Consider the following 138135-nt stretch of genomic DNA (forward strand, 5'->3'; position numbering starts at 1 on the left):
TAAGGTTTGACCTCAGAAGTCCAGGCCTCAGATTTTTTTTTTTTAGATTAATCATTTTCCTTTGTTTTCATTTTAGACCCAATGGTAGTTGGGCTTCGGGTCACGTGACTACTGCTTTGTAGCTCCGGAAGAGAACTGTGAAGTTTAGGTTGCGTGGAAGGAGCAGTATTCGGCTGGTTTTTGTTGTTGTTGTTGTTGTTGTTGGGGTAAGGGCTGGGTGAGGAAGTTGTGGCCAAAGGGAGAAGACAAAAGGTCAATGAATGAGAAAAACGGAGAGGCAAAGAAGCCAAATAGAAAGACTAGGGAGAGCGCCCATGAGTCCTCCTTTTTCTGTTACTTAAATCTTAGCTAAAGGAGTTGGCAGGATGTTCCAGGCTCCTGTGAGGAAAGTTATATAAACGTGAGACACAGCAAGGGGAGGTAGGCACCCGAACAATGGGCAGAAGTGGCCAGGATAGGGTCTTCAGTGTCCTAATATTCCCTTGGAGGAAATTAAGCAGTCAGCAGCCTCGCTCTACTTACTGTCTAAATTGGACCACCAGGACAAGATAAAATTGATAACAGAAAGTTTATTAAAGAATTGTTTGACAGACAACCCTTTTAAGTAAGGAAAAAAGTAACTACCGAAGAACAAAGAAAGTTCCAAGAGGGAATTAACTCTAATTCTACAAATTCAGGACTATACAGTGACAATTAGGAGCTGAGTTCATGCCTTTTAGAACTAATTACAATTGCTCATAAGTACGACTTTAACATAAATCTACAGCTCTTTTCTAGAGTACAATAACTAAAATAGCTGGTTTTACATGACAGGAAACACGTCCTTTATAACAAGTAAATACTAAAAAAGTACAGTTTTTTCCTTTTTTCCCTCATATAAATACATAATGTAAGGGGATAAATAATACAAAAAAGAAAATATTTTAACAGGCTATGACCAATAAATATATATGAAAATGTTCACTAGAACACACACTTTTTGAGCGGTGCTGGACTCCTGCAGGCCCAGGCATCTCTCACAGTTGTTTTTATATCCATTAAAATGTAAACTCTAAGTGCAACAAAAGTGTCCTGTCAGGGGATTGAGCAAGGCGCATGGGCCCAGCTGCAGTCCCTGCCTGGGACAGACAGTTTGTTAAAATATACCCTGTTTTCACGTTAAGTCAAGAGAGCAACAGAAGAAAAGAAAAGTGTAGAAGAACCTCGTGTCTCCGATTACTTTCTGTGGAAAGAGGGGGATGGACCTGGAGCTGAGATGGGTGGGAGGCAGCAGCATGGGCAAACCTTCAGTCCTGACAATTTGCCTGCCCTCACCTCCCTGCTTTTCCATAAAAGAAAAAATATATATATATATTTATAATAGACAGCTCTGACTTTCAAGATCTCTCACCATCCCTGAGCCCTCTGAAAACTGTAGTTTGTGAGGTTGGAGTATAGATATTAATGTCCTAGAGCAGAAAAAATGTGGGGCTAGAAAGGGAGTGCCCAATTAACCTCAAATAGATAGGAGGAAGTTTGAGGCTTCAGGGAAGTGGGAGGGGAGCGTGCTTGGTGCCCCTGGTTTTGAAATGTTTCTAATTCTTTTTAAAGGAGAATTGCAAGGGGGGAAAAAAAATCAAGATTTGGGGGAATTATCCACAGAGATGGAAGGTAAGTTGGTTGGTGATGGCCTAGCCATCTAGTCTGTTTTGTTTGTTTTTTTCTTTAATGTGCTTCTATGCCTAGTTTTCCTATTTCCTCCTTCCTCTGCCCCACTCCCAAGCATGGAATTACAACTGGGTATTGCTAGAAGCCTAGGATTGACGGGGTCATCTCCAATCTGCTGTGGATTCCTTCCCAGTGGATTGGCAGGCTAGAGGACTTGAAAAAGCAACCTTAGACCAGAAGGGGAAGCAGCTCCAGGCCTATTCTTCCTAAGAAGCCTGGCTACCACCTCCCTTTCTCTTCCTTCAGATCTTCAGGCTGCCGCTCTAGGCACTCCTCACCCCTTGACCTCATCCCTCTGCCCTCCCTCTCCCATCACAGGTGTGTTAACTTGGGCGCTTCTTGGATTCTACCCTGAGGAGGAGGCGCATGGTGAGAGGAGAGGTCTGTGTAGGTGGGGTGGGGGTCGCAGGGTCCGTGGTGCTGGCTGGGAGCCATAGGGGGTGCCCCGTTGTAGTCCAGGTTCCCCGAGGGGTGGTGGGAAATGTGGTTGAGGCCGTAGAGGGAGGGGCCGGCAGGGGGCGGCAGCGGATCCGCGTAACCGCCCCCGCCCACGTACACCGGGCTGCCCTGCATGGTGGGCGTCCCGTAGGCGCCCCCGTTGGCTTGGAGGACGTGGGGCTCATAATCGGGCGCCGGTGTCGGGGGGTACTTCTGTGGGGCGCCGCAGCCTTTGAGAGGGGGCTGGTAGTTGGAGGACATGGCGTAGGCATTCTGGTGGGCTTTGCCGAAGGTGGGCGGGGACGGACTCTCGTAGCTGGGGGTCATGGAGTGTAAGGCGTTCATGAAGCCAGCCGTGGACTGCATTGGCTGCGGGGGGCTGCCGGCGGGAGAGGGGCCCCCGGACGACGAGGCCAGGCCCTTGGCCTTCTGGTCCTTCTTGTACTTCATGCGACGGTTCTGGAACCAAATCTTGATCTGCCGCTCGCTGAGGTTCAGCAAGTTGGCCATCTCCACGCGGCGCGGGCGGCACAGGTAGCGGTTGAAGTGGAACTCCTTTTCCAGCTCCACCAGCTGCGCGCTCGTGTATGCCGTCCGCGCCCGCTTGGACGCCGCCGACCCCGGGGGGCTCTTGTCCCCTCCTCCGCCGCTGCTGGCCCCGCCGGCCCCGCTGCCTCCGCCTCCGCCTCCGCCTCCTCCGCCTCCTCCTCCTCCTCCTCCTCCTCCTCCGCTGCCGCCACCGCAGCCCTCCGCTGGATCCGAGGGGGAGGGGGGGAAGGGGAGAAAATGAAATAAAAGATAATTACTGAACACGCCGAAATTGAATGCATCGTTTCTTAATAAATCCAGGCCTGGACTCGGAGTCCCCGCCGCCTCCCCTTTCCGTCCCCGCCTCCTCCTCTCTGCCCATCCCCCCAACGCCCGTCGCATTAGCGGACACTCTATAATAGTGGCATTTATTAAGAGACCTGTTCTCCTCTCGCTGCCCCAGCTTATGAAAATTTGATCATGTCACGCAGACAGAGCCACATGGCCATTTATTTAGGGCTGGATTTTCTTGCGCATGCTTTCTCCCTCATCCCCAGTTCCAGGTCTGGGAAGACAACCCCCCTTCCTGCCCCGTCCTGTGGACAGAGTGGGTGACCAGGGAAGACCCTTGAGGGGAGCTAGACATCCGTGGGCAGGGAGTGGGAGTGTGGTGCGAAGGGGCTGCAGCGCCTGGAGGCCGGGACCCCGGGCCGCCCGAGCGATTGTGATTAATACCCACAGTAATCATACTTAATAATAATCAATCGTTGACGACTCTGCGTGTACTGGCAGCGTCTCGTGGCTCGGCGGCCTTGGAAGGGCTGCAACCGAGCGCCTGGCCTTCTGCAGATCTCGGGAGCTCGGGTGGAGGGTGGCTGGAGGGAGAGGGTGTTGGCGGGGTCAGGGGTCATCAGGTGGTGGGAGGTGAGGGAACTGCGCCGCTGCCGCCGCCACCTGATATTGTTCCCCAGCCGCCGCCTGGGCGCCGAGGGGCTGGGTGCTAGAATAACAGTGACATTCCTGGCCCGGACAAAAGCGTATGGTGAGGAAGGCAGAGAGCTGGTACCTGTGCCGGGGGAGCTGTTTTTCAGCTTGGACGTTTGCCTCGACTCTTTCATCCAGGGAAATATCTGTTTGGTGAGGGTGGAGTTGGAGCCGGGAACGCATTTGGGGGGGCCGTTTTTGCCGGACCCGCCCCCACTGCTGCTGTTGCTAGTGGTACTGGTAGGTGCGGCGCTGGGCGGGGGCGAGCCAGGCGGGGCAGGCAGGGGCTCGGGGACCAGGCCCGACCTCATGCAGCTGCCGTTGAGCTCCTTGCTCTTAGCATGCGGGGCGGCGTTGCCCAGGGACTGCAGCGAGCACGCTGAGCGCTGGTAGTCGCCCTCCAGGTGCGTGGCGGCCTGGAAGGGGGGTTGGGGGGCACCGTCGTAGCCGAAGCCATTACTGCCAGAGTATGAGGAATAGCCTCCGAAGAGTGCAGCCGCAGCGTTGTCGTAGTAGGTGGCTTTCTGCATCTCTGGGCGAAACCCGGGCAGTGGGTGGCAAGTTGCAAGGGCCTGATACCCTCACGACCGGACATTGGCACCCCTGGGGGTCACGTGAGGCGCCGGACCCCCCCTCCCCTTTCTGCCCCCCTCCTCCCGGGGTCTGTTCGGAGCCGCTGACCTGCGGGGTGAGAGAAGAGACACAAGGGGGAGAAGAGGACTGGGGCTCGAATCCATCTTAGCAACTGAAAAGGGAGCTGACATCAATAGGGATTTTTCTTCTCCCCAACCCCAACATCTTCACAGCAGATGCTGAGGCCACTTCCTGGCCTGAAATGGATTTTTCTTATTTTAACGCTTTAATTTTAAAGTCAAACTCCACCAGTTTTCATTTCCACTTAAAAATAAGGACTGTACTCCTTTAGGGACTAAGTACAGAATATTACTACTTACTGCAAGAATTGTTGCTTTCTCTCCTGCCTGCACACTAGCCCCTGACCTCTCCTCCTCCCTCTCCCTATCTCCCCCGCCCCAAGTCTAGGTTAGGGTGGCTCAAGAGGGGGGGGGGGGAGGGAGACTGGGACACTACAAAATAAAAGCGTCACCAATCCCCTACTCTGAGCCGTGAGTCCTGCCTCTGCCTCCCCCCACGTCCACCTAGGTCTCTCTCACCCAAGCAGGGTCTCCCCTGGAGGAAAAACCAGATCTCCAAAAGAGACAGAAAGGAGAAGCAAGCTGAGCAGAGAACCTTTTTATGCAAGGGATCCTTTCCTTTCCCTCCCACCTCACAAAGACAATGGCCTGACCTAGAAACTTCCTGAAGACTTTTCCTCGCCAGAGCCAGAGCCACTGACCCTCTCCCGCGTCCCTGCTGCAGGCACCACCTCCAATCTGAGTCTTCTGCTCAGCCAAGTCTGGGGCGCAGCAGCCAGCGGCCCCCATGGGGCCCCCAAATGGACCAGGATTGTTTCTATTTCCCTGGCTGGGCTTGTTGGTGCTGTGACCATTTGGCACTGATCTCCCCCCTCCTCCATTTTTTTCTCACGAGATCTAATTTTTTCCCACCCTTTTCTTGACAGTTTGTTTCCTTTGATTTCTTCAAAAGAAGAAAAGAATAAAGAAACTGGGTAACTTTACCAAGAGATGGGAAAAGGCTTTCTAAAAAGAGAAAAAAATCCATAGGTAAAAGGAAAATCAAAACAATCTGAACAATAATATTCTCTGGGTTGGAACAGGGAACCCCTGTGTACTGAAGTTTTCTGAGGCAAAAAATAATTTTTTTAATCATTATTTTCATGCAGCCTTTTAAAAGTGTGCTGGAAAAATAAAGGTTCGAGCTGTCATAGGATTTTGTAATTTCTTCTGAAACTTCTGACTTCGTCTCCTCCCCCATTTGTCTTCCCCGATGCCTCACTATCACTTTTTCATAAAACCTCCGGACCGACCCTCCCTTCTGACACGTGAGTTGGGAATACTTATATCTTGTTCAGCCCAGCTGGCAAACTCCGAAGAAAACTAAATATAGGAAAATAAAAGAAAAGGAGTGTAGGCGAAGGAAGTTCCTCCTACATAGAAATCCCCTTCTAAAAAGAAAGCCAGGTTGGCCCTGAGTTCCCACTGGTTTCCGGGAAGAATTTGTTTCTGGAAAATACACAAGGGTCTGCAACGCAGCAGGTCCTTTCAGGGAGAACTGGAGTTCAATTGACCAGGCTGACCCACCCCCTTTATTATTATTACCATTAGCCTCTGATGGTTTAACCAAAATTAGCTTCGGAGCAGCCCTGGCTGAAAGGGGAATTAATTAACAAGCATCAGTTGAGTTTGTTATTAATAGATAGAAGAATAAAATAAAAACGTTGGAGGGGGTTGGTTGGCTGGCTGGGCCCTGGCTTTATTTAGTCTAAATGATTGTTACAGCAGTAATGATGATAATGATGATGATGATGATAATAAAACAATAATTTGACTAGACGCCTGAGGCCGAAATTTCTGTCGCTCTCCCTGCAATAAACCCGCAAACCATCGCAGGACCGAGGCCAGGAGAGTGTGGGAAGCGGAAGAGCCAAAGGCGTGATAGGAAAAGAATGGAGACTCCGCCGCCCGCCGGGGAGAAAGGACCGGGAAGGTTCGCGGACCGGCTTAGCCGCTGGCTGCCGCCGCGCTGCCGCGCTGTCTCGGCTGCGGCTGCCGCGGTGGCTGGGGACTAGCTACGCTGGCCCAAGGCAGCGAAGAGAAGGCGTTCAGGACGCCGAGAAACAGTTAGCAGTGGCAGGTTCCAAGCGCACCGGGCTGAGGGTCCAGCCCTAAGGGCGGCAGCAAGTTTGGGCGCTGGAGGTAACCGAATTAAAAGGCGCTTTAGCAACTCCACTCCGGGACTTTGCCAGGCCGGGCTGGGGGGCGCTGAGGCCTGGCTGACGGGGCAGTGAGAAGAGGGGAAGGTGCCGAGGGGACCCGAGATCTGGGGATCAAGGAGAAGTGGGGGTGGGGAGCAGCGCTACCAAGCCAAACATGTCTATTTCCCTTGCCTCCATGTTGGAAAAATTCAGGCTCCATATGGCTTCTCAGGAGGGAGACGGTGGCTCCTGTCGTTCCCCCAGGGTCTCGCTGGAGTGAGCCACCCCAAGAACCCCCGGAAGAGCCCGGGAGAGTAACAATAGCTAGGGAAGCCCCGGGAGAAGGGATAGGCCACCTTCCAAGATTTAAAAATATATATTAATGGAAAGGAAGAAAAATAAAACAGGGAAGGAAGAGAAAGGTTAGGCTCTTCTTAGCAGCGGGAGAAAAATTCAGCCCTGGATCTGGCTGCTGAAAGAAAAGAAGAGAAAAGGAGAGAAGCAGGAAGAGAGGGAGAGAGGGAGGGAGAGAGAGGGAGGGAGAGAGAGAGAGGGAGGGAGGGAGAGAGGGAGAGAGAGAGAGAGAGAGAGTCAGTCGCTGCGTGGAAGGAAGCTTAAAGCTTGTGAACTCTTCTTGAACCGAGATTGGAGTCATATGGGCCATAAATCATTGAGACATACTCTCCGCCATTCACAAACTGATAGCCTATTTTAGTCCAGCTTACCTTAGCCACCGACGAGGGGAGAACAGGCAGACATAATATATATTCACATCGAGCCCCAGCGCGAGCGGCAGGCGAGAAATCTCCCCTCCTTGAAGGCAAAGGAAAAAAAGACCACTGTTTAAAGCTGCGTCGCCCCCCCTCCCCAATAGCTACCCCGGCTGGGGAGCCCGAGGGGCAGACCGGCCGGAGGTGCCGCGCGGCGTCCGCTTCAATTCACTCGGCTTAGGAGCGGGGGTGCGCAGGAGGGAGGGGGTGGGGGAGCGGGGGAAAAAAATAGAAGAAGACCGAAAGGTGCTCGGGCTGCGAGGCTCGCCGAGAATCCAGCTCCGGGCTCCACCACGGCCAAGTCGCCACAGTGTGGTTGCCCTATAAGACTGGTACGCCCTACTCTCCGTAACAATGGCCTCTGCTTTTGCACAGGGAGAAAAACCACACAGACACACACACACTCACACACATACACACACACACAAGCCCACACACACCCCCACCTCCTCTCCCCCTTTAGCAAGCTCAGATGCCCGATAAGGATGGAAGATGATGGTGGTATTGGGGGAGAGCGGATTTGTATGCCCCCCCCCAAAAAAAGAAAGGTGAGTAAGGAACGAAGGTAGTTTTTGTTTTGTTTTGTTCTTTTAAGGACAGGTAAAATTTTAAATTGAGATTTTTGTCAGGGGAGGAGGGGGGAGCAAAGGCAAGGCAAAGCCAGTTGGAGTCACAGCCCCCCCCCACCCCAGTAGTAAACCATTATGCAAATTGAGTAGTAGCTGTTTGGAGGCCTAGTCAAAGGCACAGTCTTCCCTGGGGTGGGGATGCCTGGTGCCCCTCCGCATTCAGTCGCAGTGGAACACTAAGACTTTTTTTTTTTAAGTAGTTTCACTCCTCCGGGAGTGGTGGCTGGGTCTTCCGCCCTCTCGTTCTGGCTCCTTGCATCTGAGTCTCCCAGTTTGTTTCTTCTCTTCCCCACACCCATTCTGTTCTTCCTCTCTCCCTACAAATTTCCAGGCCCAGTTTCCAACCGGTTGGGAGGGGCAGATTTTTTTTAAACAGCCCCCCCCTTTTTGAGAACAGACAACAACGGTGAGTGATTATTTTAAAAATCCAGACCATCTTGCAGGGGGAGAGGGGTTGAGGAGAGGGTGACAAAAGGAGGACCCTGTGTTTAGATGAGCTCAAGACCGGCTGGCTATAGAAAGTCTGTAAAACTTCACGGAGAAGTTTCTGTTACAATTCTCACCTCTGGATAGGCAGAAGGGGCTAAGAGGTGATAAGAATATTTGTACTTCTAAGAAGATGAGAAGAACTAGCAAAATGGCTTAATTTTAAATGCACCGGCAGAAGAGACAGAGGATAGTTGTTATTATCATCATCATCATTGTTATTCAGAACAAACCTGTTTGTCCTCTTAGTTCTGCAAGATTATGATTCTTGGCAGAAGTGAGGAAGATGCCAAAAGTTAAACTTTTCTTAGGGTGTGTTTGAGAAGGGCAGGAAAAGGGGAGGAGGCCTGTAGGAGGAAGGCAGGGGCCAAGAATGTAGGTGTCTGCAGATTTGGGTCGGGGGTGGGGAAGAGTCATTCCCAGTGGAGGAAAAGACAAAAAGAGCCACAGGACATTTCCCAAAGCAGGCGTGCTTGCAGCTCTGCCTAACTGCTGACTCGGAGTTTCGGGGATAAAATAGAAGACAGTTCTTTTTTCCACAAAGGCAGCTTGGAAAACTTGTTCTCTTAAGTTTTCTTAGATAGAACAGGCCACTACCCTGTGACCTGGTTAGAACATTTGGCTTCTACCTTCTCCCACCTGAATTCATCAGGAGAGATGGGACTGGGAGAACAAAGGTGAGAGATGATTTCCAGCTATTGTCTCCCTTCCAGGAGAGGGTGGTGTGCCTGGCAAAGCTTCCCTCATACCCTATCTTTCCTCACTCACTTTGGGCTGAGAAAGGTTCCATTCTCATACGAAGTGGTCTCTGGGCTCCTCTGGCCCTTCTTCCAGGTCCCCTAAATCAGGCTTCCTAGGCTGGACCAGCAGGTTTCTTGGGGTCCTCCTGAATTAAAAAATGGGGTGCCCATGGCCTCCCTCCTGTCCAGCAACAGGAAGTGCATGCAGAGCTTCCCACTAGGATGTCCCCAAGGGTCCTACTGCCTGCCTAGAGGGTTGGTGGCTGAGAGAAGGGTCTGGGGGGAGATGAGGCTGGAGGGTGGGAGCTATTTTTTTCAGTGTTAATTAGAAGTATCAGGCAAAGAAAATGCCCATTCTGGACCCAGTGGTGGGGCTCAAGCAGGACCCTCAAAGAGAGTGGTTAGAGCTGCCTGAATATGTGGCTATAAGGAGTCTGTCCTGAGACTTATAGTTCCTGGTTAGAGACCTACAGAGTTGGACTGTATGTAGCTTTGGGTCTGATGGGTCAGGGACTCAGCCCAGGGAAGTTTCCAGAAGCTTAAGGGAACCAGTACCATTGGGTATTTTCTCTCCCTTTCTAAAATTAAAAAGTCAAGAATGTACCTCAGACCCTCCAGCTCTCCTAGCTGTTGCTAGAGAAGGTCATCATCGTGAAATTGAGAGGAGAGGAGAACTGGTTGCTTGTGGGGCTACAAAGCTTGTGTGAGGAATAAAAAGCGAGTCTGGGGGCACCCAGCGGGCATAGGCCTACAAGCCCAGGCTGCAGGGGGGTTCAGCCCGGCGGGGTTGAGCTGAGGACCCCTCAGCTCACTGTGGTCCCCTTTTGGCTACACAAGAAAGTGGGGTACAGTGGGTGGAAGCAAAAAGAAGAACAGGAACAAAAAAACTAACCTGGAGAGAAATTTCAGAGGACATGCATCCCCAAGTGCATTAGGAGATGGAATGGGACGTCTTTATTAACTCTGAGGAGCAGAGCCCATTTCAAATGTTTGGGAGGCAATTAGACCCCATTTTAGGTTTGTTTCTTGACTTTTTTCTTCTTTTCTCGGAAATTTCTGGCTGGCTGGCTGCCCCCTGATTGGGGCTGGGAGGGTAGAGGACTTGGACGGTAGAACAGGGAACTCCGAGGACTCCCTTCGTTGGAGGTGCTGCAGCAGGGTAGGGACCTTTCAAACTTCAGGGGACAAAGGCAGGGCAGTGAGGAGCTTGGGTGGGGAACTCGGGGCAGGGAAAACTAGAGGGATCTGAGGGAAGACTTTGGGGGCTGGAAAAGAGGAGGGAAAACGGCTCCATCCCTGCCAATGAAGTCGTGATTCAGGGGCATACTAGAGAGGAGAGGGCACAATTTCTCCCTGGATTTAAGGCAGGAAACTTAGTAACGTGTATGTGTGTGTGTGTGTGTGTGTGTGTGAGAGAGAGAGAGAGAGAGAGAGAGAGAGATTGAACAAAATGGAATGTAAATCTAATAGTAAAGGCAAAAATTTATAATAAAGATAAAAATTGGAGAAAATATCTCCCTTCCTAGACATTGTTTTCTCTCTGGCTCAGTTTCCGGAAAGCCAGAGCACTCTCTCTGCACTGGTACTCCCTGCCCCAACTCCTACTCTGTACCCGGTACCAGGGGACAGGGACACTTTAAACCCACTTGAGAAACCACTGGCCACCCAGCCTTCCAGGCCTTTGGGGGATCGTGTCTATTTCCCTCTCCCCCCAAAAAAATGTCGATTGAAGAGCAAACAGAAATTCTCCTCTCAAGAACAACAAATTGGCTGGCTTCTTTAAAATCGATTTCTGCATATCAGCCTTGGAGTGACCAAAGATGCTGTTCCCAGCTCAGTCTGTCCCAAACCATCCCAGAGAAGCTGAGACCTGGGAGCCGAATGAAGCGTCTACTGATCTATTTCCTTCTGGTCCTGTCTGGGTTCCCAGACCCACAGTCTTCTGGCTTCACTGGCAACTTTGTGGCGGTGTCAGAGTCATACAAAGTTCACACACACACCCGAATCTCCATCTCTTCCTAAATAATAATAAAGATTTTAGAGCTGGGGGTCGTAAAAGGGGAATTGCTACTGAAGACCGCTTCTTGGTATTTGGATCCCAAACCTGACCCGCCCCCCACCCACCCCAGAGAGGGAGCGGGAAGGAACAAAGGGCCAGCAGCACCGAGAAGACGGTGCACACCCGGTTCAGCAGAAGCGAGGGTCGGGGATTTAAAGAACAAAAAAGGCCACTCGGGTTGATGAAGAAAAATTCTAGCTGTATTCTCCACCACTCACCCCCACCTGAAGAGATAAGGTGAAAGGGAGACAGGAAAAAAACTGGGCAGCCACAAGGATTTGCAAAGGCTCCTCGGTGACCACGGCGGGCCGCCTGAACGTGCTGCTGAGCGGATGGAGCTGCTGCGGGCCAAGTTGGGAGTTATGGGCAGACCAGTGCCTTGCTGGTATATGAGCCCGTCCGGAATCAGGGCTCCTGCCTCATCTAGAAGCTCAGTCCTGGCCTAGTAAACACCACTCCGGCTGATGTTGAGACAAAAGTGTGCAGAGTACAGACGGCAAGAGCCAGAGGAGCAAATCTAGAACAGCTGGGTGGAGGGTGCTGGGGAAGGGCCGAGGGGGTGGGGTGGGGTGGGGGAAGCAGGCAAGAGAGGAACAGGGGCCCAGCCGCTGCGAGCGACTGCGCAGGTCTCTCCTGATAGATTAGATGTTTCTCTCCCAGCGACCTCTGTTTAGCAGACAATAACTCACCAGATTAATGACCAATCAGTGGAAGGCCTTCTGAACTGCCTCCAAATACAAAGCTCCAAAGTCGAATGGGATAGGACCAGAGTATGGACCTGCCAGCCTCCCCCTTTCTTTCTCTTTCTTTCAAAGTAAGATTTAGGGTAAGGCTTTAGGAAGTGGATTATGTGGCCAGGGACTCTGATTTCCAGAACCAAGATGAAGTTGTTTCCCATTCCTTCTTCCCACTTCCTCCAGCACAACTCCTATCCCTGACCACACTTCCCAAGGCAGTCTGGAAACCGCCCCTCTTCTGCCTGGACTCCTTATATCCCTGACCCTACAAGAAATGCCCCTTCTCATAATGATTCAACTTCTAAGAAACTCCCACCCCTTTTGAATTTTCTCCCAGTGGGCAAAGAGATGGAAAATAAGAGCAAGAACTGATGGGATGGGGTCCCGCACCTTGCAGGCCTCCTATCCTGGCTGAGCTGAGAGCAGAGCTGCGAGGCGCTGCGGCCCCGTGTTTGCCTTCTCCCAGGAAAAGAGGGCCCGAAGGCCCCGGGCTCAGGGTGAAGCGGGGGTGGGTGGGCAGCCTGCCATCATGGAATCTAAATTCCGAAAGCACAGTTCAGTCCCTGGTTGGGGTAGAAGGGACTTCAAGAACCCCGTTCTGAACATCTCCAGCCTCAGCCAGGTGCCTGGCAGGAAGTGTGCCTTGCCCTGTGAGGTTGAGCCCTCCTTCCTCAGCCCCCTTCCAAATGCAAATTGCAGCCCAATCCAGCTAGCAAGCTTCTTTCCACTGCCTTCTATTTTCATTGCTCTCAGAGGCCTGGGCTGCCCCTCCAACCTTCAGGAGGAGGAACGGTCCAGATTCCAGTGCATCTCATAGAGCCAGTCTGAGTCACCTGCTCTGCATGGGTACAAACACCCCATATATTGCAAATAAGCATGCATTAACTTCTGTGTGCAAGGGGGCTGCTCCCGAGCACTAGAGAGTTGCTCAAGGTCAGAACTGGGAAAACTCAGGGATTATCCTGTCCACTCCTGCCATTGTTACAGATAGAAAAACTGAGGCCCAGAGCAAAGTGACTTGTCTTAAATCATCCTTGGGATAGGTTTGGGAGTCAGCAGACTTAGATTCTAGGCAGTCCAGACTGGCTGTGAGCTGAAGCAGAGAACTCCTCTGACCTCAGTGTACCCTTTTGTAAAGCCAGGACATGAGTGTGAAAGGGAGGGGTTGGTGTAAATCATCTTCTGAGGTCCCTTTTTGGACTGAGGGTTTGTGGTCCTCTGTGTGCTAATGTAAAAGCGAGCAACATTAAGCAGTGATAATAAACCGAATTGAGAAAATAGTGGTCACCGACTCTATCAAAAGCAGCATATTTCTTTTTGGGATGTAAATGCTTACACTGCCACCGCTGAACACCACCCCCATCCTGGTCCTTTCGCCCCCACCAAAGCTCATGCACTGGCTTTTACTGCTCTTCTGTTTGTGTGTGTGTGTGGGGGGGGGTTGTTCTCTACCTTCATCACCAAGTCAAAAGTGCTGTTTTGAGGCACAGGAACCTGATCAGTAAATAATTGATTTGTATAATTAGAGGAGGAAGGCTTCAAACTGGCAATTTTTAACCAGGAGTCAATGCACCCATTGTACCAGCCTGGCCTTCTCACCCGACCCCCAACTCTGCCCACACACCTACCAGCTTCCTGACTGCCTCCCCCCCAGTTGGAGACCCGCATTCTCAAGATGGCCATTGGGGTTCACAGAGTCAGACTCTGCTCCCTCCCCGCAAAGCTCCTTCCCTGCCTGCCCCGCTCAGTAAGTCCGCCTGCAGCTGCCCTCGCAGCTCGCTTTCCCACTCCCGGAAGCTGTGCTGGGCTCCAGGTCCAGGCCCCTGCTCTTGGGATACATGTAATCTACCTCCTCAGCTCGAGATGCCCCAACAATACAGCGAGTTTGCATTTCAAGAAACTCCCATTAATATCAATTTACTTCACTGAAACCTCGGGTTCTTCATCAAGTTGATGATTTATGATAAAATCAATTAAATTACGGCCACTTAGGGCCCAGCCGCTTCCTCTCAGATTTCATTGGTGCGGGGCCCAAGTGTCTGGTGGAAAAATGCAAGTTTAGCTGGAGGCGAGGAAAGATAATTCTGCGGCTGAGAAAATTTAATGCAAAACAATTTCCAGGCAAAGCTGGGCGTCTGGACAGAAATGCAAGAGCCACCAGTTGGCCTGCGGAAATAACTATCTGGGTGGGGGTCAAAATATTTTCTCCCCACCCCCACCACCCTGCTCTGTTCCCCTTTGTGCTCCCTTGTCCCCCTCCCCCAAGCAGGGACTTGAGGGGAATTTGAGCAGTAATGGTGGAAGGCCCAGCCTCAAACCATGGATTTTCCCTATTACTCCAGACCTTTTCCTTCTCTCTTTCTCCCCTTCTTATGTAGCTATGCTCACTAACTCCTTAGTCTCTCATGGCAAAGTGAAAGGTTCAAAGTGAACATCAGGTGGTGCGTGGGCAGATGCCACAGAGGAGCCAGGGGCCAGGCCAAGTGGACTCTGCTGAATGTGGCCATGGGAGGAAAGGAAACCCAGGCAGAACCAGGCAGGACTGCATGGTGAGGGCACGAAGCAGCAGAGTGTGTCCTGAGCTGCCCCACCGCAGGGCACCAGGACCAGAGAACACGCTGTCTTCCTCCCAGCTCCCTGTGTGCCCACTCACAAGCCATGCTACACCCAACAATCCCCAGCCCGAGCGCTGACACATACACAAACACCTACACACGTGCGTGCTTGCACACTATCCTTACACCTCACAGAGACCCACCACATTCTGCACCTGCAAAGGGACAGTTCCCATCCTGTCCCCACATCTGAGAAAATAAATCCCAGAGAATCAACCTGGCATTGCCTCGCACTCCAAGGATAGGGGCTTCTCCCACCTCTGCTCTGTTTGGTTTTTGGTTTCCAAAGCAGGCAGGGAGTAAACATAGCTGCTCTGAAGCCATAAATCACCCCTTCTCCTACCTTCTCAGTTTAACACCCGGCCTCAGCACAACCCCTTGTAGTTTCAGCTTCAAATACCCCCGCGACGTGCTAAAGGCTTGACCACGGTGGCAGCTGGGCTGAGGGAGCAGGGCCCGCCGCGCTCGCCCCTCCCCAGCAGATGCGCCCACAATCCGGGGAAGCTCTCCACAGCCCCCAACACTCTTCCTGGGTCCCGGAACCCCTTTCCTGTCCCCACGCCACACGCGCACCCACATTCCTCCACATTGCCCTGAACCTGGGACCCCTTGACCCCCTCAGCCCCACCCGCCTATTAAGTTGCCTTCATCTTTGTCTTCCACGGTTTGGTCCAGCTTCTTCGCCGACCCGGGCGAGTGGCCGGCACCGGGTCTCGGCCACCCTGCTCTCCAGCCCGCGCCCGGCCGGGGAGTGCTGGCTCGGCACCCACGCTTACCTGTGCGGCTCCCGCTAGGACGCAGGCCGCGGCCGGCAGCCGGGAGGCCGGCGCGCGCCGGTGCCCAAGGCCAGGCCCGGGTCCCTCAGCCCCGGCTGGGGCCCGGCCGGCCGCATCCCGCTCCTCCAGCGCGGGGAGAGGCCCGGAAGAGCGGCCCGCACCCGGCCTCCGCCCCCGGCCTCCGCCCCCGGCTTTGTTCGGCCTTCGAGGCTGCGGGGGGCCGGGCGCGGGGCTGCGCGCGGGGCGCCCCTGTCGGGGAGGCGGGGGCTCCCCCGGGGGGCCGGCCGGGCGCCGTCCTGGGGCCGGGACTCCGGGAGCCGGTCAAGTTGCCGGGGAGGGGAGCGGCGACTGACCGGGGGCACGGCGAGGCGCGGGAGCGCCGGGGGCGCCATGGCGGAAGGGAAGGCGGGCGCACGGGCGGCTCTTCAATGTCACCAGCGAAATGGGTTCCATATGTCCGGCCCGGCGCAGGAGGGAGGGGAAGGGAGAGAGTTCTGGGCAGGACGGGACGGGAGGATGGGGGTGGGGGTGCTCAGTGCAGGGAGCAGAGCAGCGGCGGAGGGAGAGGGACTGGAGAGGCGAGAAAGGTTTGCATTTTTCCAATTTTCTCGGAGTTTTTAAAAGCTGCTTAGGCTCGCAGTAACTTTCTTTCCCTTTCTCCTTTTCTTTCCTGAAAAACGGGGGAGGAAGGAGATCAGTGAAGGTAGCATCCGTTTGTTCAGGCTGGAGATTCCCGGGAAGGGATGTGGGTTGGAGGTGAAAGGGAAAGTTCTTAGGCTGCTGGAAGATCAACTTCTCCCCGTCCCTAAAGAGGAAAGGACGAGACCAAACCCAAGAAGGGGAAAGAGAAGCCAAAGAAAGATTCTAGGGTCCAAGTGTGAGAGACTGACCCCAACAATTCTACCCATGGTGAAATTCTGCTTTGGGTCAGTCCAACCATTAAGTTACTCATCATGGTGGTAGAAGAAGAGATTGAAGCGCTCAAGACATCTTGGCCATTTCCTGACACTTCAGTTCCAGCCCCAGCTGCCTCACACCTGATTTAGCACCCCCGAGGGCCTACTCTGGAGGCGGGTGCTTCTGGGACAGTCTAGGCTTTGGGCAGCTGCCTGTAAAGGCATCGAGTCTGGAAGAGGATCCAGACCCCAAACCCTCTCCTCTGTGCCTGCCCCCTAGAGGTTTGGGCAACCTTTCTCCATGTCTCTCTCTCTCTCCTCTCAACCCCCCCCCCCCCCAGGTTTCTAACCACCTCTGTTGTCTCTGTCCCTTTCTCACAGCCCCTTTGTCTTCTCACACTCTGCCTCTCTCTGTGTCTTAAGTGAATTTGAATTGAACCTTGCAAAGGACTTCGGAGTGTCTCCAGAAATCACTTCTGGGCTCCTATGAGGCTGCCTTGTCCTTGTGGCAGTGTGGAGCCCTTGGCCTCAGGGCCCTCTCCTCTACAGGGCCCGCTCTTCCACCCTTTTGTTGTGGAGACATTCTCTTCTACAGAGAAGGAGCAACTGTGAGTGGTTTCTTTCCTACGCCCCTTCTTCTCACTTAGCTCTGAAGAGAGTATGGATTCATCCAAGTTGTGGGCCGCTTCCTTCCAGGACAGCCTCCTGCCTCTCTGGCTGGCCTTTGTCTCCACTCTCCCTGTCACCCTCTCCTTGTGTTCTGCCTTGACTTCCCACCTCAGAAAGAGATTCTCCTGCCTCTCTCTCTAGGACCCTCTCTTTTTCCTTCAGCCTCTCTCTCCATATCTTTCTATCCAACTTCTCTTGTCATTAAGGCAGTGGCAGCCCAGCTTCTCAAAGGCACAGGGAAAACATAATACTATCCAGAGAAGGGGACACCAGTAGAGTCTGGGGAGAAGACAGCTTTTCTAAAATCCCTTCCATCGAATACATTCTACCCTTTCCCCTAAACAGCAAGCACAAAAGCAAATGGAGTATGTGTGTGCATAGAATTGGTAAGAGGCAGAGTGCTTCATGGTTAAATGAACCAAATGTATCTATTTAAAACAACAAAGTCTTTTCAAACTTGATGATTTGGAGGGGGCAGGTCTATATGCCTAGATGGAGGACATGATGTCTCATATTAGAGACATTTAACTAGGGGGCCAGCTACTAAAAGATAATGGTGGAAAGGAATGGTCTCCCTGCTTTGTCTCCTGGGGAAGGGTCTGTGTGTGAGTTGGGGAAAGGGAGGGGGGATCTCCAGGGCCAGAAGAGACAAAGACCTAAAGGGGCCTGAGAGAATGAAGAGGAAAGGAGAGGGGATCAGACCTCCGCATCACAGGCACAGCAAAGGCAGCAGTGAGGGAGACAAGCAGGAGGGGAGAAGTTGACCACACAGAGGCAGAGGTCTGTGGGACTGGCTCCTACCTCTCCCCACTGGCTCCCACCTGTCCCAAAGAGCAACTCCTTCAGCCTCCACCCTTTGGTTCCCATTCCTCCACAACAAGCTGAGTTCAGAAGCCAATAAACACAAACAGGATTCTACCCTCTTCCACCTCCGTCATGTCCCTCCTCCTCTCCAAAGAAGAGGTAATCCTTCTTCATTCTCTCAGGGGTTCCAAGACTTTGGCCTAAATTCTGGAGTACTAGTTTGGGGGTGAACTTACCTTCTCCATACTTACACCCCCCTTGTCAGGTGAGAGAGAGAAGGAAATACTCGCCTCCCGCACTGTCTGTGTGTGTATGGGGGGGTGTATTCTCCAACATTGAAGGGTGGAGGCCTGGAGGGCTTGGAGTCCGTCCCTCAGGTCTCCTCGCTGCTGCCCTCAGCCCTTCACCCCTCCCCATGATCTCCAGCCCTCTCAAAGCTGCCTTGAGTCCAGACCCCACCCCCTTTTATCCAGGCCAGGTAGTGCCTCCACCCATCCCAGCCTAGGGTCGTGTTCCTCTCCTCATCTTCCCTAAACACTTTCCAATCCAGACTTCCAAATTGGGAGGCTTCACCCACCAGCCACCCACAAACCTGCCTGTTAACAAGGAGAGGGCTCAGCACCCGCTTGGAGCAGAGTGTGGGAGTGAGCTCCTGGGTGCTCCACCACTGAGGCCTAAGCCACCACTCCTTATGGCTGATCCCATAGGAATTAGCACCTGGACACAGGGCCGCTCTAATTTTCCTATACAGAGGAGAGTTAAATATCACAGATAATAGTGACAGCTATAAAAGTCAGCTGGCCCAGCTCCAGCCAGGGAAGAAAAAGCCAGCAGCCTGGATCAGACTTGGCAAAGGTTCTGGCTCTCTGCCCCTCATTGATCACAACTTTAGGGTGCAGCATAACATGTCCCCTGAAACCACCTCTACCTTTGCTCTTGACCAGCAAACTGTTTGCTGATGGGAAGGAATTGCGACCCCCATATGAAAACCTAGGAGAGGTTTCTCCCCCTCCCAATCTATACTGTTTTCTTCCTCTTGGAATGGGGGCTTATGGAGAGGATCACACTTCAACTTTCTGGCACCACCTGATTCCTGGAACATTTCTTTAAAAAAAAAAAAAAAACCCAAAAAACAAACAAACAAAAACAACTTGGAGAACTTCTCCCTGCTTCAGCCCCAAACACATAGTCCCTTACTGCTGAGGAAACTTTCTTTGTTTCAGGAGGTCGAAGGAAGGCTACTGGGGTGTGAATTCATTTCCTTGTTTTGTTAGCCAGGAGGGTGGGGAGCCAAAGCTTTCAGCTTCTCTCCCTGCCCTTCACCCTCTGCCTTCATTGTCTCCCCCAGTTTGGGCAGTTCCTTCTCCACCCTAAACGCCCTGCCACACACATCAGTCCTTTAAAACAGGTTAAGCTTTAAAACGATAGCTGAGTCTCTGCAGCCCCTACCAATTGCACAGGACTTGGATTTGGTCCCCATCGATTCCAAAAGCCTTTGCCTTCCACTCCAGTCGTTTCTTCCCCTGCCTCCACCTCTCCTGCCCCGGGCTCTGTCTGCCTGCAGAGTGGGGTCTTCCCCCTGGCAGGACCGGCGCCCCAACTCTGGAGGAGAACCGCTGACAGCGGACGCCCGGTCTGCTGCTGGGGGAATGTGGGCTGTACCAGGCTCACAAATATCATTTTTATATTAGGTCATGGTCTTTGAATGGGTTTATATGCCAATGAGGCATTTCTGGTTTACCAAATTTATACAAATCTCGCTTTAATTGATAATCACGGATGCTGTAATTTAAGACCTCCAGCTATACAGCTTTCATATTAACTGCTGATATATTACTGTAAATTGTCTGAAATAACCAACTCCTGGGAGCGGAGCAGAGAGGGAGGAAGTGCCTCGGAGAGCGACTCTCTCCCGGCTGCAGAAATAGCCCAGCTTCCACATCATTTTCCTTCCATGAGAAATGATTTATCGAAGACACGGCCATAAACAACACAACTCGCTCACAAACACACGCAGACGCACACACACGCGCACACACACACACACAATGGCTGGCATGCTGGCCGAGAAGCTGACACCCATATTGCTATAAATCAAGAAAAAGGTTGGAGGAGAGGGAGAGGGAGAGAGAGAGAGAGGAGAGGAATATTCCTAAAATCTCTATGCAATGCCTCAATGGGTATAAACACACAGAGCACCGTGTGAAGAGAAATGGCAGGAAATGAAGATGGCTATTTGTCACAGTTTACGACAATAACATTAATAACAAACAATAAATTTACATGGACATATAAGACGCGGTAGGTAGTGAGAAATCCCTTCTACTTACAATACCCCAGCCCGCGGTGTGGCTCCGGCTGCGGGGCTGTTTTATTGCTGCCTCCCTCTCTTTTTCTCTCTCTCCCTCTCTCTCCCCCTCTCTCTTTTTTTTTCTCAGGGTACAGGCTTGTTTTTCAAAGGACAGTTGAATTGCACGTCAGAAACAGGGAGACCGAGCCTGCGATTTTCCTGACGAATACATATCTATTCTGCAACCTCGGCATTAATTATTTAATGAATCACGTGACCAGGAGGGGGAAGGGGGTCTTTCGATTTCAGGCTCAAAGGACCACTATGACCTTCCCCTTCAGGAGGAGAAATTTTCCTGCAAAATTGGTCCCCCCCCAACCCACCAATGGAATAGTAGCAAGTTCTCTGTCTCTCTCAGATTCCCATCTCCTACTCTATCTACAGCTCCCTAACCACCCCCACCCGACACACTTACCTACAGCCCACCTCTCCTCTCTCTCTTCTCCTCCTGCTTCTGCTTAGTTTGTGGAGGTGCAGAAATAGTCTGCAGGGGCGTCTGGGGTGGGGGTGGGGTGGGCGCGAGCCCTTCTCCAAGCCCCTGGATTTCTCAGCTTCCAGCTCTTCCCTCTGCATCCTTTAAGATTTAGATTCCTCCCAACCCCATTCTCTCCCTTACTCCTAGGATACTGACTTTAGTGGGACCCACTCCCTCTCGTCCTAAATAATCAACAAAATTTCTAAAGGGGCCAGCTTCAAAAGAAACACTTCATAAGTCCACATTATATATGTATAAAGAATGGGACTTCTGGTTTTAATTCTCTTTTTAATCTTTTGTGGTACCTTTTGAAGGGGCAGAAAAGGGACAGGATGAACAGGCGACCCTGGGACTTCCAGAGTTGAGAATAACCACAATAAGGACTATTTTCGTTTGTGGTTACTCTTATAGGGAACCAAATTCTACTCACTGACTGAGAATATGTCTAGAGACAAAGACCCGGACTAAGGTTTCTTCTACACAAAAGAAGTGGCCTCTCAGCCTCTCTCTACCTATGTCACACCCTGTCTCAGTGCCCTCATCCCCAACTTCAGTGCAGACAGCTGGAGATTTAAACTGGAGGGGGGCGGTAGCAAAAAGGAAGAAAGAGGTTTTGAAGTCGGTCTGGCAGCCCCAGCCCCTATTTTTCAGATGTTAGTACCCCAAGCTTCCAATCGACAGACAATGGAGACTAGTCAGTGGGGAAAAGAAGGGAGAGATGTTGCATATGAAAGAATTGAACACTGGGGATGACAGGAGAAATCTACTCCCTAGGCCTAGAGGGAGAAACGTACCCGGACGCCTTCATCTCAGATACAAACAAAACAAAACATCCCCAAATCTTCGCATACAGCTCAACCCCAGAATGAGCAGAGCAGTTCCAACCAGAAGTGGAGCTCTTGGCTGCGGTGTGGGGTGGAGGCGCAATGGGGAGCGGAAAAGACATTCCTGAAGAATCCCCTCGCTGCACATTCCCAGCCTTATCTTCAGCAGCTCTGGGGGCAGCCAGGCCACAGCCGCCTGGGGCAGGCGGACAGGGGAGGAACAAATGCAGTTTAGGGTAGGGAAGCTTGGGGCTTCCCCTTTTGATTTGTTTGGAGGAGTCTGAACCAAAAGCAGCTCGGTGGGGAGAAGGCTGAGGACTCCAATGGTTTAGCAACCCCCAAAGAAACAGCCACCCCGGTGTGGGTCTCCGTAGGGTTCAGTTGTGGCGGTATCGCGGCCCCTGCAGAAGGCACTGGGCCGGCCTGACCTCCTTGGAATCCCGCTCCCGAGGCTCGGGTGGGGCGCCGACAGGGCTCAGACTCTGTAGGGGAGCGATCGGCTTTGATTGTCCAGATACAAAACACAGACTGGTATTGAATTCAGCCTGCTCCTGACGACGTGGGCCCTGAGCCCGGCTCCAGCAACTCCCTGAGAGGTCCTGACCACAAAGCCATTAAAATGCCCCCCCAAAGAAAACTCCCCACTAAAGTCTAAAAGAAAAATACGAGCGAGCCAGAGAGAAGATATAATGTGTTAGAGCATGGAAAGGCAGCAACCTCTGAAACAGAAATTATTTTTAAGAACAAGAACTGCAAACTAACACGAAGGCATGCCGGGCAGGTTCTGTTAAAATGCCCACACTTTTCGGATCCTGGGAATGTCCGTGTTCAAATAAACAAGCGCCAAGCGCGAGCTGAGCGCTTTCTTGCTGCAGATAAAGCGAACGTTTATACTGTGAGAAAGGCGAGATTGATTTACGAATCTGAACGCGCCGGTTTTATGGCTGATCACAAATCCGTCAGCGCTCAACTCACGCTGGGAAACTTCCCCACTCCGTTTTCCAACCAGACTTCCTCCCAGGCTGCTTCCCAGAGAGACCCACCACGGGGTGCTGTGGCTGTCCCAGTCTGCCCAGGCCGGTAGAAGTGGGAGGAAGATGGGGAGGACCAGGGACTTGGAGGGTAGGAGAGGTAAAAGATCAGGAGGACTAGGGATAGCCGCTAGCATCGTCAAACGGAAGCCCAATGGGCTAGGGAGCCCTAGGCAGTGCTCAGCTCGGCAAAAGTTGTGGCCCTAGAAGTTAGAAAGAAAGACTTCCAAGTTCCCAACCCTCCTTTTCCATTGTTTTACTCCTCCTTCCCATTGGTGAACCCCTAGTTCACATTGCCAGAGAGTAGCTTGTAAAGTCCCAGGTGACTAACTCTATTTCCTTGGCCTATAGAGCTCCCATAATTGGCTATCTGGCCTTATGAGTAATGGGTGCACATCTCCCTCGAGCCCGAATATTTTCAGTCCAAGAGCAGCCCAGCTCACCTTTCTGCTCACTCCCTTTTCTTCCTGAGGCCTCCACTCCCTGCACTTATGTCATCAGGGACAAAGAGAAGGATACCAACTAACTCTAGTTATTTCTTGCCTGCGACCCGAGTCTCTAAGTTACAACAGACAATTTACAAAACGCAAACCAACACCAAACATCCCAGCAAGGTCTGTCTCTCCTAGTCTTTAACCCAAAGGAAGCATTTCTTCTTCCCAGCTGGAGTCTTCATATCTTTCTTTCTCTCTCTCTCTCTCTCTCTCTCTCTCTATTTCCTGGGAGGAAGGCTGTTGTGGATTTTAAAGATACAGATTTGGAAAAGCTCTGTGCTCAGAGTTCACATCTTAGAAAATCTCCACTCATCCTGAAAACAAAAAGTTGCTAGGAACTTTGGTTAACATGGCAGAGCTGTCCCTGGCAGTGGTCAGAAAAGTCTGCACTGACCCCCCTTCCGTCTCTCCTGCTCCTTTGGTGGGGAGGTGCTCCATGGGCTCCCTGACTCACTGGGGTGGGATTGGGAATAAGGGAAAGAGGGGGAAAGTAATGATAGAAATAGCTCCCCAAACAAAGGAACTACAGAAAAATGGGTTGAGAGGTTGTGGATTTGGATCGCTGCAGACTTTGAGACACAGTATCCCCCAAGGAACTATTCAAGTGGGGAGCCTTCTCTCTCCTTGGGACCCAGGGGCCTGTTCCCCCAGCCCAGCCCTCTGAAGCCTTGTGGACCTCTCCTACCACTTCCCTTTGTCTGTCTTCCCTCCGCTCCCTCCACGGGGGAGGGGGGCTAGAGCCTGGCTGAGGGAAGGACTCTGTGCAGAGCCAGACCGGCACCCTCTCTCCTCCCTGGCTAACAACCTTATCCCCTTCCTCCCCAATAAACAGTAATAGAAAACAATCCAGAAATTCCAAAATAGCAAAGAAGAGGTTGAGGGGTTGGAGGAGACTGAACAGGGACCCACAACAGTCCAAGGACCACTCCCAGCGGAGGTGTGACTTTCCCTCCTGGGCAGGATGCAAGAGCCAGCACAATGTCCAGTCTCAGAGAGGTCAAGGGGCTTCCGAGGTCATTTTGTGGTTCTAATACTGAGCTAATCGCCTAGAAAACGTGGCCTTTCCATGAACTCTCTCTGCTGCCAGTCTCCTGCCTCCAAACTCTCAGTGAGCCGCAGGGAGAAAGGGCCAGCACTTTCAGGTCCGGGGAAGAACCCACTGGCTTGCTCGCCCTCAGAAGCAGGCCCCCCCTCGGTCAGGGGGAGGCAGGCCCCCCCACAGCAAGGAAGCAAAAGCAAGTCAAACCAGACATGAGCCTCCAGGAATAAGGGAGGAGGACTGAATTGAAGAGAAGATTCCTGCTTCAAGGAATCTTGCCTGTGAATGGAGCAGTTTTCTGCTCCAGAGAATTGTGAATATTTGTCTAAAACCTCAACCTAGATACACACAAAAAGAAAGACATCCACCTATATCCTGCTCCAAGTCTGGGGCATTCCATTCAAGAAATACATTGCATTTTTCCAGGAGGTGCAAGTGACAACATCTCACCGGTAAACAGACATCTATGACACGAGGAGCCCCCAATGTAGACAAGCGAAGTCATGGAACACACAGGCCACATGTGCACATCGCTATGCACACACACATGCACACAGGCTAGGGCTCCACAGGCCCACTTGCATTTTTCCAAAACCAGGAAAGCACTTCTGAGTTGCCTCACAAACAACCTTCTCGGGGCTCTTCAGGGGTTCTGACACCTCAGTGCCCAGTTCAAACACTCTCCAGGTGTCAGGCCTCTCTCTCTCTGACCCAAGCATCCGTCATCATAAAAAGCCCCAAACCTGACCAAGCGTTCACCATAAAAACCCTGCCAAGATAGGGGTTTCTTCTTTCCCTTGTTTAAAAAAAAAAAAACTCAAACAATTTTTTAAAAAATGCCAGCCCAGGAAGCGGCTTTGTTACCTTTGCGCCTCTCGCCTCCTCTTGCCTGAACTCCTCGCATCCCGCTCATGACGAAGGGCTTCTTCCAAACTGAGAGAAAAAAGTTTTCAACTTTACGGTTCCAAAATTTTTCCCCCTCGCAGATCTGGGAGAGATGGCTAACACTTTTTTCCCCCAACAGCCGGTCTGCAGAGATTTGCTGTTGAATAATAACAAAGGAGAGAGGATACGTATTTAAAGAAAAGAAGTGATTAATGGTTTTCTGTATAATTCTCACATTTTTCTTAGCTCTTGTCTACACAGAATGGCTGTGAACTTTAAGCTCCATAGAAATCTTTTTTATTCTATTCATACCTTCCAAGGAGCAGCTTTGATTTGGTTCTATAGAGGCATTCCTGGGGGGGGGCACATATGCTTTTTAAGAACTATTTTCCCCCTCTGCTAAGGGCGGGCTCATCCTCTGGCAGCTAAACGTCTAAACATCACACCGCGATTGACCAAAACAAAGCCGGCTGCTCTCATCTTCCAGGTCTGGGTGATTTTTTTATTTTTTTTTATGAATCTCCATGCAGCATTTAAACAGGCAGGTCAACCTCAGTGCTAGGGACATTGGCCCCCCATCTGTACCTTGGTCCTATCCAACCTCAAACTCACAGGTGCTGCAAACTAGGGAATACAATAAAGAAATAACAATAGAATGTGTGAGTGAAATCAGCTATTTTTATTTTCTGAAGGGAGATGGGACCAAAAAAAACCCCCAAAACAAAACACTTTTAATTGCATATGCTCTCCCAAGCCTGGAGCTTTCTGGAGGCAGGTGGCTGTACCCTGAGCCACTACAGGACCAGAGGCCCCAGGCTGGAGGCCCCAGACCTTAGAGCTTCTCTTGGGTACTGCACAAAAGCTGCCCAGGCTTACCAGAGTTTCTGAGGGTAACCTGCACCCCTTCCCCTTCCCCCACTTCATTCTAGGGGTGACTGGGACCTCGGAGACAGAAAGCTATTTGGTCCCCAGTCGTACTTTCGATACTTTCTATAAGAAAGAAAATGAAAATTAATACAGGAGCAGGGCTTCACAAAAGAGGCCATTTGTCTTCTTGATTATCTATTTGCTTGTCAGAGTTTGAGCTATGGCACCGGCTAGATCCTTTGTAATATAAAAATACTCTGAAAACCTGCAAACACCCAGAAACATCTGTGCAAAAAATTAGACTCATTAAAGCCTTAAACACCTCAGAGGAAAACGATACCTTCTTATGCGGGAGGAAAGAGGCCGGCCTCACGGAATCCTCTCTCGAACTTTAATAAGCAAAGAGCCGTCTGTCTAGAAGGAGACAGCTTAACCGCATTTTATTTGCTTATGACAAATAAATCATGATATGAAAGGCTTTGCCGTACTTAAGCCTCTTGTGTCCTACAATGAAACATTTTCCCCCCATTAGGGATTGGAGTCAGTCCTCCCAGTCCTCTCCATCCATTTTTTTTGGACAGAAAAAATTTAAAGCCCCAAATAACACACCCACCCCAAAAGGAAAACAAACCAGCTACCACAATTTGGAGTCCTCAGAGATAGAAATTCCCATCGGACCCTTTGAAAAAAAAAATCCTCTACCCTTTACAATGTGAGTCTGAATGGACTGGGGTACTTAAAATAGAGGCTAGGTGGCATATGTCTGTATCTTTAGATCAAGGCTTCAACAAAAACACGCTGTGCTGGTCACAAGAAACCACACATTTATTTCTATTGTCACTCTGTACAGGACACAAATTTTCACTCCAACGAAGGGTTCTAGACTCAGGCAGCCCCAGGACTAGGAAGGGGGCCTGGTTTGGAATGTCAGGAAGAGGATAGGAGAGAGGACACACACAACATAAAATAATAATTAATAATAATAATAATCAATGCAACAATGATAAACTATGGGAGAGGTCTCTGTAACATCATCTCCCAGACTGGGAGGGGTGCAACGTTTTATTTCCTAGTTTCACATTCAATTTCAGTCTAGGAGAGCGAGCCTCCTCTGTACAACTCGAGATTGGCGAGAAAGGTTGTGCCCAGCTCTCAGAACTCAACTGGCCCCTCACCCTGCCAGGAACGACTTGACCTTCCAGAGGAAGGCTCTCCTGGGTCTCTGGGTTTCTTTTTTTTTTTTTTTTTTTTTTCTTGGACTCAATTGCCCTGTCCGCTCCTGCGTTTCCAAGGCCGCCAAGCCTCCTCTTGTCCCCTTCCTGCTGCCCCCATCTGGGCCCCCGCAGTGGAAGCGGGTGAGCAGTCAGTGTCCCCGCGAAAGGGCACGGAGGGAGAGGAGGTTTTATGTGTGTGTTTGTTACCGTGGCCCAAACACTGCGCTATCTGGCGATCAGAGGGTGCTTTCGCTGGGTGTCAGGAATGGGGGACAAAGAAAGAAAATCCAGGCTGTTTTCCAGCAGAGGCAGCAGCAGAGGCGGCGGCGGCCCGGCCGGGCCTCATTTGTTAGCCGGGTGTCGAGGTAATGGTCGCCACCGAGGCCCGTCTTCTCCTCAGCAGAGTAAACAAGACAGATGGGCCTGGGCCTGGCGTGATTAAAGATGAAACGTGGATCCATCTTCGCCAAAGCTGAAAACAAGGAGTGCAACCTCCTCCTATTTCTGTTTCCGTTTTTTTCTTCCTTCCTTCTTCTTGTTTTTTAAGGAAGAAAGCAAGAGACTTGAGCTTTGCTTCTGGGGGGCCTCGCCAGGCTCCCTATTGTCGTTTCTATAAATAAAGCTTCCCCTCCCCCTTCTCTGCATTTATTCGTGTAAATAGATAAAGTGGGGGTGGCAGGAAGGCCTTTCCGGGCCCAGGCCCCAGGCCCCCCTCCCGCCTCTCGCCCCCACCCGGTACGTTCCCGGCGCTCGCCACCCTCCCACGCCCCAGGTTCACGGCTCCCGCGCTGGGACCACTAGAGCGCGGGGGGCCCTCCGTTGGGCCGGCCCGGGGGCCCTCCGGCTGCACCAGCGGTGCCACCGGAGCGGATCTTGGTGTTGGGCAACTTGTGGTCTTTTTTCCACTTCATACGCCGGTTCTGGAACCAGATCTTGATCTGGCGCTCGGAGAGGCAGAGCGAGTGGGCGATCTCTACCCTCCGGCGCCGCGTCAGGTAGCGGTTGTAGTGAAATTCCTTCTCCAGCTCCAGGACCTGCTGGCGAGTGTAGGCGGTCCGAGAGCGCTTGGGCTCCCCGCCGGCGTAATTGGGGTTTACTGGACACACACAGAGAGAAGGAGAAAGAGAAAGTTTTATTGCTCCGAAGGGGAGGAGGGAGAGCCCTTTCTTCCAGCTATCACAGTATCTCCTCCCTCCCTCCCTCCTCCGCCACCTCTTCTTCCTGGAGAAGGGGTGAGGTGGAGAAAAGGAAAGAAAGCGGGGCCCCAGTAAGAAAGAGAACTCAGAGTTTTGGGGGGTGTTATCTCAATGTTGTTTGGGTGTGTATGGGGGGGTGGAGTGAGAGATCTTCACAAGGTTTTAATCGTCCCTCTCCCGCCTTGGCCTGAGGCCCGGGGTGGGCGAATAAGGGGTGAAAGGGGAGGGGGCTTCCCCAAACCTTTCTTCTGTTAGTCCCCACCCTCTTTGCTCAGATTCCAAACAGTGCCTGCCCCAGGAAAAACTTTTGCCTACTTCTTGAGCCAAGGAGCCAGACTAGAGGAAAGAAAGGGAAAAAAATAAATAGTGGGAGTTGACCCAACTCTCTGCTTAAATACAGATGACCTCCCCCTCCTTCTCCCCAACCTCCCACCCCCCTCCCCAACTTCCAACTTCACTGAGACTGCAAGTCCCTGGCGAAAAAGTCGCTGGTGAGAATGGCAAAGAGGATGGGGAACCGACTTCAAAGGCGCAGGGCCCACCAGGCCATAAAAATTTATGGGGGATGTAATTATGTAGCTCTGAAAACAGGCGACCGTAAATCTCCGCAATGGCGAGTTTATAGCGGGGACAATTGGCTTCCCCTAGCTTTCCCCTGCCTCCCCCCACACCTCTGAGGTCCCTTTGGTGTAAAGCGCCTGGGGTGGGAGGGGGAAGGGGTGCCCACGCACTCACCCGTGCTCACGTGAACTTTGCGCATCCAGGGGTAGACGACGGGCTCTTTGCACGCGGAGTGGGACGGGCTGGGGTGCAGGGGGTTCTGGGCGCAGGGAGGCGGCGGGGGGCTGCTGCTGACCGCCTCGCAGCGCTGGCCGGACTCCGGGAGGAGGGCCCCGGAGGGTGGCGGCACGGGAGCCCGAGGGGACAGCCCGGGCGGGGGCGGGGGCGGCGGGGGCGGCGGCGGCGGCGGCGGGGGCCCGGGGTCCCGGCAGGCCGCGTAGCGCTGCACGGTGCACGCCGCGCGCCGCCCGAAGCCCGCCTCCGGCTGGAAGCTGCTCTCTCGCCTCTGGCCGCCGGCGTAGTACCCCGGCGAGTGGTCGCTGGGCAGGTAATCGCTCTGTGAATATTCCTCGCACGGAGGGAACTTGGGGTCGACATAGTTTGAGTTGATCAAAAAAGAACTCATAGCCATTAATTTCTGAGAATTGCCCACAAAATATACTAAAATTTATTCCGACCCCTGACTCGTTTTCCTGTTTCCGAAAGCCCTCCTACTTACTGTCAAGTGAACAAAGTTAGGACCCCACGTGATCCTGGGAGCCAATGGCCGCCCCGCCTGCGATTCCCGGATAAGGAAATCTGCTCACCCGGACCCTACTCCAGCCAAAGAGGTTTATTTCCCCTTCTCCTCTCCCCCCTCCTCACCCACCCACCTACCCAACCAACACCAGCATTCACAGAGGCTCCTGCGGGGCGCCCGCCTCCACGCCTGGCTCTCTGCGCGATCGGAGGGAGAGAGCAGGTTGCCAACGGAGGGCCTGGTGGGTCCCCGGGCGGAGCAGAATCCCCGGATCCCCGCAGAAGTTGGGGCTCTCGGGGTAGCCCCTGCTGTCCTGCCTCACCTCCGCCCCGCACGCTCTGCCTTCCGTAGGCCTCCAGCCCTTCCTTCCGAGGGGAGGGAGTCCACGCACCCTGCCTCTGCGCGGGGAGTGAAGTGAGAAGCGGACCGGGGGCTTCGCCTAGAGAGGGGAACCCACTTCGGGGCGAGAGGCACTGAGCGTGGGGCTTTTCTCCGCAGCCGTATGGGGAGGGGCAGGGAGTGAGAGAGGAGGCGTCGGGGGCAAGCAGGCGGGGGCATGGAAGGACTTGTCAGAGATGAATGGAACCGCGAGCGGATCGATAGGAAATTCATGCACTAATTCGGGGAGACCTCGCCTTCCAAATCGCATTTAGCTGCGCTATTAGTTTGGCTTTGTCAGTCCGTCCGTCTGTTTTCCTCTCCTATCCACTCCTCTCCCTACTCCACACGGCCCAACTGGGAGAAACGACTTGGTTGCCCACACTGAACACGACACTGGAATAAAAAACCTACAACTTTTGAGAACACGTTGAATAGCTATTTGCTAATTCCAGAACCATCGGAGCAATCCTAACCAAGGGGTGGAGACGTTCTAATTGCCACTAATGCCACCGCCTCCACAGTGAACAGAAATCTCACATCCTTGTGATTCTAGGGATTGGAACCCAGGAGGTGACCCCCGCACACAATAACACCCCTTGGCAATCGCGTATTTCCAGTGCATTTTGTTTCTGAACCCAAACGGAAAGGCGACCTCAGCATCCGTTTGAAAAGCTAATTTCCTTTGCCTTTGCACACTGAAAACCACAGTCATTTTTTCCGGATTTTCAGTAAAGCCTCCTTGAACCCAGAATAGAGAATAGGTGGGTTTGAGGAAGAAGATAAAATAAAAACACCACCAACATTAACCTATTAAGAGAAGTGAAAAGGGGCCCAGGCTCCCAGGGGCAGACGGGGGGATATTTCAGGTAGATGATTCCTCCCTGTCTCTAACCAGTTAGGGGAGGAAAAGAAAGAAGAAGAAGGAAGGAGTCTTCGCGTGTTCAGTCACCGCTTGGTCCTCATTTAGAAAAAAAAATTTTTTTCTTCAGGAGGGGAAATGAGCGGAGTGTTTATGTCAACTACATATTCCCCTAGATACGAATTTGTGACCACAAAATTTCTTACACAAATTCGGATCTACAGGGTATATACAGAAGACAGACAGATCTTCTTGGCCCAGACATTTTCCAGTTCTCCTACTTTCCGCGTGTTCTTCGTTTGGGGTGTGGTTTGAGTGCTTTGATTTTATTTCGTTTTGTTCTGATTTTGAGTTCTGGGAACAGGAAAAGGCACTGCGGGTCCATCCTCAGGATTACAAGGTTTTCAATTCTTTCTCTTCTACTAGAAAGAACTAGAAGGAGCTGGTCCCGGAAAGAGACGCGAACCTCGCAGCCGCTGCGCAACTCTCGGCGGTGGCGCATGAATTATGAGATGTAAACATTAGCTAAACACAAAAGGAGGAAGGGTCATCCTGAGGCTGCGGCAAGTCAGAATCAGACCCTTCTGGGTGCCCTCGCGCCCCTCCCATCCCCCCAGGACTTTTTTAAAAAGAAAAACAAAACCCCAATGGGCTCCTCCAGTGACCCTTGCAGCCTTTAGTTTGCGATCAAACGAATAAATAGATATTTTTCAAGGCGCCTCTTAGCAAAAGGAGGGGGGAAAGGCGGCTGGGTGTGAAGGGGGTGTCATAAAAGTCCTTTTGGAAAAATTCAATGGTAAAACGAGGGAGAAACAGCTGTAAAGAAAAATGCTGGGAGACCAAGCAGATGGGGCCCCGGATATTTAATGACGGGCAATTCCGTTTACAACCTGAGAAAAAGATCAAAGGCGTTTCATTTCCGAATGAAGGGCAATGAGGAACCATAAAAGATGCAGCCAGATGATATTCCGGTCCCTCTCAACCTCCCAAACCTCCTGGGGCCAGAACCGGAGGATAATCCCTGACGTGTGAGGAGGAACCCTGTCCCCCCCCAACCCCAGGCAGGCTCACTCTCTAAACTTGCTCACTCAGCCACCTGCTAGGATTGCTGGCAGTGGGACCCAAATGGGGATCTGGAAAAGCTGAAGGATCTGGGGTTTCCAAATGAATTTCCTGAGTCTTCCAGTAACCTCCAAATTCACTGGGCTGGGAGACTGGGGGCTGAGCTGGAGGGAACTGAGCCCTAGACTGTGAATGTTGATGGTGTTCCCAGGGTAAGGGTAAATGCACACAGGAACAACCTCCTTTCCACCCAGACTCCCTACCTGTCTTCCTAGGTCAGAAAAATACTTGTATCCCTAGTGAACAAGTCAGGGTAATATCAATTTCAGTAATAAATACAGCAACAACACAAAAACCAGCCCTCTAACACCATATACTCGAGAAGCGTCAGCCTATCTCAGTCCTGAGCCCTGTGCAGGTGGGTAGAAGGAGGGCTTCCACCTGCCAGAAGCTAGGTTCAGAGACCCTCTTTTCTATCCCAAATTCAGACCGCCAATGTTGGCCTCTAGGCCTGATTTCTAATACCAACACTCTCCCAGCCAGGCTGGATTCACATATATTTGAAAAATCACACACACAATTATATCGTAACCTTCATCTCAGACCCCCATCTGGGCACCCGGAAAGACTGAAGTCTAGTCCTGGGCTCACTGACAAAATGTGTAAGTAGGACACCTATCAGGCCCCCAGCGTCAAGCAAGGACCTTTCCAAGTCTTGTCGAAGGCCACTTAGGAGCTCCAAGACCTATTCCAACTGTTCAGACCCCTCCCCCACCCCACACCTTCCTCTCAACTCTCTAGTTCTCTGAAATCTTTCCAAATCGTCGGCTTTTCAAAATTTTGGGAGGGCCGCTGAGCTGGCCACCCGGCTTTTCTGCTACTCTACACTTCACAGGAATGTGGCCCAGGTACCCAGAACACCCCAGGAGAAAGAGAAACGGGAGGCAGAGCCACTGAGAGGCTGATCCTATGGACAGAGCACGGCGGTTTTTCTCCTCTGCGCGGTGGGAGCAGCCACCTGCCGTGGTCACCCATCCCACTGAAGTACCGCAACCCCCACCCCAGCCGAGGTCAGCCGCAATGGGTGGAGGACAAGGTTATCAGCGATGCCCAAGGTGGGTTTCATCAGAGTAGAAGGCTGCCTCTCTCCTCCATTCCCAGAAGGAGTATAACACCAATACGCATAATAATAAAAATAAAAAACGGCCAGCGCTCAGCACGCGTTACAGCCACCTCCCTTGCGCTCCCGGGGTGGCTCGCTGGGTCGCTGGCCGCCTTCTCCCGACAGCCACAGGTTGCTAGAATGACCTCTCGCTGCTCAGCGCCCCTCCGCCGGCGTCCCAGTAGCGCGGAATCATCTAACTTTTGTCGGCAGGGTGGGAGGAACAGAGCCAGGGAGGGAAATCAAAGGGCCAGGAGGCGAGCCCACGCGCACCGCACAGGCAGCCGCGCCGAGGAGAGGAAGGCCCGGAGCGGGAGTACTCACAGTGCGGCTCCCCGCGCCTGCTGGCCACCGACCTGCCCGAGACCCGCTCGGCAACAGCTGAGCTCGCTCTTGTCCACTATTGTGTGTCCGGAAAACCGAACCGCGGCTGCGGGCAGAGGAGCTCTGGGTCTCCTCGGAGGCCGGAACAAGACTTTTTTTTTTTTTTTTTTTTTTGGTGTTTTTGTTTTTGAAGGGCAAGTTTTCGTATTAATCTCATACTTTGGCAGTCTTTGTTAAACAGCTAAGCGCGTCACGAGGCTCTCAAACATTTTAATAATTTTTAGACGCCGTGACCTGTGGTTCACCCCTCTCTAGGCCTCCCCAACGATGAGGCAGTTACTATAATACGGTCGCGCAGTTCTCTCGGTCATATTGAATTTTGCGCAAGTCATTATTTAGGCGAAAAATGACAGAGCAGGATTTGGGTTCAGCCCATTCTCTCCAGCTCACTTTTTGCCAGAACCTTCCCTTCCTTCCAACCCAACTTCCACCCCCAAAAGAGTCCTATTCCCTATTCGGAAAGGACTCAGCCTGCCGGTCTCCGCTTTGATATTTTATTATCCCTATATTTTGTCAGCCCTGGTTCCCGGCAAAGAGGAAAAGGGCAGGATTCTGTGAGGGTACCCTTTGTGGTCTGTGAAGAAGGCTGACACCTGGAGAAGTGAAAATGTGGCTGTGGGCATCTGTGTCCCAGAGAGCAGGCCTGAGACAGCCCCTTTCCTCCTGCCTCGCCTATAAATGGCTGCATTTGGCAGGGCCTATATCCCAATGCATACTCCATCTGCTCAATTTTATCCCCCAATGTTAGAAATACTCCCCTACTTCTCCCAAAACTATGGAGGCTCTAAAGCCCCAGGAATGAGCCCTTCACCTGGGAGTAGTGAGTGACATTTGGTCCACAGGCCAGTAAATTTGGGAAAGACAGAGAGAAATGCAATGGTCCAAGCTGGGGATTTAGCTTTCAGAGGCTCTAGTTCTCCCTTGAAAACAAAACCATATCCTTACCATCTGCAATTTTTGTTTAAAACCGCTTCTCATCTATACAGTAACTCCTTTGCCTACCTCCATCATCACCACCACAAGGAGGTTCAGGGGCAAATCAAGGAGGCATCAAAAATGTTCAGAGATTTTCTTTGGTTTGTCCCTACAGGATTAGAATTGGGTAGACTGCCAAAAATACATTTCCCCTTTCTAGAGCCTCCAAGGGACCCACAAAGGCAAGTCAGGTGACTCCGACCCAGTTTAAGTCTAGGGGGAGTGTTTGCAGGGTGGTATCCCCCCAGCACAGGGAGGTTAGGGGGGAGAGGCACAAGGCACTCAGCTTGGCCTGCGATGGCAGAGGCCTTTCCTTCCCTGTCTTGAGGCCCTCTCCAGCCCAGGGCCTTGGGCTGCTCCAGTCTACCCTACAGGACCATAAATTTGTTAACATATCCTGGAAAGGAGAAGGACACTAAAAAGGAACAGAAGGAGACAAATTCTCCAGTTCAGACATTTACCTCTACCTTCTGTGGACCCCAAGAACTCCCCAGAGAAACTTGCCTGAAGGTTGAGTAGAAATAGGGACCCATACCCAGTTGGTTTAGTCAAAAACCTGGGGGTCAAATCGATTTGAAATTTGACATTAAACCATTGTCTCTTCTGGCTATATTTCAAAACGTGTCTTTATGAAAACTCTCAGGTTATCTCTATTCTGGCAGAACAAACACCCACAATGCACCTCCTGTATTAAATACTTAGAAGAGAGTATGATGACATCTCATAAAGCAACAAACAGTCATTTAAAGACCCAAAATAGGCATATGCCCTGGTGTTATAATTACAAAGTCTCCAAGCATTTTACTTTTGAGCTAAGCTTAATGCATGGATTCAAGGTTCATTCCAGGTCGCCTGTTTCAACTCCAGTTAAAAAGCTCTCTGTGAGACCAGTATTTTTCCTTCTCATTCCCCCTCCCTTCTCCAAATAGAAAGAGAGGGATTCTGGATAATCATACAAGTGGAGGTTTGGGAGTCAGAAAATTAACAAGCTAAAGTTTCAATATCCAAGTTCTTAAGCCCAAGCAATTTGGAAAGGGGTGAAAGTTTAGAAATCTTCCAGTCTTGGCCCAATAGCCATAGATTCCAACTGCCTGAACTCAGCCTGAGGATCAAACCCTGCCTGAAAAACAGGCCTGCCCGGAGTGAAAGGGGCTTTGGGGAACCCGCTGTTTGGCCCCTTCAGGGTAAGCAGGGTGGGACTGACCTTGGTGGGACTCCGGCCTTCACCTTGGAAGCCTCCCTTGGCCCCACCAAACCTCCTGCAGAGACATGTGGGTAATTGGATTTTAAAAATGTGTGCTTCTGGGTAGGTTTTAATTAAATTTTATATGGTGACTCAAAGATTATCTCTGGGAGAGAAAATTGCGCGGAGGATTCGCTAAACCTGAAGCGCTCTCTTTTGTACAGCTTCCCACCCCACTAGCGAGTTTTTTGGAGAAGCATTTCTTCCTCCCTCAGTTTCTCCTCCCCCAGACATCTGCCTCTCCTCCGCTCCTCCAGACCCCACCCCCCCAGCCCACAGCCTTCCTTACCTCCAGCATCCCTTGCTTGCTCTCTTCTCTCTTCACACACACACACCCACGTAGCCTCCTCCCCTCTCCCTCCCCGCCCCCGCCGCTAGACTCCGCCGCCTTCTGCTCACGCATGCAGTAAACTTTTGACCCTCCAACTTTGCGACCCCTCTGGCAATAACACTGGCCTCACCGCCCAGGGTCTCCTTCTGCTGCTCTGGCTGCAGAAACCTCCGTGCAGAAGGCCTTCCCTGCCCCTCCGCTATACCCTTACCCCATGCCACACACACTAGGGGCCTCAGACCTGAGGAAGAGGAGTCTTTTGAATATTAAACAATGCCTTGGGATGTCAGCCCCACTTCCTTCACTGATCCCACTTTCTCGCATTTTCCCCGGTCCCTTATGTTAGGGGGCCTGGAAGAGTTTTTGATGACCCACTCCTCTCCATTCCTGTCCCCCAGAGTGGGTCCAGCTGCTGGCTAGGAGACATACGGGGACCAATACAAGGGTCTGACCTGAAGAAAGGTATTTCTAGGGTGAAAAGTGGAGAGAGCTTGGAGCAAGTGTGCTTGGAGCAAGGGCTCCTTGGGAGCGGAGGGGGCGACAGTCCCCACAGGGCTAGAGAGAGAGTTGAGTATGCAGGCCTTGCGAGGCCCAGCGGGCTCGGGGCCACCTTGCACGGCCGCGCGCTGGCTCCTCGGAGGCCCCAGCCTGGCTGTGAACTTGGTCTAAGGCGGACTCTACTGGCAGCTCAGGGACGTTACAGCCTCTGCCGCTCGGCCAGCGCAGCGGCCGCGCCGGCGACCTGCGCTCTTTTGGTTTTCCTTGCGCCCAAATATTGCGTCCCAGGCTCCCCACCTCTGACAAGGAAGGATTTCGTTCCTCTTTTCCTAGGGGCCCTTGGGAATTAGAAAACAGAAGAGAGAGCTAGTTAGAGAGACAAACTAAGAGAGAAAGAGAGAAATGGAACAAGCCTGCGGAAACTGGGAGATACGAATTAACCTCCCTCCTGCCTCCAAGGCGCGGAAATGAGACGCTCCCACTCGCTGGACTTTCCCTCCACTTCTCTCCTAAGTGCTGATTTTCAGGCCGAATCCCCTCCTTTCCACCTGACCCGGATCATCGCTTAGCTAGGCAAGCCAGACTGGGCAGGACACCTTTGCTCCCTGGATGCATTCATCCGTAGCCCACAAAGCTCCAAGGTTCAAGGGAACCCTGCCACCAAAGAAGGGCTCCGTGCTCGAGGCAGCAGCCAAGGCCACAGCCTTGGGGCTCCGCTGAATCCGCTCGGAAAGCAAGGCCACAGCCCGGCCTGGCAGCCCCGAGCGCGTCCAGGCGGGAAGCTAGAAGATGCTGCAGAGAGCACGCTTCCCTCTCCAAGGAGAAAGTTAGAGAGACAAGAGACAGGACAGAGGATACCTAGAACAGAAAAGGAGGAAAAATAAGGGGGAGAGAGAGATGAAAACTTTGGAAGATGGTGATATTCAGAGTCAGACAGGTCCAAAATTGCCTTAAGTCCAATCCTCTCCAGCCTCCTAAATCCCCCGTTTCCTTTTGCAGCCTGAAATCTGGATATCAGTAAATTCGCCAAAATGAAAGAACACTAAGTCGTCCTAAACCTATGGCCATGCCCCTGCCCCAGCCTGAGCACAGAGGTGGCAATGCGACCCGTGGCGAGTAATGTATGCGGGAGCGGCTGGCAACCCCAAGTAGGCCGGCGCTCCGGCCGTCTGCTGACCTCTGCGTGATCCCGGACTCTATGAATTATTGATGAGATATGAGCGTTGATTTCCCCTTTCAGGATGCAAACTCCATTATATTGTTAAAATGGCGATTTAATCGTTGAGAATAGCTTTGGTGTGGGTTTTTCCCCCAACTCATTTGCGCCTCCTTCCTTTTCATTTAACTCTTTTAATTAAATCCCTTAACAGATTTTAATCACTTTTCAAGGGAGGGGTAAGAGGAAGTGATAGGCCATCATACCACCACCAACAAACACTTAAAACTAGCTCCAAACCAGAAAAGCTTCTACCTCGGGGAAGTTGACAGGAAGGTGGTTAGAGGCATTAACCCCTCTGGAGAGGTGGAGCTGGGAACATTTACCAGAAGATCCATCCATCGAGTACTGGGGCGCTCTAACTCTGACTAGGAAAAGTCAGTCGGGCCTGGGGGGTTGTTTAATGACACCCCTTCCCCAGGAGATTTGGTGTGGGGTTCGACTGTGGAGAGTAAGTCACTTACCCCTGCCGAGAAGGACAGGGACTGAGCTTGGGGAAGGCCATATGATTCTTGTGGGAAATGACTCTACAATCTGGGCCCCAGGAGCGCTTGAAAAGATAACGTCCCTACTCCTTAAGGGGCCCCTTTTCCTCCCCTCCCCCTCCTGGGTTTCCAGGCGGTGTCTGTGTTAATTAATATGAATGTGTAACTGCTGCAGCAATCGATAAATCCTGCCGTGGGCAGATCCCAGACTGAAATCCGATTACTCCTAGAGTCTCCCAAAATGGAGAGAGTGACCAGTGGGGTCTCCCCAAACAGAAGGCAGGGGCTCTTGCCAGTCTTGCCCTCCTCGGTTGGCCCCGGTAGTCCCCAGGCTGGGAAACACATGAGCCTTCTCCTATCTGTCCCTGAAGGGCTTGAGTTTGGGGGATTGTGCGAGCTGGCTCTCTTTTCCCTTGCTCCCAATCCTTGGCTTTCCATCCAGGCATCCAGACCCCAGAGATAAAGGCATCAGGCAGAGAAAGGCGCTTCCAACTTGGATCCCTTCCCCACACCCTGCCCCACCTGCCCCCAGTGAATGGGTTCTCACAGCCAGGGAAGGGTTAAGTGTCCTCGCTGCAGTTATAGAGAGGAAGCCGATGAAATATGGGCCCTCAGAACTCCAGGCCCGGCTGGCTTTCCTGTTTACACTTCTTTATACTTCCTCCCACCCCGTGGCCACAGAGAAACAACACAACACAACACAAAAACCAACCAAATAAAACAATCAGATTGTCTGCTGAGCGGTGGTCAGGCTGGCTTCTGAGAGGAAAGGGGCTCTGCGGGGCCCTGAGGCCGGCTGCCGCCTCCTTGGCCCCTCAGCCAGGTGGAGGGTGCGCGTTAGCTGGGCGGCTGGGCGCAAGAATCTGGCTAGATGGTACCAGCCTGCAGCTCTGAAGGTTGAGGCCTGAACTGAGGGAAAGCGGGTGGAAGAGGAGGAAGAGAAAGGCCAGAGAGAGAGAGAGAGAGAGAGAGAGAGAGAGAAGCAGCTATTCCAGAGAATGTCTCAAGGACAGCAGGAGGAATGGGGGAATGGGTCGGGGCAGAGAAGAGAGTTTCTTTGCACCAGAGACCCCTTCTCACCTCTCATCTCCTCCCCCACATGTCCTTGTTGGGGTTGGAGGAAGACTGTTGCCCAGAAAGCCTGAAGTGGAGAAGAGGAAGGCCAGCTAGGGCTCTTCTCTAGGACCCGCTCGGCCTTCGCAGCGGAAATGGGCACCCCCACCCCACCCCTTGTGGCTGCTCTTTGCCATTCCGGAAAAATCTGTCTAGATATGCCTAGCAGATGTCCCTGGGCTGCCCGTCCCACACACTTTTTTTATCAGAATTTGCAGAACTGACATGGGAGGGGGCAAAAAAAAATCTTCCGGGACAGGCCTGGTGACCTGGGGTTTCCAAGGAAGAGAAGCCAGGGGCACAAAACAATGGGGCTCCCCAGGAGCTCCCAGGTCGGGTTCTCCTGCTGCAGCTTCCACGACCCCTCAGACAACTCAGTTACCTTGTCCAGAGCGGAAGCCTGGGGAAGCTGTGCCCGGAACATTTATTAGTATCGTGTGTGGTGCTGAGAATCTTTTGAGAGAAGAGCCTCCATTCCAAGGTACACAAATGCCCCATCATTCTTAGGGAGATATGTCTTCAAATCAGGGCAAGGACCCCAAGCTCTCCATCCTTTCGGCTCTGAAAGCCTGTGAAGGGCCTCCTATAAGTCAGGCCTGGGCAGGGGCTGAAGAAATCAGGGAACAGAGAGAGGCTGCAAAAAACAGGGGACAGAGGGACAGAGTGGGAATGTCCTTTAATTGGAAGTGGAGGGAATCTTGTGACCCTCTCCTTGTCCCAAAGACCTTAAGGTGCCACATGCCCAATTTCAGGTACTATCCACAGGAGTTCGTAAGCTGAAGCAAGAGCTGGTGGGCTGGCAAAGGAGAAGTGACAGGGTGGTTGACTTCCTAGGTCTCAAAATTGGAGGGTCTGTTTGGTGGAGAAGAGGCCTCTGGTTTTAGAAGAGTGACTTATCCTTAGAAAATAGTAGGGCACGTAGGGTCAAATAGTGAAATCCCTCTGGTTTTCAGTGCCACAAAACAAAAGGAGTTTTAAGATTATGGTGGAGAGAGAAGGGGAAAGGAGAGAACAGGAAAGACAGCACCTTTACATTTTTTTTCTCCAAGCTCTTGCATTCCTTTTTTCCCTCCCGGCAGTTGGGGTCTATTTTCTTGAGCAAATTTTATTTATGGAGGGATTTCCAGGGACCAACTTAAGCACCTAACTCCTCAAGGCAAGGGGAGAAGCTCTCCCCTTCCACCCACTGATGGCCAGGAATTAGGTTTTGGATTTGAGAGAATTGTCCCCTCTGTCTCCTCCCTACTCTGACCACAGGACCCTCCTTAGAGCCAAGAAAAAGGGATGGCTTGGGATCAACAGACTCAAGTGGGTTGCAAAAGCACCATGCTCCCCATCCTGGATAACCCCTAAGAGGCGATGGGGAATCAGAGGCACCCCTTTCATGGGGTTCAAAGATCTGAAAGCCAGAGTGCTCCAGTGCAAGGCAGCCCACAGCAACTGCATTAGCCTTCCCGGTGCTTTTTTTCAGCTCAGATGTGTCCAGATAAAAGTGCCCAGCAGCGCGCCCCCACACACCCCTGACAAATGAATGTCATAAACTTTCTTTCCTGGGGGTGGGAATGTCTGCATGAAGATATCCAGCAGGGAAGTGGCCCCCACAAAGAGCCCTTCCTTCAGCTGTACACACCCCACCTTCTTACCCCCTAAATTTCCAAGGGCACTGAAGGAACCCACACAAGTCCTTCTCCCACAAAGAGTCAGACACCATTGCAAATAAAAACCAGGCGCCCCAAGCACTGAGGCCTTATCGAACTGAATGCCCCCACCCACTCCATACACCCACCTTGTCAGATCTTGGCGCAAAAAGCAGACTAAATTTCCCCCACTTATCCGATAGCCCTGCGGGAAGCAAGATTTCTTTGCCCAGTTCCAAGCACCAACATTTGCAAGGGGAAAAAGCGAAAGCTGGAAGCCACTTACTGCGGGAGCGCTGGGCCTCGGCTGCCGCCACTGCCTTCTGGGCTGGGAGAGCCCTCACCTACCTCTGCCCCCTTCCCCACCACAGCGAGCAGTTAAAGTGTCACTTAACATTCTGGAGAATGTGAAATATACCGCGCGGTGTCAACTCCCCAAAACCATAAAACTAACTTTATGGACCTCACGTGACTTTCTCGAGCCAGTGAGGGGTATCTGTCTGACTTCTCAGCGATTTTTACGATCTAACTTCAAGATAAAACCCCTATCCATTTGACATCTAAATGTCATAGCGACTTTTGGGATAGTTTGCTATGGACAAAGGGGGACAAAGTCAAGGGGTGAGGGGGAAGGAGGGCCCAGTAGAGCCTCCACGATCCTCGGCTGCCTCCTCACCATCTTCCCCTCCCCTCCCCCAAGTCCTGTAAGAAGTTGGGCCAAGCTGGAAGGGATGAACGGTAAGTGTCCAGACTTCACTCTTGTGCTCAGGGTAGAGGCTGACTTGGAAGGAAGAGTCCTGGGCTCTGGCCCTGGGCCACTCTGCCTGGAGGGAGAAGCAGGGGTCTTCCAGGAGAGACCCCAACTCCTCATCAGGAGAGGTCATGTAGGCCCCTGGATGGAGGGAGCCCTTGATGAGTGCAGAGAAGACTGAGGATGAGAAGAAACCTTTAAAATCCAGTTGATTTATTTATTTATTTTTTGGCCTTAGTGGGTGGCAGAGCTGAATTGAGATTTGGAGTAGGGGATGGACAGTGGGCTGGGTAGGCCTGTACCACTCCCAACTGGCCAGAAGCCTCCTGCTCAAGACTTAGGCCCAAATTACTTTCCCTGAAGGGGTTTCCAGAGGCTTTTCTGACCAGTTGGTGGAAGGCCAGGGTGAAGTCCAGCTCAGCGTTTCCTTGCCCTAACCCCACATGAGATTTCTGGACTTTTCAGCCCTCCAGACATACAGGCTTGTCCTCTGGCCCAAGCACCACTGATGAAACCAGAGACTTAGGTGGCTGAAAGGGGCTGCTGGTGAGCATTCTATTTTCCCTTCCCTACACCCCAGGTCTATCAAGAATGGTCTGGGGCATGCCCAGTGATGGGAGAGGCAGGCTCCCAGAGAAAAGACAAGTGGAAGGGCAATGGAGTAGGGGAGACATTTATTTGACTTCAAGGAAAGCTACAAACAAATACCAAAAGCGAATCACTGAGACAGGCCCGGCAAAGACAGATTTCACACGTAGCACAGCATCCACTCGCCTCACTACAAATGGTCTTGGAAGCGAATTGGGTAGGGGGGAAGGAGATGGGTCTGACCCAGACTATCCCCATATTTACAAGTTTTGGGCCCACTACACCAGACCCGTGGATTCACAGAGAAATACACAAGACATTTTACACTGAGGATTATTCTGTTTCCGTACACTCCCAGATCAGGCCTTGTGGGGCCTACCCAGGCGGCAGGACCTTAAATCTCACTATATACCTTCTCTCTTCTCAACATCACCCCTTTGGTCTCCCTGGCCCCTTCTCACCCCAGGCCCAAGTCATTAAGAGACTTGGGCCTGGGGAGTAGAGAGGGAGGAGGAAGAGGAGGATGGAAAGAGACACAGTCATGGACTCCATCCCCGAGTCCAGCTCAGCTGGGCCCCAGCACTGCGGTACCACCCCACCTCAACTGCTGCCCCTTAGAGAAGTTTCAAGCTGAAACTCAAAATACAGTGATCATCCTTTTATAAATAAGTTAGAAGAACAAGATGGGGAGGGGAAAGTTCACATTAAACATGCGAGTTTCTTTTCTTCCTGGGGGAAGGAGTGCAACCACAGACACGAACATTCAAAAACACTGGTGGATTTGGGGTGAGCGGAGGGGAGCAAAGAGCATGGAAGGAAAATAATAATTATCATTATTATTAACAATAATAACAAGATTAAACAGTCCAGGAGAGAGGGAGCCACAGGAAGAGCTAAGACCAAACGAAAAATCGTAACACAAGGCCGGGGCGAGGCAGGCTCGTGGGAACCAGTCCCCAGCGGGCGGCGGCAGCGCGGGGAGGCTCGGAGGGGCCGGGGCTGGGGGCGGCAAGGGCTCTTGGGCCGCCCAGGGCTCCTCCCGGAGGGCTCAGGGCTGGAAGGCGCTGCCGGCTGTAGCCAGGCTCATACTTTTCAGTTTGTTATCTTTCTTCCACTTCATGCGCCGGTTCTGGAACCAGATCTTGATCTGGCGCTCGGACAGACAGAGCGCGTGGGCGATCTCGATGCGCCGCCGCCTTGTCAGGTAGCGGTTGAAGTGGAACTCCTTCTCCAGCTCCAGGGTCTGGTAGCGCGTGTAGGCGGTCCGGGCCCTTTTCCCGTCTGGCCCGGTCATATCTGGAGCAGACAGAGGATAGCCGCGAGGCAATGTTATTCCGGTTAAGGGAGGGGACCCTGGGTGGGAGGGGGGCGTGGAGCAGGACCCAGGCGTCCCCGGCCCCCAGCTCGCCGCAGCTCCAACCCTCCCCACTCCAGACGTCCCGCATCTAAGCTCGCTTTCTGCACCCCATTCTCCCGCAGCCCCCACTTCTGCCGGCAGCTAAGCGCCCGGCTTTGTCTCCGGCTCCCTCCCTGTGCCTCACCCTTCGCTGGGCTCAGGCGGCCGCTGGCCCCGGGAGGGAGGAGAGCGGCTGCACTTTTGCCCTGGGAAGCTCCTTTGACTGCTCGCCCCTCATTTGCTAGTGGCAGTCTCAAAATTTCAGGGGTAAGCAGGACCCTTCCCCACCTTACATAAACCCCATCCTTCATTCGAAAGCTAGTACAGCTGGGAGAATAAAACCTAAGCCGAGCCTGGGAACAAATTATTAAAAATACCCCTCCCCAACCCCCAGCTAAAGACCTCCTTTGGCTCTGTCCCCCGAGCTGTATGGACTCTCTTAGAGACTTCCCCCCTCTGGAAAAAATAAATAAATCTATATTCGAGGAAAAGCCAAGCTCTCCTCGCCCTCCGCCTCCCACCCCCCAACGCAGGGAAGGAATGCCGAGAAGACAAAAAAAAAGGGAGTGAGCAAGAATTACCATGGCTGATGTGAAGCTTCCTCATCCAGGGGAATATCTGCGGAGTCTGCCCCTCGGGCGCGGCTGTGGAGGTGGCCATGGGCTCTGGCTGCGCCCGAGCTAGGCTCGGGCTGTTTAGCTGGCTCGCCGCTTCCTCAGGCTCCGAGGACGCGCTGGCCTCGTCTATTTCGGTGAAACTGGCGCTGGCCGGGGTCGCCTGGTCGGAGGGGGACGAGGCAGAGGGCTTGGCGCCGTGGCTGTCGCCGTTGGTGCAGGGCAGGGACTCAGGCGAGGACAGGGAGCAGCTCGACGCCGCTGGCCTGAAGCGGGGCTCCTGGCTGGGCGCGGGGAAGGCGCGCGAGCTCTCGCCCACCGCCCCAAAGTGGCTGGAGGAGGCCGCGGAGCGGTTGACGCTGAGGTCCATCCCATTGTAATTGTAGCCGTAAGAGCCGGTGTGCATGGCAGCGGGATCCCTGTAAGAGCCGCTCAGAGAGCTGCCACTGCCATAATTTAGCAACTGATAGTCCGGGCCATTTGGATAACGCCCCGAGAAGGAGTTTACAAAGTACGAGCTCATTTGGGTGATTTTGGAGGGCTTGATTTGTGGATCGTGGTCGTTATAACCCTGTGCTTCACGATTTATGATGTATTAATGAATTATAGCGATGCACTGTACTTCGTTTTGCTATGTATGCGGCCAAATATGGGGGGGGGGGTTGGAAGGAGGGTGGGGGGGCGTTAGGGAATCACGTGCTTTTGTTGACCAGTCGTAAATTCTCACTGATGACCTCAAGAGGTAATTCATGCTCTATGGTTACAAATAATGACGATCCGAGAATCGTTAGGGCCGATTCAATGTGAGTCTCCGAGAGGGGGAAAAAAGGAGAAGGGGGAGAAACAGGGAGAAGGTTGGCGGCGGCCTCTGAGCTGAGCGCGCCACCTCCCGGCGATCGGCGGGAGCGCGGGCCGCTGGCCGCCATGGCGGCGAAGGCTGCCTCCCTGCTGGCTCTCGGCAACCGCCGGGCGAGAAGGAAAGCCGGCCTAGAGTCACCCGCGGGGTCGAGGCTTTTAGAAGAGGGACGCGGTCGAAACCTTACTTTCTTGAGAATGTGGTTACTTCTCTCTATTTGTGTTCTCCCTGTCGTCATTATTTTAACTCTAGATGAGATGATCAAACATTGAGTTGCTTTTCCCTTACTAGGGGATTTGGGGACAGAAATGGGGGAAAGGGTTGGAAGATACGTGTGAAAAACCATTATTGTCACAGAGTTGCCCCCTCCCCACCGCAGCTCGGCCTGGCCTGCTGTCTAAGGGGCTGCAGTGTCCCATCCCCAGCGCCCAGGCCGGGCTGGCAGGGCTGGGCCGAAGATCTGAAGGAAAAACTTCCACTTCTCCAGTGTCTCTTAGAAGTTTGGAGTCTCCTTCCTGACCTGCTTCCAGCCTGAGCCGGGCCTGGGGAATGGGAGAGCAGGACAGGGACCCCGGAGGAGGGGCGTGACTGGCGCGGAGCGGCCTAGTTGTGGGAAAAACTGTGGCAGCGACCACGTCGGCGTCTGGGGTGTGGGTGGAAAACGTGGTGTCGAGGGTTCGGGGTCCACGCAGGAGCCTCTGGCCTCCTCGCCAGACGCCCACGAGCGCACCGGGCGGCCCGCTCTCAGGCCCCTCGATGGCGTCTGGGTGGTTTCTGGCTGTGCCCGGCGGCCCACGCCTTCCTGGGGAAGTGGCTCTGAGGCCCGGCGGCACCTTGCTGAGCGCGCTGGGCAGCCAGAGACCGCCCAGCTGGGCCCCTTCTGCCGAGCGGTTATTTTCTTTAAAAATATAAAAGGGAGAGAGAGGGAGGGGGGCGGAAGAAAAACAGCGTCCGCAGCTTGCTGCCTGGATGAGGGTTGGAGTCGGGATAAATGGGTCATTTCTCGATAAAGAGAATGAGGCCAAACTGCCCCCCATAACCTGGCCTCCTGCCTTCAGGTCCCCCAGGAGGAGAAAGTCGTGCCTGCCGACGGCTTCGCATTCTCTAACTTGAGGCAGAAAAACGCGCCTGGAGTTTTCAGCTGCGGGCGGAGAAATATCCCGCGCCCTTGATGTGGTCACTCGAGGCACAGGCCAGGAGCGGAGGGCCAAGGCCATAGAGACCAGGCCGCGTGGGCAGCCACACGCCAGGGCCTGGGCGAGCGGGAGGACCGAGCAGCGGCGTAGGCGCGAGACCCCCCTGGCTCGGTCTCCGCACGGGCTCAGGCTGGGGTGCTCGGGGTGTGCCTCGTGTTACAGACAAACGAGACAAAGCTAGAGAATATAAGGGAAATGGCCCTTTTCTACCCCCCAAATTTGCACCTAGAGAGACCATTGAGAGCCTGGCACAGGCGAGGCGCAGCGATGGAGACTGAGAGGGACGCTCCAGCCTCTATCTCAACTGTAACTTCCGAGTCAAGCCAGGCCCGCGGGGCCCACCGGCCTCCAGCCTTTGCTCGGAGTTTCCGGCACGGGGACCACGGGGTGGCAGTGGGGGGGGGGGTGGCAGGGAGGAGCAGAGGTCGTGACCGAGGGGCGAGTTTTAAGTCTTTATTATTATCATCATCATCATTAATAATATTAATATTATTACCGAAGTATTTCACGTCCAGAGCTAAGACAAGACTACAAACACAACACATAGAAAATTAATAAAATAGAACTTTGTTTTCTTCTCAGGCTCCTCTTCTCACTTCTAGGTAGTGTGTGCTCCTTCCAGTGGCTGTAGAGAGGGGGTGGAGGAGAGGTCTGGGGTCGGGGAGGCTTCGAGGCCCCCGCTGGGGGGGCTGCGAAGTTACCATTGAACCGTGCACGGGGGACAAGGACGAAATGAGATGCGACACGGACAAGAGTGTTTTGCTCTGCTTCCAGGAAACATCAAGTGAGTCCAGTCCTCAGTTCTCGCGGGGGGGAGGCTGGTCTGACTGAGGCGGTTCCGCGGGGCGGAGGGGGCGTGAGGAGCGCCGAGCGGGCTCAGGCGGCGCGGCCCTCCGGCGCCCAGCGGGGGCTCTGCGGGCGAGGGCGGCCGGGACGAGGCGGGCCCTGCCCGCCGGGCGCTGGGGCGCAGGTCCCGGGCGCCCCCGCCCGCAGAGCTACCCCGAGCGCCCCGACGCCCTCGGCTCCCCGCGGCCTCTCTCTCCGAGTCCCCCCCCCCTTCCAGCGCCTTCACTCCGCTGGTTTTTCTTCCTCCTCCTCTGCACTGAGCTGAGAAGCGCTGAGCAGTTTGCTCTCCTTTTTCCACTTCATGCGCCGGTTCTGGAACCAGATCTTGATCTGGCGCTCGGTCAGGCACAGGGCGTGCGCGATCTCGATGCGCCGCCGCCGCGTCAGGTAGCGGTTGTAGTGGAACTCCTTCTCCAGCTCCAGGGTCTGGTAGCGCGTGTAGGTCTGGCGGCCGCGCCGGCCGCTGGGCCCAAAGGAGGAACCTGTTACGCAGAGAGGAGATGCTGAGGCCTGGGGTCACCAGGGCCAAAGCCCCCCTTCCCCACTCGACCCTCAGCCATGGGCTCCGGCCTGTCCTGAAATGCCCTCCACTCTCCGGTTCCCTGCAGCGCCCCCTCAAGACTCCCTCTGGGCTTCCTGGCCTGCGCTCCTGGTCTAGACTCAGGGTGGGGGATGGGAGGCGCAGCTTAAAGTCCCACCTGAGCCCAAGGGGAGGGGCTGGGGAGATGCCGGCCAGGTGAGTCTCTCCCTCGCTGCACCTTCTCTTTCCCTGCGCCTAGCTCCCCCGCCGCCTTGGGACAGATTCCAGCCCTTAGTCCGTAATGACGTAGATCGATCCACAGTCGGAATTAACGGCTCCTCACTTTCGTGTCCCGCTAATGGACATCAATTTGGGACTTAAGGCCGACAAATAATCCAACCTGAGACCCAGGAGCCTGCTTCTTCCGCTCCCCTCCTCCGCCCGCGCCCCCTCTCCTTCCTCCACTTCTCCTCCCTCCCTCCTCTGACCACCGCCCCCTTCCTGGCGCCTCGTCTTTCCCCAGCCCCCCACCCCCGGGAAACAGTCCCGGACGGACTCCGCTCTCCCTGGCCGCGTCACACCGCCCCCCTTCCCGTGACGCACTCGGTTGGTAATGGAACAGACTGGGGTGGGGTGGGGGCCCGACCAGGGCTGGGGACGCGAGAGAAAGCCGAGCCCCTGGCGGCGACCCCTGACCCGCAACCCCGGGGCTGGCCTGGAGCTCCGGAGAGCCCACTCCCTTCCCTGGCTCCGAGTGCGGCTGGGACTTTGCAAACTTTGTAACTCCTAAGAGCGAGGGGACAGAGGAGGAGGCCCGGTGCGGGCGCCCACCTTCCCTTCGACCCCAGCTGAGACGCCTAGTCCGCACCCTGGGAGAGGCCGGGGCTCAGCCCGCACCCTGGGAGAGGCCGGGGCTCACTGGTCCTGTCTCCCCGGTGGGCGCCCGCAGGGCTCGCGGCGACTCAGAGGCTCACTCACTGTTGCACGAATTCATCCGCTGCATCCAGGGGTAGACGGGCGTGGAGCACTTCTGCTCCTCGGGCTCGCCGAACACGCTCTTGTCCTGCGCGCAGTCGGACTTGCGCGGTTCCGGGTGGAACGGGGGCGGCTCGTCGGCGCCCGAGAGCGCGCAGGCCGACTCCTTCTCGCGGTAGAAGGCCGGCGCCGGGCCGTAGTCGCAGGGCGCAGCTCGGCCGTAGCCGCCGCCCGCCGGCGGGTAATAGGAGGAGGCAGCAAAGCCCTTGTCCTGGCCCGGCCCGGGGCCGTAGGGCGCGGGGTAGTGCCGCAGCGGGTCCGCATAGCCGGAGGAGTAGAGCGGGAGCTGGCCCAGGAAGGACTCCTGCCCGCTGGCCAGAGTGACGGGGAAGGTGGAGTTCACGAAATAGGAACTCATTGGGAGGGAGGCGCGCACGGCCGCTGCTGCTCCGCCGGGTTTATGATTTGTTGTGTTTTATAGTCCGAGCGCCGCGCCTTTTAGTAGTATATCTGAGATTGGGTTTTAGCTGAGGGGGGATGGCGAGGTGCCAGTGAGGGCCAGAAGGAAATACAACCATCTGATCCAACACTGACCAATGGCAGAGGCAGGAATTGTCAAATAGCACCCAGGAGGAGCGCAGCCCGCACGAGGGACCCGCGCACAAACCTATCAACCTTTTTTTTCCCTCCTTCTTCTCCTTCTCCTTTCTCTCTCTCTCCCCAACAACACGACGCGTCCTGTTCCACCTACGTAGGATCTGCGAAAAAGGCGTCTGCGCCTTTGAGGGAGGAGGGAGCTTTGGATTGAGACCACCCCATCCCCCAGTGATTAAATAAATATATCCCTCCCTCCCCACGCAGGATAGGAAAAAGTTAATTGTGTTTTCAGAAAAGTTAACCCCTGCGTTGCTTGAGCCCCATTTCCTCAAGGGAAGGGTGGGTAACCATCCCTGAATCTCAAATCTCAATGTGGCTAGGAGAGAACCAGAGAAGATGCTTTATTTCTAGGGTTTTGTGTTGGTCGAAGGGGAGAAGAGTTCTCTGCTAACTAGCATCGTTTTCAGAAAGAGAAAGGCAAAGAAGAAACCATCTTCTCAGGGTTTGAAATCCGTTGTTTTTGGTTTTCGGTTTTGTTTGGTTTTGTTGGGTTTTTTTCATTTCTCAGACCTACTCTGTATCCTCCAAGGCTGGGGCTATTATTTCTGCTTCTCCACAACTCTCACGGTCTAAGATGCAGGCCAGAGCCTGCTGCCCAGAGAAACCCGAAGGCCAGAAAAATGGGAGGAGGGTCTGAGTCCAAGCTTCTCCCTCTGCTCTACGGCTGTGCTAGGCTAGAAGCTCCTTGGCCCGCTATGGCTTCTGCTGCTGAAGACAGCTCACCTAATGCTAGTATGCACCGCTTCCTCTTGGCACAGGAAGGGGCACTGGAGGACTAGCCTCCTTTTCACTCGGGGACAGGAGAGGGGGTTTGAGGGGCACCTCCCAGCCTAGGTCTGTCTGATCCCCGGACTGTCTGCAACCTTCAGTGCCACTTCCTGCCCACTAAAGCGTAAGAATACTCTGGGCTACAGATTCTTGGGGATCAAGATGATCCCAGAAAATTGGTAGAGAAAAGAAATGGGTCCTACTCCAATCTGGGGTCCTCAAACCCTCCTGATATTTGAGGAGATCAGAGACTACCAGGAAGAGAGGGGCCCTCATACCTCTTCCCTGTCTCTCCAGAAGCTGACAGTTCTTTTTAAAATTAATTGTTTCCCAAGTCTTGATTTTTATTTAATTTTTATAAGGAGTCCTCCTATGGACTCAGCAGGCAACTTACAACTATCAGCTTCCATCCCTCTCCAGACCTCCAGATGCTCGCCACCCTCTGTCTCTCTCATCATCTCTACAATTCCTCCCACCACATCTCATTTTCGTGTCACCAGCTTTGCTGCCATACCAGCTTGAATGAGAGAGAGTGTGTACGTTTCTGGTTCTCTCACCTAAAGAAAATGAACATTGAAGCCAGACTGGAAGACTGGGCCACAATGTGTTTAAAACATTCTAATATGCACGTGGAGGCCAGGCAGTAAAGGGTGATCACTTTAGGACATGGAGCTGGAAATGGGCCAGGGTGGGGGACAAAATCTGATGAACAGGCCAGGCTGAGCCTCTTCTCTACCTTGACCTTTGGGCTTCTTCTTGTGGGCCGGCTCTGCCCACTAATGATGGTACGAGACAGTAGGGACAGTAGTAGAGAGCCCAGGTTGGTGACTAAGAGAACTTAGTTTGCTGCAAGTGGCCTACAAGGCTTCCTGAACTGACGACAATTTCCAGACTACACCTTCCTGGCCAAGTGGTGATCCCTTCCTCACCTGATTTTACAGTCATTTTATCAAGGCTTAAGAAAAATAAACTCAAGCCCTCTAATGATGGAGAAACATAAATACTCCAGTCTAACTGTAATTGGGCCCACCCCTCAGAGGCATGAGGAACAATTAGGCAAGGTGAGCAAGGTGGGAGAGTGCCCATAGGAACTCCCCCCTTGCTGCCATTGAGGCTAGGCCTTGTGCTTTAACTCTCCCTGACCCCTCCCTGGGCACAATGTTCCCATCCTAGAGCTGGGCTGTGCAGGCTTGCCTGCGGAGTCTGGACAAAGTAAGATCCTCCTGTGATAGAAGCAAAAAAGCAATTGCCTTGTCCTTAGAGTCACAGCCCCAAATTAACCTCACCTCTGCAGGTTGCCTGTCATAAGATGGAGCCGCAGAGGCAGGGCCTGGGCGCCTGTAGTCCAGCATGAAAGGAAATAGCGCCTCATCGCTCTTATCTAAGCCCAGAGGTATTTATGAGCGTTTATTCCTCTGATCCGTTTGTTTGGGAGAAAGAGCAGGCAGGCAGAGCTGGGCCAGAAACTGCCTGGTTTCTGGAGCCAGATCTCTACGAATCTGTCTGTGGTTCCGTCCACTGCCGCGTCTTCCAGTCTCCAAGGGGGAATTTGTAAATACACAGTGGGCACAGTCGTTTATCCGTCTGGGGTGTCTCTCCCAACCTCAACGAGGAAGCATTTGTATGGAGAGGTGGATGGATTTGTGTACCAAGTCTTGAGTATACAACAGAAGGATTGCACAGAAATCCCACAGGCAGGATTTGTAATTGTAGTTTTCTGTACTGTGAATCTGCCGCACTGTGGACACACACATTCCAGCTCCCAGGGAAATGTTTCGGTTGTGCTCAGCTCAGGAAGAACATTCTCCTGTACCGGCAACCTCAGGGAGGGGCATTTGCCTGGATATGTGTGTGTGGGGGGGGTTGAGACATTGTCCAGGCTTCCCTTTTCCTCTCAGCTACAAGCGCCCCCACCCCCCAGGTGTTTGGGCTGTGGACCCCTTTCCCCACTCTGGCTGGAGCATGGCAGATTAAAACATCTCTATCCCATTCTGTGATTCTCTGAGTTTGGGAAACAGAAATGTTCCTAGAGGCAGCAATGTGGTGGCTCCCAACCTTTGGGAGCTGTTTAGATGGGACAGGGCCTTGAAATGGGCTAGTCCAGAGCTCAGTACAAAGACTTCATTTCCATTATGCAAATGAACAACCTCGTCTCCGATCCGGGGGTGGAGAGGGCTTAGGTGCTCAGCTCCGTGTTTCAGTTCCCGCCCCCCAGGTCCCCAGCTCCCTAGAAAGTGCTTCAACCCTCTGTGCCAGCCGCCTTCCCGTCCTTTGGGTTGCTCGCAAGGAAAATCTTTGAGGGGCCCAATACTTTCGGGGCACACTCCCTCGGAGCTGGGCCCGGCTCCTTGCGCACTGGGCCCGGCCTTCCAGCCGCAGGAGAGGCCCTCTCGCTGCGGAAAAGCTGAAAGGGCCGCCCCTGCGGCTCAGACTCCCGAGGCGCCGAGGACGCGGGGGCTGCAGCCTGGACGTTTGCCCTCAGCGCCGCCCGGCCCCTCGACCCCGGCAGCTCCTCTGCCTCAGGCCAGACCCCAGTAACACCTCGGCCTGCCTGGCACCACAGGCAATTTCCTGGAGCCCCCGCCCAGGAACCAGGGCCAAAGCACCTTGAAAGGAATGGCCAGAGGTTCCTCCTGCGGCTTGAAAGCCCGAGCTAATCAGTAACCCGCGAGACAGGGGCCAATATTCAAACGCGGCAGCAGAGGCGCGGCCCCCGCCCTCGCCACCCCTTCTGGGAAAGTGGTCAGGACGAGCGGGTGTGAGGGGTCCGGCAGGAACGGAAATTACAATGGTTTGGTTCCTTAATGATTGATCTTTTACTCTCACTCCCAATTTTTCCCAAAGCATATTTGTCGAATTCACTTGAAACGATCGGGAATGAGGGAGGGGGTCCACACTCACTTGCAGACACCAGCAATTTTCAGAAAATTAAGCTCAATTCCTTCATCACGGATTCACCAGCCAAGCAAATTGGCAAGACCCACCAGCCAACCGGGAGAACACAGACCCAGTTGTCTTTTGACAACCGAGTGGAACTGCCGGGCCGCCGGCGCCTCCTCTGTGGGCCCCTCCCTTGGCCGAAAAGAAAACCAAATAAACCTTGAACAGCCTTGGCCTCGGATCTCCCCAGCGGCCCGATGCTCCACTCTTGCGCCCGCGAGGGGGGGGGTCTCGCCCGTTCAGAGCCCCCTGCCCGCGGGATGCAGTATTAGTCCTCTTTAAGTGTGCCCTGGACAAAACCACTTCCCCAGCCGGCCACCAAGTTTGGAACCTGGTTGGGGTGGGCGAGGGGGAGGGGACATTTGTTCTCTATTCCGCACAAGGGCAGGCGGGAACCAAGATCCAGTAGAAAGCGACAATCTGGGTCAGAAGTCCCCCGAATCCCGCCAAACCTGAGCCACCAGGCTCCAGGCATCCGGCACGATTCAGGCAGCATCGCGGGGCTTATGGCGCCGAAGCCGCATGTCTCCGAACGGACAGTAGATGGCAGCAAACCGCATAATTTGGGTCACAGCAAACTGTCTAAAGGATGATTTATACCCCGCCGAGACTACAGGAGAAAAAGACCTTTAGTCTGGGTGGGTTTGGGAAAATTTCCCTTTGAGAAGAGGCTCCAAGTGCCGTGGGTGCTGACCGAGAACTTCTCTGGCTACGCGCAGCGAGGGGTCTCGCCAGGAACGCAGTCCCGGCCCGGCCTGCGAGAGGGCATCTATCCACCTGGGTCTCCCGGGCCCCCTCCCGCGCCACAAGTGGCTGAGTCCCTCTCTTTCCAGCCCAGCACTGAGAGGGCCAATATTCCAGTTTACACAGCTCTCAGACTCCGCAATCCCTGGGCAACCAGAAGACTGAGGCTAAGTGCTCTGCGTCTGGTGTTTAAGAAGAGAAAAGCAATAGTCTAATTTTGCCAACCATGCTATATTGGTCCCTCCTACCCTCCGCGCCCAAAGTCGCTTATCTCTTGGTTTGCAGCTTCCTCAGAAGCCCTCTCACTCTATTTTTAGGTTCTCACCTACAGGCTTGCCCCTTCTCCCACCGCACCCGCCCCTTTAGGAATCTCGGGCTCCAGCGCAGAGGCCCCCACCCCCAGCCCTAGGAGGCCTGGCTGGGGATGAAAGCGGGCGCCGGCGGGACAGGACTAGCGGTCCGAGCTCAGCGCCAGGCAGCTTTCTAGTGTGGACACCAGTAGGTCTCCTAATTAGGTTTTCTTTTTATTTTCTTCTCTCTTTCTCTCTTTTGTTTCTGTTTACAAGCCTAAAACAACACACTAAACAGCTTCTTCATGAACACCAGAATTAAATCCAGTAAAGTTTGGAATGTTTCAACATCAGACACATACATGGCAATTTTCTCCTCCACCGAAATCCACACAGCCCATACCAATAAAACAGCAGTAATAGGATCAGGATGCCACGGAAACTACCACGCTGTGACCTACCGCGTGCAAACCACAGAACTGTCTCCCTGCAGAGCGAGGCCCCCTCCTGCGGCAGGGGTGGGAGACCTGGGCATTCTCAGGCAGCTTCGGGGGGGGGGGGCTCGATTTGGGTGCCTCCACTCCCAGCCCTTTAATTTCAGAAATGTCTCCGAAGGGAGATAATGAAAATTTATCTGTAAATTGTTCTTTCCGTCTCTTTCTAGACGCCTCCTTGCCCTCCTTGGCCTCTGCGGAGACTCCAGGCCCTGCGGAGACCAGGACGCCCCTCAGCGCCACCGCCCCTCGTGCCAACGCTGCCGAGACACTGCTGAGACCCGTGCCGGGCAGGAGAACAGCCGGGGTCAGCCGGGGCGGCCAGCGAGAGGGAGGGGGGGAGGGGGCGCAAACCGCAGAGGCCGGCTCACGACTTCTGCAGGTGCCCAGAGCCCACACACCCCGTTCCCTTTCGCAGTCCCCTCGCTTGAGCCTCTCCTCCCAGCTTAAAAAAGGCGATTTCGAACTGCCTCCGGGTCCCTTCGGTTCCTCCTCCCATCCTCCCGGCCTTGGCTCCCCCTCCAGGAAGCAGCCACCCTCTCTCTGCCGCCGAGTGTCCTGGGGAGCCTCTCCCTGCAGCACCCAGAGGTGGGGTTCAGCCCCATCTTGGACAGGGAGGGGGAAGACCAACCCAGGCCCCACCTACAAAATCGAGGCAAAAGAGCAAGAAAGAAAACTGTAGAATCTCCCTTACCTTTGCAGACCTTGAGGTTTCTTCCCGCCGATTGAAAGGGGTGGGGAGGTAGGAGGGGGGAAAAAGAGCGTTCGGTTTCTTCTTCATCTTCCGGATAATATTGTCCCAACCTGAGAGCCGTTGCTTCCCCTTCTCCGACTTGGGAGAGAGAGGGTGTTTCGCTTTTCTGATATTTGCATAGAAAATGGAGTAAGTTCTGGTTTTGAAAAATGGTCTCAGACTGCAGTCCTAGGCAGATTGTCCATTTACCCTCCATGGTGACTAAAATCCTAGCTCAGCAAGGAAATGAACTTAGGAATTAATTAAAATTATTTTTTGGTTCTGTCTTTTGTGTAATTCCCACCCCTTCTTTCCCCTCTCTCTCTTCTTCCCTCTCCCCCTCTCTCTTCCTCTCTCTTTTGCTTTATCGAACTGATACCGAAGTGTAAAAATATCAAGAGGCTGGAGCCCTGAAGGACGACAGTGCTCCGACCTAGGTGTGGTGTCCAAAAGAATGCTGCATTATAACCACCAGGGAAATGATAAAAAGTTCATGTTCACGATCGCCCGGCCACATGACCGGCGCCGGCCAATCGCTGGATCCAACCACTCATAAACTTCTATCACAAAGTTGTAAATTTTCATAAAACAACAAGGAATTTATTGCATTTCTTCATGGCTGCTCCACCAGCAACCCTTTTCTCAGTCGCCATCTTCTTTTCTTCTCCTTCTCGCTTTTTGGGGAAACCCCAATCTGAGAAGGGGTGAGATTTGGGGCGCAGGCAATCAGGTCGAGGATGCCCAAGGGTCCAGCTGGGAAAGGGGGTTCTTTTTGGAATCTCCCTTTTCTTTCAGAAGCTCTGCTCCCCCTTTTAGTACATTTTCATCCCAAATACTCCATACAGGGAATGGTCTGCAGCGATTTTAGGGTGAGTCGGGAGCAGCTGGTGTTCAGTTGCCGCTTGCATCCGGGCAAAATGAAAGCGTCCGAGATCTCTCTGCACGCCCCCCTCACCCCCAGCCCTGTCGACGGCGGGACCCCCACCTGTGAGGTTTGCAGCATTGCGGGTGTGGGGGCCCTGGGGCCTAGTTTGAGCCCAGAGAGGAAAGGCGGCCCTGATGGGGTCCCAGGCGGACAGGGTAGCAGTTGAACCTCGCCTCTGCACCCCAGAAACTGGCGGAGTCTGAGGCGGGGTTCCTGCTCCTCCCGCCCAAACGCCTGCCGCCCGGGTTCCCCCAGACCAGTCCATGTGCTCTCCGGGGGGCTGTGCGGTCGTTAGTGGGGGGGACTGCAGGGTTGGGGGACTTTTACCCACATATTCAAATTAAACAGATTCTAACACAGGCTTCCCTCCCACTCCTCTCCCTCCAGTCTGTCTGAACGCTGTTCTTTACATTTAAATAATCCAGGGCTATAATCGAATAAATACTAAAACCCAGCTCCGGAGGCCGAGCTGCGTAGATGCCAAGCTCCGGGGTTTGTCCCTCAATTAGGGAGTATTTTTGGAGCAAAAGGAACCTTTAGAACAACAAAATTCGCCTCTTGTTCCCCAGCACCCCTGAAATACTACGGTATTTTGAATTAAGCTACTAGCGCCCAAATTCAGAAAACGAAATAACCACCCCCCAAATGTTTTCCTTTTCTCTCTCTTTCTCTGTGCTCCGGGGATGAGTCCAGGCTGCTGGCAGCGCGGAGAAGCGGCCGCGAGGCGCGGAGGAAGCCGGCGGAGCCGGGCTCAGAGAGCCAGGACGCGGCCAGCTAGCTGGTAAACTCGCGCTGCCCAGGCTCTTGTTCTCTCGGCTTGGTGTCCCCCCCCCCCCACTTAAAAGTTTTATTTGGGTCACTGTGTTCATTTAGAATATATAAATTAAAATAAATGAAAGTTAAAATAAATGGAAACAAAATAAGCGAATAACTTTTGCGGGAAGTATTTTCCAAGCGAGCGGGCGCCAGGAGCACGCTGGCGCTGGAGGCCTCCCGGTCTCTCTGTGGCCGTCCTGGCCTCGGCCCAACGCGTCCCGGATCCGAGGGATTGGGTGGGCATCCTCCCTTTCCTCCCGCTCTTCCTCCGTCTGGGGCCCAGCACTTTGCATTCCAGCTGTTTGTGCCCGGCAGGCACCCAGCCTGGCTCCAAGGCCTAGTTGAGGGAGTTTGTGGAACGAGGGATTTAGTTTTGTTTTGTGAATGTGGGTGATTGAGCATGTGGGCTCATGGATGTGTTTACTTAGGGGGGCAAACGTGAATCTGTGTGTTTATAAGCCAATATGTGAGTGTACACTGGGAAACATAAATGAGTCTGTGAGTGAGTGTGAGTGTGTGCTGACTTGTGAGTGTGTGTGAACACGCACGCGTCTGGGTGTGGAGCTGGAACGTGCGAACGCCTTGTACATGTCCTTGTGAATATGTAAATCTGAGTGTTTCTTTGTGACTGTAGGTGACAATGTATTTATGTGTGATGTTAGCCTACCTATAAATATGTGATTGTGTGCATTTGTGTATGTCACTGTGTAAAAACAAAAAGTAAAGGGAATGTGTGTGATTTTGGTTTCACCAGTTGGCAGCCCCCAGAGCAGGCCCAGCACGGAAAGAAATGGACAAGCAGCAGAGGTTACAGCAGAGGGAGGCAAGGCTAACCTGACCCCACCCAGCCTGAGGGAGACAACAAAATAGAGCATCCGCTTGTTTTTTAATTGTGTTTTATTTCTCTATTCTGCAGATACACAGAGAATGTAAAGGGGCAGCAGGCAGGGCAGGTGCACAGAGAGGACAATGGAGCTAGTCAGTGGGTCCTCGAGGCTCCCAAAGGCCCCTTCAGTGCTGCTACTGGGAAGGCAGGGGGCTCGCGAAGGAGGGGGAACAACACACGTTAGTCCAGAACCCCAGACCATAAAACACAGCGTCAAAGAAGGGGGCTTACAAAACAGCAAAATTTTACAAAGACCTTACAATAGCGACATAGAAAAGGGGAAGCAAATTCCAGAAAGCTATAGAACAGGTAGATGGTGTTCGTCCCACATTGTACAAAACAAACCCGAGGACTTTTCTATAGGTAGTATTTTTTTTCAGTGTTAAGAAACCAAAATTTCACCTTCTCTCCCTAAAAACTTTAACTGCTTTCCATTTAAATAGGGGGTTTCCACCTATTTGATTCTAGTTTCCTGGTTCAGTTCTCAGAATGGGCGTCTCTCTTTCTGCCTTTCTCGTCTCTCTTCCTCTATACCCTTTCTCTATCCCTCACTCTTCCTCATCTTCCTCTGCCTCAGCCTTGTCCTGCTCAGAGGCCCCAGGGCTTGCGGTCTTGTTCTCCTTTTTCCACTTCATGCGGCGGTTCTGGAACCAGATCTTGATCTGTCTTTCGGTGAGGCAGAGCGCGTGCGCGATCTCGATGCGCCGCCGCCGTGTCAGGTAACGATTGTAGTGAAACTCCTTCTCCAGCTCCAGGGTCTGGTAGCGGGTGTAGGTCTGGCGACCTCGCTTGCGGTCGCTCCCTGCGTACAGTATTTAGAGAAAAACCAATGTTTAAGGGAAGAAGCCACGAGAGTACCCGTCTCCCTCTGAGACCCTGTGTATGATTTGTAGACAATGGTTGGAAGAGCCCATTTTACCACCAAACCAAATTTTCACTTTCGATAACCCAGACTATGCCTGCCCTCTTCCTCAGAGTGCAGACCTTTTTACAGGTCTCCCGAAGTAAATATCCTCATTTTCCAGACAAGGGGTCTTCCAGCCTAGGTCTTCTGAACCCAGCATCTAAACTGCTGGCTTTTAAAGGCCCAGTGCCCAAGGAAGGGCTGTGTGTGGGTTAAAGGAGCCTTAATCCTTCCATCACCCTCAGGAGCAGAGACCCCAAGCCTCCCCTGGAGGATGCTGGCTCTGATGGCCTTTGGGGTAGGGGCGATGGAAACCATAGAAATAACCCTGAATCAGGTTCTAGGCCTGGCCTGAGTGCTTTTCCCAAAAAGAAACAAAGGACCCTCACAGGCCCAGTGTCCCCCCTTCCCTCACCCCAGCCTGCTGTGGAATGAGAAGTTGGTGAGAATTTGCAGGTTTCCTTGGAGCATGGAGCTGGTCTGAGAGCAGCTACCTTCTGATTATTGTCTGGTGAGTGCCTGAGGCTTTGACAGGGCCAGGTTGTCCTGCCTGCCCACCTGCCAAGACAACCCAGCTCTCAGAAGCGATCTTTGGGCCTTCAGGATGGCCCAGGGGGAGAGTGCAGACAGCAGCCTGGGTCAGGGTGGAAGAAGTATCTGGGTGGTGGGGCTGAGGGCAGAGGACAGCTTCCCAGGTTAGGCCCCAGCCCTGAACAGGCTTGGGGGAGTTCGTACTGGAGGAGGTGCTGGTGCCAGCCCTCCTGGGAAGAAGGCAGTGGGAGGCAGAATTAGGGGCCTTAATTTCAAGTCAGATAAAAGCCAAACTGAAATGTTTACGAGCAGAAAAATTGGGGCTTTGATAAATCAACTGGAAAGGCAGTTGAATTATGGAGTAGGTAATGGGGACCGTGACCACCAATACTGATGGTGTACGAGCTGGGCTTCTCCTGGCCCTCAACCTTGGCTGGATTGGGAGCCTCTGACCACAAGTCTTGGGCCTTCTGGACGTTGAGGTTGGCCCCTGAGTCCAGGGCAGCATTAAGAAGGATGGGGAAAGGCTTGTCAGGAAACTCCATGGAGCACCTGGTCTCTGTGGTGCCTACAGCATCTGGTTCAGTAGCCTGTACTTCTGTTGATTTGGCTCCATGAAGTCCCAGTGCCTCCCCCAAGAGAACAGTCACCCTTCTGGAATAATACTTGTTGGCTAGTCCTTCAGGGATGAGTAAGGGCCCTAGGAAGGCACCTGAGGAAGCCAGTTGTAGTCCCATGAGGCTTCTGCCCCTTTCTCTAGTTCTTCTGCCACCGCCTTCCCAAGTTCATTGGGGGGTCAGGAGCCTCATCCCTCTTGGCCTCAGCCCGCCCCCTCTCCACCTGCTTCTCTGCTCTGTGTCCCAGGCTGGATCCTACTCTCTCATCCCCCGCCTCCCACCAGGCCTCTAGAGCCCACCTCTAATTGTCCAGAAGGGAATAATGGGGAGCAGGGTTAGCTGGGAAGAAAGGGGGAGGGGAGAGCTGCTCAGTGCTGCAGCCCTCTCCCCCAGACCTTCTCAGAGCTGGGACTAGGGGGACACACCCAGGGCTGAGATCCCCAGCGGGGGAGGGGAAGGGGAGGGGAAGGACCTTAATGGCTATTCTCTGCAAACCCCAGCCTTCCTCCGCAAGACAAACGGCCTCGTCTCCAGCCCGTGCCGGCGCGGCTGATAAATATTTAAAGCTAAAAGGCCGGGAGGAAGGGTTGGGGGCGAGCTGGGGGTTCGGAGAGCCGCGGCGTCGGCGGAGAGAGATCCGCGGGGAAGCAGAGCGAGTCTGAGAACACCCAGGAAACATGGGGGTGGAGGTGGCGCCCGGGTCTCGGCCGAGGGGGCGCCGCGTCCCCAGGGCCCAGCTCCTGCCGGGAGCGCGGTGGTGCTGAAAGGGGCACTTGGCCGGGAAGGGGGCGCCTTCCGGGGAACGTGCCCCGGCCCCTGTGGCTCAGGGCGGCTCGGTGCGCGGCGTTACCTGAGCTTCGCATCCAGGGGTAGATCCGGAAGGTACTCTCGGCCGCCAGGTCCGAGTCCCTCTGCTCCTTGGCGCCCGGCGCCTTGGCGGGGTCGCCGGGACACACCCCGGACAGGCTCTGCTCAAAGGGCGCGCAGTGCATGTTGAAGGAGCCCGGCTCGAGCCCGTAGCCGGCCGCGTAGACGCCGGCGGCGCCCTGCCCCGCCATGGCCCCCCCGCCGGGGAACAAGCCCTGCACGGGGCCGGCGAACGCGGCGCCCGGCCCCGCTCCATAGCCGGGGCGCTGGGGGCTGGAAGCGAACGCACAAGAAGTTTGTTCAGGGAAGGCTCCGGTGGCGAAAACCGAACTTGCGGCTGGATATTTAGAAAATAAAGCATTCGCATAATACAATGAACTCATAATTTGGCCGGATGATTTGTAGGCAGGGACGTTTTAGTGTCGGTTTTACGAGATTCCTTGATATATTACAGAATTAGAGTCCAGATTTACACCAAAAAGGACCCCCTTTTTCCTCTCTGGACCACGTGACCCCGCCCACGTGACGTCCCCTCGGCCAATGGCCGGGCAGCCTCCCCACGGCTCCCGGTAATGTGGAAAAAATTGTGTGGTGTTGGATTTATAAAATATGATCAATAATGAATGGGGAAGCCAAGCCCTGTGGATTGAGGCTGGGGGCTCAAGACCCGCTGTTGACCCCCGTGATCTGGAGGCAGCTTGCAGGCGAGATTTGGAGAGGAAGGGATTGAGTGGAAGGAAAAATAAATAGCCTCAGAGCGACCCGTGTTGTCGCTCCCTCCCACCCCTCCTTCCCAGCCCGTTACTCAGCGAGAAACAAACGCAGGGACTGCACGCAACGGGGCGGGTGGGTGCGGGCAGATCAGGTCCTTATTAATCCGGACCAGTCCAGCCTGGCTGAGCCTTTGGGGGAACTCCGCCCAGTTCTCCCGAGGTGAGGAACGAGGTGAGCCTGGCGTCAGGCTCTCTCTCGGAGCCCCAGACACAGAGCAGGGAAGGAGCCAGGCTTCGTGGGTGTTCCTAAAGGCGCGGATCCAGCCCACGGCCTTTGGATGCTGCAGTTTCTGGTGGCTTGAAAAAAGGCTTTAATTTTTTCTTTAAAAGGAAGGGGGTGGGGTGGGTGGGAAGGGAAAGGAAGGGAGGAGGGCGGCCTGTACGCTGCTCTTCTGGTTCCGGGAGGCGGATGCCTCTGTCGAGCGGCTGCCGGAGAAGCAGAGGGAGCCAAGGAAGGAAGGCGGCGAGCCACGACCTCGGAGCTGGGCCTAGCGGCCAAGTCCCAGAGAGGCTGAGGCAGGGAAGCGCATCTCACCTCTCCTCCTGCTCCCCCCACCAGAGTCCGGGAAAAATAAAAATATATAAGCTTGTTCAGCAGCCCTGCACTCCACTTCCCCCGCCTCCCCTCCCCGCCACACACACACACAGGAGAGGGCACAGAGACAAAGGGGAAGGTGGTGAGGTCTAGCCACCAGCCCGGGCGCATCTCTCCAGCTTGGCCACGGCTCGGGGTCTCCAGGGCCACGCAGCCTCAGAACGCTAAGGGTGGGGGCTTCTCTTGGCTCCCCTCCCTCATTCCTCTCTCCTCCAATCACAGGCAGCCGCCTCCCTCACCCCCTGCGCCCCTAGGCCTAGGGACTCGCACCACCTGCCTCCAGCCCCCGCCCCCTCCTCCGCAATGCCGGGGCGGGCGGGCGCAGGAGCCCGATGACCAGCTCCCCCCAGCTCTGCAAGGCGCCGGGAGCAAATGAGGAGCGCGGGCCCGGCCAATCTCGGATTCTCGCTTGTAAACTTTATTGTAACTCTTCCGCCCTTTTCAGGCGCAGACAACAGAACAAAGTATAGAGGAACAACAAAATATATAATTAGCCCTCCCTCCCCCCCAATAAAGCAATTCACGGATACAGGATACATTCTCTTCACAGTAAACCTAAGAACACTTTTAACAATTGCCCACAGCGCGCATGCTAACTAAAGTAACCTCTTTTGAGAAACACTTAAGACGAAATTGTCAAACCAAAGGGGGGTGGTGAGGAAAAGAGAGAAGCAAGAGAGAAAGCTAGCGAGCTAGGGAGGGCAGCGAGGACAGAGGGGTGAGAGGAGGAAATGAGGAAGGAGGAGAACGAGAGAGAACGAGAGAGAGAGAGAGAGAGAGAGAGAGAGAGAGAGAGAAGGTGAGGGAGACAGAAAGAATTACGGTGTGAATAGGCAGTTTCATGTTGTTGGGAGAACTTAGCAGAAATCTGTACCTCGGTCATTACAAAGAAGCACGTTCAAAGGAAAAGAGACCATTGCACAAGGAGGCTTTTTACACGGGGCGGGGGCGTGGGGAGGGAGTCTCAGCCAAGCCGCAGCCGCTCACCCTCGCTGGGCGAGGGAGTCCTTGCTCACAGTCCTTGTCTTTCTCCCCCGGACCCCAAGAGAAGGGAAGGAAATCCACGGTAGCTCACACACAGAAGCTATTACGAGATACTACCACTAGCGGGGACTGGCGCGGTGGGGACGCTGCGGCGGGAGGCCAAGCTTCGGGCCCGCTCGCGGGACCAGAGCTCTCTCGGGCGGGGACGGACGGCGGCGGAGCGGTCGGGAGACCAGCGGACGAAGGCGGCCGCGGCCCTGGCGGTCCCAGTCACAGCCTACTTCTTGTCGCCCTTCTGCGCGTCGCCCTCGTCCACCGCCTCCGGGGCCCGCTCCAGCTTCTGTTTCTCCAGCTCCTCCTGCTCACATTTGCTGCTGGGGAACTTGTCTTTGTTGTTTTCTTTTTTCCACTTCATCCTCCGGTTCTGGAACCAGATTTTGACCTGTCTCTCTGTCAGTCCCAGCGCATGCGATACCTCGATCCGCCGCTTGCGAGTCAGATAGGGATTAAATAGGAACTCCTTCTCCAGCTCCAGGGTCTGGTAGCGGCTGTAGGTCTGTCGGCCTCGCCTGCGTCCGGCGGCTGCTGGGAATGGGGGAAAGGGCGAGACGGAGGGGAGGAGAGGGTGGGGGAGGGGACAGAGAGGGAGAAGGTTGGGAGATTGGTGAACCAGCCTTGGAGACCAGTACAGTGAGGGCAGGGGACCTTCTATCCCGCGCAGGGGAGGTGGCGCTAGGAGGCCGCGGTCAGCGGCGGCGGGGGGGGGGGGGGGCGGGGGGGATCAGACAGCACTGAATTTAAGGGAACCAGAAAGGGGGAACCCCCTCCCCTGGTAACAAGCACCAGAGAGTGGGGTGGGGTAGTTCAAATCTATTAAAAGTGCCATAAACTTTAGAGGGAAGGATGTGAAGGAGGGGGAATAAGAATAAAAAAGCCGGAATGGGACGAATGGACCCACCTTGAAAAGCCCCCAGAGCTCTGCCCCAGAAGAAAAGTTTCTTCAGGGTAATTAAACTATAAAGCAATTGAGAAGTGCAAAAGTTGAGCGCCCCCACTCCCACCACCCTCTCTCCACTGCCCCCATAAAACAGTAAAAGGGGGGAAGGAGGGGGAGAAAAAGAAAAGTCAGGCGGGGTGAGGGGTTTATGGGTTCAGGAAATGTCTCTTAGCGACCCTCCTTCAGGGGAAAGAAAAAAAGAGAGAAAGAAAGAGAGAGAGAAAGAGAGAAAGAGAAAGGAAAGAAGTGGAGGCCCTCTGAGCGGAGCAGTCCCGGCGTCCAGGAGCCGGAGGGAGCGCGCCGGCCCGCCCAGCCCCCCGCCCAGCCCCCCGCCCGGCCCCGGCCCGGCCGCGAGCTCACCTTGCGGGCGCATCCAGGGGAAGAGCTGCGTGGGCGACGGGCTCTGCTCCGAGCCCTCGGCCTCCTCGGCCAGGCCGCCGGCGGCCGCGAGCTTGCAGTCGGCGTACTGCACCAGGTCCGGGTCCTGCGCGCCGAACAGGCTCTGGCGCTGCAGAGGGTCGTAGCCGTAGAAGTTGCCGGGGTCCCCGTGGCACGCCACGGCGCACGGGTTCTGCTGGTAGGGCGCCGTGGACAGCGACGACGGCCCGTGGTAGAAGTCCTGGATCTGCGACGGGTGCTGGAAGCCGCCGCCGCCGCCGGGACCGTACACCACGGTGGGTCGGCCGCCCAGCTCCTGGGCGAAGCCGCAGTCATAGTAATTGGGGCGCAGGGACTCCCCGGTTTTGTATTTGGAGAACAGTGAGTTGACGAAATAAGAGCTCATTTTATTGAATTTTGAGGCGGCGGCGGCGGCGGCGGCTGTAGTTGGGGGCTGCGGGGAGGGGGCGGGGAGGGGGAGAGGGAGGGAGAGAGAGAAAAAACCGCGGATTCGCCGGCGCCTGGTCACCTCGCCAGGAAAGGAGAGGGAAGGGAGGAGGAAAAAAAAAAGAAAAAAAGGCGAAGAAGATCGCGAAGCCACCACACTTTTTGTGATTTCCAGGAATAGAAAAGGACGGCGTAGCCTCCCAAAGTCTAGGCTCGCATGGCCGCCGGCGCGCTCGCCCTCCCCCCACCCCCCACCCCCCGAACCAAAATCTACCGCCACTTAAAGAGGTCCTCGCTTTACATTTCGAAGAAAGGATGCCAGTTCATAAACAGTTTTCGGTGATTTACTTCCCTGCAAATGAGTTGTTTCATATTTTGCACTGTCTTTTCATGATCATTTGCATCCATTAGAGACCCCGCATCCTATTGGCTTCCCGGTACTCCTCCCGGACAGAACGCAGAGCGAGGGCGAGAGCGAGAGAGGAGCGAGCGAGAGCTAGAGCGAGGGAGCACCAGGGAGTGAGCAGAGAGCGAGGGGGGAAAAAAGGAGGGGAAGGAAAAAACACCCAGGGAGGGGGGAGGGAGAGGGGGAGAGGGAGAGGGGGGAGAGAATGGATGCGGATTAAATCTGTTTAACTACCTACATTAATGAGATATCTCTCGCCTCACAACAAATCAAATACCTTCGCAGACCACCCCCAAAGACTGATGCGGGGGAGTCACGGAAAAAAACCACGCGCGCACACAGACACAACGCACCAGGCGAAGCTCCGCTGTTAATTTCGTGATTTTAACGAGGCAGTTGGAGTCTTTTTAAATGTCAGGGTCGCTTCGGAAAAATGTAAAAGAACGCGGCTTAATTGAGCCGAGTTTTAAAAGGTCCTATAAATGTAATTGGTATTTTAATACAAGTTATCAAATCATACAGCTTCCTCTCCTAAACATATTTTCAAACAAACGAGGTAGTCATATTTAAAGCTTTAATGATCAATTTCCTTATTATTGATAAAGGTTTAACTATCATGTGGAGAGAATTGGCTGGGTAACCGGCCCCCCGAAAAATGGCTGTAAACTCTTTAACAAACTATAAAACGCAATAAAGCCGGAGTCTGTTGTTGTTTATGCCGCAGCGCATAAAAGCTGTTAGCATTTTACGAGTTCTTTCCTCCACAGCTATAAAACTGCAGCTTCGATCGCCCCCGCCGCCGACTGCAGCACGGTGGGGGTGACGAAGCTGAAATGAAAATGATTATGGGTTTTTTCGGTGCAAACGGTGACTTTTCTGAGATTTTTGCCTCCTTCAGCTGCAGCGAGCACCTGTCCCCACCTCCTCTCTGGAGCCCCCGAGTCACCCCCTCTCTGCCCCACCCAGATCACTCACCAACTTTCCACTATTAAACAAACGAGCAAAGATTTTCTCTGGAGAAGGGGTCTGGGAAGGCGTGAGGAGGGACCAGGACGGGGTGAAGAAATGTCCTGGTTAACGGGCAGGGGGGGAGCACCGGGCAAGATTCCTCCTGCCACTGAGGAGTCTGCAGTTTTGCACAACCTTCTGGGGGGCTGCTAGGATGGGGAGAGGCCTCTAGAAGGCACTGAAGTCCAGCCAGCACTTTGAGAGATCAACTTTGTGTGATGGGAAAGGGGCCTGGTGCACCAGCAGGGTGACATCCAGTTGGGCTGCCCCACTCTTGCACCCGGGCCTTGGGACCCAGTAACGAAGCCCCACTGGCCCCCAACCTTCTCAGGCCAGTCTTCAGTTTCCTTGGGCAAGAGGGCACCCCAAGCCTATCAGCACATCAAGAGGAGGGAAGGCAGTGGGAACCGAGGCCCTGGCACCTGGCCTGGCTGCCCACTGTCCTGTCCCCTCCTCTGCCGTGGGCAGTGGCTGCAGAGGGTCAGTATGCAGGGAGCGCCTTTAACTTTCAGCGTCCTTTGAGCCACTGTCACTGCCTAAACTGACCTTGGGCAGAGAAGATTTGGATTCAGCAAGGCCAGTGAGTTCCCATTTTCTCTCCTCCCCTTGGTGAGCTTCTAGTTAAGCTCGGCTCTCCTGCCAGACCTGAGGACCTGGGGCCTAAAACAGGCTGCAGTTCCATACCGACTTGGTGCCACACTCTCCTGCTGGTGGCTTTCCCGACCTACCAGAGCCAGGCTTTAGAAGGCCCTGGCTAGTGACGATGGTGGCCAGGCTTTAGAAGGCCCTGGTCTGAGGGTTCGAACCAATGGTCTCTTGAAGGGGCTCACTGGCCAAAGAAGGAAAGAAAGAAGGGAAAGAAAGAAGAGAAATTTTCTAGCAACAAAGGTGGAGGCTTTACAAATACATTCAATTCATTATTTACTTAGAAGAGTGGTTTGCTATGTATTCAGAGGGGTGCTTTGGGTGGGGCCAATTCACCCCAACCTTTGTAAAAATGAAACTATCACTTTTCCATAGAAAAGTTGCCATGGGGCAACTTGGTCATTCAAAAGTGAATCTGGAGAATGGGAGAGGAGCTGACAGGGAGAGAGAAAGAGAAAGGGAAGGGAAATGTCCTGAATCTTCAGCCCAAGAGTAAGAGGGCGGCGAGGCAGTGGAAGGGAGTGTTAAGTTGTTGCCGAAGCAAACATTTTTATCAAGTGCGGGGGATTTTTATGGTCATGATTTGAGGTCTCACCGGTGAGGTAGAAATTCAATGGTTTGTTCTAAATCATCCCTCCACCGTGCCAGAAATTCCTGATGGAAGGAAAATGTTTCTATTATAAGAAAAAAAAAAAAAACAAGAAAGAGCGAGGAGATAATTTATAAACACCCAACGGAGCGCAGATTTATTAGAAAAACTCAAGTTGAAAAAACTCCGCTCCTGGGGGAAGAGGAGAGGCTGTGGAGGGCTGATTCTAAGGAGGGGAGATCTATTTCTCGCGCAGGTTTGTCATAATGAGGGGCACGGGTCGGGCTGGGCCAGGAAGGAATAGGAGATATGGAATTGAAGGGGCTATGGACAGACAGTGCACGGGTCTCAGAACGAAAAACGCCCAGAGTCCAGGCCTCCAGCCGCTAAACTGCCAAACGACCGGTGCCCCGAACGTTTGCACACGGAACCAGAGCTCGCACCTGAACACCACGGACCGCGTGGAAACCCGAGCGGTTGCCTGCCGCCACCGTACGGGCCGGGCCTCGACACGCTTCCGCTGAACGCTCATGTTTTCGCGGTCCGAGTTGGGACAGGAAGAACAACCCGAGGAAATATCGGAGCCTTCCCGCACCTCGCCGCTCTGGGGAACCCCTGCCCCGCGCCTGGGTCGCCCTGGCGCGCGCCCAGCCTCAACCCGACACTTACAAAGGCTCCTGGAGCCTCGGTCCGTGCGGAGCCCTCCTGGCGGGTTGTAGGCACCTCCAGTCCCCGCCAGAGCCGCGGATCCATTTCCCCTAAAACTGTCCCCACGCCGCACTCTGGGCTGGCGCCCGGTTCCCTCTGCTGCGATCCCAGCAGCAGACTTCCCGCAGCTTCCTCTGCATCCGACCTGCAGCCGGTTGGCTCCTCACCTGACCTGCTCACCCGCATCTGCAGACATTCCTGTTGCTCCCTTTCCCGGAAAACTCTCCTTTTCCCGAACCAGTTCTCCTTTTTTATTTAGAACCATTATCTCTATTATTATTATTATTATTATTATTATCTCTATCACTATCACATCACTATCACTATCACTATCACATCACTATCACTATCACATCACTATCACTATCACATCACTATCACTATTACTATTACTATTACTATCACTATCACTATCACTATTACTATTCCCCGTTCGCATGCATTTGTTGCCCCATCGAACACAGAAACTGGGTGGGTGAGAAGCGCTGAGCCCTCCTCCTGGGGGAAATTCAGAAAATTGACCATTTGAGGAGGCGGGGTGAAAACACCAGTACAACTGAAATCTATAAAATGGGGGAAACAGCTATAATGAACCCTATATTTTTATTATGCGCAAATTATTCATGACTTTTGGTAGTGCTCAGTTCGTAGATTCAGGGCCAAACTAAGGTGCGACGTGCAGCCACCAGCGCCCGCAGCTGCCGCACCGGGGATTTTCACATGGAGCAAGGCTGCCATCTAGCGGCCACCCTGAGAAAGGGCGCTGTTGCCAACGACTCGGCCAGTTTCTTCGAGAGCCAGCCATCCAGGCGACAAGCTCGGAGAAACTTTCATTATTGGCAGAAAAGGGGAACGGAAACGAGAGCCGGCGAAAGAAAAAACATGAGGAATCGGGGAACGATTCATGAAATTGTACAGATAAGCTAAAAAAAAAATCAAGGTGCAAAATGAAAAAGAAGCCATAAGCGTTTTTCTCTCCTACTGACACCCGCCCCCCATTTCAAGACCGAAGTTCTGGCGGAGATCTCCAAGCAGTGCATCGATTATGGCCCATAAAGAGAAAAGCCAAGCACTTTTCAAACCCAACACGATTGTTTCAAATTCTGAGGAGAAACAATTGGGCTTTTTGTGGGGGAAAAGGAGGCCTAAAAGAGTGAAATGGGACTGTAAAAGGATCAAGAGCTGCCCGCGCCCAGACGTCTGGCCCCGCCGGACGTGTGTGTGTGCGCGCGCGTGTGCGTGTGTGTGTGCGTGTGTGTGTGTGCGCGCGCGCAGGGCTTCTTTATGACGTCCCATTCTGGAGGGGGTGTGAAGAACAAAGACAAGAGTCTCGATTGCGTTCTCAAAAGCATTTGTGACAACAAAGTGTTTTTCTCTCCCCTTCCCTCTTTTCCCCTCTTTGCCCCCTGGGGCCCCCGGAAACCCCAAGCAGGGCACTGAGCGGTGAAGGTGGGGGCGCGGAGCCCGGGCCACCCATTCCCCCTCAGGCCCAGAGCTCAGGCCCAGCTGCGGCTCTCTCAGCTCCGGAAAGTTATTCCTCACTGTTTGCTTTGCTGCTGTTTAGTTTCTTAACCTTCAGAAATTTATACGCTATAAACTTTTATAGCGGTCATATTCTTTTATTGCTGCGCACACGGCATTGAATTCCTCTCCCGACTTCTCTCTCTTGCACTCTCTCGGTTTCCTTCTCTGAATCTCTCGCTCTGTTCTGACAACAGATTTCCCCATCCCCGGCTTCCCAGCCTCCGCATTTTTGCCTTTGTTTGTCTTTAAAGAAGCCACCTAGGCCGAGGACCCAGACGCCACTGGAGGCTTCTCCCGGCGCCCTCGCTCCCCTGCCCCGCAGCGCGGGGTTTGGTCCCAGCCTCGCTTTCTGCGTTTCTTCTGGGCGGAACCTGGCCTTCTCGGCTCCCTCTCAGCCCCTACTGGCTCCAGGGAACCCAGGGTGAGGAGGGAGCCTGGTCTACCCAAGCTCTAAAGCCAGGTTCACTTTCCATCCCGAATGGAACCCTTGGAGGCTGCGGTGCCAGGCCCTGCCCCCTCGGGAGCTGCGCTTTCTCCTGCCTCCTGCTGCCTCTCTGATTAGTGCACCCTTTTGTTCGCTGGAGAGGGGTAGGCCTGGCCTCTCACTTCCAGGGTCCTTTCACTCAGGTTAGGCTTTGTTCCCACCTCTGCTCGAACCCTCAGGGTTCTTGCAGGCTGCGCGCTGGGGCGGCGGGATGGGAGGCCCCGGCGGGAGGTGGGCGCCCGAACGCCAGCCCAGCAGAAGCCGAGTCCCAGCGCCTGGGCAGGAAGGGCAGAGCTGAGAACAGCGGTCTTCCGAGGGGCTCTGGCAGGGACAACCACAATCTGAGGGACAGAATTTAGTTTTGAGATCCCATTGGAAAGGGATTTTTTTTCCTGCTGAGACAGTTCTGTTCCACATTTAATCCTGTCCCAGCCTTTGGGAGCTGCCTTCCCAGGCCTGCACCCTCACCAGCCTCGACCCACTGTACACCCCGGCAGCTGCCTCTGGCTCACTGGAGCCTCAAATTCCAGGTGGGGACCAAAAACCCTGAGGGGTTCGCTCTTTTTGAGCCAAAGAAAGGAGAGCTCACCCTTCCGGAGGCCTCTGCCTAGCCAGTCGCCCTGCGGTGGGGAATAGCAGACGAAAGTTACTGCCTTTCTTACTTGTATATTTTAACGTGGCCAAAGTCTCAACCGGCAGAGAGAGAAACTGCTTCCAAGGGCGGCAAGGGCGGCCTTGTCTTCCCTCTGACTCTGGAGTTCGTGGGGTGGTCCCCAGGGCAACTTTGGAGGAAGCAAAACCAGACCCCTCTCCACACTGCTCATCTCCCCTTCCCTCCCCTCCGGCCTCCCAGCGCTCCCGTGGGGAGGCTCTTGTTCACTTTAAGCAGTAGACCTTGGGCCCAAGTCCAGCTCAGCTCCGCCAGGAAGCCTGGTCTGCAAGGTCTGTGGTGGAACTTTTTGGGGTACAGGGGTTTCTCCCTTTTTTCCAACCTACCCTCTTGGAACTAGGGTCTCCACCGCTGGCCAGGTGAGGACCAACACAGAACAAGACACAAAGAGAGACTTATTTTCTAGAGTGATATATATTTTTGTTCTTTTTCCTTTTTTTTTTTCTTCCAAAACAGTCAAGAGCTCTAGGCCCCTTACCCTCCCCGCTCCCACCCACCACCCTCCCATATAAGCGACAACTGAAAACAGGCGAGACAATCACCCCCAAAGAAATCACAAAACACAGCACAATTTCACGACAGCCACCGACAAAGCATTAAAGTTCTACTGGAATGTCCTTTTGCAGGATCAGGAAACGCAGAAACAAGAGTCCATGGAATTGCAAGGGGTTGCGAGGCGGGGTGCAGGGGCGGGCGGAAGCGGAGAGGAAGCTTGGCCCGATGCTCGGGTGCGACTCGGCCTCTCTGCGCAGCACGCGGGACTGCTCCTCGGACTCGTGCGCGCAGCCGCCGCGCAGGTCGCCCTCCGGGCTCCTGTCCCGGGAAGCAGAGACCGGCGCTGGGCTGGGTCTCGTTCTGCACGGGGACCTGCAGCCGCCGAGCCCTGGGCTCCTCCGCGAAGGTCCAGACGCGAGCAGGATGGGGAGGAACGCGCCCGGCGCCGCGGGCTGGAGCCTTCGCTCCTCCCTGTCCGCCACAACTTACCCCGGGAGGGAGCTCCCGAATCGATTCGCAATAAATTCTCCATGGGACTCCTGCCCCGGCTTTCCTGCCTGTGGCGGGGTTGGCCTAGCAGGGGATGGAGGGTGGAGGGTTTTCTACGAGGGGCGGCTGGGCTCGCTGGTGCAAGGTGGCTTTGGCCCGAGTTGCTTTCAGAGCTAGCTAGGAGGGTGCGGGAGAATGCAGGGCCGGCGGAGAGCAAAGAAACCAGTTTCAGTCAAGCGGGGCACAGAGGGACAGACGGACTACATTGTCAAGGCTCACGACCCACGATCTGACCTCCTTTTGTTGGAAGGAGAGGAAAACAACATGCAGAATCAAACATTTCCTGCAACAAAATGTGTGTGTGGAATACTTTCATAAAACCTCAGCTACCTTCGTAAAATCACCAGTCTTTCCTTGCCTGTCAGCACACCAGTTTGGGCGCTGAGTTTGTCCCCTTTGCCCTTGTGTCAGGCGGGGTAGATTTGGGGGTTTCATGGGGGTGGTATTGGGATATTCAGCTCTTTGGGCTGCAGTGCCTCGGTCAGCAGTGTGTCTTTAGAATCTTGCTGTGTATTTGCATCAGGGATAGAATCATGCCTGATGGTCTATGGCTGTTCTAACAGATTTGAGGCGTGATGATCTGCATTTGGGAGATCACTTCATTTGAATGTGGGCTGCGAGCTTTCCGTGATTACTGTGAGCTCCAGGCTTTACGTACGCAGGTGTCTGTGGGACGGTGTGCAGTTGGAGTGCCCCTGAGTGGCTTTAGGATAGATCTAGGTGGGAACTGGCAGGCTGGAAGCCAGGAGCTGGGGCTTCCCAGAAAAACTAGGGTGGGCTGCTAGGGGCTCGACTAGGGTCTCTCTTTCCTTATGGCCCATCCCCTTTTTAGGAACCAACTACATCTACCTTCTAAATTAACAAAACTTTCTCTTGAGATCCAGGAAGAAGAGGGCTGGGAAGGGCAAAGAAACAGAGGGGGAGGCTCTAGATTGCAGGAAAGGACTTTGAAGAGAAAAACTCCCTTCCCCACTCACTTGAATACACCCCGGACAGCACTAGCTTTGCAGCCATCACTCATAAATAAGTGTGAGATGGGAAAGGGGAAGGGGAACCTTTACTCTTTGCCCTGTTCCTTGTTCATTTTCTTCATTTTCATCCGCCGGTTCTGAAACCAGATTTTGACTTGTCTCTCACTTAGATTGAGGAGTCTGGCCACTTCGTGCCTACGGTCCCTGGTGAGGTACATATTGAACAGAAACTCCTTCTCTAGCTCCAGCGTCTGGTATTTGGTGTAGGGACAGCGCTTTTTCCGGGAAGAGCGGGCGTGCAGCCAGTTGGCCGAAGGGTTGGCTGAAAGAGAAGCAGCAAGAGAATCAAAGAAAGGAAGGGAGGACAAAGGGCCCTCCTAGATTCCTTCCAAGAGGGCACACTCCTGGGGTTTCCACTCCCCAGCTTGCATTTGGAGAAAGGGGTACCTGGGCCTTCAAAGTTCCCAGAAAGTGAAAGTGGCCCAGAAAGTGGCCCAGCAACGGGCCAGGAGCTGCTCTGGATATCTCCAGGTGAGAGGCTATTTGGACAGGAGGAAACCAACCATGTGCCAGGCTGCTCAGCACTTCCAAACCTTTGCCTGCCTCAAGTCCTCTTTCAGTCTTTTTCTACCCTTGGGTCCAAACTGGTTAAGACTCAGGTCAGAGCCCAGCATGGTGACCTCCCCTCCCCAGCACCACTGATCTAACTGGGGGTAGCTGACCTGAAGGGTCTGGCTCTAGATCTGGGACGTAAGAGAAAGACTGGACTGGAGGAGAGCAGCTCTGTTCAGCCACTGCCAAGAGCCCTCTTGGCGCTCCTGTCCAGTCTCAGTACCCCAGTGCCTTGGTCACAAGCTTGAGTCTCTTGGCCACATGGCAACAGGCATGTGTGTGTGTAGATATCCTGCCCCCCCCCAACACACACACACCACAAATATGGGTCCGGACTTAGAGACGCAAACATCCAGCACACTCCAATTCACAAGCAACCCAATTGCAACCATTTATCAACTCCAGTCTGTAGACAAGGGAGCGCCAGGGGTTCACAGATAACTTATGGTTGCAATAGTCTCTCCTTTTCCGCTCCTGCTCAGCTCGCAGTTTGGTTACAGCAAGTTCAGGGAAATTGAGAAGCAAGATTGCTCCAGTCCCAAGGTGGGGAGCCACGCGTAACATGGGGGTAACAGAAAGCTCTACACAGCACACCTAACTCCAACTGGCTCCACGTGTGAAGGGGAACAGAAAAAAGTGTTACTGAGTGGAAGGTGGTGAGGGGAAGAAGAAATAAAAATATGCATAGGCTTCTCTTCTTACTGTCTCTCTCCCTATTCTGGAACTCAGAAAAGTTGTCACATAAAACAGAACTATTAAAAATAAGTCACCTTCTGCTAACTTCCTCCCCCCCAAAAAAAAACCCCCACTGAATATATACATATATATATATCTATATATCTATAGATATATATATATCTGGTTCATCCTACACTAAGTACCATGTATTACCAATTTGCAGCGCCATTTCCTTAATGTGATTGCCTGTGATGGGACCCACATTCGCATTAAATATGAAAGAGGGAAAAAAAACTGTTAATAATTGATCCTAACCAAACTGCTGCCTTGCAATAATGGGCTTTCCAGTCAGAGTTTGGGGGCTTGGGTGAGGAGGGGTCTGTTTGGGTGTGAGCAGGGAGGGTTTGGGAAGAGTTGGTGTTACTCAAATGCCAGCTCTTGTGATTCGACCTGGCAGGTGGGACCTCACAGGGACCTCAGGGGAGTGGGGCAGTAGGGATGCACGAAAGGGCCTGTGAGCCACTCTGTTGGTGGGAAATCTGGCAAGGCAAGCAGAGAGTAAAAAATCTGATCCCCACTCTCCAAAAAGAATAAGGAGTGAGGACTTGTCCCCACCAGCCTGAGGGTTATTGGTTGGAACTAAGAGCCCCCAACAAATTTGCTCTTCTCAACCTTAAAAACAAAAAAACAACAGTCTTCACCACCACCACCACACCACCCTCCTCAGCCCGCAGCCCCTCCGGGAAACGAGCTCGCCCTGGGTTCCTGGCAGGGTGCTTATGGAGGAGGAGTGGGAGGTGAGGAGAAACTGCCTTCCGAGGGTGAAGTTCTCCACCTCTCCGCAAGCCTCTTTCCCCCACCCTTCCTCTCCCCAGGGCCCCTTCGGTATCTCCCTCTCTCCGCTCTGGCTGTCGGCCCCGAAGTTCGGAAGTGATTCCGGACTCCCTGTGAGGCGGACAGCGGCGGCTGGGCTGGGAGCCCCGCGGAGAGCGGCGGGCGGGGGCGGGGGCGCAGGAAAGGAAGCCGAGACTAGGAGAGGACGCACGGAGGGGAGGCGGAGGCCGGGAGCGGGCTCCCGGGGAGGGGCCGGCGCGCCCGGAGGGGGCTCAGTCCCCGGGCCAGGGCTTCCCCGCCCCTTCCAGTGCAGCCCGCGGACCCCGAGCCGCTGCTGCGCGCGGTCTGCTCGGCTCAGTCCTCCTCCAAGCTGTTGCATCGCAAATAAAATCCTAATGAGCTCCCTCCCACTTCCCCTTGGCCGGCTCGTACCGCCTGCGCGTGGCGCGGGGAGCCGTGCCAGCCGCGCGCGCGTCCCCGCCGGTGCCTGCCCGGCGCTCCGCCTCGCTGGCCGCTGCCCGGCCCCGCCAGCCCCTCTCCGAGCCCACCATCCCCGTCCTCTCCTCGAGCTTGCAGCCGGGTCTCCGGGAAAGTTGGGGAATGGAGGCCGAGAGCCAGCGAGTTGGTCCCTGAGCCCCGTCTCCCCCCCGGACCTGAGCCGCAGTGGGCGCGTCGCTGCTCCCGGGGGCCTCGGGCTCCCCTTCGGAGCACCCAGCTCGCTTCCTTCCTTCCTTCCTTCCTTCCGCCCTCCTCCCTCCGCCCCGCTGGCTCGCCGGCCGCCGCCGCGGTTTCCCTTCACATTGTGCGCAGTTTATTGCCTCTCCTCTCCCCTCCCCCTCGCCTGGCCTTCGGCCTGGGTATTTCCTCACTTTTTATAACTTACTTTGATCCGGCCTCTCTTTGTCCTCGCTTCCTTCGCAAATTTTATTGTCCCCGTAGCCGGGTCTTTGATTAGACAGGACGGCCTCCCTGCCTGCCGAAGTTTCCAAACTGTACTCGGGCGTGCCCTGTTTGAGCAGCTCCCCCGGCGCGCCCAGCAGCGGCTCCGCCTTCACCGCCGCCGGGCCCTGCCCCGGGGCCGCCTCGCCGCGCGGCGCCGGCTCCAGCCAGGTGCGGAGGTACCTGCTCTCGGCCGGCGGGACGCCCTGGGGCTGGATGTAGGGGTGGTAGACGGACGGCAGGCTCCCGGACGCGTGCGGGCTCAGCGGCGCCCAGGAGGCGCCGAACACCGGCGCTTTGGGCTGGAAGCTGCACGAGGGGAACTCCAGGTGCTCCGCGTGGCCCGGCTGCCGGGGGCTCGCGTACTGGCCGGAAGGAAACTTGGCTGGAGGCGCGTCCTCGCTCTCGTGACTTATGATCGAGTCGACATAATAGCTGCTAAGCGTCCCAGAAATGGACATTCTCAGACATTATCCGGGCGCTCGCAGGGGGAAGGGAAGCGCTCGCGCGGCGGCGCCCAAGCAGGGAGAGGTGGCACCCAGACCGGTGTGAGGGCTTTCGGACGCGACCCCCCCAGCCCCCCACCCTCCCACCCCCACCCCCTGCTCAACTTCTCAGCCAACAAAGTACAGTGGAGCAGCCCGGCTCGGCGCTCCTTGCAAAATGATTGGTCAAAGTTTTTCCGACTGCCTGATAAAGCGTCAGCTCGGACATAAATCAATCCGGCGAGGGGGCTGCGCTCTCTCTGTCATCCGTCCGCACCGCATTCCATATCGAGGATGGATTGTTTTATGCTGATGCAATGTGCTATCACGTCAGGGCTCCGGCGGCCACGTAACCTCAGCCGGAGCAGCCGGCCGCCCGGGCCCCCCGCCTCCCGCGGAAAGGGAGGGGGGAGCTCACCACGGGGCGGCGGGGGCGGAGAGGAGGCGGAGGGAGCGGCGGGCCGCCAGGGAGGGACGCGGGCGCGGGAGCCCTCTCCCCGGGCGGCTCCGGGAGGGACGCAGCCCCAGCCTGGGAGCAGCCAGGGAGGCCCACAGCATAGCCAAAGAGGAAGTGGGCCTGTCCCCCGCCCCCCACCTCCACTTCACCCCACAGGCCCTCGCTTCCTCTTCTCTGTCCCCCGGACACTAGGTGTTTATTAAAACAACTGCGCAGCAGCAATCCACTGGAGATGACGGAGAGTAGTTGATGTTTCAGACGTTATCCTCTTTGGAGGGGGCTCTCGGTGACTATGTGAGGAGGGTGACGGGCCTGGGAGCTTCTCCTGACCCTTCAGTAGCTGAGAGAGGAGAGAGGATATAAGGGGGTGAGTGTTTAAAAATCCTGTCCTAAAATAGAACCTGCATGAGGTTAAAAGATTCATCGGGCCCTGGAAAGTTGAGCCTCTGAAAGAGTTTAATACAACTAGCCAAAGCTCCTTTAAATTTCCTGGGCCTCTCTCTGGCCCTGGCCATAGGGAAGCATGGAAGGGGGGGACATAGCCACTTCTCCTTTCCTCCACCCGAATAACAGGGCAGGCCCTTAGAACTGCCCAGATGGGGGAGCTGAACGTGACCAGGGTTCAGGGAACTTCCCTAAGGTGTCAGCAGAGCCGAGGTGTGGGAAGGGGTCCAGAGCCCTCTCCCCCCACCTGGTGAGGATGGAGCCTTTCACCTTTCCTGTTCTCCTCCCCTCACCGTCACTGCGCCTCTGAAAGGTTTCCAAATACCAGGGTTGAGAGCCAGCAGAGAGAGCTGTGGGGTCAGTCTCCCACCCACCCGTCGCCTTCCGTCCTGAGTCTTTCTCGCTGGAGCTTTCAACCCCCCTGTTCTGTTGGTATCAGTTCTGTGAGCTCTGAGCTGGGGTTTTCCTGGGGACCGCGGCAGTCTTTCGGGCTCATCTCCCAGCCCTTGCTCTTCCAGCTTCTGCCCCGGTGCACTGGCTTCTTGTGGCGTGGGCACTCAGGGAGGCGGCCCCTTGGACAGACCCAAATCTTCTTGGGTTGGGTTTAGGGGCAGGCTGGGGCCAATTGTTTCAACATTCTCTGACCCTGGGCCTTAATAAAATAGGCTGCTCCCAACCCCATTATTTTAACAAAAGCGGGGCCCATTCTAATCTGAGGTTTTGTCTTTTTGGCCATGTACCCCTCTGCCGTGCAGAAGGCTGCAGATTACCTCCACACACGCACTCCTCCGCCTGCTTTTCTTTCCAAATGAAGCCATCTCGTGTCATTACGAGTGAAATACGAGGGCGAAGCGCCATATTTCTTCACATTATGGCGATTTCAAAATGATTTTTTAAAGATCAATGCAGGCGCCCAGCGGCCCCCCTCCTTTTTTACCCCAGCTTTCCGAGGGCGACAGCCTGGCAGATCGGGAACCGAACAGAGGAAAGATCTGCTTTTTCCATGGGACCCAAGTGCGGAGACAAAAAAACCAATGCAAATTCTTCTAAGTAGCGGTTGGACGCTTGGGAAAGTCGAGGGAGCTGCCCGGACTCGCTAGGAGAAAGCTGGGCGCAGAATGAATGCATCACAGTTACGGCAAAGCACCTGTTTTTGATTTGCCAGACGTATGGAGTCTGCTGTTGCCTTTACCTGTAATAATATATTCTTCAGCAAGAAAAAAAAAGAAAAAAAAAAAGAAGAAACCTCTCCTGCCATAAATAAAGGTGTTATGAAGCATGGCAGGCTGAGTATATGGCTTTCTGTAGTATATAAATTAGGGTCCAAAAGGACATGCGGACTGTGGGCAGAGACTTTTATTATTATTATTATTATTTATGGAAAAGTCACAGCACCAGGTCTTGTTCTTAAGACCCAGGCTGTGCAGGCAATAAACTCTGACTGCAGCCCCTCTGATTGCCATTCTCTACCCTGGATTTGTCGTCACCTTTCTTTGCAACAAGAGAGGAGTGAAGAGGCCACTTAGTTTAAGGAAGAAGTTAGAGGAGGAGCCCTTGGGCCCATGCCTTCTGCCCTACAAGGGTGGAGGGTCCCAGAGGTTTGGTTCAGGTGGTAGGTTGCTGTCTGTCTGGGGAGCTGCCCTTCCACCTGGGTGGCTCAGGGCTGCTGAATAAGGAGGGGGCCCAGACCTCTTTTCTGAGGCCAGAACTTAGTTTTAGCTCACAAAGAAGCTGGAGGATGGGAACAATTTCAAAATGACAGGCTTTGAAGGTCTCAGTCTTCTCAGGAGAGGTGACTCTGAAAGAAAAGGAATGAATAGCCCCAAGACCTGGAGTCTTGCACCTCAGCTAACCTCCCTCCAGGTGGGGACTCAGATGCACCAAGCAGTGAGCCAGCCCCACCCAGATCGGCTTTCCAGAAAACACTGTTGCTCCAAACCAGCTCAATTCCAGTTCAGGCAAATGATTAAAGGGCTGGCTGAGAGGGAACTCCTTGTTTGGGTCTTCTCAGAGCCTGTGACACCCTCCCCCCCAAAAAAAAACCCTTGTTTTCTCTCCCAGACAATAGTACCTACCACAACCAAGGGAGGGGAACAAGATTGCGGCCCCTGGAGCTCAGTTTGTAAAGATGCTTAATGGAGGGGGGTGCTTGAGTGGGGGTCACTTTGTCTTGAGAGCAAACTGCTCCCCATCCCACACACAATCTTAAAGAGAAAGAAGGAAAACCCTGCCTTCTTTCAAAATCTCTTGTCATTCCCTGCACAGGAGCCGCGACTGAACACAGCTGGGGCCAATATCTGGTAGCTCCAGCTCCGGCAAGAGCAGAGCGAGGCTGCAGCCCCTGGCCACACTGGGGCCTCAGAGCAAGACTGTGCAGCCCCTGGCCACACTGGGGCCCCGAGGACCGAGGAGGCCGAGCTGGGGAACAGAGGCCAACCCTGGCCAGGCCAGGACCAGCGGTGAGTGCCTCGCTTCAGGGGGCGGCTTTTCGAAGGGTCCTTTTCAGTAGGAAGAGAGAGAAAATTTAGACAAAGGGAAAAACAAAAAGAAGGTGCAAACAAAAACAGTAAATGGGAAAAGGGAAAATGTTTGTTTCTGATTGATAAGCTCAGCTGAAATGTATGCATGCTGTGTTTGAATAGATGTGTATATCAAACCAATATCGAACCCAATGTGCAAATGTGCTGAGTGTAGAACATGCAATAAGTAAATCTGCCCAACCACAATGCTAGGTGTGTTTACGTATATAAAATCTAGGGATGTGTATGTGGATATGTGAATAACCCTTGTGAGTTATGTACTTTTACAATTCTACTCATTTAATAAAATCCACGCTCCGAAAGCTTGTATGGATATATATTTTATAACCCTCACATCCCTATGAAAAGGGCAAAAACTTGAGTATTTGTGTACTTGGATTGCAACTATAAAACATTGCGTATCTGTGTACTTGAATTGTGGCTGATTCAAAAGCTTCGCTTGAAAATTTGTCTGTTGACTTAATATTCAAGCAAAATATATACCATATTCTCAAACAAATGCATGTGACTTAAATCTAGATTCTTTTACAACTTCCTTCTAAAGTATTTCTCTGGAAGATGAAGGAAATGCCTCAAACTGGTTCAGGGGAGGTCATGAAATTTTGTGACTTTTTTGTCCGACCATGAAATCCTTTACTGCGTATCTTACCCGAAGCTGCAGGGGCAGCGTGCATCATGTGATCCCTATTTCATGGTAGTGATGGGCACCAGATGAAGGCACCATTACTTGTACATAAGTGTACCACACAAAGTGTAAATCTGACCAGTAGACAGAGATGAGTTGAACGTGAAAGCTCTCAGTCTAACAGTGGAGGTCACACAAAAGCATTGCTGTGTACAACGAAATTTTACAAGTTCCTGAGTCTATGTCCCCAAGCACCCTGAGATATTTTTTTCTGACCCAGGATCAGAGTCCAGACCCACTCTGGGGAAGAAGATGTGAAGACACTTGCTGGGGGGGAGGAGAAATCAAAGTCCCCAGGCCTTCACCCTTTACCCAAAACGGCCTCCGAAAACGAATCACATCGAATCTGCACAAGAGTTCATACCTCAGTGCTCCCACACACACTGCAAGTGGGGATTTTAACTCTAAAGTAACGAAATCTTCTGCTGAACCTCACTCCCAAGATGTCAAAGGTGAAAGGAAGGACTGAGAGGTCAGTGGCCCAGGCCGATCTCTGGACTCTCCTCTTACCAACTCTCAGCCATCAGGGATCTGGAAGGCGGTGGGGGTGGCTGACCCCTTGGGAGGGAGCGTCCAGGAGGCCAAACGGGGTGGGCGGCAGGCGGGGCGGAAAGGAGTGAGCAGGTAGAAGGTTATTACGGAATTGCTTCCATAAAACCTGTGGCTGTTGTAAAACTCTCTGCTTTCCAAAGACTTTATTTCCTCCTTTTTCTCTAACATCCCCCTTTTTTCTTTTTACAGCACTTTTCCTGGGAGGGGTGGCCACGAGACGCCAGGGGTGGAAGACAGGGCGGCTCTGAGTGCTGGGCAGGTTTGTGGAAGGCCCAGGGAGAAGCAAGGTAAGGCAGCGGGGCCTCCACGGCTGTCCTCGCCCAGACCAGAGGACAGGACATGCTGTGGGCCTTTGCCCCCAGGACAGTGGCTTGAAGGTCGCATTCCCCCTGGGCTGCGTCTCCCGAGGGCCCCTCTGTCCTTGCAGAGCCCCCTTGTTAAGATACCCCCCTTCCTTGTCCTCCAAGTCAGCCTGGCGCCAGAACCCCATCCGGTTGGGCCCCTTTCCCCATTTCCTCTGCCTCAAGCAGGGGAGAAAAGTTTGGGAACAAAAGTTAGCTTATGCTTTGGACCGTCCCACGCCTTCCGCCAGCACTTCTAGTTATTCCTCTCCTGGGCAGAGAGCCAGCAGCCTGGGAGGGGCTGGGGTCAAAGAGGGTAGCACGGCTTTGCCCCTGCCCCACCCTCTGCCCCTCTCCAAAGAGGGTAGCACGGCTTTGCCCCTGCCCCACCCTCTGCCCCTCTCCCGTCACTCCATCAGTCTGCACGAGCTTCCGACAGCCTGGGATCCCCACTACCCTACAAGTCAGCTCCCTCTCCCAGGGGTTGGCCCTCAAGACTTCTGTAAACCTGCAGCCCAGACCAAGAGTCTATGGGGAAGCCTTGGCCTCCCGGTGGGAAGGCGTCAACTGTGGGATTGGGAAAAGGACTTTTTTTAAACCCACCTCTGTCCCACTGAGGAGCCCTAGGAAGGACTCTGGAGGCCTAGAAGCTGAAACTACATGGGATCCTGATGTTTCCCTTTCATAATGGGCCATACTGAGCCCTCTTCAAACACCTAAAGCTTCCTGTTGAGGTAAAGCCCTGACCTCCAAAGGGTTACAAAGACCTCAAGGACTCCCTGTGTCTCTAGAAATCAAACATTTGCAAAGTTGGGGAGACTTTCTTTAGAAAGTCTGAATGCAGACAGGAGGTCCTTAACCCAAGGAAGGGAGCTGGAAGCCCTCATACCATCCTGGGCTCTGCAGAACAGCCCAGCAAGGTGCCCCTTGAAGAGGGGAGTGCTCCCCAATCCTCCCTTTGCTCCCAACACACTAAAAAATGCAGAAGTAGGGAGGCACCCTAGAATTCAGACCTCTTCTCAGGGGACCGTCCTGGCTGCTCCTGGTTGAGGGACCCCAGACCTCCTCACCATTTTGCATAGTCTTGATTCTGCTTCACCCCCACACCCCCACTCCTCCAGCTAAGCGAGGAGCAGTAACTGCCATGAGTCGGGTGGTTTAATGTCGTTGTGTTCAGAAATCCAGGCCCAACAACATGAAACTACCTAATTCACTCAGCAGTTCCAGTTCACACTCGGGGTCAAGGGCTCACTTGGGGGCAGGCCCCTGCAGCCATTTTGTGGGCCAAAACGGCTGGCCAGCTCACTTTATTTATTTTCCTCTAGTTCTTCCCTAACAGAACCCAGCTGCTAGTAAACAACACATCCGAAGAACTGGGGGCAGGGTGCCAGGCAAAACCACCCTGGAGCTGCTCCTGGCAGTTCAGATTCCAGAAACTTTGACTCTCTTCTAGGAGTTGGTCCGAGGGCCCTGGGGTAGGGCCTCGGGGGTGGGTACACCTGCCTGGACAGCACCTCCGTCTCGTCTCTTTTAATGCAGCTGGAAGTCTCCACAGATACAAAGCTTTCTCAGTTTCAAACTGTTAGCAAGGCGCGGCGACATTCACCGCCTTGCTAGTGCTCACTATATTCCAGGGCGGCTCCCACAGGCCCCACACCAACCCCAGCTCCAAGGCTGGGTACAGACAGAAGAGGGGAGAGAAGGAGCGCTGGCAGACAGAATGACCGAGGGGGAGAGGACAGAAAACAGGGTAAGAAAGTGTCAGAGAGGCTGGGGAGCAAAGAGGAGAGCACATCTGGAAAGGAAAGCGGGCTGGCCTGACGGTCGCTGTGAAGTCACCCTGCCCGATCTGTGCGAGGGCCCCAGGCCAGAGAAGCGGAGCTGTCCCAGGTAAGACACTCTATTCCGAATTTACAGATGAAACCTGGAGGCCGAGGGCTCAGGTTGAAACCAGAGAACAAATTCGATTCTTTCTTCCTGACCTTCAGCGCGGGCCCTTCGCTCCCAGGCGCCCGCTGATGCGCCCTAGTGCTGGATCTACCCTCCAGACGCCCGCACCCTCCCAGGTGCGCACGCACACACACCGCACAGGTCGACGGCTGTGCGGCCGGAGGCGGAGGACTTACCCGGGCGGCCGCCGCGGCGCTCGGCGGGAGCGGCCGTCGGAAGGGAAGGAAGGTGCGAGCGCTCGCGTCCAGCTCGCGTCCGGCTCCCGTCCGGTCCGGCCCTGCTCTCCCCGCCCTTGCCCCCGAGGCGAGGGTCCGAGCAGCCACGTGTCCGGCGGGAAGTCCTAGGGCGCAGAGAAGTCCGCCCGGCCGCCGCCCCCCTCCCGGGTGTAAATCTTGGGGACCGGAAATACAATAAAACTTCACCGTGTTGATGAACTTCAAACGGTTTCCATCCCCTCACGCCCTGAAAAGAAAGACGGCGGGGGCGGGTTGAAAGGCAAGGGAAACAAATTTACGAGCCGCAGAAGCCCCCGCCCGGCCCCCGCCCATCACTTTGATTTTTCTTGCACTCTGTCTGCGGGGAGAGGGGCAGGCAGCCCCCCGGCTGGGCCTGTCCCCGCGCCCGGCGCGCCCCTCTCCCCGCGGACCCGGCGCGGGGGCCGGGCAGCCGGCGGCCGGGACCAGACGCCACCGCTTAGACACCCGGCCCGCGCACTGCGCCGGCTCGGCTCTCCGGCCGGGGAGACACCCGGCCCCGAAGTAGCGAGGCGCCTTCCAGGCTGAAGCCTGGGCTCCCAGCCACGCCCTGGACCTCACTGTCCGTCCGCTGAAAGCGGGTTGGTTTTCCCTTCCGGTCCGCAGCGGCCAAACCTCTGCCCTGCCCGCCATTTACTGCCAGGTACTTGCGAGAAGGGGCGAGAGGGTAGGAGGCCTGAGCGAGCGGCAGGGGCTCCTGCAGGGGAAACCGCGCGGCTGGTTCCCGCGGAAGTGGGAGCGCGGCCCGAGCGTAGCAGGATCCAAACCAGCCTCTGCCGAGCTCTGCCGCGTCTCCTCTCCGGCTCTGAAAAAGCCTCAAGATCAAACAAAAACACCGCTACCTGGACCTCCACAACCTTCTCCATAGTTCTTTCCTGCTCTGGACCGTTTGGTTTTTACAAACCTTTGTGGAAACTGCACTTGGAACCGTTATTAGGCCATCGTGAACCAAAACTAGGAAAAACTCCTTTGCGTCTTGGGTTGCAGATAACTGGGAGCGAAGTTACCGATTTCCTGCTCACTTTGTCTGCTGGAGGGGCCTGGTTAAGTGCGCTTCTGGGTGGGAGAGCAAATGAATTCGATTATACCTCAGTCATTCACCAATAAAACACCAAAGGGTCAGGTAGGCACGGAGGGCTAAGATGAACTCAGGTTCAGGTTGGTCTTGGGTTCAAGATTGGGGCCCAGCTGCAGTCAGGTGGGGGGTTTGGTGTCCTGAGGGCAACTTCTGCCCAGACACACACAGGTGCAGCCCTCCATGCCCCCTCCTTCCAAGAAACGGTGCCAAAGCACAGCTAGGGGATTCTTTTTAAATGGATGGGGAAAGTACTAGGCCATAGTCCACAGTTCCTAAATTTTCTGCAAAGCTAACTGTGATGCAGGCAGCCCCACTGCCACAGGTGGTGGGGGTGGGGGTGCCTACTGGCCCCTTCCTTGCATCAGGAAGGAGGAAGAGAGAAACATTAACAGATGGAGGACAAGAAGTAGCTTATTTCCATCCCAACATATTCATATTCCAAGATATGTTTGGGGAGGTCCCTCCAGCTCCCCTTCTCATTTTTGCCCAAACTCCCTCATTTTGCACTTTATCATGCTATATTTTTATTAAAAATACTGTGTTGGCAGCCATTGGCAGTCACCCCTACCATCAGGATTTTTACCGTGGGAGCTGTTAGTGAAGGGAGGGGGGCAGGACCAAGGGGCCAGCAGTCTCCACACCATTCAAGGCTGTTACTGCCCAGACTCTGCCCCACCCCAGGGGCCTGCCGCGGGGGCAGGGCAGTGTGCTGGCTCCTTGAACTGGGACCCTGTGGCTCTCTGAACCAAAGAAAGGAGATTGAACTCTTAGTCTTAGACTATACAAAATTCAAAAAGGCCAAGCCTTAGAATGACATACATCCCTGTGCACACACGAGTTTTGCATACACTTTTCAGGGGCTTTGCGGCTTCCCCTTACCCGCATTCCCAGAACCCAGGCCATAGATACCAGTTTTAAAAAGGCAACTCTCTGCATGAGGCTGAAAAACACCTCAAACCCATTCCCATAGACCTCATTCTGGGTCGCCTAGCCCCAGAGAAGTCAACTTTCAAATGGTCAGCACAGACTCCCACCAACAGGGGCGCTAGTGCCAACAAGCACCCTCCCGAATGTCACTCTTAAACTAGTTGAGCTAATGGCCACTCGGTGAGTAAAGGCCACTTAGGCAATGTTTCTTTTCACCCTCAAAAGTTTTCTGAATACTTTTTCAAAAGCACATCGATCTCCAAATTATTCAGAGAATTAAAAATGTAGATAACTGCGCTGTAAGATTTGGAGGAACTTTTTCCTACTCCCTTTCTCTCCTTGAAGGTAAAGCAGAGTTCTAGCATAACCGGAGGGGGCTGGACAGTTTGAATGGTGAAAGGAGGCAGTCTAGACAGGTTGCAGAACACAGGATCTTCAAAGAAACTGAAATGAACACTCCCTTCCATTTAGTGAGAATAACAAGAATATTTCTGGACCTTCCTGGTCTCTTCTTAGGGTTCATTGGTGGGAGCCGGAGGGCTCAGAAGTCAGAGGTGCCAAGTGGCCGCATCCCTGAGACCCAAGCTGGATTTTTTCCCCCCAATTTCTGACCGCAGCTGGGGTTGCAGCTCTGTGGTGTTTGGTGGGTGAAGCTGAGGCCGCGGCTGACCTCTAGGCGGCGCCCTGGCGTTGAGTATGAACTGAACAAGAAAGATCTTTGCGCAGCTTCGTGTCCCACGCCGGGAGAAGAGGCCGGCTCCTGCAGACGCACTGGGTTTGGCCTGGAGCTAGCCGCCGGCGTGGCGCCTTTGGCGCCCTCTGCCAAGCGAAAGAGACACGATTAAATGAGTAAGGGCTGGGAAAGGATTCGACAGCTACTCATGGCTCCATCTGCTCCCCACCCCCTACTCCCATTCCGACTATAGGGAGCCTTCCACAACCCAAATCTCTTTTGATCTCCACAGTACCCCGCTCAATGACAGCACCAGAATCTTCAACCCCCCACCCCCGAAGAGGGCCCTGAGGCCCAAAGAAATGAAATGATTAGCCAAGATCAGAGCAGCTATTACAAGTGGTGAAGCAGGCCTAGAGGACGTGTCCTCTACTCTAAGGGAATATTCTTACCCCCAAATTATGATGACCTCAGCAACAATGTCTTTTTTTTTTTTAAATTTTTTTTATTATTATTCATTTTTAGAGAGGAGAGGGAGAGACAGAGGGAGAGAGAGAGAGGAGAGACAGAGAGAGAGAAAGGGGGAGGAGCTGGAAGCATCAACTCCCATATGTGCCTTGACCAGGCAAGCCCAGGGTTTCGAACCGGCGACCTCAGCATTTCCAGGTCGACGCTTTATCCACTGCGCCACCACAGGTCAGGCAGCAACAATGTCTTTTATTATTATTATTATTATTATTATTCACTGATTTGAGAGAGACATCAACCCCTTTGCTTCACCCATTCATATACCAATTGGTTGATTCTTGCATGTACCCCCATCCTGGGGATTGAACCGTCAACCTTGGAGCATTGGGAGGTCTTTCCAACCAACTGAGCAACCCAGCCAGGGCAACACTGTCTTTCTTATAAGCAAAATTCATTTCCAGAAAGGCAGTCTTTGTGGTTGCCTACATTGGAAGTTTAGGGGTTTCTAGATCTAAGATTTGGGGGAGCACATAAGGGAACTGAAGGCTGATATAGGAACAACTCAGCTAGGATTGGGAGCCCAGACAAGTCTGGCCCCCTCCCTTCCAGGAAACAGCTTATAACCTCCCTGGTTGTGTGTGATTATGGGCAAGTGCCTTAGGCTCTCAAAGGCCCAGATGAAAGACCATAAGCCAGGATGTTGTGAGGTTTGAACACTTTAGAAAATAGGCTTTGATGGCAAAGAGAAGGTGTTGAATACACGACTGTCCCATAAACCAAAAAAAAGAAAGTCTTTTAGGGCAGGCGGTGGGGCCACTCCCCTGGCTCCGACGGAGCCTACGAGTTCCAGGGTGGGGGGAGGAAAAGGAAGCCTCGATCTGCGCCCAGCTCCTCTGAGTCTGAGCTCAGAGACATCCAGAATCTGAGAAGTGTGGGGTAGGAGAAGCAGGGGTCACTCTTTCCCATCCCCAAACTAAGGCAGAGATGCCTTTATATACTTCTCAACCTTCTAAAGTTATTCTCAGGACAGTGGTCCAGGACAATGCCCTGTGGGGAAGGAAGGGAAGAAAAGCAGCTAGAGGGTCCCTGGGCTGGGGCAGCAAAGGGCACTCGCCCACCGCGGTAGACTAGGGCACAATGCCTACCCAGGTCTGGTGCCTAGCCAGGTCTGGAGCCCGGGAGAGGCACCTTTCCCAGCAGGCAGGGCTCTCCTGGCAGCCTGATTATCATACTGAGTGCCTATCTGGAGCAGCTGCACCCTCCTGGGCTTTGGGTGTGTTATTCTGCACAACCCCTACTTTCATTCCAGGGACGAGTCGTTAAAGACTCTGGAGGCAGGACAAAGTCAGGTCTGCGTGTGTCAGCATTCCTGCGTGTGTGAGTGTGTGCATCTGTGCGCTTCACTGTGGTGGTCCAATCGATTTCCAAAAACTGAGGGGGAGGATGGAGCAACATCAGGCAAATTCAACTGCGAACATACTGTCAGCCTCATTATCCGCCCATTTCAAGGGAAAGCATTTGGGACTCGGAATTAGCCAGTTAATTGCATCACTTCTTTGTTCACTTTAGGGCAAGAGGAACTATCTGTAAAAGATTCCATATTTCAAAAAAATTTAAGAGCTTTTATTGTCAAAGTTATTTCTATCCCTTTTATACCTTTTTATACTGAGCATTCAGATCTGCCAGTATCACATCAACCTCATCATCTCACACACACTCAGGCTTCATGGCTTCTGCATCTGCAAAATCTGGATATCAATTTTTAGTATCCTTGTAAGGATTAATGAATGTACAATGTGTCTAGGGCTTAGCACAATGCCAGGTGAACAGGGAGCACTTAGTAAATAGTAACTATTAATAACAAGGAGGAGAAAGAGGAGGGGGAAAGGAGGCAAAGAGGGAGGAGGAAGATTGTGCTTTGTTCTCAGAGAACCAGGTTGGAGGGTGTGCCTCTCAGCCTGTGTATGTATAATGAATTCTTTTGACTAGAGCAATGTCCATAAAAGTGAGGCCACTTGAACCCCTTGGCCTGTAACTCTGTCTTCAATAAGAACAGAATTGGGGCAATTATCTGGCTTGTTTCAGGTTCAAACTCCCTTCAGCCTGAAACATATGGATCCGGTGGGAGAAAGATCTGGGGAGCGGTGGCATATTCTGATCACATTTCTCAGTGAGCCTTGCCCTTCGCCAGAGCAGCAAGATCCTGCCTTAGAGAGTGAGTAGCAAAGGAATAAGAGCTAGAATTAAAACATCTGAGCTCTTGTTCGTTTCCTGAGCACTCAGGCGGCCTTGGAGCTCTCTGCACATCAGCCTTGGAGACTCTCCTAAATAGTTTTCTACCTTTGCCTAGGGGGGCTTTCATTTCACAGTCAACAAACACTTTTCTGAGTGCCTCCTGTGTGCCCAGCAGGGGGCTAAGCTCCAGGGCTCCCACAGGAGCTGCACCCCACCAATTCTCAGAGTGCTAACTTACAGCCAGTGAAAGGTCTCTGTACCCAGAGCGGAGTCCAGGGACCTGGAAAGGGTGACCCTGCTGGACAAGAACTTCTGGCCAATGGCAGCATTGCCCTTTCAGGGCCAAAGTCCTGGTGCAGAGGCGGAGCCAGAGGGCCTGAGGGAACCCCTCCCTTCCATTGTCTGTCCGAAAGAGGCCAATTCCACGGTGGGAATGGCCTTGTGGGGGAGGGGCAAAGACTTGACTAGATGTTTTTAACCCTCTGTCAGAAGTTTCTGAGAACACTAAGTAGTTTTAATTAGAAAGACAGGGGACAAATAGGCATCTATTTCTTCTGCTCTGATGAAAAGCATTTAGGTCAGTTATTCACAGCCAGAATTATTCAGTTTAAGTTGTCCCAAGCAGAAAATTATTTTTTCTTTTTCTTCTCCAATGGGGTTCTGAGTACTATTAGCCAGCCGTGGGCTTCTTGTTACAGCCCAGAATCACTGGTCTGGGAGGTGGTGGTCATGCCAGCTTGGGGTCTTTCCTGCCCAAAGGGGGCCTGAAATGTGTAGGCAGCTGAGGACCAGACAGAGGTTCGGAATGTGTCTGTGTGTAAGGGGATAGTGCAATAAGCCATACAATTCCCACTTCCCTAACTTTTCTGAATATAGTTCTAAAAGAAGGAAGTTTTTTCATGTCACAGACCCAAAGAAACCTGACCTTTCTTCAGGAAGGTCTAGCTTGGTCCATTCACAGGACTGTGAGGAGAAGGCCAGGAAGCTTTTACTGGCTGGGGAGGAAGAGCTACATCTCAATAAGCCACAACAAATAAGGCTGGGTGAAAGGAGGAAGTTCCTAGCCCCCCACTCACACTACCTCTCCCCTATCTTCACCTTAGCTCATCCGGAGCCACCTGTTGTTCGGCTGCTACAAACTAGTTACAAAACTGTTTAGGAACAAATCCTTCCCCTTTCAGCCCAGAGTTTTATGTCTTCCAGCCTCCCTCTAACCTTGGCTAAGCACTTAGCACAATAAAAATTCAGAGTCTCTAAGGAAATTCAATAGGTAAATTAATAAGAGATACAAAAAAAAAAAAAAAACAGAAAAAACCCCACAACACATTCTATTGCCTAGTCCGCACTAGTTTGGAGTTATCGCTGGATAGCCTTTCCTTCCCAGGACTTCCGATATGTTTTTTATTCCCTGGGAAGCTGCTTCCAGCAGCCATTCCTATCCATGGCCAGTCCAAAATCCGCTTTCTCCAGCAAATCTCTTCTCACTTGTTTGAGCCCCCTGGTTCGGGGGAGGGAGGAAAGACTGACCCCCACTGGGAAACCAGGCCCCACTAGTGGTGGTAGAAAGAGGAATCCTGCTGCGTGGGTGGGTGGATACAAAGGTGAAGGCTGACCTGGCAAACTCTGAGCTACCAAGCATGGGGGTGAGGAGCGGATGGAGACCCACATTAACTGGCTGCATTCGGTCCCTGCCTTTTCCAGACACCAGCTTCGTGGAACAATCCAAATAGGAATTCTTACCCTGGAATTCGGTGAGTACTACATAAGTGCACTTTTTTTCCCTTGGGAGGTAGAAATCAATAGCTTTCATCGCATGTAAAGTATCTGTGTGTGACCCCCAAAATGTTAAGAGCCTTTCATCCACCATTCACAATACAGATCTCACAAATGTGATAGGGGGGGAGGATGAAATAGACTTGCGTAACTCACAAGGTAAATAAAAAGAGAGGACTAACAATTGCGGGTATCACAAAGTTGGGTGGATACTGTCACCTGGCCTCCCCAGGAACAATGTGCACCTGCTCCCTGGCGCTGAGGACTCCAGAACCGGGCCGGGGCGGTCCAGAACGGCTCCCTCCGCATCCCTGTCCACAGAGAAGGAGTGGACACGGTCTCTGTTCCTAATCACAGCGACACGCAGCTTTTCTTCACTGGGGGCTGGATCACTCCTGCCCCTTGCCACCTTGTCCTGAGCTGGCCCGCACCGAAAAAGAACCACGTTTCAGCGTCCGTTTTCCGCCGTGAATGCCCTTGCTCTTGGGGGCGGGGGTGAGCATGGAATTCGGCGGAGCTCTGGGCCCTGGGCTCCAGCCACACCTGCGGGCCGCGTCTGAGCCCCGGAGCCCGGCCGCCAGACGAGGCCTCTCGCCCTGACCTTCAAGTCTTCTTGGTCCGTGTTAGGTACGAAAAAGGGTGGCCTGACCTGTGGTGGCGCAGTGGATAAAGCGTCGACCTGGAAATGCTGAGGTCGCCGGTTCGAAACCCTGGGCTTGCCTGGTCAAGGCACATATGGGAGTTGATGCTTCCAGCTCCTCCCCCCTTCTCTCTCTCTCCCTCTCTGTCTCTCTCTCTCTTTCTCTCTCCTCTCTAAAATGAATTAAAAAAAAGAAAAAAGGGCGCAAGAGACAGCTGGACAGGTAGACAAAGCAGACAAAATGAAAGGAGTCCTGGAAAGTGGCCAGGGAGCAGGAGGATGACGAAGAGCGAAGAGAAGCAGGAGGCGGGGCCGGAGCCCAGCGGCGGGCGGAGCGGCCCGGACCCGCGTGGGGAGAAGGGCTGGCAGGGGCCCGACGGCAGCCACCTCCGTCCCCAGCTTCCCCCGGAGGCTACCGGCCTGGTCAGCGCCGCCCTCGTTCTGAACCTCCCACTCACGGCTCCTCGGTCCCCTAGTCTCTGATCCATCAGCCGCTGTGGGAGCAGAGAGCCGCCCTCCGCCGGCACCGGACTGCGTGTCGCTACGTCGTTCGTTGCGGTGACGAGCCGCGCGTCCCGGGGAACTCAGAGCCGGGGAGACGGGGTCCAGCGGGCCGGCGCCGGCGCCGGCCCGGCGGGAGCGCTGAGGCCCGGGCCTGGGCCACTCTCCGTCGGAGCCGGACGGCTGGAGAAGCTGCTCCCTCGAGGCGTCGCCCAGCCTCTTGGGTCGCCGCGCGCCGCTGAGCGCTGGGTCAGCTGCTCCCCACCCGGTGGCAGGACGGAGCCCCCTGCCCCCGCCCCGGAGCTTCCTACTGGCCCTGGCGTCGCGGCGGCGTCGAGGGGACACGTGTTAACGACGACCTCCCTTCTCCCCTAGTCTCCGCTCCCGGACGCTCCGGCCGGGTTTGAAAACCTCCGTTCTAAGCCCGCTGCCGGCTCCGCTCCGGAGCGGCCGGGTCCCACCCTGCGGCCGGGCTGGAGGCGCGCGGGGTCCTGAGGGCCCTACCCCTCCTTGGAGAGCCAACCCCGGGGCGCCAGCTCCGCTTCCCCGCCCGGAGACCTCCCTGTCCCCCTGCAGCCGCCGGAAGGCAGTGGCGGAGCCGGCCAGCGGCTGGCAGAAGGGTCTCCGCTCTGCGGCCAGCCCAGCACTTCGGCCGCGCGCCCCAGAGACCTGCCGCGCCGACCCGGCGCAGGGAACCCCGGCCGGGACTCGGGGACGCTCTGCGCGGAGCTAAGCGTCGGCGGAGCTGGGAGCCTGCGGACGCAGCGGCCTCAAACCCTCCCCACGACTTCCCCGACCATCCCAGTCCCCACGCTGCCCGGGCCACGGCCTGTCGGTCTCTCCCCGGAGCCACGGAGGAGCCGCAAAGTAGAGACATCTCAGCCCCCAAGAGTAGCTTCGTCCCCTCCAGCCCAAACAGCCCAGGAGAGGCGGTCCTCCGGAGAGGTAAGAAGGTTACCAAGTAGAAATTTGGACTCTCTCTTTCACTGTTAAAGGATGAGGTCCTGGGTGTTGACCCCTCTCTATATAAACGCTGGGGGCATTACGATCAGTCCTTGCACTCTGGACCGTGGCACCGGCCTCCGCCACAGTTTAAGGAGGAACTTCTCTGTATAGTGGAGGCTCAGGAGTTTATGACTATTTTTCTAATTATTATTACTTAATATCCAGTTTCTTCCGCAGTAAGACCTTGCCTCCACTCCAGCTGAGATTCAGCTTTGAACACGAGCCACAGAGTCCTTCAAAAGTGAGGGCTCAGAAGGAGGTGACACAGCCAACCCAAGATGGGTGATGGGATGAGGGTGGGGCGCTTTGCCTTAGTGATCCCTGCAAGGTGAAGGCTTCTGTCATTCCCGTAGCTGGAGCCAAGGAGGGCCAGGAAGGGGTTGGGCTGAGGATGGGGAGTGGGCGCTGCGTGCACCCTGGCATCAGCTAAAGAGAAAGAACTGGACATGTGCATGAACATATCTGGTCTGAGCGTTTTCCAGAAGCCAGCTCCTCTGGTCAATTCAAATAGAAGTTCTTAATCTGATGTTCATGGGGTCTGGTATCTTCTGAAATCGTGGGATTTCATGGCTCTAGCAGAAGCCCTAGCACCTTCTGAGAATCTCTAGAAGGGGAGGACACAAGGGGAGCCATGGGGAAAGGAGGTAAGAGGCCCCAAACCCTACGATCTAGCTCCCTAGACACTGCACTCTGGACCCCAAGATCTGATCCTCAAGCCAACCTCACACACTGCCAAGTAGGAGAGTGGAAAGCTGCAGTCGAAAAGCAGATTTTCACCACTGCTTTCAGCATAGCTCTGGGTATCTATGCAAATTACAAATCTGGATGTTTTCATGATTATTTTCTTTCAGCTATTACTGGGGGGTTTTTTTGGCCCAGAATAGGCTCTGGAGTCCGTGGGGCATCTAGGCAGGAGAGGGACCTGGACCTCCAGTCACCGGATCTCACCTCCTCCTGGAGAACAGCGCAGGGTCCCCTGTGGAGCCCTGGTCCGGCCAAGCCTGCCCTCTCCCAAGGCTCAGTAGGCAGGACCTGCCCCAAGCTGTCAGCCCTGAAGATTTCGTTTCTCTGTGAGCCCAGGCCTGCTGGCCAAACTGCAGACTCCCTCTACATCTAGCCACCTAAATAAGCACAGGACATTTTTCTTTCTATTTTTGAAATGGATCTTGGGGTGAAGAGAGATTGTGGAATATAGTGACCTCTCAGCCTTGGAAGGCAGAGTCTACTGTGATGACTTGGTGCTTCCAACCACAGTTCTGGGCCAAATACTCCTTCCTTTCTCTATCCCTTCCCTCCAAGCCCAGAGAAATCAGGCTTTTCTTTCTTTTCTTTCTGTCTGGGAGAAAAACACGACAAACGCCACAAGTAAGAGAGCAACCAAGGAAGAGAAAACAAGGGAGACCGTTCTAATAGATCAGAGTAATCAAATGGTCTTTCTAACCCAGCCGCACTGGAAGCCTGATTTTTTTTACATAATTATTTTTTTAAAAGATTTTATTTATTCATCTGATGTTTGTTTTAATCAGGCTAGGAAGAGAAGTCAAAGGCACGGTGAGCTAGAGACTAAGTTCCCAGCCTAACAGTGCTCCTATCATAGGATCAGTGCCTTCTAAGGTAGTGAGAAGGCAGCACTGCCAACCACCTGCTGGGGGGTGGGGGTGGGGGTCTGGGCCTCCCAATTTGCAGTGTGGAAGAATGAGAGACTCTTCTCCTCTGAGGTCTCCTACAGTGCTTTGCTGGGGACCAGGAAAGCCTCTCCTTGCATTTCCAATAGGGTAGTGTGCATATGGATGTATGTGTTGGGGTGGTGGTCCTAAGCCCTGCAGGGGACAGGCAACTTGACTCCTGGGGAGCCCAGAGCAACAGGGTTGGGAGTGGAAGAATGCTTCTCCTCCCCTGAGCTGGGAGGAGAGGAGGCCTCTCTGGCTCCAAGAGAAGAAAGAACTGCAGCTCTACAGGGAGATTTGGAGGAAAGATCACATCAGAAAAAGCCCAGACTCTCTCCCTCCGGGGTCTCACAGGGAAGCACACTGAGAAATCCAAACGTCTGCTCAAGTAGCACCTCCTTTCCCTTACATATCTTTATGCTTCTATTGATTCTAGAAAGTTCAATTCTGTGTGTATGTTTCCACATTTAACATATGTGGAATGTGGGAAATGTACTGGGCACTGTTCTACCTTGAAAGGGGGGGTGTACAAGGGAAAACATGAATTTCCCACTTGCTGCCTTTATTATGGAGCACAGTTGGGAATGTATAATTTCATGAACCCTTTACATGTTTGTACAAACCCTCAATCTTTACACGGTGCTTAATATTGTGTAATACTAAGCTGTCCTGATACAGGACTCCTCACTTACTCCTGAGTATTACTAATTCCTAAGAGAACTCGCAATACCCATCACGAAGTCCCATTATGCCTGTTTCTCTATAAATGCCTTTTCAAAGGTGATCCATTTTGGTACTGACCCAGTCCCTACAGACCGAGATTCCTTCTCTGCCTTCTGCCCCCTCCCAAATAAAAGCACATGCACGATTTTTGTGAGTGTGAGTTTCAGGCAAGATGGCGGTGCCTGGCATCCCTTCCGATTCAGACACTGCTCTCCCAGGCACGAGGCCGTCTGTGCCCCAGCACAGCCCGGACGGCAAAGAGGCCGAGGTCCCCTGACCTCCGTGAAAGGTGGTCTATAGCAAAGCTCTCCCAAACATTCACCTACATCCCTTCCAGGGGGTGCTGCAGAGAGACGGCTGATTCTTCAACTTGGGGACCAGGGGCTCCAGTCTGGATCCAGAGTTCCAGACCAGTTTCTAATTTCCATGGAGAAAGAATACTGTTAACCTTTTCTCAGAGACCCCCACTTACGAGGCCGCGCAGGGCAGGCCACCCCCGTCCCTCCCGCTCCATTCGCGGAGACGGCGCTGAGGGCCTGAGGCTGCGCAGAGCACTCAGCACCCGGCTCCGCCGAGCCCACATTATGGGGGAAGGATGGGAGGCGACCCTCTGCCTCCTTACACACCCCTGCCCGGGGAGGGAGGGAGGGTCGGGGAGGGGAGCTAGAGAGGCGGCCATGGCATTGCAGGGGCGCCCCGGGCCCCACCGGGAGACCGGGCGGTCAGAGCTCAAGGTTAACTGGTGGTCCCGGGTGGCTGACGCCCGCCACGGCTCTCAATCCTCCGTGCGCGGCCAGGGATGCCCACTCTCGGAGGGGTCTTTCACGCCGGCGTTCTGATCTGCGTGGTCGCGGTCCCCAGCGGCGAGAGAAGGGCGGGGAGTGTCTTACCTACCTCTCCGAACCGCGCGGTCCTCCGCGCGTCTCCATAGGCTGCAGAAACTCGGGCTTTAAGCGCGACAGAGCCTGGGGACCCAGTTGATGACGCTGGGGGGCTAGGATCGAAGTGGCTCCAGGTCGTCGACCCCAGTCCCCACCCCGTGAGGCCTCTGGGCTCAGCGTCTAGGTCTGGGGCAGCGGCGCCAACGGCGCTGGGGGCGCGAAGGGACTCCTGCGTCCTCTGTCCCACTGGCGCCAGCGAACAAGAGGTGTGTGGGGGGGGGGGAGGGGGCGAGGACAGGGCCCCGGCGGCTGATTGGCGCGGGCGCAACCTTCCTCCGCGTCCCGGGCGGGGCCCCGGACGACCTCACCTGCCCCCTCCCCCGGGCGCCGACGGATCGCCGTGTGGCCGTTCCAGGAACGGACCTTGCGCGCTTTTGAAAGGTCAGCGCCATGGAGGAAAGGCAACCGGATGGCCGACAGGGAGGGCGTGTATGTGAGTGTATATGAGAGAGAGAGAGAGAGAGAGAGAGAGTGTGTGTGTGTGTGTGTGTGTGTGTGTGAGAGAGAGAGAGAGAGAGAGAGAGAGAGAACAAACAAAAAAGAAGCCAGTCTCAGAAACGCTTCCCAGAGAAACAGACAAATGCAGATATAAACAAAAGAGGTAGGAGAGAAAGCAGAGTCTGGGGAACAGAAAGAAGCCCAGCTCCTGAAGCGACAAGTTGTCCTTGAGAGTTGGAAATGTGAGAGGGCGGGGCGAGACCCGAGGAGTCTGAGGACGGGAGGGGGCGCATGAACCGTAGCTGGAAGCAACTGATCCTTCCTTGTAGAGAAGGAAGAACCAAGAGGAGGAGAGCGCTGCCCTCTCCTTCGCCCACGTGCTCCCCACCCCGCCCCCCAGTTCCTTGCCCCGTGGCAGCCCGGCTCCTGTGTGATGCGGCGACCGCGAGACTTGACGCGCTCCCTTCCTGTTGCCCCGCCTGTCTGGGGCTAAATCCTGCCTGGGGGACAGCACTAGGCTGACGCTTGCCCTCCAAATTGTTCCTATCTTCTATTCGCTGGGCCTTAAATGGGATTATCCCCCACTGAATAAACAGAGGAGTGGGTTCAGAGAGAACAACCTTGGCCAAGGTCAAGGGAAGAGCTTGGAAGTTTCACTTTCCAACCCAGCCGTTAGGTCTCCTTTGCGGGGGCGGGGGGGGGGGGGGGTTGCTGGGGTGCGGAGCTTGGGTTTCCTTGAATGTCATCTTGAAACCGCAGGCTTGTTTATTTCTTTCTAAGACCCAAATAAAGGTTTCAGCTTACTTAAAATCAGTAAAACTGCCACAGATAGTTGGAGGTCCAGCCTTCCTGATTCTACACTGGCTGGTTTCCAAGAGCTGCCCTGCCTGCCTGTCCGGAGACCTGACACCTCCCTCCTGCACCAGCCGGGGCCTGGCGGCCCACTCATATCCAACCCTTTTCTGCGAATAGTTGTCCAGGAGTACGATGGGTGTGCCTGCGTTCTGAGTTCTAGGCCAGACTCTGCCACTGACTCGCTGTGGAACTTCAGCTGCACCTTCTCCATCCACCTAGTTGGGTTTCAGTTTATTTCCTCTGTGTAATGGAGACGCAGGCTGGGTGGCCTATATTTTGTCTTTGCATGCTGCTCTGGTTTGCAGGTTCTGGGGAGATTGTCCTGCCAGAAAAAAAAAAAAAAGCATCCAAATGGTGATTTTATTTTACAGCCACTTAAATCTGAAAATAGAAATTAAGTTTTGCTTCCATGAATGAGTCTGTTTTCCTTTTTTTGTACCTTTTATTGATGTATAGTATAAATCCAGCAAAGGAAGCTAATATTAAGCATATGGCTCAATGTATTTTTGCATATGCACAGGTGTGTAATCACTAGATCCAGGTATTTTCAGCCATACTTCCAGCCTACCAGATGACTCCCTTATAACTCCTTCTAATCAATAACCTTCTACTCAATACACTCCCCCAAAGTAACCATAATTCTGTCTTCTATCACAATAGATTAGTTTTGTCTGTTCTTGAACTTCATATCAATGAAGCCACAGTCTATATTCTTTTGTGTTTGGTTTCATTTGTTTGATATCATGCATATGGAACTCATCCACGTTGCTGTCTGTAGTAGTAGTGCATTCTATTTTATAACCATATTCCATTTAGTGTCATCTTCCATTGTGTGACTATATCCCAATACATTCATCCTTTCTTCTCTTAGTGGAGATTTGGTTTTTTTCCAGTTTGTGGCTATTATGAAAAAGCTGCTATGAGCATTTCTGTCTGTGTCTTTTGATGGACACCTGCACTTAGAGACTCGGGAGTGAACATGCTGGGTCACAGGAAGGGATGCGTTTATCCTTGCTAGATACTGGCACTTTTCCAATGTCGCTGCCTAACTTATACTCCCACAAGCAATGTATGAGATCCACTTGCTCCTCAGCCTTTCCAATACCTGGTATTGTCTATCTTGTTCATTTTAGTAATTCTAGTGTGTTTATAGTGCTATTGCAATGCGTGTGACCATGCATTTAAAACTATGCTAAAAACACATAATATAAAACTTACCATCTTAACCATTTTAAGTGTACAGTTCATTACTTTTGCACATCTGTGCAACAGATCTAGAATTTTTTCGGCTTGCAAAACTGAAATTTTATAGCCATTGAGCAACAACTCCCCATTCCTCTTTTGCCCCAGCCCTTGGCCATCAGTATTTTATTTTCTTTTTTTTGGTTTTTTTAATTCATTCATTCATTCATTCATTTTTAGAGAGAGAAAAAGAGAGAGTGAAAGAGGGGAGAGGAGCAGGAAGCATCAACTCCCATATGTGCCTTGACCAGGCAAGCCCAGGGCTTTGAACCGGCGACCTCAGCATTCCAGGTCATTGCTCTATCCACTGCGCACCACAGGTCAGGCTCTATTTTCTGTTTTAATGAGTTTGAATACTTTAGCTGTCTCATATTAGTGGGATCATACAGTACTTGTCTTTCTGTAACTACCTTATTTCACATATTATAATGTCCTCAAATTTCATCTGTGTTGTGGCATCTGACAGGATTTCCTTATCTATTTATTTTTTTGAGAGTACATTTATTAATGCTGGGGACAATGAAAGAAGGGAGGGGCTTGGGGTAGAAGAAGCAATAGGAAAGAACCTAGGTGATGCATTGCTTGGCTTTTTAGAAACTTTGTAGGAAAAAGTGAGCCATATTGGAGCTTCTGTTAGCTCAGAGAAGTCAGAGAAAGGGGCTGTGGAGACAGGTAAGCCTGGGCTGAGCTGCCACTTCCCATTGCGTCCCCGGTTGCCATCTCATGGTGACCCTTAGACTTCCGGGAAGAAACAATGCACTCCTGAGAGGGAAGAAAGGCATGGGCCTGCTCCAGAGAGAGCCCCTGGACGTCCTCATTTTTTAAGGCTGAATAATACCCCATTGTAAATATATACCATATTTTCTTTATTCTAACTTATGTGGATGGACATTTGGGTGGCTTCCACCTCTGAGATACTGTGAATAATGCTGCAGTGAATATGGGTGTGCATACACCTCCTCACTTTGCATATGTGCCCAGAAATGGGATTGCTGGATCATAGGTATAAGATGATATTTCATTGTGACTTAAATAGGCATTTCTTTGAGAATTAGTGAAGTTGAGCACCTTTTCATAGGCTTCCTGGCCTTATGGATATCCTCCTCTCTGAAAGTCTTTTTAAAATATACATATATATATGTGTATATATGTAAGTGTATATATATATATATGTTTTATTTATTGATTTTGGAGAGAAAGGAGGTAGAGATAAAAGGGGGCAGAAGTGGAGCATCAACTCATAGTAGTTGCTTCTCACATGTCCCTTGACTGGGCAAGCCCGGGGTTTCAAACTGGCGACTTCAGCACTCCAGGTCGACACCTTATCTACTGTGCCACCACAGGTCAGGCTGAAAGTCTTTTTTTCATTAAAGAATTAATTCATTCAGAAACCATTAACTACTTGACATTGGGAGGTATAGTAGTGAGGAAGATTTAGGCAGTTCCTGCCATCAGAGTTCACATTCTAGAAGGGAAGTCAGAGAGGAAGCCAGTAGCCATTTTGGAAAGTATCAGGAAACAGTCCAGAGATCCTGGGAGGATGTTTGCCTTAGTGGGCACAGGAGGTTTTAGAGGTCATCCGCATTTCTTGCCTCATTCCTTCTGTTACTGGAACTGTCGGCTCTCAGTTCTTGAGTTCAGCAAAGAAAGAATTCAGATTCAAGATCTCTAGTGCAAAGGGAAGTTCATTTAGCATGCAAAGTGAAAGTACACTCACATAGAAGATTCGAGAAGATTGCTCAGAGAGCTTCCATAGACTTTTAGAAAGTCACAGCAGTGGGTAGAGCATTGGACTAGGATGCAGAGGACCCAGGTTTGAAACCCCGAGGTCATCAACTTGAGCACGGGGTCGCTGACTTGAGTGTGGGATTATAGACATGACCCCATGGTCATTAGCTTGAGCCCATCGGTTGCTGCCTTGAAGCCCAAGGTCGCTGGCTTGAGCAAGGGGTCACTTGCTCTGCTGCAGCCCCCCAGTCAAGGCACATATGAGAAAGCAATCAATGAACAACTAAGGTGCCACAACAAAGAATTGATGCTTGGCCCTGGCCGGTTGGCTCAGCGGTAGAGCATCGGCCTGGCGTGCAGGGGACCCGGGTTCGATTCCCGGCCAGGGCACATTTGCTTCTCCACCCCTCCCCTCCTTCCTCTCTGTCTCTCTCTTCCCCTCCCGCAGCTGAGGCTCCATTGGAGCAAAGATGGCCCGGGCGCTGGGGATGGTTCCTTGGTCTCTGCCCCAGGCGCTAGAGTGGCTCTGGTCTCGGCAGAGTGACGCCCCAGAGGGGCAGAGTATCGCCCCCTGGTGGGCAGAGCGTCGCCCCCTGGTGGGCGTGCCGGGTGAATCCCGGTCGGGCACATGCGGGAGTCTGTCTGACTGTCTCTCCCCGTTTCCAGCTTCAGAAAAATACAAAAAAAAATTTTTAATTAATTAATTAAAGAATTGATGCTTCTCATCTCTCTCCTTTCCTGTCTGTCCCTATCGGTCCCTCTCTCTGTCTCTCTCTCTGTCTCTGTCACATACACACACACACAAAAGTCACAGAGGCAGAAGAAGTGAGCCAGCTGGGCTGCACTGACTCAGGAAACAAGTTACAGAGGCCCATGGAGAGAGGTTCCAGGGATTAGCCTGGGACAAACTGCTGCTGCCCTTAGAGCTTAAGAGAAAGAAAGCAAAGACTCACATGCCTGAAGAAAGAAAGCATGGGCATGCTAGAGAGAGAGTGCACACCGGGTTCTTTGCCTTAAGGGTTTTTGTCTGTTTTCTAAAGACAGGAATTTTAGGGAAGTTTCAGGGGAGAATCCCAATAGAATATTTATTAACTTTCCAGGTGTGTCTTTAATACGCTGATTCATCAAAATGAGCATATAGGGTCAGGATCATGGTCTCTACTGATTGGTTGGCACTAGGATAGGGGTCTTTGGTCGTTGCATCTGGTCCTGATGCCAACCGTACTGTCACTTCCTCTGGTTTTGCTGCTTTTCTGAGTCTGGAGCTGAAACACAACTGAAACCTAGATGTCATCTCTAGTTTGACCAAAAACTCTGTCTCCGTGGTCAAACTCTTAAGCTTTATTCTCAAGATTGTTTGATGCTGATCAGAACCTCATTGTCCTGAGGGCTTAATGCTTAAGGCTGTGGTTGTGCAGAGGAGGAAGCTGGTGAGTCAGGGTGCTGGGTGAGGCCAGTTTGAATCAACTATCTCAGTTTCCCCGTTCCACTTGCCAAGGAATTTTCCTGGCTTCTTGTTATCCTGCCTCATTTCCTCCCCTTCAAAGCCATCAGTGGCCATTTAAGTCCCTCTCATGCTTCAAATTTCCTTTCCTTCTTCTTGGTCTCATCTCTCTGATTCAGCCAGGAAAGGTTCTCCAATTTTATTTTATTTTTATTTTATTTTATTTTATTTTTTTCATTTTTCTGAAGCTGGAAACGGGGAGAGACAGTCAGACAGACTCCCGCAGGCGCCCGACCAGGATCCACCCGGCACGCCCACCAGGGGGCGATGCTCTGCCCACCAGGGGGCGATGCTCTGCCCATCCTGGGCGTCGCCATATTGCGACCAGAGCCACTCTAGCGCCTGAGGCAGAGACCACAGAGCCATCCCCAGCGCCCTGGCCATCCCTGCTCCAATGGAGCCTTGGCTGCGGGAGGGGAAGAGAGAGACAGAGAGGAAAGCGCGGTGGAGGGGTGGAGAAGCAAATGGGCGCTTCTCCTGTGTGCCCTGGCCGGGAATCGAACCCAGGTCCTCCGCACGCTAGGCCGACGAGGTTCTCCAACTTTAAAGACTTGTGTGATTAGATTGGTCGCACCTGAATAATTCAAAATGCTGTGCCCATTTCAACATCCTTAATCATATCTGCAAAGGCTTTTTTGCCTTGTAAGGTTTTGTTAATTTTTTAAAAGTATTTGTTGCCCTGATTGGGTACTCAGTGGTTAGAGCAGGGGTCCCCAAACTACGGCCCGCGGGCCGCATGCGGCCCCCTGAGGCCATTTATCCGGCCCCCGGCGCACACCCGGAAGGGGCACCTCTTTCATTGGTGGTCAGTGAGAGGAGCATAGTTCCCATTGAAATACTGGTCAGTTTGTTGATTTAAATTTACTTGTTCTCTATTTTAAATATTGTATTCATTCCCATTTTGTTTTTTTACTTTAAAATAAGATATGTGTAGTGTGCATAGGGATTTGTTCATAGTTTTTTTATAGTCCGGCCCTCCAATGGTCTGAGGGACAGTGAACTGGCTCCCTGTGTAAAAAGTTTGGGGACCCCTGGGTTAGAGTGTCATCCTGATATACCAAGGCTTTAGGTTCAATCCCCAGTTATGGCACATACAAGAACCAACCAATGAATGCACAAGTAAGTGGAACAACACATCAATCTATCTCTCTCTACAATCAATAGATTAAATTTAAAAGTGTTTGTTTCATTGATCTTTTCCTATTGTTTATAATTTTCTATTTTATTTATTTCAACTTTAAATTTTTTAATTGATTTTAGAGAGAGAGGGAAAGCAGAGAGAGAGAGAGAGAAACATTGATTTGTTATTCCACCCATCCATGCATTCATTTGGTTAATTCTTGTATATTTCTTGTATATACCCTGATCCAGGATTGGGAAGATGCTCTAACCAATGGAGCTACCTGGCCAGGGTGATTTCAACTCTTATCTCTATTATTCCCTTCCTTTTGCTTACTCTGGGTGTAATTAGCTTTCTTTTTTCTTTCTAATTTCTTAAGATAAAAGTTCAGAACATTGCTGTTAAACCTTTCTTCTTTTCTAGTATAAATATTTAATGCTTTAGTTTTCCCTTAACATGCTGACTTAGCTACATCCACACATTGTGATATATTGTGTTATTCAGTTTCATTCGGTTCAAAATATCTTCTCATTTCCTTTGTAATTTTTATATGATCTGTGGGTTATTTAGAAGTGTGTTAATTTTCACAAGTTTTGATGATTTGTCAGATCTGTTTTATTGATTTTTACTTAATTGTTTCAGTAATAAAACATACTTTTTATATCAATCAAACATTAATTAATTAGTTAATTTAGAGAGAGGAGAGAGAGAAACGGGGAGGAACAGGAAGCATCAACTCATAGTAGTTGCCTCCCGTATGTGCCATAACCAGGCGAGCCCAGGGTTTCAAACCAACGAACTCAGCACTCCAGGCGAACGCTTTATCCACTGCACCACCAAAAGTCAGAAAAACTATTTCTTTTGCTCCCATGCTGGATTTTTAAAAAGATTTTATTTACTGAGTTTTAGAAAGAGAGAAGGGGAGGGTGGAGCAGGAACCATCAATTTATAGTAGTTGCTTCTCGTATGTGCCTTGAACAGGAAGGCCCAGCATTTCAAACCGGCGACCTCAGCAGACCAGGTTGATGCTTTACCCACTGCACCACCATAAGTCAAGTTAAATTTATTGAGAATTAATTTATTGCCTAGATTATGAGCCCATAATCATATTAAGAGATGATCAAGCCCATTAACAAACTTAGACTCTATTATAATTACCCCTGATGTTTGACTGATAACTAAAATGTACCATTTCATTCAATCAAATTTGAATGCATAGCCTGACCTGTGGTGGCGCAGTGGATAAAGCATTGATCTGGAATGCTGAGGTCGCCGGTTCAAAACCCTGCACTTGTCTGGTCAAGGCACATATGGGAGTTGATGCTTCCTGCTCCTCCCCCCTTTCTCTCTCTCTCTCTCTCTCCTCTCTAAAATGAAAAATAAATAAACAAATAAAAATTAAATAAAAAAAAATGTTCTCTTAAAAAAAATTTTTTATGGCCCTGGCCAGTTGGCTCAGTGGTAAAGCATCGGCCTGGCGTGCAGGAGTCCCAGGTTCGATTCCCGGCCGGGGCACACAGGAGAAGCGCCCATTTGCTTCTCCACCCCTCCCCCTCTCCTTCCTCTCTGTCTCTCTCTCTTCCCCTCCCGCAGCCAAGGCTCCATTGGAGCAAAGTTTGCCTGGGCGCAGAGGATGGCTCTGTGGCCTCTGCCTCAGGCGCTAGGATGGTTCTGGATGCAACAGAGCGACGCCCCGGATGGGCAGAGCATCGCACCCTGGTGGGCATGCCGGGTGGATCCTGGTCGGGCGCATGCGGGAGTCTGTCTGACTGCCTCCCCATTTCCAGCTTCGGAAAAATGCAAAAAAAAAAAAAAAAATTTTTTTTTTTTTTTATAATTTTTTTCAAAGTTCATTTATTTATTTATTTATTTTTATTAATTTTAGAGAGAAGAGGGAGAGACAGAGAGAGAGAGAGAGAGAGGAGAGACAGAGAGAGAGAAGGGGGGAGGAGCTGGAAGCATCAACTCCCATATGTGCCTTGACCAGGCAAGCCCAGGGTTTCGAACCAGCGACCTCAGCGTTTCCAGGTCAACGCTTTATCCACTGCGCCACCACAGGTCAGGCAAAAAAAAAAAAAATTTTTAAAGTTTGAACGTATTTAAGTAAGCCATTATGATGCTTTATGAGACCTACAGCCTGAAACCAGTAATGGAGGTGAAAGTTCTATTGAATGCCTTCTTCAAGAGTCCAGTGTTATGTATTTTTAGAAATAAATGTGTTGGTCACCCTCAATAATGTTTGGAACTCTGAAGAGGACAAAGAGTGTCTTGGTGAGGCCCTGTACTGAGGCTTTAGTATGTGCAGAGATATGTCTGACCTTGATTTATATTTTGGGTATCTGTGAAACAAGAACATTTCAACAGTTATTTATGCCAAAGGGGTGACTTTGAATAAGAGGTTGTTGTCGTTGGTTGGGCCAGACAGCTAGATCAATGACAAGGGCCTGAAAGTCTGAAAAAATGTGCAGCTAATGCCACTTTGTTGGTCAGGACATCCTTTATTGCTAAGGTGACTTTTGATATTTGGAAAATTGTGTGGACCCTTGGGACTTGTTCTTTATCAGAGATGTCTGTAAGGGTTGGAAGGCACAGAGAGAAAGCAAGGCTCAGCCCTGGTTGGTTGGCTCAGTAGATAGAGCACCGGCCCAGCTTGCAGAAGTCCTGGGTTTGATCCCCTGTTAGGGCACACATGAGAAACAACCATCTGTTTCTCTCCCCTTCTCTCTCCCTCTTCCCCTCTCCCAGCCAGTGGTTCGGTTGGTTCCAGCATCAGCCCGAGCACTTAGAACAGCTGGGTTGATTTGGCCCTAGGCAGGGGTTGCCAGGTGCATCCCAGTGAGGAGGCGTGAGGGAGTCTATCTCCCCTCCTCTCACTTAAAAAGAGAAGGAAGGAAGGAAGGAAGGAAGGAAGGAAGGAAGGAAGGAAGGAAGGAAGGAAGGAAGGAAGGAAGGAAGGAGAAGGGAAGGAGGGAGGGAAGGAAGGAAAGAGGGAGGGAGGGAGGGAGGGAGGGAGGGAGGGAGGGACGGAGGGAAGGAAGGAGGGAGGGACGGAGGGAGGGACGGAGGGAAGGAAGGAGGGAGGGAGGGAAGGAAGGAAGGAAGGAAGGAGGGAGGGAAAGAGGGAGGGAGGGAGGGAAGGAAGGAGGGTGGGAGGAGAAGAAAAGAAAGGCTCCTCGGGTATGACAGTTCTGCTGTCATCCTTAAAGTATATGAATTTCCTTAGCAAAGGACTCAGTTGATTCCAAGGGACTCCCCAAGTAGCCAAGGGATCTGGGAGAGAAACGACCTCCTCTAGTACTGCGGTATTAGGCCAGGAACTGAAGACAGGAGAGGCTACCCTCTCCTTCAGGTGGGGTATGCTATGGGACCAGGTTTTGCTCTTTCCTGTACATATCATTTTTATTTTAGCAAGGAGGTATCTATGGCCACACTAGTCTTGTGGGTGAGTTGTTATGGAGCAATAGAAAACTGGAATAAATAATAGTCAATATTTATTGAGTACTAACCACCATAGCACTTCTATTTTTTTATGGCTATGAGTGTGTGTGTGTGTGTGTGTGTGTGTTTAGCACTCACGCAAGTGAGAGCAAGAGTGAGAGAGCAAGAGCGGGGGTGGGGGAGACAGGGAGAGAGCTGAGAAACAATCAACTTGTAGATATTGTTTACTTGTTCATTGATTACTTCTCATACATGCTTTGATCAGGGGCTCTTGCTGAGCCACTGACCCCTTGCTCAAGCCAGCAACCATGGGTCATGTCTATGATCCCATGCTCAGGCTGGTAAGCCTGCACTTAAGCCAGCGACTTCAGGGTTTCAAACCTGGGACCTCAGCGTCCCAGGTCAATGCTTTGCTCACTGTGCCACCACTGGTCAGGCTGAGTTTTGTGGGGGTGTTTTGTATTTTTCCGAATTTAGAAGCGGGGAGACAGTCAGACTCCCGCATGCGCCCGGCCAGGATCTACCCGGCATGCCCACCAGGGGGCGATGCTCTGCCCATCTGGGGTGTTGGTCCGATGGCCGGAGCCATTCTAGCGCCTGAGGCAGAGGCCATAGAGCCATCCTCAGCACCCGGGCAAACTTTGCTCCAATGGAGCCTTGGCTGCGGGAGGGAAAGAGAGAGATAGAGAGAGAGGAGAGAGGGAAGGGTGGAGAAGCATATGGTTGCTTCTCCTGTGTGCCCTGACCGGGAATCAATCCCGGGACTTCCACACACCAGGCTGATGCTTTACCACTGAGACACCTGGCCAGGGCCTGAGTTTTGTTTTCTATGTTTAAATTTACTTTGTTTCTGGAAAAAACCTGATATTCTCTGGTCAGGTCTGAGAGTGGTGAAGAGAAGGTCTTTAGAGACAGGTAGAAAGAATTGGACTCATGGCTCTGCACTCACTGCTTAACCTCAGTCTTAGTCACCAGCTCTGAGCCCCAGTTTCCTTTTCTTTAAAACCCAGATAACAGGCCCTGGCTGTGTAGCTGAGTTGGCTGGAGCTTCATCTGGATATGCCAAGGTTGCTGTTCAGTCCCCGTTCAGGGCACATACAAGAATCAACCAATGACGGCATGGATGGGTGGAGCAGCGATCGTGTTTCTTTCTCTCTTTCTCCCCCCCTACCCTTCCTCCCTCTCTGAAAATCAATTTTTTAAAAAAACCTCAGATAATAATCCCTTGAGACAATTACATGAGATAATATATGGAAATAGCTTATCATAATGTCTGTCATGTGGTAAGCCTTCAACAACTGTTAGCTATACTTTTCTACCTGATCTGCATCTCAGTTATTTACTCTCTGTGGGCCAAACTGAACCTCAGTTTCTTCCTCCGTTATATGAGGAAAAGAATAATAAGCATCTCAGAGTTGTTCTGAAACCTCTCCCAGTGTTTCACACAGCAGTACTTAGACCCTCAGAGCAGGGCACAAACACCAAGGACCACCCAAGTCACCATCACGGGGCCTCCAACACTCTGGAAAAACATCTCTATAGTGTAGCAGCTCCTATAGTACAATTCAACATACACTCTTGCTCTACCCAGTTCATCGTCATCCCAGACATGGTGTCTGAGTACTCTCAGCCTGGGCTCTTTTGCATAACATAGTGATTAAAAGTTTGCTGTCCTGGAGTCAGACTGTCCTGTGTTTTTTGTTTGTTTGTTTGGTTGGTTTTTGTCCTGTGTTTTAATCCTAGGTCTTCCTCTTATTAGCTATGTCAACTGGGACAAATTACTTATCCCCTCTAAAATGTAAATTCACACTGGGACTTCCAATGTACCCTCACAGAGAAGGCTAACTCCAACCCTTGAAGTTGAGAGAATAAAAAAGTTACTGGATAACCAAATTAGATTTTAAAAATAAACTTACTATTTTTAGCCACATGTTCTGTCACAAAAAGAAGAAGAAATCTCACATTTCCATTTCCAAATGGGGTGGAGCTATATCATGGAGAATTTAATTTAGACCCAAGATGACATATTTAGCAGCTGGGGTCACTCAAAGAAAACTAATAACTAAGAGGCCGTATTATTGGGGCCTCCAAATGCGAAAGGCAGCTTCACCTGGACGAAATGGCTTGACGATATAGTCGTGGGTAGACAGGAAGATAGCTGGATCAGTGGTTTTCAAATGTTTTTGATCAATACCACATTTATTCATATTTATATATGAGGAGAGAATATGTACTGGGTCATCATAGTACATTCTAGTGTCTTGCTGATCTATTGTATATCAAGTTTTAAAGTGCTGGTCACAATTCACTAAATTCTTTACATAGCTCATCAGTGAGTCACAACTGCAGTTTGAAAATTCCACTCTAGATTATTTCTTTCTATCCCTTTCAGTATAAACTCAAGAAAGGCTAATTCTTATTCTGTCTTTGCTATTTCAACCTAAATCTCCCAGAGTTACAAAAATTACAATTCTCCCAAATAACCAGGGGAAATTTGACTAGAATTGTCTTGATATTGCCTATGGCTATTGCTTCTCCTTGACAGTAAACCATAATAATAATAATGGCATGGTTATGGAGACTGGCCACTTGGATTGAATTCTGGATCTACCTCTAGTGGACTATCTCACCTGCCTGGGTTCCTTCATTTATATACTGGCAATAATAATAATAATAATAATAAATAAAAATTTGCCTCTTGGGTAAGCAAAGTAAGGCCTGAGATATAGTAAGTGCTCAGAAATGTTAGAAACTACGTTATTTATTACTTTTTAAGCTGTCAGTATTGTTTTTTGCAGCAGAGACCTGAAAGTAACTTAGCCATAAGCAGCATTAAACTAAGGAAAAAACTAGGCATCTTCCTAGTTTCTCGTTTGACCTGCCTTACCGTGGACAGGCACTAGAGGGTACTCCACGCCCAGAAAGCCACATGTTTGCAGGCCGGTTAACTGCCAGGGAACACTTAAGATTACTCCTCCTGAAACTCTTCCTTGAGTTTGGTGATTTAAAGTGAAGTCGCTGCTGCATTGGTTCCGAAAGGGAAGACTCTAGGAGAATTGAGAGGGGACAGCAAGTAGCTGTATCGAGCAGAAATCTGGCTTCTTCAAACTTTCACTAATTGACTTTCAGCTGGGCTGTGACCTTCTGGGAAACTAGGGTAGTGCCTTGCTCATCCATGAGCTGGGGTCTAACACACACAGTGTCTGGCACACTGTAAGCACTTCGTAAGTATTTATGGAATGGGACCATCCAATGGGAGCATCTGAGACCTAAATAGTTCTAACTATAAATTTACAGATGCTGGTATGTTATGGGGGCATTATGGGAGGCCTCAGAGGGTTTGAGATTGGGGAGGGTTGGTGAGAATTGCTTCCTGAATTTAAGAACAAAGAAATATCTTTTCTTCTACATCAAGCTTCTTGTTTCATTTCCTTCATGTCCTCCAAATGGAATGATTTCCAGGTTTTTGCCAAGTTGTTCACTCCCTACAGAATCATAGGAAGGTGAATAATAGTTTAGTACCTACTGGGTTCAACCATCTCTTATTATCTCTAGCATATCATTTAATTATGTCTTTATCTCATTTAATTCTCACAAAAAACCCTGTGAGACTAAGGTTATTATCTACATTTTACAGATTAAGTTATGGTCAAGTTTCATAGCTGGTCCAATGTCACACCACGAGGGGATAGCCAGGCCAACACTTGAACCATAATAATCTAGCTTCAAAAGATGCTTCTTAAAAATTTTCCTTAAAAAAAGAATAACAATAGCCTGACCTGTGGTGGCGCAGTGGATAAAGCGTCGACTTGGAAATGGAAATGCTGAGGTCGCCGGTTCAAAACCCTGGGCTTGCCTGGTCAAGGCACATATGGGAGTTGATGCTTCCAGCTCCTCCCCCCTGTCTCTCTCTTCTCTCTCTCTCTCTCCCTCTCGCTCTCCTCTCTAAAATGAATAAATAAAATAAAAATTAAAAAAAAAAAACAACTAACAGAATAGAGCAGGGGTAGTCAACCTTTTTATACCTACCGTCCACTTTTGTATCTCTGTTAGTAGTAAAATTTTCCAACCGCCCACCAGTTCCACAGTAATGATGATTTATAAAGTAGGGAAGTAACTTTACTTTATAAAATTTATAAAGCAGAGTTACAGCAAGTTAAAGCATATAATAATAATTACTTACCAGGTACTCTATGTCGGATTTTCGCTAAGTTTGGCAGAATAAATCTTTATTAAACAACTTACTATAGTTAAATCTATCTTTTTATTTATACTTTGGTTGCTCTGCTACCGCCCACCATGAAAGCTGGAACGCCCACTAGTGGGCGGTAGGGACCAGGTTGACTACCACTGGAATAGAGGGTCCTAGATACTCTACTAAATGTTTTACAATTTTTAACTGAATTTAAGTCATTTTTAAATTTTTTTATTTTTATTTATTGATTTTAGTAAGAGAGAAACAGGAACATCGAGCTGTTTCTGTATGTGTCCTGACCGGGGATCGAACCAGCAACCTCTGTGCTTCAGGACCATGCCCCAACTGAGCTATCCAGCCAGGGCTCATTTAAGTCATTTAATGATCACACACACCTATCTGTCAAACCACAAAATGGGAAAAAATGTTTACAAATCATAGCTCCAATAAGAGTCTTATATTCAGAATATATGAAGAGCTCTTATAATTCAAAAATAAAAAGACAAATAACCTAATTTAAAATTGAGAAAATGATTGGAATAGACATTTATCCATAGAAGATATACAAATAGCGAATAAGTACATGGAAAGATAGTCAACATCATTAGTTATTAAGAAAATGTAAATCAAAACCACAATCACACACCACTTCACACCCACTAACACAGCTAATCAGAAAGACAATAGCCTGACCGATGGTGGCACAGTGGATAGACCATTGACCCGGAACACTGAAGTCCAGAGTCACCCGCTTGAGTGCAGGGTCCCTGGCTTGAGTGTGGCACCATCAACATGAGCTCAAAGGTCACTGGCTTGAGCAATGGGTCACTGGCTTGGCTTGAGCCCCCCAGTCAAGACACATATGAGAAGCAATCAATGAACAACTAAAATGTAGAACTGTGAGTTGATGCTTCTGATCTCTTCCCTCACTCTCTCTCTCTCTCAAATCAATTTTAAAAAAAATAAAAAATAACAATGTCACCAAGGACGTAGAGAAATTGGAACCCTCATCTCTTCCTGGTGGGAATATGAAATGGTGCAGCCACTATGAATAACAATTGGGCAGGTCCTCAAAAAGTTAAATATAGAGTTACCATAAGACCCAGAAATTCCACTCTTGAGTAGATGCCCAAGAAAATTGAAAACATATTTATATAAAACTTTACATAATGTTCTTAGCAGCATTTTTCATTATAGCCATAACAATTCAAATGTCTATCAGCAGATCAATGGATAAACAGAGTGTGGTATATTCATGCAATGGAATATTATTCTACCATAAAAAGTAATGGAGGCGCTGGCTGGTTGGCTCAGCAGTAGAGCTTCAGCCCGGTAGAGTGGAAGTCCTGGGTTTGATTTCCGGACAGGGCACACAGGACAAGCGCCCATCTGCTTCTCCACCCTTCCCCCTCTCCTTTCTCTCTGTCTCTCTCTTCCCCTCTTGCAGCCAAGACTCCATTGGAGCAAAGTTGGCCGGGGCGCTGAGGATGGCTCCATGGCCTCCGGCTCAGGTGCTAGAATGGCTCCAGCCTCAGTGGAGCAATGCCCCAGATGGGCAAAGCATCCGCCCCCGGGTGGGCATACTGGGTGGATCCTGGCCAGGTGCATGCCGGAGTCTATCTGACTGCTTCTCCGCTTCTAACTTCGGAAAAATACAAAAAAAAAAAGTAATGGAGTACATGCCTGACCTGTGGTGGTGCAGTGGATAAAGTGTTGACCTGGAACGCTGAGGTCACCAGTTCGGAGCCCCAGGCTTGCCTTATCAAGGCACATGCAAGAAGCCTTCCCACTCCTCCCCCCTCCCATCTTTGCTCTTCCTCTTCTCTCTCTAAAAATCAATAAATAAAATCTAAAGAAAAGAAAAAGAAAATTCTGAAAAAAAAGTAGTGGAGTACAAATACATGCTACTACATGGATAAACCTTGAATGAAGGGAAAGAATTGTAAGTGAAAGAGGCCAGGCACCAAAGGCCCCATATGGTGTGATCCATTTGTATTCAATGACCAGCTAGGCAAATCCATTGAGATTTGTACTTTTCAGGGGCTAGGGAAAGGGGCGGTAGGAAGTGACTGCTAATAGGTTCAGATTTCTTTTGGAATGACCAAAATGTTTTGAAATTAGTGCCGATGGCTACACAACTTTGTGACTATACTACAAACCACCAAACTGTACACTTTAAAATGGCGAATTTTATGGTAGGTAAATTATATCTCAATAAGAGTGTTCATAAATTATGTGCCAGTGACTATGCTGTACATGTAAAACAAATATATTATTAAATGTAAACTATAATTGAAAAACTATTTTAAAAGTTAAAAAGGAAAGAACAAAGCAAAAAAGAAGTTGATAGTCTCCTCATCTGTAGCTCAGTGGTTCTCAGATATTTTAGTCTCACCCCCCCCCCCCCGCCCCCGCATACACTTACAAATTACTGACATCACAAAAGAGCTTCTGTTTGTGTTTTGTCTTTGTTTTTACGTTTATGTTAACAACCCATTGACACTCACCATGTTTACACAGAAATTTAAACTGAGAATTTTTAAAGCATTTATTTAATGCATTTAAAATAACATTAACAAGTTATATATATGTTAACATCAGTAACAGTTTATGAAAAATAACTATATTCCCCTCCCCCCAAATAGAAGAACAGCATTGTTTTTGCACTTTTGCGGGCAGATTCTCATAGCTGCTTCTGCATTCAGACCATTGTGCTATGTTGTTTTGGTTTAAATATACGCAAAAGAATCTGACTCACACAGGTAGGCAGTTGGGAAAGGGAGGAGCGTTTTATAGCCTTTTTAAGTAATTGCAGACATTTTTCTTAAATACCATACCCAACCTGGACAACCAGTAGCTTCTTTTTTGGAATTATCATTCTTTTAATTTTTTTAAATTTTATTTTGGTAGGTTTTTTATTGATTAATTTTAGAGAGAGAGGAAAGGAAAGAGAGAAACATCAATTTGTTGTTCCACTTATTTATGCATTCGTTGGTTGGTTCTTGTATGTGCCCTGATGGGATTGAACCCAGCAACCATGGGGTATTGGGGCCATGCTCCAAATAACTGAGCTACCTGGCAGGGCTTATTTTAGTAGTTTCTTAAAGTTTGTTGCAATGTGGAATCTAAAATCTATCAATGAACTTCTCATTCTGTTACATTCCATTCCATTGGTCTATAATATACCTTTGAATAGACACTTTGGTTGTTTCCATGTCTTGGCTGTTGTGAATAATGCTGCAATGCACATAGGGGTACATATATTTTTACAAATAAGTTGTTTCAAATTTTTCAGGTAGATATATTCAGAACAGGATTTGCTGGGTCATATAATAACTCTATTCTTAATTTGTTTTAGGAAACTTCATACTGTTTTCCATAGTTATTGCACCAATTTACATTTCCACCAGCAACCTATGAGGCTTCCCTTTTCTCCACAGCCTAACACTTCTTGTCTTGTTGATAATAGTCATTCTAACAGGTGTGAGGTGATATCCCATTGAGGGTTTGATTTGTATTTCTCTTACAGATAGTGAAGTTGAGCATTTTTGCATATATCTCTGGCCATCTGTATGTTTTTGTGTTTTGGGGGGTGGGGGTATCTGTTCAGGTCCTCTGTCCATTTTTAAATTGAATTGTTTGGTTTTTTGTTGTTGTTGAGTTATAGGAATTCTTATATGTTTTAAACATTAGCTCCTTATTGGAGTTATCATTTGCAAAACTGTATCTTCTCCCATTTGGTTGGTTGCCTTTCTGTTTTGTTGATGGTTTCTTTTGCTGTGCAGAAGCTTTTTAGTTTGATGTAGTCCTGTTCATTTATTTTTGCTTTTACTTCCCTTGCCTTTGAAGGCAAGTTCACAAAAAACCCTCTGAGACCAAGCTCCATAAGTTGAGTACCTATGTTTCCTTTTATGTATTTTATTGTTTAAATTATCACAGATTTTTTTAAAAAAACATTTTTTCAAGGAAAAATGGTTTTCCATAAAAAAGTGGTTAGTTTAGCTCACAACTCAAACAAGTGGTTTTCCTAAGGAGAACCACTGTGCTTTGGTGTTCAATAGAAATACTTTATGTCTACTTCTTATTTCATGTGCACAAGAGTTTTGAGGTGTAATAAAACTCTCGATCTGTATTGCTTTTTCAAGGACACTCTGAACGAGAACTGGCTTTTGTCTTGTCTTCCTGCCAGTGCATGATGGTGAAGAATGCAATGACTTTTATTCGGTGCCACAGCAAATTTTATCCCTCATTGCTCTTCCACCATCATTGTAAATGGTGTCAATGTCAATGCAGTGAAAAAGACAAATAAGTACTTATTGTTTGATTTCACAGTCCTCCTGGAAGAGTCTAGAGCCCCCAAGGGGTCTGTGGACCAGACTTTAAGAACCACTGCTCTAGGTGGCTCACCCAGTCAAACATTTTAATGGAGCACATGGTGTATGTTGCATCTTATTCTAGGCCATGGGGACACAGGGAAAAAAGGCAGTGCCTTGCATTCTCAACAGGAAACAGACAATAAACATGTACACACAAAGAAACCAGAAAGTTTCAGATAGGGATGCCACAAAAGTGAAAGAATATTATTGGGAATGGGGACAATACTAGACAGGTCAGGGAAGACCTCTCTGAGGTGACATTTGAATGGGGATCTAGTTGATAATGAAAAGAAGATAGTCTGATGGGATCCTTGTTACAGTGCAGAGCTCAAGAACGCAGGGTATGACGTGCTTCCCCTCCAGGCTGCAGGTCACACTGACTCAGAAGGCATCAATGCACAGGGTTGGAAAGAATCCAAAACCTGTGTTCTCATTCCTCTTTCTATCAAGGTAATCTCCTTACTTCTCTGAGCTTCAAGTTCCAAGTTCCTTATCAAAAATGAGGATGGTAAGAGCTGCCTGGCTCACCCCACCGTCAGAGTGGAGTTCCAAGGACCTAAGGATGCACTGGGAAGTTCTTTACATTGTATATCTGAGTGTTGCCTACTCAGCCATGCTCGGCCACCTTCGTGTGCAGACAGCAGGGCTGCAGGCTCTCTCAGCCCAGTGCAAGGTCAGCTCAGCCAGCTTTCTCCCCAGCCTCCTTCCCTTTCACAGGAATCTTGGCTGAGTCAGAGCTCTTCCCTTTCAAATGGGAACTGAGGAGAATAAGAAAACGGACCTGACATCCGTCCTTATTTGTGAAAACATTTCATTGCTTTCTAAAGGTAATCCGAGCTCATTGAAATCTTTTAAAATACGGTCTCCTAAATCAATACATTTAAATTGCTAACAAGCCTGTCTTCTTTGTTTTTTTGTTTGGTTGGTTTTGTGTGTTGTTGTTTTTTTGTGACAGAGACAGAGATAGAGAGAGGAACAGATAGGGACAGAGAGAAAGGAAGGGAGAGAGATGAGAAGCATCAATTCTTCATTGTGGCTCCTTAGTTGTTCACTGATTGATTTCTCATATGTGCCTTGATTGAGGGGGGGGGGGCTACAGCAGACTGAATAACCCTTTGCTCAAGCCAGCAACCCCGGGCTCTAGCTGGTGAGCCTTGTTCAAACTAGATGAGCCCGCGCTCAAACTGGAGACCTCAGGGCCTCGAACCTGGGTCCTCCACATCCCAGTCCCACGCTCTATCCACTACGCCATCGCCTGGTCAGGCTGCCTTCTTTGTTCTTATCCAAGGCATAGAATAAAATGCCAATGTCTGCACAGGAGACTAAAGAACCCCTCTTCACTCCACCCTATCCCATACCTCCCTCCAGACTGCTCCTGGGCTCGTCCTGTTGTTTCACCAACTTCGAATTATTGTGTGAGACATTATGTCACATCTGCAGCTTGCTCCTGGGGTGCATCCGATGTTTGGCTGAATCGCAAAAAAGGTCTCCTGTACATTGCTCCCCATAGCGGTTCTCTTATGTGAAGAAATGTACACGGTTATGTTAAGATACGCTGTTCACTTTGGTTCTCAGCGTGTTTAACTCACTTTATTTAGCAGAGAGTGAATGGAGGTGCAAAGCCACATAGGAACTAAGTGCTGAAATACTGATTTTTAACTCAGTTTCTTTTGCCATTCTGGCCATAAAACGTGGACAGCAGGTAGGAAGGGGATGAGACGCCCGGGAGAAGCCCAACCTCGCACCTGGCGCCTAGAGGCCGGCCGGCCGGAAGGGCCAGAGTGCGCGAGCGGAATTAACCCCTCTAGGCCCGGATCCGGCGCGCAGTGGATGCCAGGGGGAGGTACAAGAGCAGCTGCATTTGGTGGCGGCTACCACAAAGTGCCCCCCCATACACACCGCCAGAGAACTAGTGGCATTTGGTCTAGAATTAGTTAAGATGTCCCACGCGGGGCTCAGGTTCAGCTCTAAGGACGTCCCGAGCCTGCCCCAGGTGGCCAGCATCCTAAGCGAGGCGAGGCTGGAGGTCCTCAGGTCCCCAAACACGTTGGGAGACTGCGCGACAAGGGGAGGCCCGGGAGATGCCCAGGGAAGGGGAACACAGCAGACAAAGTCCTCAGTTCTGGCTCCTTCTGATCAAACGCTGAGTGAGAGGAGCGATGTGGCCTCACCCTAGGTGGCCCAGGTGGGCACAGAGATCTCGAGGTGCCGCCGCTTCTCCTGCCCTCTCTGCCTTGCTCGGAGGGCCAGCGGGGCGGTTCCAGCCTTGGGCAGGCCGCGGGCCCCGGGAGCTGCGCGGGTGCCTCCGCTGCTCCGGCGGCCGCCAGGGGGCAGTGTTTGGCCGCAGGTGAGCAGGGGAGCAGACAGTTGCTGAATCTGGTTCCTCCGGTTGGCCTTTGTCCCCCTACCAATCTGTCTGGATTTGTTCACCCGCCATTATCTGTGTTCTTGCTTAGCGAGACCTCCACAGCTTTCCAGGTCCCCCAGCCTGCCCCTCCTAAGTAAAGATACCTGCACCCCTGCTAAGCATACATCACTCCTCCTATGGATAATTACTTCCTGGCTTCATGCTCCACAGTAGTGCCAAATTAGGAAGAGAGTGCGGCTTGGAGCCAAGCTTGGGTTCAGGTTCCTGCTCTATCAATTACCAGCTGTGTGACTTTGGGCAAATCATTTTGCTTCTCTGTGTCAATTTCTCATCTTCAAAAATGAGCTGATGACGATAATAGCTGTTATCCCACAAGCCAAAGATTTACATGCCATATGCTTTATATATTATCGTCTCGGGCTTCAGATGAGAAAACTGTGTCTCTGAGAGACGACTGGCTGTAGAAAGTAGCACAGCTGGCATCTAAACCCAGGACCTCCCTTTCCACCATGCTACCCTGTAGTGAGAATTAAAATATAAAAATTTTAGTCCTGGCAAGATAGTATGGTTCATTAGAGCATTGTCCCAATGTGCAGAGGTTGTGGGTTCAATCCCCAGTCAGGGCATATACAGGAACAGATTGATGTTCCTGTTTCTCTCCCTTCCTCTCTCTAAAAAGTCAATCAATAATTTCCTTTTTTTTTTTTTTTTTTTTTTAAGAGAGTGGAGAGAAAGAAAGATGGGGGGAGGGGGACAGGAAGCATCAATTCGTAGATGCTTCTCATATGCGCCTTGACCAGGCAAGCCCAGGGTTTCGAACCAGCGACCTCAGCATTCCAGGTTGACACTTTATCCACAGGGCAGGCAATAGTTTTTTTTAAATGTGTAAGTACTATTCTTACAGTAGTCTCTTCTGACACTTTGGCCTGGATCTTGGTGGGTGCTTGCTCCTACAAAGAAGAAAAGGAGGGGAAGACGTTTCTCAATTGTTAGAAATGCCGTGGATAAAGCGTGGACCTGGAAATGCTGAGGTCGCTGGTTCGAAATCCTGGGCTTGCCTGGTCAAGGCACATATGGGAGTTGAAGCTTCCAGCTCCTCCCCCCTTCTCTCTCTCTCAGTCTCTTCTCTCTCTCTCTCTCCCCCCCCCTCTTTCCCCCCTCTAAAAATGAATAAATAAAATGAAGAAAAAAAACAAAAACAAATGCCCTGTGTGTGGGCTTTGAAACCAGCTCGCTAGAATACAAGCTCCCGAAGGGTAGGGATCTCATCTGTCTTGCTCACTGCTCTAAGCCTGCTGTTCAACATGGCCCTTGATGCATTATAGATGCACAATATATACAGAGGAGTGTATAGATTTATATACCTCTTAAAGTCATTTCAAGACAGACCCTAGCACAGAGCCATTTTTCATATCAACCATTCAATTACCAGCAAAGTGACACTAATTACTAGCTCTAATGACCATTGTCTAATTTAATTAAAAGGGTTATTGGATCTCTTGAAATTCCTACCACCCTTCCATCACCTAAGTCATGGGGATTTGATAAGTCTTTTTATTAGTATGTTCACAAGATAAATTAAGTAAGCCAGTTTAATGACTCCTTTTTGTGACCAATGACATTGGGAATAAGGTGTGGGGAAATGACAAATGTGATAAAACTCAAGTCCCTGAGAAAATGCTATGGACACGTGTCCCAGAATGCTCTCCCATGAGGCCCCAGGGCTTCCGTAACCCTGAGCCTGCCTCACCTCCATCCTCACCCTGCCTCCATGGTCCGTTTGTTTCTGTCCACAGCATTTTGAAGACCTTGATGCTTGTGGGGCTGATCATGAACTAGACCTGAAATACCAAATCCTAGACAGACATGTAAATGTTGACCAACAGGAGGGCAGAGGAAAAGCAGCTATCAGTTCAAAGTCAGTCATAGGCTCAAGAAAGAAATTGGAAAATAAAATAGGTTATTTATACTGACTCTCCCTAAAAATCCATTTTTAAAAGACAACAACACAGAATAATAAAAATGCATAGGATTTTCCCCCAGTGGGGTAGTGGAAAGAACAAAGAGCTGGATTTGAGTTTTGAATCAGCCAACTTCTTGGCTCACCCTCTCAGCTCACTGTTTTCAGCTCTAAATGGGGGCAGTCCTCGCTCTGGGGTTTCTTCCTAATTCTCAGAACATCATTTTTATTTCAGTTGTGAAGTCTTCTGTTGCTCTCTCTTTAACCTTTGATAGATTTGATTTTTCTCCCCCCAAACCTTTTTGTTGGGAAGAGTCATTAGAAAGTCTCACCCATTTAGGGATCTAACAGCTACCTATATTCCCAAATTCATCACCAGTCCTGTCTTCAATGTTCAAAAAACTTAAAAAGAAGATATAGAACTTGGATCAGAGATCCTTCTTTGACCAGTCAACTGTAGTGAGGAGGTATAGTCTGTATGAACAGCTGGTCTCTCTATGGCTCAGCTTGCTCTCCCTAATCCACTCTCCTCCCTGATGGTCTTTATTTTCCTGAATGAAATAGATTTGTTTCGATTATATTAAAAATGCATGAATATTTAAAACATCAATCAATACAGAAAAAGAATGAGAAAGAATGTAAGCACTGCCTGAAATTTTACCACTATGAAATAACTATGCAATCATTTTGGTGACCATTTCTTTCTTTGCATTTCTTTATTCCTGTTTAAGCATATTATATGTACTTGATTTATGAGACATTTATATTTTATTTATGACACATGTATAGCATAGGCCATATCCTGCCTTGAACACTATGCTCTGTAATAAGGAGTTGCTTAGAGCTTCCTTGCACATACCATCTTTTTCTTCTTTCTTCTTTTTTTAAACAAACAGGGAGTCAGGGGGTGAACATGAATTGCAATTTAAATTTTTTCATTTTTGATTTTTTTTTTTTTTCGTTTTTTTTTTCTGAAGCTGGAAACGGGGAGAGACAGTCAGACAGACTCCCGCATGCGCCCGACCGGGATCCACCCGGCATGCCCACCAGGGGAGACACTCTGCCCACCAGGGGGCGATGCTCTGCCCCTCCGGGGCACCGCTCTGCCGAGACCAGAGCCACTCTAGCGCCTGGGGCAGAGGCCAAGGAGCCATCCCCAGCGCCCGGGCCATCCTTGCTCCAACGGAGCCTCGGCTGCAGGAGGGGAAGAGAGAGACAGAGAGGAAGGAGGGGGTGGGGGTGGAGAAGCAAATGTGTGCTTCTCCTATGTTCCCTGGCGGGGAATCGAACCCGGGTCCCCCGCACGCCAGGCCGATGCTCTACCGCTGAGCCAACCGGCCAGGGCCCATTTTTGATTTTTTTAAGAGAGAAAGAAGGAGATCGGTTTCAGTATGTGCCATGATCAGGAATTGAACCCACAACCGTTGCATCCCAGGGTGATGCTCCAACCAAACGAGCTAGCTGGATAGGGGCCAAACCATCGTATTTCCAAGGAAGTTTCCCCTGAAGCCCCTAAGCGGGTCTGTGTTCTTCCGTAGCAGCTGTATCAGCATAGCACATTTTATTTTTATTATTTTTATTATTATTATTTTTTTTTTTTGTATTTTTCTGAAGCTGGAAACGGGGAGAGACAGTCAGACAGACTCCCGCATGCGCCTGACCGGGATCCACCCGGCATGCCCATCAGGGGCGACGCTCTGCCCACCAGGGGGCGATGCTCTGCCCCTCCGGGGCGTTGCTCTGCCGCGACCAGAGCCACTCTAGCGCCTGGGGCAGAGGCCAAGGAGCCATCCCCAGCGCCCGGGCCATCTTTGCTCCAATGGAACCTTGGGGAAGAGAGAGACAGAGAGGAAGGGGGGGGTGGAGAAGCAAATGGGCGCTTCTCCTATGTGCCCTGGCCGGGAATCGAACCCGGGTCCCCCGCACGCCAGGCCGACGCTCTACCACTGAGCCAACCGGCCAGGGCCAGCATAGCACATTTTATAGTAACTATCTGTGTATGAATAATTTCCCTTACTTAAACTAGAACCCCTTGGAGGGGAGGGACTATATCTTCCCTCTTTCATATACCCAACACTTGTCTCTTATATTAATTGGTTCAAGGCTAAGTGGTCTGGAGACTCAAGAATACAGGGACTTAAAGAAGAATAGAAGTTTATTTCTCTCCTGCACGGCAGTCTGAGTTGAGCAGCCCAGGTTAGTGAGGATTCTGCCCTCACACCATCATCTGAGAACTCTGGTTCCCTCCATATTGTTGCTTCACCAATTTGAGAACTTCTCCTTCACCTTGATGAAAGCCAGATAGCAGGCCCATTCCAACTTGTAGGAAGGAAGAAAAGACTTGAAAAGCACAAGCCAATGTCTTCAAATTTAGACCCAAAATGGCCCCCCTCCTTCAGCCCACATCCTATTGCTGAGAACTTAGTCATGCATGGCCTCGCTTAATAGAAAAGGAGTCTAGAAATGTGCTTTCAATTGGGCAGCCATGAATTACTCTACAATTCTATTACAGTCACCAACCCCTTATCTGCAGGTTATTTTCTAAAAGTTTTCTGTCTGGTTGGGCTGTCCCTTTCTGGTCCTTTGGCTACTTATTTATTGAGCCTGACCAGGTGGTGGCGCAGTTGATAGAGCGTCGGACTAGAATGCGGAGGACCCAGGTCCGAGACCCCGAGCTCACCAGCTTGAGTGCGAGCTTATCTGGCTTGAGCAAAAAAAAAAGCTCACCAGCCTGAACCCAAGGTCGCTGGCTCCAGCAAGGGGTTACTCGGTCTGCTGAAGGCCCGAGGTCAAGGCACGTATGAGAAAGCAATCAATGAACAACTAAGGTGTCGCAACGAAATACTGATGATTGATGCTTCTCATCTCTCCATTCCTGTCTGTCTGTCCCTATCTATCCCTCTCTCTGACTCTATCTCTGTCCCTGTATTAAAAAAATTTTTTAAACTTATTTATTGATTTTTAGAGAGAGAGAGAGAAACATTGATCTATTCCTATAGGTGCCCTGACTGAGGATCAAACCTGCAACCTCTGCACATTGGGCCAATGCTCTAACCAACCAAGCTATCCAGCCAGGGTAAGAGCAACTTTATAGGTGGACCTTTTTCCTCCCTCCCTCCCTCCCTCCCTCTTGGTCTACACTCGTTGGCATTTCTGGGTCGCTGTTCCAAGTCTTGGACATATGAAACAAAAAGAAAACTGAGAGAACTCACCACCGTATCACCACTGAGGTTGATAGCCAGCCTGTCTTCTCTCCACCTTTTTTTTTTTTTTTTTTATGAAGCTGGAAACGGGGAGAGACAGTCAGACAGACTCCCGCATGCGCCCGACCGGGATCCACCCGGCACACCCACCAGGGGGCGACGCTCTGCCCACCAGGGGGCGATGCTCTGCCCCTCCGGGGCTTGCTCTGTTGCGACCAGAGCTACTCTAGCGCCTGGGGCAGAGGCCAAGGAGCCATCCCCAGCGCCCGGGCCATCTTTGCTCCAATGAAGCCTCAGCTGCGGGAGAGGAAGAGAGAGACAGAGAGGAAGGAGAGGGGGAGGGGTGGAGAAGCAGATGGGCGCTTCTCCTGTGTGCCCTGGCCGGGAATCGAACCCGGGACTTCTGCACACCAGGCCGACGCTCTACCACTGAGCCAACTGGCCAGGGCCTTCTCTCCACCTTTTAAAGTCTTCTTACTGTTGTCTTACAGATAATGTCTAGGGTTCTAGTTACACCTAGAGAGAGAAAGGGGGAAAGTGCGTCCCCTCCATCTTCTCAGGACTGAATTCTGTGCTTTCTTGTTTTAAACCAGCCAAACTCTCTCAGGAACAAGCAGAGTGCAAGTGTATTCTTTCTCATGACTGTCGTTCAGTCTGATCTGGGTCTCGTTTTTCTTGTGGATGAAATCTCAGGCAGACCTGTAGCTGTTTCAGTCACTTTCAGTTATAAACGTGTGTGTGTGTGTGTGTGTGTGTGTGTGTGTGTGTGTGTGTGTGTGTTCAGATTGACATTAATACTCTGAACTCTTGTCCAATACAACTTTTGCCTCCTAAAGCCTGGGCCTACTACTGCAGGGCCTGTTTATGGTAGGAAAGGGGTCTCAGCTTTTTTACTGTTATTTCCCCACTTTGTTCTTAAACTCCTCCCTCATTCTCTATGTGGCAACCTCCTCCACCAGTTTTGGAGTGAGAAAAGGCAAGGAAAGATAGGGGCAAGAGAGATCTTATGAGACTGGTATAGTTTGAATCAACTGTTGGAGCTCTCTGGGAATGGGCAGTGTCCAAAAGTCAACTCTTTCTAATGGGGCATTTTGTAGGTGTTTTAGAGCCTTTCTACGTTGGGCTATTATTTAAAACCAGACCACCAATAATTAGGCAACTCTTTTTCTTGAGCCGTGAACCACCCAAGCCCAATTCTGCATTTCCTTCCTCATGCTGGTTACTGCCTACAATGTCTTCTCCTTCTCCTTCTACTATATTCTGCCCTTCCTTCAAGGCTCACATAGCTCTTCCTTCTGGAAGCCTGCCATGACTACTCCCACTACTCTTTTTGCAAGCTCCTCTCACCTTTCACTGTCAATTCTTGCTTCATTGGGGTGGGTCTTGTCTCTCCTGTGGGTACTGTGTACCTTGGGTCAGAGTGGAGAGCACAGGGCTTTGAGTCACACAGTCTGTGTTCAGACCCCTGCTCTTACTAGATAGCCACATGACTTTGGGCAGGTTAGGTCACTTCTCCAAGCCTCAGTCTTCTCATCTGAAAAGTGAGGGAATTACAATGTCACTGGTCATTCTAAGGATTCTGAGAGAGATGGAATAGGAGAGAGAAGCGAGTAGTCTCAGGCATGCTGTCACCTCGTTAAGGCCATCCACCTCTTTAACGCCATCCGGCTGGCATGTAGGAAGATGTATATTGCCCATCAGAATAGGACCTTCTCAGCATCTTTTTGCCAGGCTCAAATCTCCCAGGGCCATTTGGACAGGGTCATCCCTCTGCCAGCCTGGCCCCTCCCAGAGAGGGAGACAAGTCATGCTGATGTGGCAGAAGTGGAGATTTTGGTAAAAAGAGTTCACAGTTGTGTTCTGCTCCAGCTCAGACCTGTGTGGGGAAGCTATTCCAAAGCCAAGACAAGCAGTTTCCTGGAAAAAGAAGGCCTTGTTTCCCGACTGGCTCCTCAGCTGGCCACTGAATGACCAATAAAGCAGAGCTTATAAAAATCGACAAGCTTGGCCTTGTCACTGCCGTGGCATCCAAACACCGGTCAGTCTGGGATTTCATTTGCTGGTGGACAAAGGAGGATATGCTTCAACACATGTCCCGAGCGGCGGGGGCAGGGCGAGAGGATGGGGACAACACGTCCAGCCACACGTCTGTGTTCTCTGATGTAAACAGAGCTCATTTCTACACAGCGCCCCAACCACACTCACTTATCTGAATCTCTTAGACTCTCTGTATTTTCCCTTTGTCCTTTGACAAGCCTTGAAAAATGTGAGTTATCTAGACAATGATGATGTGTACACAGAGATCTCCTTTCTATTGATTTGAGAGACAGAGAGAAACATTGATTTGTTGGTCCACTTATTTATTCATTCAGTGGTCGGTTCTCATGTGTAACCTGACTGGGGATCGAACCCGCAACCCTGGCGTATCTGGACAATGCCCCAACCAACGGAGCAACCTGGCCTGGGCTCACAGAGACCTCTTAAAGAGGTGCAAGGGTTAAAGATGTGCTTGTTTAAGGTCTTATGGCAATCATATATGACCATACGTTCCAAGATTTGAAAGGAAACTAAAATTATAGTTCCCAAACCAGATCTTTCCCAGTGTCCAGATGTTTTGGGCATGCAAACCAAACATCTGGATTATGAGCTAGGGTTTCTTTTATTTTCCTTTCTCAGTTTATCTCCAGATGTTGGGCCTAACTGGTCAAAGGCGCAGAGAAAAGATAGAAACTTCACCCAGAGAATCTGTCCCCCAGCTTCTCCGGCTCCTCATTCCTTCTTCCTCGTCACTGCCCCCACACCCTCCCCCAACTCCCCTTCACGCGGCACCGCAGCGAGTTAAGTTCACATCCAGAAACAAGGCTGACCTTGGCAATTGAGTCTACACCGGCAGATTGGATATCTCTAAGGAAAAACTATGTTGATTGCGCAGAACCATTCCTTGCTCAGAGCAGAGACTGGAGCACCACCCTAGCAGACATCACAGGAGAGCAAGTCAGGCCAGGAACTGCAGCGGGGGGTCTCAGGGGCTGCAGGAAATCGGGGCCAGGAAGTGGGGAAGGATATCGGAGGACATGTGTGCATCCCATCGGCATCCCAGAGGTCTAGAATGAAGATGATCTCAGAAGTTAGGATCTCACCACAGGCAAGAGCAGAGACAGAGTACAACTGAAGCCTGGAGATGGGACTTTAAATGGGAGAAATATGTTAAAGAGAGGGATCAAAATCCAGCTCAGGAGGAGGAAGAGGCGACTCACCCAGGTGGTGAGTAACAGAATAAAACGTCCTCACTCCCCTGGTTTTGATTAGGGAAGACATGCTGGGAAAAGGTCAGAATGTAACTCTCCCTCCCTCCTTTAACAAAATGCTGTTGAACTCCTCTCTCTTGTAGCTATCCTACCAATGAAATGGAAGCAGGCCAGAGTGGGGAAGAGAGAGCCTCATTCTGGCTGGAACTGGACATCATTCCCTCCTCTCTGGCTGAGTTCATGGGGACACAGGTGGAAGAACTCAAGGTCAAAGTTCTTCCACCAGCAACTCTAATTGCTCCCCACCTAGGAAGGGGGGATCGGGAGCCAAGTCTATACCAGACACGCCTCTCCAGTTGTTAAGGAACCTGAAGTTAGAGGCTGGAATGTCCCCTGGCAACTGTGCCCACTACCAAGAGCAGGACAGATGTGTTCCCACTGACGACACTGTCCCCAGAGGCTGCACAGCTCAGGCGGTCGGGGTTACCTGCCCTGGAAATGCAGAGGTGGTATGGGGCGGGGGCTGCATGCACCTGAGGGCCGCTGGGGCCAAACCTCTGATGAGACTCTGCTCCAGGAACACGGAGCCTCCACATCTCAGCATCTAACCGGCCCCTGACAGCGTGGGCCAGTCTCCAGTGTGTGAGCCCTTTGGCAACCTGGTTTGGGAGTTGCCCTGAGCGCCTTCAGGCATGCACTCTCTGTGCTTCTATCTTTCCCGTTCTCACGCTCATTTCCTCTGTCTCTTTTTCTTTTTTCTTTTTTTATTTTTCTGAAGTTGGACACAGGGAGGCAGTCAGACAGACTCCCGCATGCACCCGACTGGGATCCACCCGGCACACTCACCAGGGGGCGATGCTTTGCTCATCTGGGGCATTGCTCTGTTGCAACCAGAGCCATTCTAGCACCTGAGGCAGAGGCCATGGAGCCATCCTCAGCACCCGGGCCAACTTTGCTCCAGTGGAGCCTTGGCTGCGGGAGAGGAAGAGAGATACAGAGAGGAAGGAGAGGGGGAGGGGTGGAGAAGCAGATGGGCGCTTCCTGTGTGCCCTGGCCGGGAATCGAACCCGGGACTTCTGCACGCCAGGCCGACGCTCTACCACTGAGCCAACCGGCCAGGGCTGTCTCCTTTTCTTTTTTAACTTTTAAAGTCTAATTTTCCTTTTTCTTTCTTTCTTTTTTTTCTTCTTCCTTTTTTTTTTTTTTTTTTTTTTTTTTTTTTGCAGCAGAGACAGAGAGAGTCAGAGAGAAGGACAGATAGGGACAGACAGATAGGAAGGGAGAGAGATGAGAAACATCAGTTCTTCAACCTTAGTTGTTCATTGATTGCTTTCTCATATGTGCCTTGACCGGGGGGCTACAGCAGACCGAGTGACCCCTTGCTCGAGCCAGTGACCTTGGGCTCAAACCAGATGAGCCTGCGCTCAAGTTGGCGACCTCAGAGTCTCGAACCTGGGTCCTCCGCATCCCAGTCTGAAGCTCTATCCACTGCACCACCACCTGGTCAGGCCCTTTTTCTTTCTTGCCACCTCCATCATTTTCCCTGTCTTCCTTCCTTTACCTCTCCCCATATTTCATTCTCTTCTCCCCCCTCCTTCCTTTTTATTTTTATTTTTTAAATAAATATTATCTTTATTTATTTATTTATTTTCATTTTTTAGAGAGGAGAGAGAGTAAGAGAGAGAGAGAGAGAGAAAAAAGGGGGAGGAGCAGGAAGCATCAACTCCCATATGTGCCTTGACCAGACAAGTGCAGGGTTTTGAACCAGCGACCTCAGCATTCCAGGTCGAAGCTTTATCAGCTGCGCCACCACAGGTCAGGCCTCCTTCCTTTTTATATGAACTCCAAAACTGTTTCTTCTTAGGGCTAATTCTCCAAGAAAAGAGCTGTTGGTTCTGAAATCTGTATTGCTAGTGTCTAGTTACATTTTTCTTGCTAAATTGTGTATATTTTTCAAGTTTTCATTTTTAAAAACTATCTATTATTGCCTGACCTGTGATGGTGCAGTGGATAGAGCGTCGACCTGGAACACTGAGGTCACGGTTTTGAAACCCTGGGCTTGCCTGGTCGAGGCACATATGAGAAGCAACTATTACGAGTTGATGCTTCCCATTCCTCTCTCCCTTTCTCTGTTTTCTTTCTCTCCCCCCCACCCCCTCTCTAAAAAATCAAGAAATAAATCTTTTTTAAAATAAAAACTATATATTATATATAATACAAACCAAAATAGCAGCCATTTATTTGATTTAAAAGAAAACAGAAAAATCCTTTTTTGCTATCCCCTTTTCTTTCCCTCCCTTCTCTTCTCTCCCCTCCCCCTCCCTCTCTCCCTCCCTCCCTCCCCAGCCCCTGGCCTTCCATATATCAAGTGGAGTTTTATCACCATCTGCAGGGGCAGCCCCGCAACCTGCCACAGAGTTGGTAGGTTGATGATAGTTTGTGGGTGCTGTCACCTCACAAGTTCAAGGACAGCATTAGGAATAATCCCTGGTAGCTAAACCACTTCAGAACCTTTTAAATTTTTTTTAATTTTTAAGAGAAATTCATTCACATGGGTCCATACATATATACATATAAAGTGAGAAACCTCCCTCCCTCACTGCCTCCATCTCTCCCATTCTCACCGTCGCCCCATCTCCTTAAAGGAAACCCTCATGATTAACCTCTTATCTGTCCTCCCAGATTGTCTTTCTGCCAATGAAAATTACTGTGATAATGTATTCTTTTTTTTTTAGATCTTTATTCATATTAGAGAGGGGAAAAAAGAGAGAGAGAGAGAAGGGGGGAGAACAGAAAGCATCAACTTCCATATATGCTTTGACCAAGCAAGCCTGGGGTTTCAAACCAGCAACCTCAGCATTCCAGGTTAATGCTGTATACACTGAGCCACCACAGGTCAGGCCAATATATTCTTCTTTCCCCCCTTTATTGGACAAAATGTAGACTACTACAATTCTAGTTTATATGTTTTTTTCACTTAATAATAAAACCATAATTTTATTCATAGATATTTGTTGTGTAATTGCCAGATGCCAGACATTGTGGGACAGGCGAATGAGACGCAGTCCCCATATTCAAGGCTCTTCCAGTCTAGTGAGAGAGCCTGACAGGCTCACCCACAAATAACCACGCTGTGTTTTCAATAACTGTGTTTTAAAATCACACTGTAAGTAAATCAGGAGCGGTGACGGCACAGATGGGGGAGGAGACGAACCACATCCTGATGACTCAGGGTCGGAGGGGGAATCTGAGCTGAACTTTGAAAAATCGGTAAGAGTCAGACACAGAGTTGGGAAGAGGGGCTTCCTTGTGCTCAAATATCTAGAGGTGGGAAAGTCCCGCACACAGAAAAGAGTAAAAGGTTGACCGGTGGGAGAGGATATGGGAACAAAAGTCATGTGTGCGTGGGAAGTATAGAGAAGGTAGGGTCTACAACCTGGTTTCAAGTTTTGGCTCTACTCCTTATTAGCTAGTAAATTCTTCATCTGTTAAATGGGGATTAAAATTACTACCTCCAGCATTGTGAAAAGGATCACATGAGGCAGCATTAGTGAAAACTGTAAACTATTAAGAACTGTACGGTGTGAACTGTTAAGGCTGAAGACACGAATAGAAATTTGACTTTCTATGGTCTTTGGGGGGACATAGTACATAATTTAGGCTTTATTATTTTTTAATGTTTATTTTATTGATTTTAGAGAGAGAGAAATGGAAAGAGAGAGAGAGTGAGAGAGAGAGAGAGAGAGAGGGAGAGAAACAGGAACATCAACTTGTTTCTGTGTGTGCCCTGACCAGGGATTGAACCGGCAACCTCTGCACTTCCGGACGATGCTGACCTATCTGGCCAGGGCTAGGCTTTATTCTGAAGGACTTAAAGAAACGAATGCTGAAGAGTTTGGAATAAAGAAGTGACTTAAAGGACTGAGAAAAGAAAGAGAGTGTAGTGGTATAATAGGCATTTCATTAAGTGCTGTAAGATAGTATTAAAATCTTATCCCTGTTACCCATGAAAGGCAATCACATGCCAAATAAACTTTTACTTTATTATAAAAATGGCTGCTAGTCTTACTTTCAAAAGTGCTTTTAGTTATATATGATATGTAACTGTACGATGATGGCTTTGGAATACGCATAGTGATTTGTTCACTTGTTTGTTTACCCATTCAACCATTTATGCAGCACCAACAAAGAATTAGGACACGTGACCCTGAAGCCAAGTTATCAAGCTATGCCACCAGGGCTGAGTGAAGAGTTCCACACCACTCAATTTATCCCAGAATCTCTCTGGGACATCATGGCGGAGAAAACAAAACTAGAGCTTGAGAGAACTGTCCTCCTGCTTATATCTCAGGGTCAACCGGGGCCATATCTTTGTCCAATTTCTAGCTCCCTGCAGTTGGAAGGAGTCAGCCAGGGCAGTGCTGAGGACCACACAAGAGGCAGACGGGGAGGGGAAAATGATGATATCAATAGCGTAGACCTTAAGATTAGCCTAGAAAAGCTCAGGGCAGGAAATTCTCTTGCAGGTAATTGGCTTTTGGGTGGTTTATTGTTAGCTGATTCAGTTCTCTGATAGAGGTTCAAAACTAGGAGGTGGAAAAACCTCATTATCACCTGGCTTTCTCCCCAGATTCTCCTGCAGCTTTGCAGTTTCCTACTTTTTTTTTTCATTTATTCATTTTTAGAGAGGAGAGAGAGAGAGGAGAGAAAGACAGAGAGAGAGAGAGAAGGGGGTAGGAGCCGGAAGCATCAACTCCCATATGTGCCTTGACCAGGCAAGCCCAGGGTTTCGAACCAGCGACCTCAGCATTTCCAGGTCGATGCTTTATCCACTGCGCCACCACAGGTCAGGCGCAGTTTCCTACTTTTTATGGAAGATATGGACTGAGGTGTGGTATAAGCTGCCAGGAAATCCTCAGCAGCCTCCTTACTGAGCCAAGGTGGCTGAGATGGCCCGCCTCAGCCCAGCCAATAGAAAACCCCTTGGCAACTTGGAGGCAGACTTCTCAGCCCAGAGTCACACTTCGCCCAAGAGCTATACCAAAAATATTCAGAGTAAAAATATATAGTATATGGAGCATGTTGAGATGCTTCCAAGGAAACCTTCTCGAAGACAAGTAAAATGTGATTATTGGGTAAGGACGTTCATCAATCATCCAAATCATCTCTGAAACGAAACAACAACCAGATCAGTCTCCAGTTACTCACACCTGGGTTGAAGGAGCTGCTCCTGTGGGGAACCCCTTGTTGCTTTACATGTGAACGGGGAATCCTTCATGTTAGAGCCACAGCTACGCTGTTCAGGAAAGCAGCTGATTCTCGGGGCCAAGGCCCAGGAAATAGGTCTTTCTACAAGGCCAAAAAAGCTCCATCTTGGGACATACTGGACAGGAAGCCACTCTGGTTTTATTTGTCACTTACATACCCACTCCGTGAAGGTCCCTGACACCAAGTTTTCACATCTCCCATGCCTCAGACCACGTGGTACCAAACATCTGGATGAAAAATTTGAGTAGGCACAACATCATTTTCCCACAGGCCACTCCAATGTTAAAAACAACTGGAAATTTAGATGAGTTCATTTTGTTTATCTGAACATTTTAATCAAGGGCAGAGTAGACTGAAGAAAATAATCTTGAGTCTTCAGGTGGAGTGTCAGGGACTTAACGTGTGCCACCCCCCAAATTCTTGGAGGGACAAAACTTTCTAGGGCAATTTTTTTTTCAATTTTTTTAAGTGACATAAATCACAAAAGTAGATGAAATCAGCCACATGTTCTATGAAATATCTGATATTCCATGTTCATCTGATAACTATGTAAAAATACATATTGTTTAAGACCAAAATCTAAACTCAGAAAACATCTAAACAATGAATATATTTTGCTGTGATCAGCTGAATTTTGCTGTGATCAGCTGAAGATGACTCTTCAACCTCTCTTCTTGTGGCGATCCCTGCCACCATCATGCCTGAGTAACTAGTTACCCAACCCCCATCCCCCATGCCCCAATTCCAAGCATTTTGGATGAGATAGCTCCTGACAGGCTGGACTGTAAAGTACTTATACCTGGTTTAATCAGGTAGCTAATTTTTTTTTTTTTCTGAAGCTGAAAACGGGGAGAGACAGTCAGACAGACTCCCGCATGCGCCCGACCGGGATCCACCTGGCACGCCCACCAGGGGGCGATGCTCTGCCCACCAGGGGGCGATGCTCTGCCCCTCCGAGGCATCGCTCTTTTGCGACCAGAGCCACTCTAGCACCTGGGGCAGAGGCCAAGGAGCCATCCCCAGCACCCGGGCCATCTTTGCTCCAATGGAGCCTCGCTGTGGGAAGGGAAGAGAGAGAAGCATCAATTCTTCCTTGCGGCACCTTAGTTGTTCATTGATTGCTTTCTCATATATGCCCTAACCGGGGGGCTACAGAAGAGTGAGTGACCCCTTGCTCAAGCCAGCAACCTTGGGCTCAAGCTGGTGAGCCTTGCTCAAACCAAATGAGCCCATGCTCAAGCTGGTGACCTCGGGGTTTTGAACCTGGATCCTCCGCATCCCAGTCTGATGCTCTATCCACTGTGCCACTGCCTGGTCAGGCTATGTGACTAATTCTTGACCTGACCATTTAGACCATTTCCTGAGATCTTCCTTATATTTGGCCTAGACACAGCCATGCCTGCATAACACAGAAAGTTCATGGATAATTCAGTCAGGAAGAGCACCTGGAGGGCTGGATGGGGGCAGAGAAGCTCTGTGAGGGCATAAAACAGGCTCAACCCTGAGAGAGTTTCATAAACTATCTCCCACTCCCCCATCCAAATAGACCTACACCCAAAGCTGCACTGGAAGGAGTTAGAGACCAAAGCCAATGCAAAGAGGCTCTTCTCATCTCCAAAAACAACTGGGTGCTGCCTGCAGGGTATTCATTTACTTTCCGTAAAATGGGCGAAATTTTCTTGCTCTCTGTGCCTCACTGAACCACATGAGATAAAAGATGTAAATGTGCACAGGTACTTGGAAAAATAAAAAGCACCATCCAAACAATATTCGTGCCACAGCTAGGACTTGACTCCCACCCACTGACTCGAAGTCCAGTGCTCATTCTACTCCAGCACAGCTGCGGAGCAGCAGGTAAGCTCTGTCTCACCTGGATCCAGGCCAGAGCCAGCCTGCGGCAGCAGGTGAGAGCCTGTGAGCTGTGTCAGCCTGCCGGGATGGGGAGTGTGACTTGGGAAACAGAGGCAGATCCTAGTGCTCCCTGGGCTCAGGGTGTAGCTACAGAAACAGCACCGAGTTTCCTTCCCCTTGAATATTAAGTGCCTCATAATGCTCTCTCCACATCCCAGATTATGACACGAAGCTGGGAATTAGCATTCTGTTCCAACACACTGTAGCACCTTCACTTCGGAGGTTGAAATAATGGTTTTTAATAAGCTGGCTCCAGGCACCTGTCAGCAATAATGGAAATTCTGTCTGGGAAGATAGATCACATCTTGTTAAAACACCACAGTGCAATAAATCTTCCGAGTCATAACTCAGCTTCCAAATCAGGACTCAGGAGGATCGCTTCCATCCTCCAGCACTGATCCCAGGGCCGTTGGGTCCTGCTAATCCTGACCATCGACTTCGGTCAGAGTTCTTCTTTGCCCTGACTCACTGCTTTTGCATTTGGGGGAGCTGGGGGAGGTCCACATAGAAATAACTTGCAGATGCAACTGTTCCAAAACTGGATCAGTAGAGGGAAGCAACAGGGAGAATCAGATCCATGAGTTTTAATGATCTGCTAGCAGCAAACTCAAATTTCGGCTGTCGCAAGGATTCTAAGACTTCAAATTAAGCTCATTATAGAAATTCAAGCAAATTTGACTGTATCCATTAATGTCAGAGTCTTCTTTCTCTTAAATCCGACCATTTACACCAAATCCAGGGAATTGAGATCGGTGCGTGGATAACTTGATTTTTAAAGAGACACATAATAACATTAAACATATGCCTGCCCTATAATCCAGAAATTCTACAAGAAATGAGTCCATGTGTCTACCAAAATGACCTGTTCAAGAATATTCATAATAGCTTTATTCATAAAAGCCAAAAATAGAAATAACTCAAATGTCAAGAGGTGAAGAGATACACTAATTGTGGTATGTCTATACACTGGCATAGCATAGAGCAACTTAAAAGAATAAACTACTGATACACAAAACCACATAGACAAGTCGCAAACATTTTGTTGATTGGCATAGACCAGACCCAAAAGAGTATACACTGTATGACTTTAATCATATGAAGTTCAAGAACAGACAAAACTAATCCATAGCCATAGAAATCAGATGTGGGACTACATCAAACTAAAAAGCTTCTGCACAGCAAAGGAAACCATTATGAAAAGGCAGCCTACTGAATGGGAGAAAATGTCTGCAAATCATATACCGAATAAGGGGCTAATGTCCAAAATATATAAAGAACTTACACAACAATAGCAACAAACAAACAAACAATCCAATTTAAAAAATGTGCAGAGGATCAGAGTAGACATTTTTCCAAAGAAGATATACAGATGGGCAACAAGTACAAGAAAAGATGTTCTACATCATTAATCATCAGGGAAATACAAATCAAAACAGCAGTGGGCTGTCACCTCACATCTGTTAGAATGGCTATTATCAAAAAGGCAAGAAATAAGTGTTGGCAAGAATGTGGAGAAAAGGAAACCCTTATTCGTTGTTGGTGAAAACGTAAATTGGCATAGCCACTATGAAAAGCAGTGTGAAGATTCCTCAAAAGGCTAAACATGGCCCTGGCAGGTTGGCTCAGCGGTAGAGCGTCGGCCTAGTGTGCGGAGGACCCGGGTTCAATTCCCGGCCAGGGCACACAGGAGAAGCGCCCATTTGCTTCTCCACCCCTCCGCCGCGCTTTCCTCTCTGTCTCTCTCTTACCCTCCCGCAGCCAAGGCTCCATTGGAGCAAAGATGGCCCGGGCGCTGGGGATGGCTCTGTGGCCTCTGCCTCAGGCGCTAGAGTGGCTCTGGTCGCAACATGGCGAAGCCCCAGAGGGGCAGAACATCGCCCCCTGGTGGGCAGAGCGTCGCCCCTGGTGGGCGTGCCGGGTGGATCCCGGTCGGGCGCATGTGGGAGTCTGTCTGACTGTCTCTCCCTGTTTCCAGCTTCAGAAAAATGAAAAAAAAAAAAAAAAAAGGGCTAAACATGGTATTGCCATATGACCCAGCAATTCCACTTATGGGTAATTAACCCATAGAAAATGAAAACACTAACTTGAAAAGATGTTAATTGCAGCATTATTTACCATAGCTAAGATATGGAAGTAACCTAAGTGTCCATTGATAGCTAAAAGGATAAAGAAACCACAATTATATGAATATTACATATGGATATTATTCAGCCACAGAAAGAATGAAATCTTGCCATTTGTTACAACATGGATGGATCCAGAGGACATTATGCTAACTGAAATAAGTCAGAGAAAGACAATGATCTTATGATGTCTCTTATATGTGGAATCTAAGAAAAAATGAATTTTTTAAAAATCAAGCTCATAAAGAGATACAGGGAACAGATTGGTGGTTCCAGAGAGGAATGAGGGTGGAAGAAATGAGTAAACTGTTTTTGTTTTTAGTTTAAATACGTTGAATTTTAAAGCTTCAGAATGGCAATTATCCGAATATTATTCTGGAAAGGGGCAGGAGGGAACCTTCAGGGGTGCAGGAAATGTTCGTATCTTGTTCTGAATGGTGGTCATGGGTAAATAGTCCTCAAGCCACACACTTGAGGTTACAATGCACTGTGCTGAATTACGTTTTACCTAAAAAACAGGAAGCTTTTTCATAAAACACCCACAGTATATTTTTCTAACTTACAAAGATGTCTTTCTTTATCAGATATTGAAAATTCAACTTTATCTTGATCTTAATTAAAAAAAAGTGAAATGACAATCAAAAGTTTTTAAATCACAGCTGAATATTGTGCAGTGGTTGTAGCAGTCTTCTAGCTGAAGCACAACAGGAGGTTACTATGGTGACAAACAGTTGGAAAGGGTTTTTTTTTCCTCTCCTTCAGCATTGCAGGGATTAAGCGTATGTTCTGGCCAACACACAGCGCCACACAAGAGGGTGCCAATAAAACTAGGCTCAGATACCAGGCCCCGCTCCACACTCTTGCCGGTCCTCCTCTTTCTCCTCATCTGGGAGAGCATCTGTCCCTGCAGCCTCCAGGTCCTGTCTGCTACCTTCTAAAGTGAAAAAGTAAATTACAAAATAAATCTTTTTCTGAAATTAAAAAAATTGCTTTATATATTTTTAAAAACCCACTTATTTCACATGAACTGTTTGATAAATCAGCTATTAATATGTTAATTTTAACTCTTTGTAAGCCTATTCTACCCTATTTTTATCCTTGTTCTACTCACTAGGAAAATTCAAAGCCAACTGAGTGCAACTACAATAAAAAAAAAACCTTTGCCAGGGTCAGTACGGTGGTGGAGAGAGAAGGGACAGGCTCTCTCTCTCTTTCTTTCTTTTTTTTAAAAATTTCATTACTAGCTGTCAAATATTTACTTTTGGTCTCTATGAACCAAAGAAAATATCCTAGCAAGGAGTGAACCAATCCAGTTTGGGCTGGTCTCCACCCCTTCCTCACATGCTCAACGTTTTTTCTGTATGGTTCTTTTTCTATGTAAACAAATATAGGCTTTGTGGGCAGTGTTAAAATTTGAATAATAAAGTGCACAAATCTTAAATGCTCAACTTAAAATTTTTTTCACATATATATATATCAAAACATAGAACGTTCTAAGCACTCTCAAAGTCCCCTTTTGTTCCCTCCCAGTATATACCTGGAAGGGGAAGTGTTTAACTTTAAAAAACTGAAGCACTCTATTTTAGGGAAATCCATCTCTCGTCTTCCTATCAAACACACTTAGAGGCATAACAATGTTCTCTTCCTCACTTATTAACTTTTTTTTTTTTTAAAATAAGCATGGAAATAGTTGAAATACTAGAGCAATGCTTTTCCAAATGATGGCATGCCTGGAAGACTAGATACTATGCGATCATGACAATCATGCTTTGGAAGACAATATTTAATGACACCGAGAAATGTTCATAATCTCATATAAAAGTAAAAGGCCAAAGACAAAAATGTTCACGCAGAATCTCAGTTTCAAAATTATCTACTGCAATGAAAAACTGACGAAATACAGTCTGAGATAAGCTTTGGTCAGTTTGCATGGAAGGATATAGGGTAGCTTTTTTTTTCTTCCCTCTTTACAGTATTTTAAAATATTTTTGAAATTCTTGACTATGAGAAAAAAAGTTTTCTTTTTAAATATGGGAACAAGCTAAGTGACCAGCATTTAGGGAGGTGGTTTTTTAAATTACAGCTCGTTTTGTTGCATATTACGCATTTTTAAACAGCGATTAGAAGACTGCAATAATTTGGGGAATTGCTTATGACATAGTAAATGTACACCGTGTTTTAAAACCAGAATGAAATGCCTATAACGAAGTCGGAGAGGGGAGAGACAATAACTCGTAACAGTGGCTGCAAACTGTAAAACGGGAGCATTGGAATAAAGAGTGAAAAAAATTTAAAGAGCATTGTTTATTAAAAGTTTTTAAAATATGTGTGTTTAAAGCCTCGTATTCTATTTTCTGTGATCTGGATAATTTTTGAGGGTGTTTTTCTGAGGACAGAAATGTCGGGGGTAATTATTTCGATGTGTTTAGTCTGAAGCTTTTGGCTTAGCAGAGTAGGTGTGGCCTCTGAATCAGATTCCACGCGGTTGGGACAAATACCGGAAACCCTCAGCTTTCTCAAAGGCCAGAACCGAACTGACGCAAACTACTCAAGTGCCGGAGACCTAAGACCAGTTCTGGGAACCTCGCCTCATGAAACCTTCGCACGTATTTTTCCAAATAAACGGCTTCGTTTCGGATGGAATTATTTCTCCTCTCCAGAGCTGAGTGTAGGGGAGGGTCAGGATGTAACAAAGGACCGGCGGCTAAAATCGAAAAGCCTTCCTTACAGCTTCCGTCCACCCCCACCCCGCCTCGCAACACACGCGCGCACAAAGTCCCTATTGCTCAGGATCCTCCGTGTCGGATGACAAGGCCGCGGTTGCCCTAAAAGAGGAGGGCCGGGCCCGTGACCTTGACCCAGCAGCCCCCACCTCTTTCCCCCAGAGGCTGGGTTCCTTCCAGGGTCCGGAGAGCCTGCGGGGCAAG

The 138135-nt window shown here is 51.2% G+C and overlaps 7 protein-coding genes and 1 long non-coding RNA gene across 17 annotated transcripts; all 8 read right to left on the reverse strand.

Annotated features, from left to right (window-relative positions):
- Positions 1-2019: 2019 nt before the first annotated feature.
- Positions 2020-55151, reverse strand: HOXB3 (homeobox B3). 7 transcript variants are annotated; one of them, XM_066263853.1, is made up of 5 exons: positions 55022-55151; positions 24749-24926; positions 7216-7303; positions 3740-4338; positions 2020-2897 (listed from the first exon to the last, which is right to left on the reverse strand). In XM_066263853.1, exons 4-5 carry the CDS (start codon positions 4185-4187, stop codon positions 2020-2022), a joined length of 1326 nt encoding a protein of 441 aa, XP_066119950.1. In that variant the 5' UTR covers positions 4188-4338; positions 7216-7303; positions 24749-24926; positions 55022-55151. The 7 variants fall into 7 exon arrangements, with proteins under 7 accessions (XP_066119950.1, XP_066119954.1, XP_066119948.1 ...); XM_066263857.1 differs by lacking the exon at positions 55022-55151 and adding an exon at positions 40979-41049 and having other exon boundaries at positions 3740-4073; XM_066263851.1 differs by lacking the exon at positions 55022-55151 and adding an exon at positions 40979-41049.
- On the reverse strand, positions 26663-30621 carry HOXB4 (homeobox B4). The gene is made up of 2 exons (XM_066263859.1): positions 28782-30621; positions 26663-27946 (listed from the first exon to the last, which is right to left on the reverse strand). The coding sequence occupies exons 1-2, from the start codon at positions 29236-29238 to the stop codon at positions 27648-27650; spliced, it is 756 nt and encodes a 251-aa protein (XP_066119956.1). The 5' UTR covers positions 29239-30621; the 3' UTR covers positions 26663-27647.
- HOXB5 (homeobox B5) lies at positions 42114-44602 on the reverse strand. The gene is made up of 2 exons (XM_066255495.1): positions 44009-44602; positions 42114-43327 (listed from the first exon to the last, which is right to left on the reverse strand). Exons 1-2 carry the CDS (start codon positions 44562-44564, stop codon positions 43080-43082), a joined length of 804 nt encoding a protein of 267 aa, XP_066111592.1. The 5' UTR covers positions 44565-44602; the 3' UTR covers positions 42114-43079.
- On the reverse strand, positions 46537-55151 carry HOXB6 (homeobox B6). Of its 2 annotated transcripts, none has more exons than XM_066263861.1 (3): positions 55022-55151; positions 48438-48961; positions 46537-47421 (listed from the first exon to the last, which is right to left on the reverse strand). In XM_066263861.1, the coding sequence occupies exons 2-3, from the start codon at positions 48850-48852 to the stop codon at positions 47162-47164; spliced, it is 675 nt and encodes a 224-aa protein (XP_066119958.1). In that variant the 5' UTR covers positions 48853-48961; positions 55022-55151; the 3' UTR covers positions 46537-47161. The 2 variants fall into 2 exon arrangements, with proteins under 2 accessions (XP_066119958.1, XP_066119957.1); XM_066263860.1 differs by having other exon boundaries at positions 48438-54539; positions 55022-55127.
- Positions 55152-57696: 2545 nt separating this feature from the next.
- Positions 57697-61078, reverse strand: HOXB7 (homeobox B7). Its single transcript, XM_066263863.1, has 2 exons — positions 60590-61078; positions 57697-58489 (listed from the first exon to the last, which is right to left on the reverse strand). Exons 1-2 carry the CDS (start codon positions 60987-60989, stop codon positions 58236-58238), a joined length of 654 nt encoding a protein of 217 aa, XP_066119960.1. The 5' UTR covers positions 60990-61078; the 3' UTR covers positions 57697-58235.
- A 1410-nt stretch (positions 61079-62488) lies between these two features.
- Positions 62489-65237, reverse strand: HOXB8 (homeobox B8). Of its 2 annotated transcripts, none has more exons than XM_066255496.1 (2): positions 64316-65237; positions 62489-63543 (listed from the first exon to the last, which is right to left on the reverse strand). In XM_066255496.1, the coding sequence occupies exons 1-2, from the start codon at positions 64737-64739 to the stop codon at positions 63236-63238; spliced, it is 732 nt and encodes a 243-aa protein (XP_066111593.1). In that variant the 5' UTR covers positions 64740-65237; the 3' UTR covers positions 62489-63235. The 2 variants fall into 2 exon arrangements, with proteins under 2 accessions (XP_066111593.1, XP_066111594.1); XM_066255497.1 differs by having other exon boundaries at positions 62489-63540; positions 64316-65236.
- Positions 65238-71291: 6054 nt separating this feature from the next.
- On the reverse strand, positions 71292-76448 carry HOXB9 (homeobox B9). Its single transcript, XM_066263862.1, has 2 exons — positions 75837-76448; positions 71292-73151 (listed from the first exon to the last, which is right to left on the reverse strand). Exons 1-2 carry the CDS (start codon positions 76351-76353, stop codon positions 72916-72918), a joined length of 753 nt encoding a protein of 250 aa, XP_066119959.1. The 5' UTR covers positions 76354-76448; the 3' UTR covers positions 71292-72915.
- A 7225-nt stretch (positions 76449-83673) lies between these two features.
- Positions 83674-96417, reverse strand: LOC136327073 (uncharacterized). Of its 2 annotated transcripts, XR_010729554.1 has the most exons (4): positions 96185-96417; positions 86276-86424; positions 84505-84656; positions 83674-83808 (listed from the first exon to the last, which is right to left on the reverse strand). It is a non-coding gene; the product is annotated as an uncharacterized lncRNA (long non-coding RNA). The 2 variants fall into 2 exon arrangements; XR_010729553.1 differs by having other exon boundaries at positions 84505-86424.
- Positions 96418-138135: the final 41718 nt, after the last annotated feature.

Source organism: Saccopteryx bilineata, chromosome 2 (assembly GCF_036850765.1).
Source record: "Saccopteryx bilineata isolate mSacBil1 chromosome 2, mSacBil1_pri_phased_curated, whole genome shotgun sequence".
Taxonomy (NCBI): domain Eukaryota; kingdom Metazoa; phylum Chordata; class Mammalia; order Chiroptera; family Emballonuridae; genus Saccopteryx; species Saccopteryx bilineata.

What these genes read in the sequence shown, in the direction of transcription:
- HOXB6 (XM_066263861.1), bottom strand. Translation starts at nt 48,852, where the DNA reads ATGAGTTCCTATTTCGTGAACTCCACCTTCCCCGTCACTCTGGCCAGC. An exon ending in GCGGATGAATTCGTGCAACA is followed by an intron (nt 47,422 to 48,437) that starts GTGAGTGAGCCT and finishes TCTGCGTAACAG; the next exon opens with GTTCCTCCTTTGGGCCCAGC.
- HOXB5 (XM_066255495.1), bottom strand. Translation starts at nt 44,564, where the DNA reads ATGAGCTCGTACTTTGTAAACTCCTTCTCGGGGCGTTATCCAAATGGC. An exon ending in GAAGCTTCACATCAGCCATG is followed by an intron (nt 43,328 to 44,008) that starts GTAATTCTTGCT and finishes TGTCTGCTCCAG; the next exon opens with ATATGACCGGGCCAGACGGG.
- HOXB3 (XM_066263853.1), bottom strand. Translation starts at nt 4,187, where the DNA reads ATGCAGAAAGCCACCTACTACGACAACGCTGCGGCTGCACTCTTCGGA. An exon ending in AAACAGCTCCCCCGGCACAG is followed by an intron (nt 2,898 to 3,739) that starts GTACCAGCTCTC and finishes CCTCGGATCCAG; the next exon opens with CGGAGGGCTGCGGTGGCGGC.
- HOXB9 (XM_066263862.1), bottom strand. Translation starts at nt 76,353, where the DNA reads ATGTCCATTTCTGGGACGCTTAGCAGCTATTATGTCGACTCGATCATA. An exon ending in CAAAGAGAGGCCGGATCAAA is followed by an intron (nt 73,152 to 75,836) that starts GTAAGTTATAAA and finishes CTTCTCTTTCAG; the next exon opens with CCAACCCTTCGGCCAACTGG.
- HOXB8 (XM_066255496.1), bottom strand. Translation starts at nt 64,739, where the DNA reads ATGAGCTCTTATTTCGTCAACTCACTGTTCTCCAAATACAAAACCGGG. An exon ending in CCCCTGGATGCGCCCGCAAG is followed by an intron (nt 63,544 to 64,315) that starts GTGAGCTCGCGG and finishes CCCCATTCCCAG; the next exon opens with CAGCCGCCGGACGCAGGCGA.
- HOXB7 (XM_066263863.1), bottom strand. Translation starts at nt 60,989, where the DNA reads ATGAGTTCATTGTATTATGCGAATGCTTTATTTTCTAAATATCCAGCC. An exon ending in CCCCTGGATGCGAAGCTCAG is followed by an intron (nt 58,490 to 60,589) that starts GTAACGCCGCGC and finishes TACTGTACGCAG; the next exon opens with GGAGCGACCGCAAGCGAGGT.
- HOXB4 (XM_066263859.1), bottom strand. Translation starts at nt 29,238, where the DNA reads ATGGCTATGAGTTCTTTTTTGATCAACTCAAACTATGTCGACCCCAAG. An exon ending in CAAAGTTCACGTGAGCACGG is followed by an intron (nt 27,947 to 28,781) that starts GTGAGTGCGTGG and finishes GTGTGTGTCCAG; the next exon opens with TAAACCCCAATTACGCCGGC.